The sequence below is a fragment of the Histomonas meleagridis genome (genome assembly GCF_020186115.1).
Source record: "Histomonas meleagridis strain 2922-C6/04-10x chromosome Unknown contig_1, whole genome shotgun sequence".
NCBI classification, from domain to species: Eukaryota; Parabasalia; order Tritrichomonadida; family Dientamoebidae; genus Histomonas; species Histomonas meleagridis.
The window spans coordinates 694,932-809,892 of NW_027150746.1; the positions used below are offsets into that span (position 1 = coordinate 694,932).

Consider the following 114,961-nt stretch of genomic DNA (forward strand, 5'->3'; position numbering starts at 1 on the left):
TAAATCTTCTCAGCTATTCACTTCATCCAGTAAATGAAGAAGTTCCAAAATTCGAGCCAACAATCAAAAAGAAAAAGGAAGCTTTTGACTACAAAAATTCTGCAGCTTATGTGCTTCTTACTGACAAATTTGGAACAAATGTTAGGCAACAAGAATTAGTTAAAATAGCTACAAAAATTGGAAAGAAATTAAACATTAAAGTTGACCGTGACTCAAAAAGACGAAAAGACCTATTGTATAAATGGTTTCAAGATCATTTAGAAGAAATTACGCCAATACTAAAATCAGTATTAGTATTTGACAAAAATGGAACCATTCGCAAAACACAGACATTTAACAGAATTGATGACACTGAAGTCAATGATTTCCCAGAAGAACAATAATAATGTATTAAATGTATTTATAAATTAATCACATTTCATTTTTTTAATAATAAATCTTTATTATTTCAAAGCAGTATATTTTAAAATTAAAATTCCTTTAGTGATTAAAATATAACCAAAGTAGCAACTAATATGAAATAACATATTATTTTTACATATTTTATATATATAATTTTAATAAATTGGCATCTCTATCTTATTTTGGGTAGATTCAAATAATAGTTGTAGAGCACTATCCTCAGAATTTGAGTTAAAAATACTAAATAGCAATTATTTTTACCAACAGACTTGTACATGTTGATCATGATTTTCTTTATTTATTCCTATTTTTACACATTAGGTAGGAATACTTTATCAAATAAATAAAAATCAAATAAAAATTCCTTTTATTGAGTAAAATCGGAGAGGGGGTCATTATTTATTAATTTATAAAAATTTTTCAAATACTGTAAAGCCACTTATTTATTGTTCTTTCTAATGAATGGAATTTATCAGATGTTTTCAAGTGGACTTTTGTTTGAAACGAGACGCAAATTACAAAACAAAATTTGTTTTATTATAATTACACATTTATTATGTTGTATTTTCCTTTGAGGTCTTAATTGCCTCGTCGATTGTTGCCTTTATTCTTTGGCTTACCTTTTCCAAATATTTATTTATTGTTGATCCAACGATTAGTTCCAATGTCACCACGCATTCTATAGCGGCTGATCTTACTTCTGTTTTCGGGGATTCCAAACACGGGATCAAGAACTGCATCACCACTTGCAGACTTAACCCAGGCACATTCAAGTCGCCTTTTTTCAAAATGAACTTATGTAACATTTTTATTTGCGCTAAAGCGATTTTATATTGGTTTTGGTTCTTTATAGGGTTTACAATTATTGGAATTGCAATTTCATATTGCTCTTTATTTAAGAGCCACATGATGAACTTACACGCAAGTTTAGAGAGCGGCGCTTGCGAACATCCTATCTTCGGAATTAGTGACGGTATCATTTGATTAATGCATCGCGAAAGTTCACTGTTACTAATTTCAAGTGAATCGCCAACATCAATAATGCCTTCGATCGCAGCTTGGAAAACAGCTTTATGCGTTTCCTTCAGACGATGTTTCATGATAAAACAATAGCGAGAGTATGCGTTGATTTGTTGGTCTTTAAGACCTTTGATAAGTTTGGCTAATTCGCGGATTCCATCAACTCGAAGATTCCAATCATGGGAATAAAAACATGCAACAACACGCTTACCAAACAGATTGACTAAAAGTGAAGCTTCCTGTGCATTAGCTGGTGAAAGCTCGCCTGGATCTGTTGGAAGGACATCTTTATTGCCCTCAGATCGAGGAGGTGGAGCTTTTCCTCCTTTAGCAGGATGAATCGGTCGATTATCCTCATACTCTGGTTCAGTTCGGGAAGGATGAATTGGACGTTCGTCCTCATATGTATTATTTTGGGGTTCTGGGTCAATCCTAGATGGACGAATTGGACGCTCGTCTTCGCGTTTATTTGTTTGAGGTTCAGGTTCAACTCTTGCTGGACGTATTGGACGATTATCTTCATACTCAGTATATTGAGGTTCAGGTTCAACTCGAGGGTGAATCGGCTCTTCTAAGCCAACCCTATGACGTGGTGGCGGAATTTCATCTTCGCTAAATGTCGGTTGTGGCTTCTTCTTTCTCTTGGGCGCAGCGACCGTTTCGAACTCGGCGGTTGGCGGTTGTGACAGCTGCGGTTTCGGTTGTCGGGGTGGTGCATCTTTTGGTTGAGCGCCGCCGCCATTTAGCAGTGTATCAATTTCTGTTTTGATTCTTTGAGCTGTTGCATAATCTTCATGTGCAATTGCATCTGCTTTTTGTTGTTGAAGTTGCGAGATTTTATCATGTGCACGACGGACACGATCAATTTGACGCTTGAGTGTTTCCGCTGTTTTATAATCTTCATTAAGGACAGCTTCTTTCTTTTTCCTTTCAAGCTCATTTAGAAGATCATTTGAATCCGTCATTCCGGTGTTGGATTTTGCTTGGTTAGACTTTGTTTTAGGTACTCCACCTTTTCCAATAAAATTAACTGATACAATTCCGACTTGATTAGTGATGTTATTTGGATTAGGATGACAATCTGCAATTGATATTTTTACATATTGAGCTTCAATTCCATTTAACATGGCTGTCTTAAGCTCACGTGCAGTGTAATTTGTGTGTGAATTATCTGAAAAAGGAAAGGATCCAAGTGCATGAAAAACCTTATCAGAAGAAGCAACATATAAATCAATGCGTGATGGAATTTTATATTGGTGTGCTAAAAACTGAATCATTTGTAGTTCTGCTTTTTCATATAAATCAACTATGAATTCAACTGGATAATGTGGTGAAGGAGCAGATTGCCAGCCTGCTGAGCGTACAGAAGCTGACTGAATCAATGAAATTGGATGAGCTGATTCTTCTGAAGAGCAACTTATGATTTGATATGCTAAAGATGTTTCTTCACTCATTAAAAATACGTTATTTTAAAATTGATACATAGACGATCATATATGTCTCAAAAAGTTGCATGCCAAGATTTTTAATGTTGAAAAAAAATAGATATATGTATGTTTTTTATTTGTTTTCTTAGTTTTGGAATATTTTAATATAATATTTGGGATTAATTTCAAACACCACTTATCAATTTAGAAATAGTAAAGTTTTAATCCATATCCGGCAGAAAACCCCCTATTTCTTGGTAAAGTAAAACACAAAAAATCACCAAAATTGTTTGACTATTTGAGTTTATTTACATTGCGTTTTTTTGGACTATATGAGTAATCTGACAATCAATTTATCATTTCATAAATTTGTTAAAAGATCACTAACCTTAATCTCACTGTGAAGTAGTAGTATGCATGTGTTGTTATGAGCTTTTTCTGCTTCTTTTCCTTGCATCACGAGGTTTGGCATTTGGGAAGCATTTAACAACTTCAAATTATAAACGTATTGTTATCAATTTGGGAAAAATTTATCACAAATTTTGAGTGAAAAAATATGGATCGGGATATTCAAGAATTCTTCTAGAACATCAGGGAATTAACATTAATAATGAAAGCAAGAAACCATGATTCTATATGTAAATTTATTAATGACATTAAAGGACACCTTTCTTTTTATATAATTGTGATATTTTTGTTACCACAAGCTTTTGATATACCGTTCATTTTTACATGGGAATTCCTTTGGAAAATTGCATTGTTGACATTGGTCGGAAATATACCGAAAATAATTATTTTACATGAGATTTATTATAAATGTTGTAACCCAACACATGAAATTAGTTTAAAACCAAATAATTCGGATTTAGGAAGTTCTTCAATATTAATTATTTAGAAATATCATAGATGTTTAGAATAAAGGATTTAAAAGATTTTGTTTTTTCTTTTTTGACTAAAAGTAACAAGTATCCTGGCACCGGTGCCATTTTAACCCCATAAAAGATAGAATGTAAAGAATCAGAGGCAGGATTCAAATTGCCAAAAATCTTTTTTTGAATTTGAAGTATGTTTTGGTTAGTTAACTATTAGGCATGATACACTTGGCGAGGAATTCAGATTCTGAGATATCAAAATTATCGGTAGCTTGGATTTCTATTAAAGTACCATACCATTCATATTGAAGAAGGTTCTTGAATCTATTTTTACCCCCATAAATGAGCATCTTCTTTTTGATTGAAACACTGTCAGGTGACCAAACAATAAAAATTAATCTATTGTGTAAAATACCATCTTCACCCTTATATTCGAAATCATAAACAACATAGCGAACATCATCTGGTGGAAGATCGTCAAGGAGATCATCACAGACCTTACTTCTTTCACCTGTTTTTTCAACGAAGATACGCCACAGGTCGAATGCAAAAATAACATAGCGGTATTTTTCACCGTTCCTGATGTACCTTAAAGCTGTGTCGCATTCTTCGAGAATTACAATTCCAGAATCAGCCATGATTACACACTAGAACTTAAGCTTTTTGATCGTGAATTTCACTTTTTGTAAAAGGTCCTTCACGAAGGTGATGTCACTGCCTGTGAAAAAATTGAGAGCAATTAACTTAAAAGTGACGAATAACCGTCTATTTTTGTCGGTCTGACACTTCGAGCAAAACACTAAAATACGAAGTAAAGTATAGAAATCATACCGAAAAATTAAAAATTGATTTGAAACAGCTGTAATTATTGAAATAAAAATCTGATTAGTATATAATAACTATTATTAAATCTTCAGAAGACAGATTTTTTAAATTTTTTTTATATATAAATTAAAGTTAAATTTAGACGATTTTCAAAAAATTGTCTATTGAATTTTTTTTTAAAGGTACTTTGTTATTGTGGGTACGTTAAATGTTATCGTAATTGTTGTTTCTTGGTTTGAAATCGATTTTACCTTAAGAAAAAATTATTTGAACTTTTCACTTCATCTTTGGATACAAATGACATATTACTTTGAAGGGATCATTATTAACAGCAAGTATGTTTTTTAATGATTAGCAACTTTTGAATTTACGATTGCTTTGATATCCATTGAGAAAACTTTCATTTTATGATATTAACGCACAATTTTTGACCGTTTATTTATCCGAGCATGTCCTTTTTGAAAGCTGAGCATATAAAAATTTTCTTAACTTTACATCGCTCGGTGGTCGAGGTTTTTTTCGACCGCAGGTTAAAAATGCCACCCATCGAATAATGTCACCTCACTTTAATGATAACAATATTCGAGGACAATAAATTCGTTTCATTAGCAGAAAATTTTGATTATGTCACAGCAAAAGCGAATGGAAAACCAATGGTTTTTATTCCAATCTTTGGTCCGTATAATGTTGGAAAATCTTCAACGATAAAAAAAATTACATTAGACACTAACATTTTAGAAAGTGATGGATTTTTAGAAACTCGTAGTGGAACAAATATATATGGACCATATCCGTACAATGAAATTAGGAAAAGATTTGATATGGAAGATGTTGAAGATGGTGAAACGCAAGTTTTCTTTTTCGACACAAATCCAACAGGTCCATATGGTAAAACATCGATTTTCGAAGAAAAATCCTATATTGATCAACTTGTCGCACCATGTATAGCTCTTTCTTCTGTTATCATCTTTATGATAAGACCAAATAATAGTGTACATGAAATTGAAGTAATACGAAGAATATTTCAAGCTATTAAATCTATCCGTCAAGATATGCGAATAATAATACTTGTTACAAATATTCCAAAATATCGTCCAAAACAAGGCAAATTCGAAAAATATCAAAAGAAGTTAATGAAAGTATTTGTTCCAAGATTTGGTGAAGATTTTAAAACTGCAGATTTTATTCCACTTCCTTACGAATTCAATCAGTCCGAATATGATGAAGGCTTTAAAATCTTTGTACAACATCTTATGAATCATATTGAAGAAACAAGACGTGATTTTGTTCTTGATCAACAAAGTGCAAGTGATATCTTTAAATCAATAACTTCAAAGGCTGATGATCAATTGCTTACTGAGCTTGCGCAGCATGTTATAGCTGAAGCAAAAAGAGCGGCTGAAGAAAGATTAAAACTAAGAAAGAATAAACATTTATATGTTTCAATTTACTTAATACTTTGTGGCTTAAGAAGATGTTTGTATTAAAAAGAAAGAGAAAAATCCATTCGTGAAACTATTTAATAGGTTTCAAATGTATATTATTTTCAGTAATCATGCTCAAAATCAAAGAAGTTAAATAAAAAGTCATTTTGTTTTTTGTATTAAAGGGTTTCTTGAATTGGATACCAATATCTTTTCGGAAAAAAAAATTAATTTCCTTATATCTTATAGCTTTTTCTAAAAGATTATAGCAATCTGGAATTGACTATCAATTAACAAAAACCCCTTATACAGAGGGGCGAAAAAGTACCCAAATCACCCCCTAAAAATGTTTAAAACCATAAATTATAAACTTGATTTAAAATGTATATAACTTTTTATTGAATATATATTTTTTTATAAAATTTTCATATGCTCATATTCATTAAAGGTTATATTAATGTATAAGTATCATTTTATGTCTCACTGTATTCATTATAAAGAATTAGTGAGTGTGTACTTTTACACCCCTTTTATATTTGTAACATAGTAACTATATTTATGACAATTTGCATCCTAAAATAAACTATAAAATCACTATAAGTAGAAAATTTAATGCAATGAACCAAAAGTGTTTACAAGGATTTTTATTATTTTTCGGTTTTTCATCACTGTAATATTATTTTTGTATATTATTACAGAAAGGGCATCCGTTTTGCTTAATGAACACCATGCACTCGTTACACACAGGCGATCTGCATTGTTTACATCTCATCACCGCCTTATTCTTACCGCACCACTTACACATCAATTGGTTACCTGAGCTGCTCTGTTGTTTCTGTTGTGTCTGTTGCGGCGGCGATGCCATATCTATAGCGTACATTACTCCTTTCAGTATAGTGCCTAAAGCGTTCAGTTGATTCATAATTTCGTTCTGATGCGATTGCAACAAGTTTAAAGCCGAATGATGTTTCTCATATTTTTCCTTCAGCAAGTTAAATTGTTGCGCTTGATAATCCTCTTTCTTTTGTAGCCTTAAAATCGTCTCTTTTAATCGATTATGTTCTTCAATGAAGTCTTTCTCGAGTAATGATTCATCATCAAGTGTTTGCTCCTTTAATTTCTCGTCCTGTTTCTTCTCGATCTTTTGAAACATTTGGATAAGTTCAGTGTATTCTTCTGATTGCGCATAACTCTTCGGAGTGACGCCATTTATGTCCTTAAGTTCAATGTTCGCATTAAACTTAACTAACAATGTGGCAACATCAAGTTTCTTATGCTTAACTGCATAATGAAGTGCTGTAAATCCAAATTTGTCTTGCAAATTAACATTCGCATTAGACTCTAATAACAATGAGCAGATTTGAATGTAACCAAACCATGAGGAAATGTGTAACGCTGTGCGGCCTAAAAAGTCTTGGGAATCAATGTTGGCATGAAACTGAAAGAGAATCGGTATGCATTGGATTTGATTAAACCAACATGATAAATGTAATGATGTACGTCCTGCTCCATCATGTTGATTAACATTTTCACCAACTTCAAGTAGCTTCTTAAGGCATTCAATGGACCCGCTTTTGGAGGCTATAATGAGTGGTGAATCAACTGAATTATTGGTTTGATTGGTTTTGGCACCATGCTCAATTAGAAAGGTTAACACTTTCGGTTGATCTAGCTTGCATGCCCAATGTATGATTTTCCAAAATAAATTAAATAAATTCCAAATATAAAAATGAAATATTAAACAAAAAAATTAAACACCAAATAATGTAAAAAAATATCTTCGCTTTCAATACTATGTCCGGATTTTATAAGTAAATTGGCAATTTCAAAGGTTTCATTAAGAACAGCAATAAATAAAACTGGAACTTGTTTACGATATATCCCCCTAAAATGATAACGTGGTACACATTCATTAGGAGTGAGAGTTTGGATCATGGATGCAAGCAAATTGTTTTTATGTTCTTGGCAATACTGAATGTAAAGGTCTATGTCTTTTTGCATTTCGATTGTGTCACTTTTATGTAAATGGGGTGCCTCATTCTTCAAATAACACGTGTTATTGCCTATTTAATAAATTTGTATCTAAAAGAAAAAAATTAACATCAATTTGAATAAATACTTAATTTTTTGATGTTATTGTTAATATTGTTTACTTACATAACTGGAAATATTTTGCCAATTGTTCACAAAGTTGTGTTTTATCATTAACACATTTTCAAAGTTTTTTAAGAATCATTAAAAACGGAAAACCATTTTATATATAAAATCAAACAAAATTCATATTTCCTAAGATCTAGTTTTTTATTACAAACATTTAAATTTCTATTAAATATGAATTTAACCCAAAGTTGAAATATCAAATAATGAAACAACTTTATCAGAAAAAACACAAACAGCCTCTACGTCGCTATTTCCCATTTCTACAAACGAGCTAATAACTCCATTGTTTATATAAAATTGTATTAAAGGTTTAACATCAGTTAAACTTTTTACTTTATTCAAAGCGTCATATATTGCTTCCAACACCGTCAAAATTGCTTCAGTTTTATCATTTTCCATAAAAGAACAAAGTTGAATAAACACATTATTTGAAAGTGCTAAACAACGTTGTTCCAATGAACCTTGATTTAATATATTTTGAAATATTATCGAAGTATATAATTGTGATTTATAACAACCAATTCGAAAAACTTTATCTGCTAAAAGCAAAAAATTGTTATCAAACAACGATTGAACATATTTTTCGCCGCCATTCATTAATAACATTATAATTTTAAGTGAGATTGCTTCGAGTTCTTTATTTTCTGATGCAACAAACATGTAAAGCATTTGCCAATCAATTATATCAAAAAGTTCATTTGGAAAATCGTTTAACTTTTGTAATGCTGTTGAGAAAACTCTTAACAATGGAATCGTTGCATTTGTATTTATTGCGCCCCAAATTAACTTGTATAATTCAATAACATTAAACTCAAAGTCATAAAACTTAATGACATACATAAGACACCAACAAACATTAGTTAAAAGTGGTTCATTCAATGGCTGTAACATCCATATAAAAAAATGAACCAATTCATGAATCTCTGATAGAGTTAAGGTGGTAGAGCTGATGATAATATTATAAAGAAATTTGAGACATTTCTTTTTAAGTGAAATATTGGAAGATGATGAAGCCCAAATTATTGATTGTTGGTAAAATGATGATTTTGCACAATTAATAATTTGAAGCGTCGAATTGTCTGGATCTGCTAAATTTGTATATATTATTGCAATTTGGATTTGCGTAATTATCGAAGGATATGTGAAAATAAGTTGAAGACCCTCAAAAATATTTTTATCAACAAGAAACGGGATTAAATCAGGGGTGTAAAAAGAAAATTCTGAAATAATATTTAATGCAGCAATAAGAATATTTTCTGGCATATTTATGTTGATAAATTGAAAAATAAAATCAATGATATTGCATTCTAATACTATTTTGGGTTCAATTTTTTTGTTCCAAGATTGAATTATTTGGTAAAACTTGTGAATTTCGATTGGAATTTCTGCAAAGTTTAAAGAAAATTGATAAAGTGTATAAAAAAACTCTGTAAATTTACTTCCTATCTCTCTTTGAGTAGTCTTAAGTTTATTTTTAGCCAAATGAAAAGGCTTTTTTTCTTTTGTAATCATTAGTAAACGTACATTTGTCACCTTTTTGATAAACTTATTGTCAAATTTTACAAAAGCATTTTTTAAAAAATATTTTTTAAGAATTAATTTGATATAAAAGCTTTTAAATTTTCTCCATAATGATAAATATTTTATGATTTAGATATTATTTGTAAACAGCACTTATGATAGCATGTTCTCTGAGAACAATTCTTATATTGTAGAATATCTACTTAAGTATTTAAATATTGATGGAGATCAGAATAATTTTTCATTATATAATTTGGAATTTGTTCAATTTTTTTCAACTTTCAAAATAATATTTGATATTAAAATATCATTATTAAAACTCCTTTAATTATTTTTTTTCATAAGCGTTTCATTGAAAAAGTTAAATATCTTATAAAACACAAAGAAAATTAATGTAAATTGTCAAAATGTTTATATGATAACAATAGATACTTTCAAATTTTTTTATGTTTAATTCAAATATTTGGAAAGAATTTACAATATTTTGGACAGCTTTAATGTTTGCTTCTCATAATAATCGCATAAATGTTGTTAAATTGTAGTTTGAAAGGAATTCATATAAATATAAAAAATATTTTTTTTCTTTATTTAAATGCTATAAAAAATGTACATTTTTATCTATATCTCATTAATCTGGATCTTTTTTTTACTAACATTTAACACAGCGCTTATGCTTGCTTTTCCAAAGGGAAAAATGATATTTACGAATTATTCCAAGAATATAAAAATAAAGAATTATCATTGACTTAAATAATCAGCGCACTGGTTAAATTAAATGCTAAATTAATGTTCTATAAATTTAAATTGTGAAGCCAACATGTTTTTGGTGGTATTTAAAATCGAAATTGTTAACTAAGCATAACATTATACAAAGGATATGGAAAAATATCTTTGCTGAATAGGAAAAGTTTTTATTTATTAAACATAATGCTACGTGAAAAATTATTTCCTTAACGTAGCAATCATTGTTGATGTATATGGTTTTTGGATACGTTACTTTTAATTGAAATTTGGGTTGCAAGACCTCATAGAAAATATTGAATGTGATCGGGGGCACCCCACATCAAGCTTTCGCTTTTGTATGGAATTGAATGCGTTCAATATTTTCTATTGTCACTTTTTCATTTGATTGCAAAAGACATTTTTCAATTTGTTACACTCTTCAACGTTATTTTTTAAAACACACTTGTGTCAACATTTCTTTTTCTTCTAAATAACATATTACAATAAGGACATGTTCTTCTGTTGTTACTTAGCCATCTTTCCAAGCATTTCTTATGGAATGCCATTCCACACGTTTCACATTCTATGTTTGGCACCATTTTATTGGAATTAAAATAGCTTAAACATATTGGACAAGGATTACCTTCTTCATTTTCGATGAAATTTTTCCATGCAATAAAAGCGGATTCTATCGATTGCGTAATTTTAAAAGTATCTTTAATTATCTTTAGACAAGATTCAGTCATAAAATTATCTCCGACTTTACAAATGAAATTGATTTCCTCAAAAGGATAAACATTTGGAAACTTTAAAACTAAGTTTAAATGTGTTGAAAATTCATCTTCTCCATATACAGCTAATATGTTTAAAGTTTGTATATGATATTTGATACTAATAAAATTATTATTTAATTTCATAACATTTTTTATTATATTATTAAATATTTTATTTGTTATATTATTATTTTTCATATCATTTAATATTGTTATAATATTATTATTATTATCATCTAATGAATTATACCAATTAAAAGATGTTATTGGGAAAACAGTTAATATTAATTCGAATTCTGTCGATGTATGACTTATGTTATTTAATATGTTTGGTACATAAGATTTAAACTTTTGTATATATTCAATTCGTTTTTGATATGGCATCTTAATTAAACAATTTAATATGAAATTCCATTTTGAAATATCATTTAAATCATTTTCTTCATTCAGTATATTCCATAAATTAAAATGTTTTATTAATGATATTATAAGATGTGTTAAAAATGAAGAATTCGAATTATTTAATAAATTTTTACAATTTTTAATATAATTCGAAATTTCATTCGAGTTCATTTTCTTTCCGATTTTAATTAATGATTTAAGTTCGTTTTCTATTATTAAAGGAAATGGCGAAAATTTTATTAAATATTTTGTTAATAAAGAAAGAATTTCATACGAAGGAAAATCAATTGCAGAATCAGAAATTATCGAAATGATTCGAATGCAATAAAAGAATATAATTCGATCAGCTTTTTCAAGTGATTTTTTAAGTGATGGATAAATAGGTTTAAATATATGTAATGTTGGTAAATAAAATTTTAGATAAGAAATTGTTTGTCTTAATATTAAATCGATATTATTGTTATCATTAAAGTTTGGAGCTTTTGGTTTTATTTGATTCCAATCCATTTGTATTATACTTATTAATGTTTTATTTTCATCATTAATATCTAATGGAGGTTTAATATATGAAAGAGATTCAACTAAAATTGTGTCAATTATATCAAAATCATTAAATTGTAAATGATTAAAATAACATATACAAGAAAGTGCATATTTAAGTTTTAAAGAATGCGCAATTTTTGCTAAATCTGAAGCTCCCGATAAAAAGTTTGTGAGTTTTTTCGGTAAGAAATTATAACTTATTTTATGTATGTATAAAAAGACTGGTAACCATTGATTTTTATTTATTAAATATGAATCAAGAAATCGACAAAATGTTTCTTCATTTATATTATTAAAACCAAAATAACTCCAATATTCACAATAAAATTTTACATTATCTTCAAAATTAATATTTATTAAACTCGGATCAATGTTATTATTATTAATAAATGATATAACATTTCGAGAGAATATTTTCGGATCTTTTTCTTTAGATAATTTTGGAATTAATTTAATTATTTCAGGAATTAATTTGGAATTAACAATTTGTGACTTCGATGTTTGTGAACATAATAAATCAATTAGAAATTCTTCATCTGGTTGAAAGTAATCAAAAATATTATTATTAATATCATCTTGATTAGCAATAACGGCATTTATCATATCTTTAATTTGTTCATCATTTGGAAATATTTTAATTATATATTTAACATTATTCGGATTCTCTTCTAATAATGGTAAACAACATTCATAAACTTCTTTACATTTAAGTATCGAAAAATCGCGATCAAATTGATTTAATATCATTTGAAGTTTATCTTTATTATCATTTTTTAGATAATTCGATATTTCATTAGTATTTGCAAACATTGATACAAATGTTATATATTCATTAGAATTAATATCATTAATTGGAATATTTTCAAGTGTATTCCATATTTCTTTAATTAGAGAACTATCAAATTTTTTAATAATATTTATAAGTAAATTTGATGAAACACTTTTACGCGTTTCGAGCCATTTCTTTAGTTTCTCTTGCGTCGAATTAGAAAGAAATTCAAAACATCGACTTTCATCTTTATCTATAAGTAAATCATCAATGTTATCATATTTTAAAAATATGTTGAGTGGATATTTATGTAAAAATTCCGATTTAGGATTTGTGGAAATCATTTCTTCAAATAAATGAAGATTAAATTCATCTGTTAATTCCATTCCATTTTCCCATTTTTGTAAGTACATCGTATTAAATAATGTTTCTGCGACTTTATAATCATTTATTAATATAATTTTATTAATACATTGCTTAAGAAATTCGGAATTTCCAATTTTATTTATAAATTCATGGAAATTTGAAATCGTTGGATTTGTATATAACGAAATTGAATTAATAAATATTGGAATTATTTGTTCTGTTGTTATAATTCCATCATTAAGTAAAATTAATATAAGTTTTAATAAAATGTTTTGAGCTTCGGAATGATCTTCGTATTGAATCAATTGAATAACTTTGTTCGTATCATCAATGATTGAGTGGCCGACTTTATACAAAATAATAAGATATGAATATGATGAAATGCGCATGTTTGGAGTTTGGACAGAATAAAAAATGTTGTCTTCAGTAGGCTTAAGAAATTCAAATATTGGAAAATTATCTATTACATTACTAAGTGATTTAGTAATTTTAATTGTTAAAAGAAGTTGGGAAATAAGTTTGATACATGAAGATGCAACCCTTCCCCATATTGGTGAAATCTCTGGATGAAATGTCGCTTTGTCTGGTGTTGGTAAATTGGGTAAAATTGTCTGTAACTTATCGCACATATCACTCTGAAGTCGTGCTAAAAAAGATTTTTTCTTTTCTGGCGTTTGAAATAAGGAATCTAAAATTGATTGTGCTTTATTTGAAACATTTGGTTCGTCATCATTAAGATAAAGATACAATGAAGGGAATATTAAAGTTATGTAATCAGTTATTGACTTATTTAATCTTTTGATTATGAGATCAATCATTTCAAGTGATAAATAACGGATTTGTTCGGATTTATCAAAAAATAAGTAACTAAATAATTCGCAACAGTGGCCAACTATTTCAATAAATGTTGTATTATAATCAAGCTTTGGAATAATCGATATTAATTCTTGAATTGCAGATTCAACAACAGCATCATTCTTTTTTGCAATTTTTCTAAAAATGAATTTAACATCACTATCCAGGATTGTATTGGCTAATGAGGCAATATTAGCTGATTGTATCATCTTCCAATATTATGTCAAATTAAAAATTCAGAAAAATGATGACATTTTTAATTTCTTAGAAAAAAACTGCATTCAAATCCAATTGGATCAGTTAATTGAAACTAACGGTTTACATTAGCATGAATATTTTCTATGAGATTTATCAAAATATTCAAAAAGTTCGGAAATTTCATGCTGCAGTATGTTTTATTGTAAATAAAAAGTGCCATATATTTTGTCCACTTTTTGATAACTGTTATCTTGTCATAAAGTTGAGTTCACAATTTTTTCGTACTATTGGCATTTTTTGATGAATCATTTTTTAATGTCATCAAGTTGTGAGGAAAATAATCTAATAGTTGTTAATGCAGAAATTGGTCAAATTAAAAGAGAAATGAGTACAACAGTTTATACAGAAATTAGTAAAATGAAAGATGAAATTAATAAAATTTAAGACGAAAATGGTAAAATTAAATGGAAATGAGTACAACATTTATTAAAGAATTTAACCAACAATTAGAATTTTATTAAATTGAAAGGCAAAATATCACAAACAAACAACTAATATCATTGAGAACTGAATTACATGTAGAAATAATTCAAGAAAACGAAAAAACACGGAAAGAAATAGAAAAAATATGAAATTATTTTAAAAATGCTCTTAATAATACAAAGTTCGTAAGTATTTAAGTGATCTTAGCAACCAAAGTTAAAAACAAAATTAACCAATCAATGTTACATGGAAATGCATTTCTTTTATTGGCCCAGATTTCAAGGTGAAAATGAATTAGGTACACTTGATACTATGACGTAATATAACATCCTTTCATAATGAAAAATATTTTTTAAATCTGGAAGAGATTTAATTGAAATGAATTAAAACGTTTTTTTTAATTTTTTTAGGCAAACAGATTTTTTTCCCATATACAGAGTATCGGCACAGATAAAACAGAGATTCTCAAGGTAAACATATTGAGTTTATTTAAAAGATGAAATATTACAATAAAGTTAAAGCTTCACTCAAATATGATTACGTTATAACATATATAGGAAAAACATTTCTGAATATATCTATTCCGAGTGTTGGTTCGTGATTACCATAAAATTGAATATATTTTGAATTTGAGAAATAATAAAATTCATAATTTCCTATACATTTAACTAAACATGAAGGTACAAAATTCATTTCTACATTGTGATTACGCCTTGCATCACACTAATTTCTATAACATACACCTTATCATTATTGATTCTAAATTATGACATTTATAAAATATAGTATTGATGTTTAATAATTAAAGTTAGAACTGATTCAAATTAATAATAATTTCTTATGACTCCTAAAAAAAATGAAATAAAGTATATCATAAACAATGTGTTAAAAATGTGTTTGGTATATCATGAATATATTGCATTATCAATTTAGCAGTGAGCTTTATGTTGAAATAATGATTTTACAACGACGGTTCGCACCTTTCAAAATCCTGTTTTACAGCCATACAAACCGTTGTTCACATAAAACAATGAAATATATTCAATACCCGTAAACTCTTTTTGACAGAAAAAACTATCGTTATTTTGACATTAACGACTTTTGGGAATTCGGGGTGCCCGTAATAACTGCGTGTAGTTTTTACTCAATTTCCAAACACACCCTGTGAAGCAATTTTGGGTTGTCAAATCAGAACAAAACGAAAAGAAAAACTTTGTTTTTAATCAACAGTTCTCATCTTTAGGAATAAAAGTGTACGAGAACTCCTGATTACAGCAAAAGTTCATATTTTGTAAGAATTATGAACATGACATTTTAATGGAAAAATTGAGTTAAAAAGAGAAAATATCCTCAGCAAAGCTTGGTTCAAAGCTATTTGTGGAATCAAGAAACGCATTGTTATCATCGTCAATCGAGAAAAATGGAGATTCATCAACGCATTGCGTGTTTTCAAAACTCGCAACAAACCTAAAGGAGCCTTTATCATCTTTCTCATTATCCTGTGTCTGGAATAACGAATCCATTGAATGAACTACAGGAGCTGATTGAGGAACGATAATTGGAACGGGGAGAGATGGTTGAGGTGTCTGAGACCTCTCAGGGACGAGGGGAACTATTTTTTGGAGCTGGGTAAAGTCGACAGGGAGTGATTTTTTGATTATTGTTCTACATAATTCGTTGGTTTTAGCATTCATTAGCCTTTGGTAGCAATCTGAAGAAAGGCGAGAATGAGGCGACCAACATACAGCTTCAATTGCTTGAGCATGGGCCAAAGCAAGTCTCTGATTTTCAGCAACGTTAACTTTTTCACCACGTGCTATATCTACAAATTCCAGCGTTGCCTTTACTTGGTTGATACAGTCATTTAAATATTTCTTCCTTCTGATATAGTTCCTTTTGTTGTTTTTTGTCCCGTCCATTTTGGATTTTGAAAAAGTGGCTTGTCAGATGAGTCAAAACCGCAGCAATTTGATCGCTGTAAATTCAATATATTCGGTTCAAACCATTTTACCTCCAGAAAATGATTTTTTCTGTGTATTACTGGCTGAATAACCGTTTCGTGAAAATGTATATATCTTAATATATATATGATATTCTTATCAGATGCTCATAAAATATTGAATAACTGATTATTTACCCGAGATTATTCATCTAATTTATGAATTAATGATGATTCACAGGAAATATTTATATTTCTTGTTTGAATAGTAAAGTGGCCTTATTGAATTACAAAGTTATAAAATTTCCTCTCAAAATCATTTACTTTTTGAATTCGCAAATCAAAAACGTTCTGATGTCAAAGTCGGTTTGTCAGATAAACCGTCTGAATTGAATGCGGAATCGACTCAAACAAGATTTAAAATGAGATAGAGGAGATTAAACTCAATAGAAAATTTTCTGTTTTTTGTTAGTGATTTAAACGTCATAAACTAAAAGTGGCAAAACAGGAAATGCCAACTGATTTGAATACTTTATAATCCACACAACATTTTCTATGAGGTCTCTCATTAAAAAATTTCAATCCTTTCAGTGCAAAGCATAGAAAAACCAGACAAGACAAATGCAAATGTCAATAAAAACAAGAACTCTCCCTTGCAACAATAAATAAAACTTGATAGCATGGAAAATTCCTTACTTTTTTGAATAATTTTATTAAACTATTCACAATTTGAAAAAACAATAAGCCATGGCTGGTGTGGCCCAAAAACCGCTCCGCTGCTTTTCAATTTATTTATTGAATACTTGGATTTCTGAGGTTATGTGCTCGACCACTTATTTCATCTGACCACTTAAATTTATGTCAGTTCTTGCAATTGACTTTGGCAATGAAAATTGCCTCGTAGGTATTCCCGGACGTGGGGGCGTTGATGTTTTAACAAATCAAGCATCAAAACGTTTGACACCATCAATGATTGCAATTTCTGATGAACGTTGCTATGCTGGTGAAATGGCTAAAACACAGCAAATGAGCAATGTCGCAGGAACAATAACCCAACTTAAAAGATTAGTCGGTCTTAAATATGATGATCCAGAACGTGAAACAATCGAAAAATTAATTGGCTACAAACTTGTTAAATTAGATGATGGCATGATTGGCGTCGAAGTATCCACAAACTACAAGAAAGAAGTACTCAGAGTTGAACATTGTGTTTCAATCTTACTCAAGCAATTATTTGTTATTGCTAAGAACCATAACACAAATGCCAAAGATTGTGTTATTGTTGTTTCTCCATGGTGGACAGAATCTCAACGTCGTGTCATTCTTGATGCTGCAGAAATCCAAGGATTAAATGTTCTTAAACTTTTGAACTCCACAACAGCAGCCGCTATTACATACTCAATGTATCACCGTTCCAAGCTTCCAGATGATGCAGACAAAAAGGTTCCTATTGCATTCATTGATTTTGGTGATTCATCATTAAATGTTGCAATAGCTCTTTTAAGCAAAGGTGCAGTTGAAATCAAGAGCTTCTCATGCAATAATCATCTTGGTGGCTCCAATTTCACCACTGCTTTATCTGATTATTTGTTAGGAATTGTAGAAAAGAAATACAAGATCAATCCAAGGAACAACCAACGTGCTATGATACGTTTCCGTGAAGCCGTTGAACGTCTTAAGAAGAGTCTTACTGTTAATTCCAAGATGATGTTTGAAGTTCAAAACCTTATGAATGACATTGATGTCCATTTCTTTGTCGAGCGTAAAGAATTTGAAGATCTTATCACAGACTTAGTAGCCCAAATCAATGAACCAATTGAAACTGCATTAAAACTTGCAAAGGTCAAGAAAGAAGATCTTTTTGCCATCGAAATGTATGGTGGTGGGTCCCGTGTTCCATTAGTCAAAGCGCGCATTGAGGAAATCTTTGGACGCAAGGCCACGCAATCACTCGACCTCGATGAGTGCTTCTTAACGGGCGCCGGTTTCCAAGCCGCCATTTTATCGCCTCAATTCCAAGTCAATCTCGATGTCAAGGACGCAGCACCATTCCAAGTTATGGTTGAATACGTATTACCAGATGGTGAGAAAAAGACACTCGAATTGTTCAGGCAATTTAACCCTGTTCCATCAACAAAGAAAGTACCAATCCGTATGAAGGGTACTGCACATGTTCGCTTCTATAGCACTAATGGCGATATTGGATCCGTTGATATCGTTTCTCCAGTTGAAGAAGAACAACGTATAAATCTCCTTGTCCGCTTGACGCCCGATGGTCTTCTCGATGTTAAAGATGCATATTACATTGTCAAGGAAACAGTCATCGAACAACCAAAGCCGAAACCAGCACCAAAGAAGGAAGAAAAGAAGGAGGAAAAGAAAGAAGAGGCCAAGCCCGAAGATAAGAAAGAAGAAGCTAAACCAGAAGAGAAGAAGGAAGAGAAGAAGGAGGAAGCTAAGCCTGAGGAGAAGAAAGAAGAAAAGAAGGAAGAATCCAAACCAGAAGAGAAGAAAGAAGAGGCTAAGCCAGAAGAAAAGAAGGAAGAGAAGAAGGAGGAAGAGGAGAAGCCAAAGACAAGGATTGTCGAGAAGCAAATTCAAGTTGCATTCAAGTTCACACCAACATTCGGCCTCTCAGCTGAACAAAAGAAGGCTATTAAGGAACTTGATGACGACATTGTCAAGCGTGACCAACAAGCAGAGCTCATCATCTCAACTAAGAACGAACTTGAGACATACATCTATTCCGTTCAGAACGCAATGACACGCGACTATCCCGAATATTTCGATCCCGCTAAGCTTCCCGAATACCAAAAGAAGTTGGAGGAAGTCCACAACTGGTTCTGCGAAAACGAATTTGAAGATTTACCACTTCAGGAATGGCTCAACCACTTGAACGAGTTAAAGGCATTTGGCGAAGACCCAGCGAACTTCAGAAAGTTACGTAACAGGATACCAAACGACATCCATGAATATAGGAATAGAGCTACAGAGATACAGAAGAAGCTCGACTCGAAGGACGAGAAGTTTGCGCACATCACTGATGACGAAAGAAAGCCACTTAGAGATGAGCTTAAGAAGTTCGATGATATGTTGAAGAAGAAGGAAGAAGACTTGAAGAACACGCCTTTGTACAAGAGGCCTGTGTTCTCTAAGTCAGAAATAGAAACAAACATTAATGGCATCGAGTCACGTGTTAACACGTTGATGGCTAAGCCTAAGCCAGCGCCACCTAAGAAGGAGGAGAAGAAGGAAGAAAAGAAGGACGAGAAGAAAGAGGAAAAGAAGGACGAAAAGAAGGAAGAAGCAAAGCCTGAGGAGCAAAAGAAAGAGGAAGAAAAGAAACCAGAAGAAGATAAAAAGACAGACGATAAACCTAAAGAAGAAAACAAGGAACAAAAAGCTTAAAATTCTAAATAAAGATATTTGAAGTCTTAATTCAATGTTTTTGGAAATTAACAGTGCATAAGTTGTTGAGCAATTTGGAAGTTTTGGGTTTAAGAAGATTTCTCTCTCATTTCGAAATTTTTGTTGCCGTTGTTCAGCTTTCTCTGTGGTTTGTTTTGTTGTGCTTTTATATGTATTTTAAATATAAAATTTTGCATGTTGCGATGAAATGTCTTTTTTCGAATAGAAAATTTTAATTGATTAAAATTAATTTTTGTATTGTTAGCGATAATTATTTTCTTTTTTGGGTTAAATAACTGTAATTTTCAAGTGATACAGTGAATCTTATTGTTCCGATAATTTCCTAAAACGCAAGCTTTTGATTTCATTTGAAAATAATCCATTCCTTTCAAAATTCGGGTGTTTTCCAAGATTAATTCACAATTTGTGTCAAATGACAAAGAATTGAATTATCGATAATTCCAATGAATCCAATCACATCACAAAATAAATGTTCGCTCTTTTGTTAATTAGCACATTAAGCTCAGATTACATAGAGCCAATCGAAATCCCACAAGGTCTTTCAAACGCAGATGCTTGTGCAATCTGCAAGACAGTCGTTTCAGGAATCACAAACATCTTAGATAACACCAAAGTCCAATCTGCTATCGCTCAATTAGCAGCACAACTTTGCACTAAGTTCTCCCTCCAAGCCGCACAAAACCTTTGCAACACAATCATCACAGGTTATCTTCCAAAGGTTCTTTCATTCATCTCTAGCGGAATTTCCAAAGCTGATATCTGCACAAAACTTAGCCTTTGCAAGTCCAATGATGATGAAGTTGATTACATCGAAATCCCAGAAGGTCTCGAAAACGGTATCGCATGCTCAATCTGCAAACATCTTGTTTCTGGTGTCTCTTCAATCTTAGCTAGCACAACAGTCCAAACAAAGGTTACAGAATATGCTGAAAAGATCTGCGCTCGTTTCCCATCAATCGGTCGCACATTCTGCAACAAGATCGTTTCATACATTCCAAACATCATGAACTGGCTCTCAACAGGTCTCACCAACTTAGAAGTTTGCACTAAGATCAAGATCTGCAGCTCCAACGATGACAACGATGATGCATACCTCGAATTATACCTTGAAATGGATGAAGGCGATTATGTCACAGACATTGAACTCCCACTTGGTCTCTCCAACGCAGACAACTGCGCAATTTGCAAGAAGGCTGTCAGCTATGTTTCATCAGCTATGAAGAGCAGCACAGTCCAATCAGTCGTTAAGGCCGCCGCTACAGCAGCATGCAGCTACATCACCAGTGGTGTTGGCGCAGCACTTTGCAAGACAATCATCAGCGTTTCCATCGGCCCAATCATGACATGGCTCGGCAACAAACTTTCAACATCCAGCGTTTGCACTAAACTTAAGATCTGCAGCTCAAATGCCGATGATGAAGTTGATTACATCGAAATCCCAGAAGGTCTCGAAAACGGTATCGCATGCTCAATCTGCAAACATCTTGTTTCTGGTGTCTCTTCAATCTTAGCTAGCACAACAGTCCAAACAAAGGTTACAGAATATGCTGAAAAGATCTGCGCTCGTTTCCCATCAATCGGTCGCACATTCTGCAACAAGATCGTTTCATACATTCCAAACATCATGAATTGGCTCTCAACAGGTCTCACCAACTTAGAAGTTTGCACTAAGATCAAGATCTGCAGCTCCAATGATGTCGATAATGATGATGCATACCTCGAATTATACCTTGAAATGGAAGAAGGTGACTACGTTACAGAAGTCGAACTCCCATTAGGCCTTTCCAACGCAGACAACTGTGCAATTTGTAAATCAGCTGTTGGCTTCGTCTCCGCTGCTATGGGCAACAGCATTGTTCAAGCAATCGTTAAGGCCGCCGCTACAGCTGCATGCGGTTTAATCAGCGGTGGTGTTGGTGCTGCTCTTTGCAAGACAATCGTCTCCGTTTCCGTTGGCCCAATCATGAGCTGGCTCAGCAGCAAACTCTCATCATCAAGCATCTGCACTAAACTCGGCTACTGCAAGTCTAACTCAATCGATTTCCTCGATTTTGATGTTGAAGAAGAAGATGATGACGAAATCTACTACATCCCAATTCCAGAAGGCTTAGACAACACTGTTGCATGCACAGTCTGCACAACAGTCGTTACTGGCATATCAACAATCATGAAGGACACCAGCGTTACATCACAAATCGCAAGCCTCGCTGCTAACCTTTGCACAAAGGTCCCAACATCTGCACAAAGCATCTGCAAGACAATCATCAACAACTACCTTCCAAAGGTTATCAGCTGGCTCGGAAGCGGTCTTTCCAAGTCAAACATCTGCAGCAAGTTAAGTCTTTGCTAAACTCGTTTGATAAGTAAAAACTTATCTTAATATTATCAATTTGTAATGAATATTCATCGCTATAACTTTCAATGACTGTTGTAAATATTGATAATTGAAAGAACATTGCTTAAAGTAACGATTTCTCACAAGTTTTCGTTTTCTTGAATCTGCTCTTACACGATTTTTTGTCAGTTTCTACTTGAACTATTGCCTAAAACAGAAGAAGAATTTCGTTATCATTCAATTCATCTTGACTATCTTACATCGTTCGTCACTCTCCTTCCTGAGCAAATTCTAACATATTATTGATGAAATAAAATCATTACAAGAGGCGAATTTGCTACGGAAATATATATTATCACCTTATAAGGTGATCATGAAAGTAATGAAGAAAATGCAAAGAAAATTAAAGATAATGAGAAATATATTGAAGAAAGCGCCTGGTGAAATACTCCTTAAAAGTTACGTATAAATCCAGGTGCCCAACGCTAAAGAGACATATTTCACGAAATTAAGGGGAAAAGAGGAAGATGATTATTGGTAAATGTTCGAAGGTCCGATACTCAAGTGCACATCCAAGGATAAGGGCATTGTAAACAAATTCTTTTCGAAGTAAATTGAATTATCTGAGCATTATGATTAAAACTATAAAATGATTTTGTTTCAAATTTAGTAAAACTAAGGAATATGAATACAAATTCTTATCAAGCAGATGTTAATAAGCGACTTAACATTCATGTAAATCGATATTGAAAAGAATTCGAGTGAATATTTCAAAAATATCACATATATATTGTTTGTTATTATTTTCTTTAGATTTAACAAATCGAAGAAATTCAATACATAGATCAGTTTCTTTAGGATTACTTAAAAAAAATGAATAAATTAATTGACAAACGATTAAATTATAAGAATATTGAACATTTGGATCATACATTTTCATTAATGATTCAACAACTTCTATGATGTTATCATTTTTTAAACAATAAATATTTTGTTCTATATCTTTTAAATAATTAAGACCTGTCATTTTATTTTTTAAATTTTTGTTTTAATCTGTCACTTTTCGACTTTTTGAGTATGTTACTGAAAAGTGGTTCTTTGTTTTCACCATATTCAAATCATAAAGTAAATTCAGAATACAAAAACAATTAAACAAAATTCCAAAACGAACATAAAATAAATCTAATTGACATATTCACAATATTTCATTAACATTAATAATATATTGATGTTTATTATATATAAATACTTAACATATTGATTATGATTTGGTCTATCTTTAAACTGATGCCCATTATTTGTTTCATATTTTCGTATATGGATCCTGATTAAAATTAAAGTTTAAAATAATTTTTTTTGTTATTCAATATAAAGTAATTAGAGATTAACTAATAGAGAAAACATAATGTACAAATATAATGATACTTAATAGGAATATATATAGTTTCGTCAATATGAAGTAAATAAGAAATGGCACAAAGTGAAATTATAAATTATTCAAAATATATAATAATAATATAGATCAAAATTCAAAAATTGAACCATTAAAATTATTATTTGAAAAAAAATTGTTTTTTATTAAGATTTCATAACATATTATTAATTATTTCAAAATTGTAATAATTATTATTATGTCTATATTTGTTTTTTTGGAAAACGCACTTTTAATTTTATATAAAATATTTATTCGACATTTTTATTTAAATTGAAACATCAACTTCAACATTTTTATATGATTTTTTCCTTATAATTATAATAACTACCACAACTACAACTATAACAAATAACACACATGCCACAATAATCCCAGCCAGAGCACCATCAGATAATTTACCATTGTTATTGTTATCTTCTGAATCTGTTTCAACAGATTCTTTTGTTATTGTTTCTGTTTCTTCATCTGTTTCTATGGATTCTATTGTTTCTGTTTCTGTTTCTTTTTCTGGTTCTACATGTTCTTTTGTTACTATTACTTCTTCTGGTCCAATTATATAAATAATTTCTTGAGATAAATTAATCTCATCGCCAGACTTCATAATAGGTAAATCATTTCCGAAATGACCAAAACATTCTGAAACTTCACCAACAATTTTTATATTTCTTTTGTAAACATCATCATTTGGTATCCAGAATGCAAATCCGTTTTTCCCGTCAGGTCTTTTCCAAATTAACTTTAAATGTTCTTCTTCCATATAATCAATGTTTTTATAATCAATTGAACCTGAAGGTTTTGCACGTGTTAATGCTTTTAATCCATAATATGCAGGTTTTGGATCCAAATTTCGATGCACAATTCCAAAGAAGCTTTCTGGATCATCTTCATCTGTTTCTGTTGCCCTAAACTCATAATTAAAGAATTTCTCAACACCAAATCTTGATGCAAGTAAATAATTTTGTGGAACATATATTCCTTGTTCCCTTTCAGTTCCAACTTTATTACCATTATTCGTAGTAAATGTAAGAGAACTAATAATAACACTTCCTTTTAGATCAGAATCATAATCATATATAAGTACTGCAGGTTCTTTAAAGTGCATTGTTTCATTAATACCATATAAAATTGGAATCATTCGGTCATTAGGTTTATCAAGTAATGTATCATTGAAAAATCGTGTTCCAACTTTAGTTGAAAGATTAAATGTTCGAAGTTCATTCGGTACTTCAGATGAATATTCAAGAATACCTTGTGGTGGAACAATCGTTGGATATCCCCAACTTGAAATGAAATTAATTTTTAACTTCCTTCGTGCTTCTGTTTCAACATTATAATATAATGGAACACCTTGAAGAAAAACAAGTTTCCCGCCATTCTTAACAAAGGAATATGTTGCATTAAATGCAATTTGTGTATAATATTCTGATGGAGGTACTATTACCATATCAAAGTCTTCTTCTAAAGTATGGTTTTGGATAAAATAATAATCAAAATCAATGTTCTTAATTTCAAAATCTGAAAATTCGGTACCATTAAGTGCTTCTGAAAGAATTGAGCGAAGTGGAGTTACACAAAGACTAGATCCACCTGTGAAGTTAATGCCATGAAGATATCCAATCCTTTTTTATCTTTTTGTAATTGGTTGTTTTCGGAAGCATGGAAAAAAATTGTCTTGAACAACCATCTTGGATAATCAAAACCTTTATAGTGAGTGGAATAACCCATTTCTGTGATCCAAATAGGAAAATCTCTTTTTTTTTTTTTTTTTTCTTTGGCAAGATTTACAAAAGATTCAATATCTTTCTTGAAATATTCAACCATGGTGAAATTGTGAAGGCCAGCACGATATGGATGAATATTTATTATGTCGAAAGGAAGATTACCATCTTTAAACTCATTTAATGAAAAAAAGAAAAAAATTATTGGAGCACCTGCAAGTCCTCCAAAGACAACTTGGAGTGAAGAATTAATTTCCTTAATAGCTTTATATGACTCTCTTTTAAAAGTAAAGCATAACCAGCTGGATCAGGTGTACCACCCCAGAACCCTGCTATATTTGGTTCATTTAAAATTTCCCAATACTTAAGTTCTGATTGGTAGCGACTTACAATCATGCGCGTTCGATCAATAGCTTCCTCTAGATAATTTATTGGTGGTCGATTTTCATAAGTTATAATTGGCAATACATTAAGTGAGTGATTACGAACTGGACCCATGACAAACTCAAATCCATCTATGTTATATATGTATCGATACCAATCAAAATCAGTTCTTATCCATTGAATTCCAGCATCTTTGATTCTGTCAAGAATCGTATTGTTTTCTAGGTATTCATCTCTGCTAATATGAGCAGCAACACCGTATGGTGATTCTAAATTTGTTACATGGATTGGAAGAAAAAACAAGAACATTAAATTCAATAAACATTCAAATGTTACAGTCGCAGATTTGAGAGAAGTTACTAATTTAAATACTTTACAAAAATAAATTAAAGAATTTCCTGAATCAAAAAATGTAAAATATTTATTGATCAAGTTCGAGAGATAAATCTTCATGTTCTTTGGAATATAACTCAAGCCTGTCAATAACAGGTATAGATTGAAGGAATGAGTCAAAATTTGTTGTGGTTGAAAATGATGTATCAACACTTGATGTACTTTTTCTTCTTGCAAAAAATTTTGAAGTTTTAAACCTAACTGTGTTATCAAATGACACTCGTGGAATATCATTTCTTTTGTTGCGAAGCATTCCTAAATCAACTGTATTTGATAATATCTTTTTATCTAAACTATCATTTAAAGAAACAATTTGATTTTGTTGTTTATTATGATCAATTGATAAAATTGGAAATGATTCTTTATCATTTGTATTTGATTCATTTATAACAACAAAAGGAATTAATGAATACGAAGAAGATGAAGAATTTGATTTAATTTCGGTGTTATTATTTGCTTGTATCTTATTTGATGTTGTTGACGAAGAAGGATTATTTTTGGTTAATGGATACAGATAACAACACTTCATCATTTGTCTTATTTTTACCTTTCGATATTGATGGTGAATCATTATCAGATTGTTTTGCATTAGAATATTCTGAATTTTTATATGATGACTCGATGGTTTCTATATCATCAAAACTGAATGTAAATGAATTTGACTGTTTTTGCAATGTGTTATCTTTGAGTAAAGAATTTGTTTTTAATGGACGTTCTTCTTTCATTTGTGAATTATTTGTTTTATCTTCGCTTTTATTGATAATATTTTGTTGTTTTGATTTACTTTCATGATTATGATATGAAAATGGTTCAATGCTTTCTATTTCATGGAAACTAATTATTTTTTGGTTTGAATAATTTTCATGTTTACTATCACTAAGTATACTACTTTCCTGTGTTGAATCAGATGCTTTATTATTATGTAAAATTGATTTTTTGGTTTTCTGACTTAAGGTTTTCGATTTCATTGATATCAATTGTTTCTTGTTTTATATAAGAATTGTGTTTATTTTCGATGCTTTTCTGTTTTGTTTTATATTCATTAGATTTTTTATTGATTGATTGAATACTTATTTTATTTAGACTGACTGCTTCATTATTCATTCGAAAATTATATTGTTTTGCATTATCTCCACTTTTATTAATGAAATTTTGTCGCTTTAATTTTGAACTATTTTTACTTATGTAGGATTTGCTAAATGATGGTTCGATAATTTCGATTTCATCAAGACTTTTTACTTCTGTTTTTAAATGTGATTTGGTTTGTTTTGTTTCGTCTTCGCTTTGCTGTATTGACTTACGTTCTTTACTAAGATGTGAATTAGATTTTTTAAATGATGAATAAATGTTTTCTATTTCATTGATATTAATTGTATCTTGATTTGAATCGATTTTGTTTTGTTGCTCTGAATTAGATACTTTTCTATTATGCAAATATGATTTTTCATATGAAGGTTCTATAATTTCTATTTCATTAAGATTTAATTGTGAGTCAATACGCTTTGTTTTATCTTTACTTTTTCGATCAATTTTATGTTTTTCTGCTTGATGTTTTTTGGAATGATCATTATTTATTTTGGAGGAACGATTTCTGCTTTTATTAATCAAAATGTAACTTGAATTTTCCAATGGTTTGTTCTTATTAATTTCTATTTTTTCTTCTTTATTTATATTATTTACTGAATTAAATTGAGTTTCTTCATGTTTGATTTTATCACTGTTATTAGTATTTAATTGCTTATCATTATCTTTTATTTTCATAGTATTCTGTTTGAATGATTTATTATTTAAATCATTTTGTTTTTCATTATCTTTTGGGTTATATCTGGAATCGTATATAATTACATTAGATGGAATATTATTTGTGTTAGCATTGTTATTGATAATATATTGTCTTCTTTTTGTTGAAATCTTTTTATTCTTTTTTTCTATTTTAGTTTGTGATGTTTTCTTTTTTATTTCATTTATTTTTCTATGTTCATTAATTTCTGGTCCAATTGATGTTATCTTTTGTACTAATTTCTTTTGCTTTTTTGAACTTTCAACAACATAAAATTTATCTTCTTTTTCCACATTTTCATTAATTGTTTTAATGTTATTTGTTTGTGACTCAGTATCAACATGTTCCTTCTTTAAAATTTCTTCATTTTTACTTGGAAAAATTGGTTTAAAGTGTTCTGGCGTTTGATCATTTTTCTTTTCTTCATTAGGTATAAAAGTTTCTTTATTTTTTCCTGAAACATATGAAATTTCTTCCATTAATAAATTAATTTTCCCAAGGTTATAATTACATTGTTGATTTATTTCATTATCAATAAGTTTCGTATTTGGAGAATTAAAAGAATATGAATTAAATAAATCAGCTGCAAAACATAACATGCATAAACGGTCGTTAATTTCATTTGTATTTGGAACACGAATTCCAAGTACAAATAAAGCAACTTCTAATTCTTTCCAATTCTTTAATATATCATATGCGCTAAGGTTTTTCCCAAATGATATTCTTTGTAAACGAACAAGTTCTGGCCGAATTTTATTAAGAATTATAGAAACTATAACTCCGCTCCCAAAATCAGAGAGAAAATCATTTGGATAATAGTTATTGGAATTAAAGCAGATGCGTTGTGACCATTGAAGAAATGCAGATTCATATGAAGAAAGATCTTTTCCATAAATATTAAATGAAATTAGTGATGGTGATGCATTATATCTTAAATAAAAAGTTAATATACATTTGGCTAGTCGATCATGTGCATTTGTAAGTTGTGTGGAATTTAACTCATTAGCAGAAAAATCAATTATTGGAACATATGTTGCCAAATATGATCGAATTTTATTAAAATCAGAATTAATAAAATTAAACCTTTCATCTATACAAGAAATTGTAAGTGAATATAAGTATGGTTTACAAAATGGTTCATTTCCAGGTTGAGCCAGTTGTAATTTATATTTTGAAAGTTCAGAAAATAAGTTAACACTAGTAGTTTTAACATCTTTTTTCTTTGACATAAAAATTCTATAATTATGAAGTAAGAAAGAGCGAATCCATTCGATATGCACATGTTGCATCCGAATTAAAAAACGTTCATAATAAAAAGTGACAGCTAAAAAAATAGAACTATTACAAAAATCATTAATCTAATTAAAATTTATTAAAAAACAGATTGCTGCATATTAGAATAGGATCGCTTTTGAAAAAGTTACTTTTAGAGGAAAGAAATTCTATTTTAAAAGTTTTCTGATTGAACCATTTTGAAATTTAAAATCCATTTTCCAAAAGCATAGAATTAGTGCATGCAATAAGTTTTAAAACACTAATTTTAAATCAGTTTAATTAAATTTAAGTGTACCCTTCATCTTCTTAACCACTTATACCTTGTATTAATTCATAAAAAGAAATTGTTATTAATACTGGAAGTATTATTCATGTAAATTGAAGGTTATTTGATTATTCACTTATATTAATATTTTTATAAATTAACATGAATGTAGTTTATATTTATTATAATAAGGCAATAAAACATTAAATTTTTATATAAAATTGTTTTCTTGAAAATCTTTAGCAAAAGGATCTTCTTCAATATAACATAAATTAAAAACATTTTCTGTTGTAATATCATTGTTATTGATTCCATTTTCATTTTCTTGACAACTTGATATACTATTACGTTTTTGTTGACGATGACGAATTAAAAAGATAATAAGAAGTGAAATAATTAAAATAATTATAACACAAACAATTACAATAACAATAATAAGAATTTCTTGTGATTCTTTGTCTTTTTCTTCATTATTAAGAATTGTTTAAAAAGCAGAATAATATGTAATATATGATGAATATTCAAGAACGATATAATCATAATAAACAAATTTCGTTTCAATATAAGAATAAAATGATTTAAACATCGAAAGAGTAATAGTATTTGTGAAAATAGTTTTGGAAACAACTGTTTGTGTAATTGTTTGTGCAAAAATTAACGTTTGAATATATGTTCCACCAAATTGTAATGATTCTGTAAATGTATTTGATTTAGTATATGTATCTGAATTAGTAAGGGTGTTTGATTTAGTAAATGTATTCGATTTGGTAAGAGTATTTAATTTAGTAAGAGTATTCGAATTAGTAAATGTATTTGGCCTCGTAAATGTACTTGATTGTGAAAATGTATTCGTTTGCCAGGGATACTGAGAACATTCTTCAACTGGTGCACCTTATGATACACTAAATGTTTCTATTTGAAGGATTTTGAAATAAATCTGATGTCATAACATATTTAGATATTTACAAATTTATTAAAACATAATTCTTAAAGAATGTTCTTTACGTAAAAAGTGATAAATCTCTCATATGAAACACATTTCTTTCACACAAAACGCATTGAATTGGCATCAAATCGCGAAAATTCAAATTTTTCCAAAAATTAATTGTTTTTTACTGTTCTTCAGGGATACCTATTCCGTCGATACTCTTTTGGAAGTGCATTAACGCCGACTTTATCATTGTGAAAGTGTATTCGATATTCTCAGGCATCAGCCTCAGCTGGTCGTCCTGCTCGCTGCTGCTTGGCTTTACGAAGTGGTCGATGTAAGCGATTGTCGACGGCAGCTGCTCAGGCTCTGCCTGCACGAGCAGCAGTATTGCCATTGGCAGCCACTGGTCAGCTCCGACCTCCTTATGTCCCTCGAAAGTGAGCACGAACACCAATGAATTCAATGCGTCGCTAAAGTATTGCAACTTCAACAATGGCAACGGCGCGTCGAAAGCTTGTTGCAGTTGTTTCTTTGCAGTGTCCAATAGCTTTGGGTTTTGTTGGAAAGTTTCTGTGAAGTCGAAAGTGTTTTGTTCTAACAACTGATCCTTTTGGTTATGAATCCCATCATGACAGAGAGTGTCTTTTGTTACGAACTCAGGATTAACAGTTAAGAACCTCGACAATGGTAATTGTGTCATTACGATGTTGTGAAGGATCTCGACTTTCGTCGCATGTTGATATTGTTGGCTTGCGCACCATTCTTTGAAATTGTCGACAATGCCGCGGAAGAATGTCCTAAATTTGGGATCACTTATCTTGCATAAGTCATCATCGCATTGTATTGGTGATTCGGATGTCCATTTCTCAACAAGATAAAGGCGTAATACATCACGATATTCATCAATTGATTTCTTGATTGTCTTTGTAAGTTGTTCCATTTGGGTATATTCGGAGTTATACAATGAGATCTTGGATAACTTTTCTAAGCGTTGTGGTTGACGTTCTTTAAATTTTTCCTTAAGGAGCTCTAAGAATTGTTGGAAATTCATTCGATTTTGTCGATTGTTATGTGATGCCTCGAAATCATCAATCTTCATCTCTAATAATAATCGGTTATCTGGGCGTGCTAATTGTACTTGTGACTTAAGAAGCTCAATCATATTAGGCTTGTCATTAGATTGGGCGGGTATCGGTATCACGTCGACGCCCGTTAACATCTCACGAAGTTGGTATTCAATCTCATCGTCTTCTGATCGGCGCTCTTCGGGTTGACCGTTATGCTGATTTTCCTGGACGATAGGAATTGAGAATGGGAAAACTTGATAAACAGGTGAACTATCGGGTTGATTAGATTGGGTTATCTCAGTAAAGTTGGGATCTATCTTTTTGGCACTTTTAGAGAGAAGTCCTAATAAATGAAGATCTTCATTCGAAAAGAGTGCTGTCTTGCCAAGATCTGGAAGAATATCGGAAAGACGCTTAGATGAGAAGAGTTGGGAAGAGTTTTGGGAGCTTGCGATGATATCCCATAATTCTGATGATTTCGCAAGAACAGCAGTTTTGATGAAGCCCATGGCTTCGGGATTAATAGTAAATGATAGAGGAACAATGCCAAAACTACGTGGAGAGTTAAAGGCAGGCTCAAGGAATGAATCAATAAGACATTTGTCAGGTTGGTCAGAAAGGGATATAATTCGTTTGACAATGCCAGGACAGAACTGTGAATGTTCGTTCCACTTCTTAAGGAATTCAACGGCAAATTCATCGGCTTTGGCTTGATCTGTCACATTCTGAATGGAATTAACAAGATCGGCCATAACAGCATCGAAAAATTGGCGGAATGGAGGTACGGCAAAGATTACGCGGATGAATTGTGGTGTTTTATCTGGAGATACTTTAAATAATTCTTCAATGAATTTGGCATATTTTTCCCCAGATTCTGAGCTCCAAAGATACCCAAATAATCCAGGAATTGTTGAGTATGTGAGTTGATCAATTTCTTGGGAGATTTCAGAACTTTGAAGAAGATCAGCTAAAGCCCGAGCTAAAAGTTCATTATTATCAAGGAAGCTTGATATGACACGATTGTAGGCATTAGATGATGCAGTACCTTGATTTGTAAGGCGTTTTTCATCATCTTTTAATAAAGAATCAAAAAATGTAGCTTGGAGATTAATTGCCTTGTCGCCCATGGAACACATGTGAAGATATAATAAGAGTTTTTGTAAGGAAAAAACACGTTGTGATTCTGTTCGAAGATTTGTATTTAATTCTTGGATTTCAGTTTGCTGGAACTCATTGAAAATTTCCTCTCTCTTCAAGAGAAGCTGAACATGCCTGAGTTCATCCATAAGGTTTCTTTCTCCTTGTTCTGTCATTAGTTGTTGCACTTTTTCGTTGGTTTCAAAACCGCTTTTTTGAAAGGTTAATTGGCTGACAGTGGGCAATTTTTGCCTGTTTTAGTATCAGTAAAAATCTCAAGCATAGGATAAATTTAGTGAGATAATTCCGAGTCATTATGAACCAATTTATATTATAATTTAAAGATTATTCCATAATTTTTGCAAAAAATTGGGATTTTGAGATTTTTATATCAATAATATTGCATAGTGAAATTATATGAAAATTATGCGTTATTGAACTTAAATTCATGATTTGTTGTGAAGGCAAAATGGATATAAAATATAGTTCTTATCATCATCCTTATATAATAGCTTGAAAATATTTCAATTTCAATACAAGTGCTGTGTTATTTATATTTGTTATTAATTAATTAAGTTTGGCATGAAATTAATTAAAAAATATGAAATTTAAGTTAAATTTTTATGAAGATTTCAATGTATGTATGCAACGCATATTAAGGTGTGATTTTTACATTTTTTTTATAACAATAATACTAATTTCAATAGAGGTTATTTTATTTTTTATGGTGGTTTATAAGTAATATGCAATTCCCAATGGAAAGTTCTCAATATGAATTAATTAACTTAATAGGAAGAGGTGCAACCTCAGAGGTTTATTTAGCAAAATGTAAAATGAATGATCAAATATTAGCAATAAAAATTATTGATCTTGATGTATGTCCAATTGAAATTGATCAATTAAGGAGTGAAATATCATTTTGGTCTACATGCAATCATCCAAATGTTGTTAAATATATTGGTTCTTTTATTGAGAAATCATTACTTTATATTTTAATGGAATATATGAATGGAGGATCTATTTTCGAAATTTTAAGGTTTAATTCTCATCAAGGATTCCAGAATGAATCTTATATTGCTACATTTTTACAAGAAATAATAAAACCATTAGCATATTTTCATGATAAAAAAAGAATTCATAGAGATATAAAAGCTGGTAATATTTTATTTAATGATTCAGGAGAAATTAAATTAGCTGATTTTGGAATTGCTACTGATCTTCATGAAGCTGGGAAAATGAAAGAAGCAAGATATACTGTAGTTGGAACACCATGTTACATGGCTCCAGAAGTTATAGATGGGATAAATGGATATACTGAGAAGGCAGATATATGGAGTCTTGGGATAACAGCGATTGAAATAGCAACAGGTGAAGCTCCATTTTCTAAGCTATATCCATTAGAAGTTGCAATAAAAATATCAAATGAACCTCCACCAACATTACCTGAAGACAAAAACTTTTCATCTACATTTAATGACTTTGTAAAACAGTGTTTACAAAAGGATCCATCTAAAAGACCAACAGCTAAAGAATTATTAAATCATAGATTTCTTAAACAAGCAATTCCAACAACCGAATTATCAACTTTTCTTTTTAAAGATTTACCACTATTAGAACAAAGATATAAAATATGTCATAATATTAATGCAAAACACAAAATCGATAATAATTCATTAAAAAAAGCAGAATGGAATTTTGAAAAACAAGAAATTACTTCATCTTCAACTGAAGATGAATCAGCCTTCAATGGAGAAATCATTAAAAGAGGAAAATTTACGATCAGGAAAAGTAACATAGAAGGAAATCCTTCGAGTTCATTTGAAGAAAAACTTAATTCTATCGATGCTCGAATTCAAGATTTACAAGCTCGTATCACAGAACTTAAGGACACCACCAAAAAACTTATAAATCAAATACAAGAACTTTCAACTTCCATTTCATCACATTTAATAAAATAAAATCAATATAAACTTTAAAAATCTTTTATTGTATTTTAAGTTTATATGTTGATATAGATTTATCGAAAGCACCAACAAATAACTTATCTCCAATTATGGAAATACATCTTGTAGCTTTCTTCCAATCTTCAAGTTTAAACACTACGCTATCAGTTTCTACATCTATCGCAATTACAGTCATATCATTCGATGTTGTGATCAAAGTTGCTGACGATTTCCAAAGCATTTGAAGTTGTGTTAACCCATCACTTATTACATGTGTTAAAGTCTTCAAAACTTCAATTTCTTTCGAATTAACAGGCAAACGATAAATATATAATTTACATATATCAGTTAACGCTATAAATATCGATGGATCTGTGGGACATTGAACAAGATCTCTGATGCCCATCGCACTAGATGCAAATGCATTAGGGTTCATTGGGATTAAATGGTCAATTGAATAGTCATCGCTTGATCGAAAATGAAACATTGTGTCATTTTGAACCGAATATATGATTCCATTGTTAAGTGAACATAAAGCACTAATTGGATTATCATGTGGAAATGTTGATGATATAGAAAAGGTTTCAATGTCAATAATGCACATAAAGTTGTTACGTGATGCAGCAAATAATTTATTATCATTAATTGTAATGGCTATAATTGAACCTTGTGGAAGATTAAGAGTCTTGACAATAGAAAAGGTGGAAAGAGAAAGAATTCCTATAGTACCACTCATTGTCCCGAAATAGATATTATCATTTTGTCGGATAAAACAGAGAATTGTAGATAGTTTGGGGTTAATAAGAGCTATTTCTTCATTGTTTGGGCTAAGTTTTCTAATTGAACCATCTGTAAATGATGCTATTAAATAAGAATCATCAATGGATATCATCGAAATTGGTGATCCATTGAATGCTTTGGTATCTATTTTTGATTCAAGAGAATATTTCGGCCCTTTAACAAGCTTACGAATAATATCATTTTGATTTGATAATTTCATTTCACCAAGTAATTGTCGAAGTGTATGTTCTTGAAATGATCCTTCTTTGTATTGAACCTCAGCTTCACGAACAAGTGTATCAAATGTTTCTTTATAACCTTCTTCTTTGAGAAATTGGAGAACGACCTGAATTGGCTCCATATTGATTTAAACGTTCTTCACCGCCCGTTAAAATTTAACTCCAATAAAATGTTTGAGGAATTAAGCAACCAAAGTCAGCAGCAACCACGAAACTTACCTCAGTGGGCCAGTGGTATCATCATTCAAATTCAAAAACTTCTTTCTCTTCAATATCAAATAACAATTCACCGTTCCAAATTATGCTCTCTATTCGATGATTTTTTATATTTCATGAGAACATTTGAACCAGATGCATCTGTTAATGAAAATACTCTTCGCGAAGCTAATCAATCATTTGCTGATGTTTTAAATGAAACAATGAAAATTGTTTATTCATGTTCAAAAGTTCAATGGCTTACTACTGCAATTACATGGGATCATACAAGTGTTCTTAAATCTGTTATACAAATTCGATCACAAGCTAATAAATGTTCAATATCATTTGGCTGTAAGAACAAAAACTATTTTATAATATCCCAAAGCGATCTCAATGATCAAGACAAAATCGATATTATTGCACTCAAGAGTGCTTTAATGGATTATCAATCAAGTATTTCAATGCAACCACAAACACCCAAATTAGCCAACTCAATTCAAGTCCTTGAACAAAAGATTCAAGCTATTGGTCATCTTGAAGGTCTTGATGATGGACCAGGATTATCAACAATTCCACCATTTCTTCCTGAAGATAGTAACTCCGAAATTTCACACTCTGCATACGTCTTAGGCGATCTTATAGGCAATGGCACCTTTGGTTCTGTCTATACAGGCACAATGGTTGGCACCATGAAAAAAGTAGCTGTCAAAGAACTCAAAATGCACACACTTCGCGGCCGGCAACTTAAAACATTCAAGCGTGAAGTATGGGTTCTTAGTACTGTTAAGCATCCATCTGTTTTAGGACTTTTTGGTGTTACACTTACTCCACCATTTTGTATTGTTACTGAACTTCTTAAATGTTCATTAACATCACGAATGAGTTATTTAACGCCAACGCGACGCTCAATCATTGCGCTTAAAGTCGCAGAAGGAATGAACTCATTACATATGCATGGGATAATTCATCGCGACCTAAAAAGCGCAAACATTCTCTTGGATGATGATGATCAACCACGAATTTGTGACTTTGGACTTGTTGGATTTTTAACGCCTGAAGTACATACAGGTTTTGTAGGCACTGCGCAATGGATGGCGCCTGAGCTATTAAGGTCATCACCACATTATGATGAGAAAGTTGATGTCTATTCTTTTGCTGTTTTATTGTGGGAAATGTTGTTGTTAAAAGAGCAGCCTTATCCAGGGATGTCACAAGACCAAGTTGTGATGGCTGTAATACAACAAAAAATTAGGCCACAAATCCCATCAAATTATGGCCCTCCACAATTGATTAATCTAATAACAAAATGTTGGGATGAAGATCCAAAAGAAAGACCTTCATTTACTACAATTTGTCAATGTTTAATGAAGCCCGAATTTCATTTTGTAGGTACAAATGAAGATGATTTTCTAAATGCTTGTCCAATACAAGATATTCCTCAAATACAACAAACAATTCAAAACGATTATACAAGTTTTGAGGAGAACGTTAAGAAATTAACGTCTGAAGACATTTTGAAAGACGATGAAGCCTTACAGAAAATTGAAGCGTACTTCCCAAAGCTAAACGTTCAACTGCAAATTGAGGTGCTCCAAAAACTGCCGACGGTTATTGACTTTGAAAAATATTTAGCAACAAATAATGGTTATAGTTTCATAATTTCTTTATTTAATTATCCAAAAGAAATTATAATTGAACTTGTGAAAATCTTACAATCTTTAAATGTAAGATCGAACACATTTAAACAAGCAAAACTTTTAGAAAATCTTTCGAAATTAAAATATTCCGAATCATTAAATTTATTATCGAAAATAACAGTTAATTTTGATATAGCAAATCATATTGCAAAACATTGTTTACCATTTAATTATAATAATTATTATGTTTTACTCATCTATAAGAATTTGCTTTCTTACGCTTCTTTAAGACAAATAATTGCAAAATATAAAGAGCCAATTCAAATTGCAATAAAATATATGAACGAACACTTTAACGAATGTTTATTTGTGCTTTCATATTATCAATATAATGATCCAAAATTTGTTGATGAAATGGATTTGATAAATAATTTCAATAACAAAATAAATGAAAACCTAAAAGTCCTCGCAGTGATGTACCGAATGTTCGAAACATTACCAAACAATTATTTATCAAACTTTTCCGAATTGATTAAAAAATTATTCGCACAATATCCACAGTTCAAAGTACCAGAATTAGTGCAAAAACTTCAACCAATATTTTAATAAACTAACTTTAGAACTTTATAATGTATTTTTTTATAATCAATTTTTTTTTTTTGATTTAAAATATCCAAATTTTATTTAGTGTAAGCAGAATAAAGAAATATTATAAATATAAAACTTTATGTTGAAATCTTATTAAACAATTAGTTTTGAAGATAAAAACAATCAATAGTTTTGAAGAAGTGGATTTTCCCTATCAAAAAACATTGCATTATCATCTTTGAATAAAAATTCATAGAAAGTAGGCTTTACTTATTTTTGGAATTTGGGGACAGAAGCTCCCGTTTTTAATAAAAAATTATAATTTCTTACATAAAATTACAATTCAGTGACACTTTTATGAATAAATTTCTGAAATCCATTTCCATGTAAATTATTCAATTTTTATTTACCAAAAAATTTTGTTTTACCAACCAGTGGGTAATGGGTGATGGAGGTTGAGATTGTGACTTTGGTTGTACAAAACCTTGAAGCTTGTTCAAGGAAGTTATCTTCTGGATAAGTTCTTTTATATGACATGATCAGAAGGCGATGTAAACTTCGTTTCCTAATTTATGACTTCGCTTCCATGTATATATACATCAAAATTTTTAGGTGATTCCTCCTCATCCCAAAGAAGTTTAGAAGGATTATCCCAAAAAGGAAGAACTGAATTCCGAAACATATCGACCATTTTACATGCACCCTGAGGGTTGCTATTAGAAAAATGATTAAAATTTTCAATAACCAAGTTGATATCACCTTTAAAGTATGGAAGATAAAATAAAAAATTTCTACTATGAATTTCTTTTGAACTACCAACAGGACACTTGAAAGCACAACCTAATTTTTGGATACAAGATTCAAAATCATTTACATCTTTAAAATCAATTGCAACCAAATCTCTAGAATCTTCTAGAATATACTCATCAATTGGGTCTTTCGAATCACAAAAGACAACCATATTCCGACTGAAACTTTTCATTTCAAATCAAACCTGATTGCGTTCCAGAGAGTTTTCCCTGGCACTTTTTTATCAGTGATGCCAGTTTTTTTCTCATGTGTGTAGGTCTAAATATGTACATGTGTAAATTCATCAGTCTTCAGCATTTTAATAATCAAGAATATTAGCTTGATGAGCACTACAAAGTTGCATAAATCTTTTCCATATGTTTCAGGGTTCATGCGCTGTTTTAATTAGATTAGCTAAGAATGAATCACGGTTATTCACAAAACATGTTATTCAACCTAATCCAAGTCCGTTGATTTAATTATGCATCTGGACGAAAATCAAATGCACACGCATTTAAAACATTAATTTGGATACTATTTTCTTTAAACATTGGTTGGAGAATTGTACACAATTATTAAAACCGTTTGTAACGCAGTTCCTGTGAGGTTCCTTTTCGTAAATGATCAACTATAATTTTTGTACTTCGGTTGCATTGAGATATCCAAAACATTCCTGAATTATTCCAACAATATATATGGATATCAACTATTTCAAGTGAGACTGAAAGCAGATCCGGTGACATAAAAGCATTATCAGAATCCATCTTTTTTGTATGCACATTTTGTATTATCCATTGATTGCTAAAAAGTTACAAAATCACAAATAAAAATATTTCAAATTTTTATATCAAATCAAAATCAATTTAATTAATTTTTATTATATATTTGCATTATAACCAATTACTTTCATCTTCTTTAACAATATCTGCAACTAAATAATTTACATTTTCATTTTGTTTTGTACTTGATGTTGTTGAATTTTTGAAGTGTAATTTTGAAGTAGTTTTATCTTTTTTATTGTTATATTTAACTAAAAATATAACAATTCCAATAATTTTCAAAACAAATGCAATTGATCCACAAATTATTCCAATTAAAGCGACAAAATTTCATTAATAAAAGTGGAGATAATGTAAAACAATATAATTCTCGAATGAATAATGAAGCAGTCAGTCTAAATAAAATAAGTATTCAATCAATCAATAAAAAATCTAATGAATATAAAACAAAACAGAAAAGCATCGAAAATAAACACAATTCTTATATAAAACAAGAAACAATTGATATCAATGAAATCGAAAACCTTAAGTCAGAAAACCAAAAATCAATTTTACATAATAATAAAGCATCTGATTCAACACAGGAAAGTAGTATACTTAGTGATAGTAAACATGAAAATTATTCAAACCAAAAAATAATTAGTTTCCATGAAATAGAAAGCATTGAACCATTTTCATATCATAATCATGAAAGTAAATCAAAACAACAAAATATTATCAATAAAAGCGAAGATAAAACAAATAATTCACAAATGAAAGAAGAACGTCCATTAAAAACAAATTCTTTACTCAAAGATAACACATTGCAAAAACAGTCAAATTCATTTTACATTCAGTTTTGATGATATAGAAACCATCGAGTCATCATATAAAAATTCAGAATATTCTAATGCAAAACAATCTGATAATGATTCACCATCAATATCGAAAGGTAAAAATAAGACAAATGATGAAGTGTTGTTATCTGTATCCATTAACCAAAATAATCCTTCTTCGTCAACAACATCAAATAAGATACAAGCAAATAATAACACCGAAATTAAATCAAATTCTTCATCTTCTTCGTATTCATTAATTCCTTTTGTTGTTATAAATGAATCAAATACAAATGATAAAGAATCATTTCCAATTTTATCAATTGATCATAATAAACAACAAAATCAAATTGTTTCTTTAAATGATAGTTTAGATAAAAAGATATTATCAAATACAGTTGATTTAGGAATGCTTCGCAACAAAAGAAATGATATTCCACGAGTGTCATTTGATAACACAGTTAGGTTTAAAACTTCAAAATTTTTTGCAAGAAGAAAAAGTACATCAAGTGTTGATACATCATTTTCAACCACAACAAATTTTGACTCATTCCTTCAATCTATACCTGTTATTGACAGGCTTGAGTTATATTCCAAAGAACATGAAGATTTATCTCTCGAACTTGATCAATAAATATTTTACATTTTTTGATTCAGGAAATTCTTTAATTTATTTTTGTAAAGTATTTAAATTAGTAACTTCTCTCAAATCTGCGACTGTAACATTTGAATGTTTATTGAATTTAATGTTCTTGTTTTTCTTCCAATCCATGTAACAAATTTAGAATCACCATACGGTGTTGCTGCTCATATTAGCAGAGATGAATACCTAGAAAACAATACGATTCTTGACAGAATCAAAGATGCTGGAATTCAATGGATAAGAACTGATTTTGATTGGTATCGATACATATATAACATAGATGGATTTGAGTTTGTCATGGGTCCAGTTCGTAATCACTCACTTAATGTATTGCCAATTATAACTTATGAAAATCGACCACCAATAAATTATCTAGAGGAAGCTATTGATCGAACGCGCATGATTGTAAGTCGCTACCAATCAGAACTTAAGTATTGGGAAATTTTAAATGAACCAAATATAGCAGGGTTCTGGGGTGGTACACCTGATCCAGCTGGTTATGCTTTACTTTTAAAAGAGTCATATAAAGCTATTAAGGAAATTAATTCTTCACTCCAAGTTGTCTTTGGAGGACTTGCAGGTGCTCCAATAATTTTTTTCAATGAAACATTAAATGAGTTTAAAGATGGTAATCTTCCTTTCGACATAATAAATATTCATCCATATCGTGCTGGCCTTCACAATTTCACCATGGTTGAATATTTCAAGAAAGATATTGAATCTTTTGTAAATCTTGCCAAAGAAAAAAGTAAAGAAAAAAGAGATTTTCCTATTTGGATCACAGAAATGGGTTATTCCACTCACTATAAAGGTTTTGATTATCCAAGATGGTTGTTCAAGACAATTTTTTCCATGCTTCCGAAAACAACCAATTACAAAAAGATAAAAAGGATTGGATATCTTCATGGCATTAACTTCACAGGTGGATCTAGTCTTTGTGTAACTCCACTTCGCTCAATTCTTTCAGAAGCACTTAATGGTACCGAATTTTCAGATTTTGAAATTAAGAACATTGATTTTGATTATTATTTTATCCAAAACCATACTTTAGAAGAAGACTTTGATATGGTAATAGTACCTCCATCAGAATATTATACACAAATTGCATTTAATGCAACATATTCCTTTGTTAAGAATGGCGGGAAACTTGTTTTTCTTCAAGGTGTTCCATTATATTATAATGTTGAAACAGAAGCACGAAGGAAGTTAAAAATTAATTTCATTTCAAGTTGGGGATATCCAACGATTGTTCCACCACAAGGTATTCTTGAATATTCATCTGAAGTACCGAATGAACTTCGAACATTTAATCTTTCAACTAAAGTTGGAACACGATTTTTCAATGATACATTACTTGATAAACCTAATGACCGAATGATTCCAATTTTATATGGTATTAATGAAACAATGCACTTTAAAGAACCTGCAGTACTTATATATGATTATGATTCTGATCTAAAAGGAAGTGTTATTATTAGTTCTCTTACATTTACTACGAATAATGGTAATAAAGTTGGAACTGAAAGGGAACAAGGAATATATGTTCCACAAAATTATTTACTTGCATCAAGATTTGGTGTTGAGAAATTCTTTAATTATGAGTTTAGGGGCAACAGAAACAGATGAAGATGATCCAGAAAGCTTCTTTGGAATTGTGCATCGAAATTTGGATCCAAAACCTGCATATTATGGATTAAAAGCATTAACACGTGCAAAACCTTCAGGTTCAATTGATTATAAAAACATTGATTATATGGAAGAAGAACATTTAAAGTTAATTTGGAAAAGACCTGACGGGAAAAACGGATTTGCATTCTGGATACCAAATGATGATGTTTACAAAAGAAATATAAAAATTGTTGGTGAAGTTTCAGAATGTTTTGGTCATTTCGGAAATGATTTACCTATTATGAAGTCTGGCGATGAGATTAATTTATCTCAAGAAATTATTTATATAATTGGACCAGAAGAAGTAATAGTAACAAAAGAACATGTAGAACCAGAAAAGAAACAGAAACCGAAACAATAGAATCCATAGAAACAGATGAAGAAACAGAAACAATAACAAAAGAATCTGTTGAAACAGATTCAGAAGATAACAATAACAATGGTAAATTATCTGATGGTGCTCTGGCTGGGATTATTGTGGCATGTGTGTTATTTGTTATAGTTGTAGTTGTGGTAGTTATTATAATTATAAGGAAAAAAATCATATAAAAATGTTGAAGTTGATGTTTCAATTTAAATAAAAATGTCGAATAAATATTTTATATAAAATTAAAAGTGCGTTTTCCAAAAAAACAAATATAGACATAATAATAATTATTACAATTTTGAAATAATTAATAATATGTTATGAAATCTTAATAAAAAACAATTTTTTTTCAAATAATAATTTTAATGGTTCAATTTTTGAATTTTGATCTATATTATTATTATATATTTTGAATAATTTATAATTTCACTTTATACCATTTCTTATTTACTTTATATTGACAAAACTATATATATTTGTATTAAGTATCATTATATTTGTACATTATGTTTTCTCTATTAGTTAATCTCTAATTACTTTATTTAGAATAACAAAAAAATTATTTTAAACTTTAATTTTAATCAGGATCCATATACGAAAATATGAAACAAATAATGGGCATCAGTTTAAAGAAAAACCAAATCATAATCAATATGTTAAGTATTTATATATAATAAACATCAATATATTATTAATGTTAATGAAATATTGTGAATATGTCAATTAGATTTATTTTATGTTCGTTTTGGAATTTTGTTTAATTGTTTTTGTCTCCTGAATTTACTTTATGATTTGAATATGGTGAAAACAAAGAACCACTTTTCAAGAAAACGAAAACTTGTGAGAAATCGTTACTTTAAGCAATGTTCTTTCAATTATCAATATCATGTTTTTATATCATTAATTTTCATTCCATTTAAACATGCTGCAATGACAATGTTCGTGTAAGTATCTTCAGAACCAGTTGGTAATTCCATAACAAACTTCGACATTATCGAACTATTCTTGTGTATCGAATATTGTTTTGTCATTAGTTATTGTTGAACATACTTTATCAACAATATCAGTTGGGATTCCATCTTTAAGGAACTCGACGAAATTCGAAAATGGAATTTCTTTTGAGAGAACTTTTTCCATTTTACTTTTGATTTCGTCGTTAAGTTGTTCTCTAGTTATAGCATTCGCTTTTATATATTTAAGTAACTCTTCTCTATTAGTTCCATTAAATACTACTTCGCATGATTGGATACATTGTACAATCTCAGTAAATGATGGACGAGCTTTCGGATCGCGATCCCAACAATACGTTATCCCGCATTCCAGGATTAACATCGTTAGGCATTACAGGCCGTATATCGTTTGTTACGACTTGTGAAATGATTTGTGCAGCATCCATCCCATGATATGGAACATGACCTGATGCAAGTTCCTATAGGAGAATACCAAACGCATAAACATCAACTTTAAATGAGTAGTTAGGTGTAGATGATAATATATAAATAAATATAATGAAAATTAATGATATGCAAACATATCTAAAAGAAATTTAATGTTTATTCTAAAAATAGAAAATGGTTTTAATATCGCATATATTTCTTTTTTATTGATATTTTAATATTTCAATTAAATTACATTTGCAAATGTATTTGTGGTTTCTTTTTTGTTTTCATTTTCATTTTCGTATGCACTTTCGTTTTTAATATTTTCTGTTTTTTGTTTCGAATTCGAATCAATAATACGACAAGTAGTGTTATAATAATTAAAAGAATAATAATTGTCGTAATATTATTATCATCAATACTGAGGAATTCATTTAAATTAATATATGCATAGAAATCTGAATAAAAATTATAATATGTATATTCATAACGATTGTGTAATCATAATAAATAAATTTAGTTTCAATATATGAAAACATTAAATTGCTTAAAAAAAATGAAAATGATTTTATTTGGGTTTCATAAATAGTTAATGGATGGGTAATATATACTGAAATGGTTATTATATTAGAAAATGATAAAGTTAAATAACCTTGAAGTAAATTTATAAATGTATTCGACCTAGTGAATGCATTTGATTTACTGAATGTATTTGATTGTTATATATAAATTATTATAAAGTATTCAAAAATAATTTAAATGTATATTTGGTCACTTCAATCATTTTAACGACTTTTTGACCAACAAGAAAACCGCCAATATTGATCGGTAAAATGGAGGAAAGTTCAACAGAGAAATATCAACGCTTAAAAGCTCGTGGTGAATATCTCCAAGCAAGACAGAGAATACTCAACGAAAAAGTAAAGCAAGCTCTGTCTTTATACCAAAAGCTCAACAAACCAGAAAATTTTGAATCAGAACTACAAGAACTCCAATTGCTCTACAATGAACTTTTTTCCTCCATGCAGCATTTTTCAGATGAACTCACATATCCTACTAAAACTCTCATAAATAAACTTCGAGAAGAAATTGATTCACATTCTCGAAAGTTACGTGAAGAATGGAAACCTATTATATCGCAATCCACAATTTAATAAAATATAATATTTAGAGAATTCCTAAGTAACATTCTTCTGGTGTTGATGGGTGTAAATCGGCCGGCAATTCATCACCATTTTCGTTCAAGTCTCCTTTTGTTTTATAATTTTTACCCAAGTATACCTTTTTATCATTTTTATGTTCGTGTTCGAATTCATCTTCAACTGTTGGATAGAAAACCTTATTTTCATTTTCGAAGGAATCAATCTTCTCTTCGATATCGTAAGATCTTCCGATCATTCTAAACACTCTTTTTGTGAAATTTAAAGAATCCGACAGAGTAAATCCTCCAGCAAGTAAAGCCGTATCGTAAAGTAAACGTGCGTCTTCAATAACCGATTTATCCTTTGGATTTTGTTTGATCCTTTCAAATAAATCCTTAACGGTCGGATGGTCAAAATTGACTTCCAAAACTTTGTGATTCATCAAAAGATTTTCATCAAGTTTTGAATCATGAACTGTTTGGGCACGAAGAAGTCTTTCATGACTTGCAGTGTAGCCGTAGTTTGTTGATGTACAAACTGCAGGCGTCGTTTTTAATCTTTTACTAAGAATTAAATTTTCCATACGTTCACCGATTACATGTTTAAACCAACGAACATACCGATTAAATAAACGTTGAGAGATATTAAATCCACTTACATCTTGAACTTTATCATCAACATTTCTATCATCATTCCGTTCAGGATTATACAAAGGAATACCTTCAAATTCTTCCAAACGTTCAAAACAATGTACGTCAATAGGTTCAACAGCAAATAATATTTCAAAGCCTTTATCTAAAAGATCTTCAATATATGGCGAATCTAAAGCTTCTTCAACAGAAGAAGAACCAATCCAATAAATATCTTCTTGACCTTTTTTCATTCTTTTAACGTAATCGCTAATTGTTGTTAAGTTATTCGGTGAGTAACTTGAATAAAACATTAATAATCGACTTAAAGATCTCTTATTTGATTCATCTTCGATAACTCCATATTTAATATTACCACTATACTTAGAATAAAAGTCAGAATATTTCGCAGGTTCATTAAGAAACATATTCCTAAGCATTGATAATATTTTGGATGTAATTCTTCGCTTGATTAGTTTCAACGCATTCATCTTGATTAAACGGTCTCTGTCGACGTTTAATGTCAAATCGTTGCTATCAATTACTCCTTTAACGAAATGCAAATATGTTGGTAATAATTCATCTTTCCATTCATCGGAGACTAGAACTCTTTTAACATAAAGTCGTACATTACGGGTAATTTCGGAAAAAAGTTGATCAGATGGAGGTGGAACTGATGGTATGAAGAACAAGCCATTAAATATAACACGTCCCTCTGCTTTAAAATGTGAGTATGTTAATGGTCCACGTGGTTCTTTGAAAAACATTTTGAAAAATTCTGTATAATCACTTTCACTAACTTCATCGGGTTCACGTAACCAAATTGGCTTTCGATCATTAATTTGTATCCATTGCCAAATACGCTTTTTGACAATATTAGTTTTGCCTTTTTGTTTCGAATCATGTTCAATTACTTCATTATCATCGAAAACATTTTCGTTTTCTTCGGATTCTTCAACAAATGTGTCTTTGTAATGCCAAATTTTAACTGGAAAATCAATAAACATCGAATAATGTCGGATGATAGAAATGAGTTTATCTCGATCGACATAATTATACGCATTACTTTTAAGATGAAGAATGATAGATGTGCCTCTTCCAAGTGTAACACCTCGTGGATCTTCAACGACTGTGAATTCGGATGATGCATCACTTTCCCAAATATATTGTTTACTGCTGTTATTGCTTTTGGATATGACAGTGACTTTGTCTGCAACTAAAAAAGATGAATAAAAACCAACACCAAATTGCCCAATGAGATTTGTATCACCTGATTGGAGCATTTTTTGAAATTCACTTGTACCAGATTTGGCAATTCGACCTAAGTTTTCTATAAGTTCTTCCTTGGTCATGCCTATCCCAGTATCAGTGATTGATAATGTTTTTTGTTCTTCATTGACGTCAATAAGAATTTCTAAATCTTTGGATCCTGTTTCAAAAATTGATGGATCTCTGATTCCTTGAAATCTAATTTTGTCAAGAGCATCATTTGCATTTGAAATTAATTCACGAAGAAACACATCTTTATTTTGATACAATGAATCTATAAGAATGTTAAGTAACTTATTGACATCTGCTTGATAAGAATGTGCTTCGTTGTTTGTTTTAATTTGTGATAATTGAGCTTCAGTAAAATTATATTCTAGGCGACTTCTAAGTCCATCATCAATGTACTCAACATTTTTGACATCTTCTTTTGGTTTCTTACATAAAGATAACCAAAAGAAACAAAAAAACATTAAAAATATAATTGGTCAAACGGTTAATTTTACAACAATATTTAATAATAATTTTATAATTTATAGTTCTTGGTCCTTATCTTCAGATACTACATATTTCCCAACTTTTTTAAACACCTTTAGGACGTTTAGATGAGCCTTCATTTGATTTATCTTAAATGATTTCTTTTGAGCTGATTCAATTAATCTTTGATATTTGTTTATATCATTATCCAATATTTCTTCTCCATTTCTTAATAAACGTTTCATTACTTTCAAATATTCATTAGTATTTTGGATAGATTTTACTTTCATAATAATTGGCATCTTGATAGGATTTGTCATAAACTCTTCGACAAGTGGGAAAACAGATGGAATTGTACCGTATTCATCATTTAGTTCTCCATTTGATTTGAAATATGTTCCAAATTGCTCGTTTGCGAACTGAAGCATTTTGGGAAAAATTCGTTCTTTTAGGTAATCAAAACTCTTTTTTCCATCATAAGCTCTGATTATAGGTATATCATCAACATTATTTGAAATACAAAGGTCAGTGTATGCTCTACAATCAACATAGCCTACTCCAAAATTTTGATAATTTCGAAATGTAAATGCAAGTTCCTCTATTTGTGGCAATACTAATTCTGATTGACGAGATTTTAAGTCAAGAAATGCAATTAATGATTTGCTTCGAGAAAATACATAGTCTGAAAAATTAGATGGATCAAGATACTCATAATTTGTATGTGTATAATTTCTTTTGTGATTTGTATTGCGCTCAATAAAGCCAATAATATCAAAAGCAATTGGCTCACCATAGAATATTGTGTGTGGAGAAGTGACGAATTTGATTACTTGACTTTCATATATAGAGTGGTTATGACAAAAAAGCTCACTGTCATTACAATTAACATAATAAAAGTCAACTGATGGGAAAAGTGTTGATGCTATTTCAAATTCTTCTTTTGCATTATAAATTGTTTCAGAATAAAAACTTTGAAACAGCGCAATTGACGGCTGATTAAATGGTTCCGAATATGTGTCTACGTTGTATTCATGAAATTTTAAAAATAAGTTAAAAAATAAAAAGAGAAAAAACATTTATGATTTTCACTAACATTTGATCGTTAAAAAAAAGAAAAAACTAAAAGATTAAAGATTAAGAAGTTTCAACCATAACAAAATTATACAATGATTTAATTAATGATTGTAACCAAATAAACTAGTTTTCATATTGAATTTAATCAATTAATTCATTCATGAAAATCAACTGAAATATGTTATGCCCTTCAAATACTGATGATTTTTTCTTATGTGCTATAATTTTTTTGTAATATAGTTTTCAGAAAACACCTTACATCTTTGTTTTTCTCACATTAAGGAAGAAATGTGATATGACATAAAAATAAACGTAAATCAACAAGGAGAATAAATGGAAAAGAAATGGAATGACAATGCAGCAGGTGTAATATATAGTTGTACAGATGTTTTGGAAAAATTTGCAGCTCTTTTAAAAAATGATATTACAATGATCGCAGAAAAGGAAAGATCACTTGGATATCTCAATGAAAGCATGAGTGATATTTTTTCTGATTTAACAATTAATCAATATCCCAAAGCAAAAGAAGTTTTAAATGCATTTATAAATTCATTATCACAGATTGAATTTGGTCGCAAAGTTATGTATCAACGTTCTCATCAATTGGCACAATCTTCGTTTACATCAACTCTCGACCTAGCAAAAAAAGCAAAATCATTACTCAAGGAACGAGAAGCATCTTTATCGAAATACATGCAAGTTAAAGCAGCCAAAGAAAAATCAACAAAACCATCAAGCCAGCTTGACGAAAAGCTTACGGCATCAAAAACATCATTTCAAGCGGCAAATGCGCAAGCGATCCAAGCTACCAGTACTTTTACTAATCAATTACATCGCGATCTAATACTTACGTTATCATCCTTTGCACATGCTCAAATGGAGTTTTATGCGAGGGAGATTGAAGTATGGTCGAAAACAATTGAAGCAATTGACAAAAATACAATCGACGATGATACAGAATCAATTGTTAATAGCTTCCAAGCATCTTTCCGTCAGAGGCGTCAATAAACTATAAATGTTTTTTTATATATTAAATTTTCAAAATTTTGAAGGCCAAAAAACGTTCGCAATTTTCAGCGTCGGTTTGGCGATTTTTGAAAGGGATGTATTTGAATGAATTTCAAAATCAAAACGTATGAATTTTGACACTTCATCCATGAATGAACTTATCCCAACCGAGGAAGAAGTCAAGCAGTTCCGAGACTCTATACGCATAGTGAAAGGCCAGAAAAAGATAAAAATGATAAATTCCGTATTTTTATGCTTAAATTTCACCAGAAAATATCCATGTACAATTCCCTTGGTTGGAGCTTTTTGGATCGGAACTAATAGCTTCTTAATCAATTCTAGAATCTTTGGTCAATTTACAGGAAGAAAACCTAATAGTATTAATCGAAATTTTAGAGAACATAACTTTTGCCAAAAAAAACTTTCTTACATTGAAAGAGAAGAAATAAAAAGGCAAATTCCTTCAGCTCAAATGTTCGATCTTTCAGGTTGGATTAAAAGATGGGCAAATAACTTTTCAGTTTTAACAACAGAGCAAGAAACAATAGCATGGACCCACTGCCCTTCAAAGAAGCAAAAAACAACAGCAACAATACCATGCAAAGTTTCTAATACTAATGAAAATCCTCCTCAAGAGACCAAACCAACTCCAAACGTTCAGGCACCTGAACCCTCCGGTTTTGTTTGTAATTTTGATATTCCAGGACTTAATTTTAATGATATATTTTTCGAAAAAATGGATGAAAGCATATGCTTTGATTTTTATAATTAAACTATTTTTAATACTAGCATTGCCTTCTTGAGAACAATTCTTTTTTTGGAATATCATTTGAAGAATTATTCTTGAAAAAAACAAAAACAATAAAAACGTTTTGAAAATGAATTTACATAATATGTTAAATTTTTCTATGAACGATACCAAATGTCATCCCTTCTCAATAAGATAATATTGCTAATTGGTGCAGCAGTACTTCTTATTGCCGGTTACATAGCATACACATACTCTGGACAGACTATAACAGAACAATTTGAGGGATCAATTCCATTTATTTGGAACCGAAATGTTAATCTTACAGTCGCTCAATATACTGAAGCACGCCCTTCGCCTTATATACTTCTCCTTGGTGGTGGATATCAAAGTGGAAAATCACGTCTTATTGAAGTTCTTGCACAAGAAAAGATTGAAAACGGTCGTTTTGTAATAAAATTTGATGCTGCTGAAGCCAAAAGTTATGATGACTTCCTGTCCATTCTAAAATTAGCAATTTCCAATGGACTTTCATATTTCAAGATGTATGGATCAGCAAATTCACTTCTTCGTGCATCTGAAAAACTTGACCCTTCAAGCAAAGGTTCATCGACAAATGTTGACAATGCAATTTCCCGAATATATTCTATATTTTCAAAATTAATAGATTCAATTACAGAAGAACACTTTTCTACCGAAAGCGTTCAAAAATTCTTTAAATATCTCGAGTTGATATCAGAAAACCTTCGACCAATTATCTTTATCCATAACTATGATTCCATCAAATCACTTAATTCAACCTTAATTCCAAAAATCCTCGACTCATTATCATCATATCTCTCTCGCCGTAATAACTATGAACAAACCATTCCAGTTATACTCGAAATTAAGAATTCATTATCACTCATCAATTTGACAAACTCGGATATCTTTGAGTACTTTGAAATGCCAGAACTTGAAAACACACAGCAACACTATACTGTAGAGCATCAAATTTTCACTGCGCAACAACTTCGTAAAATCATTGGAACATTTGGAGCTCATGCAGGTTCACTCGCGAAAGCATTTGAAGACAGAAGGTTTGGGATAACAATTGATGATTCTATATCGAATCAGATTGCCAAGATAAGTAAAATTGTGAAAGCAGCATCAGAAGGACTTAACGAGAACAGTACAAAGATGATTTGTACAAAAGAAATTTGGAATTTTGATGTGTTCCAAATTGATCAGTTTAGAGAACTGATCGAAGAAGAGATGTTGTACATTACGAAGTCATTGGATCTTAAATTTGCAAATAAAGCTGTCAGAAACTCATTATGTAAAGAATGAAAATAAATTTATTTTTGTTGATCTACCAAAGAAAAAACAAAAACAACAAAACTTCATCACGCCGTTTGAATTCTGAGGGATTTCCCGCAAAACAGTGATCAAAAAGTGGAATTTTTCTGGATGTAAATCATTTAAGATGGCATGGGTCCTGGCATCTCAGATTCAAATAACTCCATTGAAATTTTTCGAAATTTTCAATGGAAAAAATTGCCAGTTATAAATCTACAAAAACGAACAACCAAGAGCTCACATGGTCATATAATTGGCAATCCACATTATGCAAAAAACAAATACACAAAAGCGAGTTTGTTAATTTTGCGTCAAAAATTCGAAACTTCAACTTACAAGTTTTAAAGATGTGATTCAATCAGTATAATAATCCGTTCCTGAGGCTAATTTGGAAACCAACAACCACAAAGAAAAACACCAAAATGTATTTTAATGTTTTAAGTGGTCAAGCACACTTGTAAATTTACATTAACTATTAAGAATTTTTTTATCCAATAGATCTCAAGGATTGTCAATTTACTACATTGATTTAGAAGTTTGATAATCATCAAAGTTAAAAGATCAAAGATTCAGTTTCAATGAAATCTGATTAAAGGTATCCTTAATAAATTAATAATGATTCAATTCGTGCTTCTAAGCAAGAACCTTAAACCATAGCTCAAAACTGGAACATATTTTTAATTTGATTTTTTAATTAACTGATTAAAAAAAAAAAAAAAACATGCAAGCTCAAAATTAAAGCGTTGCACTTGTAATAAAAAAAAAGAAAATATTCCAGAATAACTTCATTTTATTATCAATTAAGAAAATCAAAGCTTTGGGCATGCTGCAGGAGGTGGGGGAGGTGGTGGTGGTGGTGGTGGAGGTGGTGGTCCTGAAGCCTTTTCACCGCCGCCACCGGCATTTCCATCATCAGTTTCCTTGCACATTCTAAAATGATTTTAAGGCGGCCACGGTTCATTCAACCGTTTATTCCTTTGAATTTTTGTTTGTTTTATATCATGTATGTGAAGTCAGTAATTCAAAAAGTTATGCTTTTTCAGATGGTTACATCCCCACTTCACTACATTTGGACAACCGTTTGCAACAAACCCTATCAAACTTTCGTTTTAACGTTCACCGATGAAGCTTCGGTTTGTCATATTTTTGGCGCCAAAACGTTCCGCGAAAAAATGTCAAATTTGATTTGTCTTTTACGGTATGATCACTTTTTCAATGCTTAATTTGACAGAATTAAAAATCATCATGCCCTTGATTGTTGATTGCATAAAATATCAAAAACAAAGAGGTTAACTCGAATTTACATAACATGTTGTATTTTCCACAATCTTCTCTCTGATGTGATATTTTATGTAGTAAACATTTTTTGTTAAAGAACAGAAATGGTAAATAAATAGTGATTTAGACACTTAAGAATATCTGAATAACTTTTTTTAAGGCTTTTAAACATTAATATGTTACTCAAATAAAAATTATTATTTTTTTTAATATTTGATGTGCAAAATTAGCCAAACCATTCTGTCTTCTCTAGACATGTAGTTTAAAATTTCCATGTATAATTGTGGATCAGTAATTATTCTTTCTTTGATGTTGACATTGAAAGCATATATTAACATGTTCTTATTTCCGTACCACAGGAAGTTATAAAATAATCAACTGACCTTTTATCAAAAAAGACCTGTGTTCTTCTTTTTTTTAAAAAAAAAGAGCACGTTTATTAATTTTAGTAACGTATTTGTGAAGACGTTTATTTCCATTCCAAGTAAGAAATAGGAATAAAAATTTATGTGTGCATACAGACCAAAAGATGATGGATTAAATGTCAATTTAACTGGAAAGAATCTTGTTCGTCATCCACCAAAAACACCAATGAGTTCGAGAAAATCAAAAAATCCAATTTTTGATGCTTCTTCTGTTGAAAAGCAAAGCGAAATATTTGATATCACATATCCTGGAGGGGATGAAGGAAGTCAACTTCTCACACAAAAAAATCCTACATTATTAGCACTTCGAAATCAAAATACAATTCGACCAAAAACGGCATTACAAATTGCACGTGATAAAAAACGGATCAAAGAAGGCGAAATTGTTTCACCACGTGTAACAACATCACTTCTTAACAAGCGAGCACAAACATTAACATTTATAACACGGCAATTTCCACAAGAAAACAAAACTGAAGAACTTTCATTAGATTTTCCAGAAGACCCAATCGCATATTTTAGCAAAAGGAAAGATGGAACAGGACATCGTTTTATTTATTTAAATTTTGTTGATAATCGTAATTCACCAAATTTTAATCCATATAATTTAGAAAGGGTAAAATTTTCTGATATTGAAGAAGAATATTTTACAATGTCTAGTGAAGGTATAACACATTTTAAACCAAACGGAAATACAGAACATATTTCATTAGATCAATGGTCATTTGAAAGTAATATATATTCAACGATTCGAAAGTTAAAATTTTTTTCGCAATTCTTTTATTGGAAGCCATTTAAAATCTGGAAAAAATTTGTAATGAAACAACGATTTAATCAAATATCATATTCCATTCTAACAAATCCATTATTTGAACAAAGCAAATTTTTTAATTCCGAAATTATTATTCGTTCTATGTATGGTGATCCTGAGTTTTCTAATACATTAGAAGAAATGGTATTAAAATATCTTTTAGCATTTTATCCACAAAAGAAATTTACGCTTGAGAATTATTATTTAATAGTTGAAGAAAACACAAACACATTAAAGAAAATATATTCGAATTATATAACGAATATTGAAAATGAAATATTAAAATTGGATTCATTAATTAGAGATCCACGTATATTACAAGTAAAAGATTCGGATTTCCCTGAAATCAAAAGAAGAAATCCAAACTTAAGTCAAATAATGATATTAGAGAAAAAGAAAGCTAAGAAAAGAGTTGAAATAACAAAAACAGTAAATGAACAAATATTAAAACTCGGATTATTTATTCGAAACATTGATTATTTCTTACTTGAAACTTTATCGAAATCATTACTTAAATCATGGGTTCAATCTTCTGATTATATATCACAAGATATGTCATCTGTTTTTCAAGTAAAAGTTTCATTTTCGAATGATGGTAAAGTTATACTTTCACCAACAATTGATGAACTTATTAAAGCGATTCATGAGACATTAAATGATTCGATAATTACATTAAATGAATTACCTCGAATTATATATTCGATTAAATTAAGACCGCATATACATGAATCACATCCGAATTTAATGGATTTGTTTGATAATGGACCAAATTTGAAACAAATAATTTCACATTATAAAGAATTCCAAATAATTGAAGAAAACATATTAAAAATTATAAATGAATCTTATGAAGAAGCTAATAAAGCATCACAACGATTTTTAAAATTATATCCGATATATGAACTTGGACAAAAATGGAATTTTAATAATTATGTTAAAACTCGAAATGGAAAATCAATTAAAGATTTCACTAAAATAATTCCTTGTGAAATTGGTTTTAATATTAATTTTGATGATGAACCAATTGTTAATATTAATGAAATTAAAAATGATATTAATCTTTTACATCAATATGAAATTGATAATCAAACATTTAAATTTAATACTATTCATGGAGCTATTTATGTAAATACTAAATCATTACGTGATGAACTTAACCCAATTCCTAAGAAAACATTAAAAGTTTTAACAGATTCATTAAATATTTTATGTAAAGATAAAATTTTAAGAATTCAAAACGCATTTGTATCATTTGGTAAAGAATTAAAGAATTATCCAAAAACTTTAGAACAATTTATAATATTTTGTGAATTAATTACAAAAGCAAAAAATGTTGTAACGAATTTTAAAGAAGAAATTTCATTTATTGATGATATTAATAATTTATTTGAAGAATATTTAACGAATTCTACTTCTGAACAACCAAAAACTTCATTAACATATCAAATGGAATTATTTTTAACTTCAATAAATAATGCAAATGAAATTAAAGAACAAAACATTCAAACGTTTATATTACAATTACAAGATTATATAACAAAATTAGAAATAAAATTACAAAAATATTTAAATGTTATATCAAATCATCCGAAATCTATAATTGAAACGGATATTGATAAACTTCAATTAAATATAAAACAAATTAAAGTAAAAATACAAAACATTACACCGAAAATTAAACAATGTATACATTTCCAAGAAGTATTAAATGTAAACTTTTCTGATTTTACATTATTAAATGATATTAATGAAATGATTAACTTCACTGAGAAACTTTATATATGTATTAAGTTATATAAACAAATAGAATCAAATTCATTACGAATACAATTCTCAAAGATTAACATTGAATCGTTTATAACAAATGTTAATAAATTAAATGATGAAATTAATGAAATAAATTCACCAAAAATTAATTCATTATTACTAAAAGATTTACAAGAAAAATTGAATATGTTATATATACATATTGAACAAATTCGTTTATTATCTACTTCTAAAATGCAAAAACATCATTGGGAAGAATTATTTCAACAATGTGGAATATCGAAAGATATTTATCATAATGATATTAGTCTTGAAGAAATTATTTCATTAGGCTTATTAGAAGAACAAGATAAAGTTCGATTACAAACTTCAACTTCATATAATGAATCACAAGTTGAAGATGAATTACATCAAATTCAATCGATTTGGTCAACAATTAAATTACCAATACTTGATGGCCAAACTAAAAATGAAGAATCATTATTAATTAATGATATTAATCCTTTATTAATCCAAATTAATGATTCATTAATATCATTAAAAAGAATTAGTTCACAACCATTTGTTAATTGTATACAAGATCAAGCGAAAAAATTACAAAATTCACTCGAAAATGCAATTTTGATATTAGAAGAATGGAAATCATTTCAACGAAATTGGATATTATTAACTTCTTTATTTATACATGAAGATGTAAAAAGTTTACAAAATGAATATAATCGTTATTTATGGGTAAAGAAAAGATGGGTATCAATTATACGTCATTCGATTAAAGATTTAACATTATTAAAAGTTTGTTCATATCCTTCATTATTAGAAATAATGAAAGAAAATGTTATTACATTAGAAAATATAATTTCTTCATTTGATTCATTCATCGAAAATAAACGAACTTTAATTCCTCGTTTATTCATAATAGGTAATAATGATATTTTAACATTATTATCATTTTCTAATATGGAAAAAGTTCGAGATATAATTTCAAAATTATTCATGAATATGATTGATATAGAAATTAATCAAAAAAATGAATATAAAAATCGTTTTCAAATCTCTGGATTAAAAGGTAAAAATTTGGAAACATTTAATTTTTCTAAAGTTGTATCTATTCAAGGATCAATAAAGAATTGGTTTCAAAATTTACAAGATTCAATGAAACATAATTTTATAGAACAAGTTACAACTAAATTAAATCAAATTAATATTAAGAATTTAAATGATATAAAATGGATATTTAATACACATTCACATGTTTTAATGATATGTTTAAACATAATTATTAATAATGAAATCGATGATTTATTAAATCAATCTGAATCAATTAATCATTCATTTTCACGATTTTTAAATTTAATTAATAATTTTTATAATGAAATACTTTTATTATTAAGAAATCCGAAAATGACTTCATTTGAACGAAATAAAATCGAATTTGTATTAAATATATTCCAAAATTATATTGAAGTATTAAGACAACTTAAAGAATATTCTTATGAAATGATAATATATAAACGTTTTCCAAGATTAATATTTAATTCACAAGAACAAAAATTATTAATTTCTATAAATGATGAATCTTATGAATTTGGTTGGGAAATTTGGGGTGATATTCGACAATTCATATTAACTCCATCAATATTTAATAGTTATATTAATATTATCAATGAAAAAAATCCTATAATTATTGGCTCTTTATTAAATGGTCGATCTTTAATAGTTGAAAATATTTCGACATTATTTGGTCGATTTTTATATCAATTTCCTTCTTTACCTAATCTTCATGAAAAATTAATTTCTCGAATCTTTCAAGGTATAAATTTAATGGGTTCATTTGTTTTGTTTACTGATATAGATAAATTAAGTATAAATAATTCATCGAAAATTTGTGATTATTTATATACAATGACAAATAATATTTCATCGAATTATAATAATAAATTATTAATTAATAATAAATATATTGATATTAATCAGAATTCAAGAATATTCTTTTTGAAAAATTCTTCAAATAAATCCGAAAATTTCGCTTCTACAAATTTATTTTCTTCATTAAAACAAATCGTTTTAGAGAAACCAAATCATAAAATATTAATTGAAATTAAGTTAAATTTAATTGGTTTTAATAATATTGATTTATCAACGAAATTTTATATATCTTTAAAGACAATTATTAATATGTTTTCGAATTATTTAAAAACAACTTCAATATTTATACATATACAAAAGATTTTTAATGTTTTGTTCGAAATATTTAATGAAATGAATGATAAATCATTCAAAAAGTTCTTTGATTCTAATTCATTAAATGAAGAATATTGTATTTGTAGAACTTTATTTATATATTTCTCCAAACTGATTCCGAAAACAGAAGAAAATTCTTTAATTACTTTATTATATGGAACCTTTCCATTATTTGATGAAATTGAAATATTTAAAATTAATATAATTAATCCGAATTTGTTTAAAGAAGAAACTTTAATTCATATATTTAACTCTTCATTTAATATAATTGAACAAAATAATAATATTTTATTTGATTATATTAAACAACAAACGTTAAAATTGTTTTTATTACTTAAAACTTATAAATGTGTAATAATTTATGGTCCTCCTAATTCAGGTAAATCAACAATTATTAAATATTTGCAAAAAACTATCAAACAAATTCCAAACATGAATAATATTAAAAAAGAAAAAATATTTCATCAAGTCGATCAATTAAAAGAAATTTTCGGTCATTTCTCAATGAATTCAACAAATAATTTAATATATAAAAACGGGAAAATAATTTCTTCGATTAATCATTTAATAGAAAAAGGTAAAAATCATCAAAAAATTTTAATTTTTGATGGTCCAATTTCATATAAATTTCAACAATATATTTCACAATTTGTATCACAAAAGAATTTGATTGTAACAAATTCTTTAGATACAATTGATAATGATTTTAATATTATTATCGAAACTAATGATATATCACAATTAAATCCATCGCTTTTACAATATTCAGCTTTACTTCCAATGGAAATTATACAAAAAGATGAATTTTCGATTGATGAAATAATAAATTCAAAATTAATTATAAGAAAATATATAAAAAATTTTTCGTCGGATTTGTTAGAAAATGTTTTTGAAGAAACTTTAAATCAAATAATTAAATACATTTGTCAAATTGATAATTTCGCTTATTGTTTAAATAAAACTAAAATTATGGAATATGGAAATGTTTTAATTTCTATTAAATTCCCAATTTTAACAGCAATTTTGTTGAATGATTTAATAGAAAATAATGATATTAATATAAATGATAAAGAAAAACTTAAAATTGGAATTTGTTTTTGTGCTTTTAAAGTGTATAGTTCAATTCTTGATGAGAATAATCTTAAAAAATTCGATATTTGGATACAAACAACTTTTAATATAAAGTTAAAAGATAACTCAACATTACAAACATATCAAATATATAAAAATGAGTTTGCAACATTAAATTTAGATGTTAATAATAATATTATAAACGAAAATAATAAATTATTAATAAATAATTCGAATTTTGTTATTCTTAAATCAATGTTTGACTTATATTTGAAATCAAATCAAAATGTTTTGTTCTTTGGTGAATATAGTAAAAAAACGTTTTTAAAGTTCTATTTTAAAGAGAAACAAAATTATTTTCCAATTTATATATATTCAAATGAATTAAAAACATTTAAATCAATTTGTAACTTCATTAAAATTCATTCGAATTTAATTGAAAAATTCAAAAATTTAAATAAACAAATTGTTTTAATATTTGAAGACATCAAACAAAATGATTTACATATAATCGAATTCATTCGAATGATAATAAAAACTAAAAAATTGAAATTTTATTCAAACTCTGATCCATATCAATATAAAACAATTGATTTAAGTGATTTTTCTATTATTGTAACTACTAAATCGATTGAAAATCTTCCAATTCGTTTTATTAGTTTATTTGCACCTATACAAATCTATAAATATAATATTGTAACTATAAAACATATAATAAATACAATTTTAGAATATTATAATGTTTCGAGTGAACTTTCGATTGATTTAAATCAATTTATTGAAAATTGTTTGTTAGAAATTAATGAGTTTCCAAATGATATAAATTTAATATATAATATAATTTATCCAATTTGTTTAATGAATGAAAAAAGTTATCAATCTGATAAAGATATTGAATTAGTATTACGTACATTAATATTTAGTTTAAATGTTAATATATTTTCTAATAATAAAAAGTTAATTAAACCAATTAAGAAAATATTTAATAAAATTTTCGATAATAAATTTGATGATTATAATAAAATTAATAATAATGAAATATTTTATAATGAATTTACTAATAATAAAGAGAATAATGAATTAAATACAAATTGTGTTACACATCAAATGAATTATCTGATTGAAGAACTTGAATTTTATGAAAATTCTTATAATAGTTCTACATTAGAACAAATTACATTAAAATTTTATCCAAATATTGTAAAGTTATTTTCATATTTACATTACATCATTACATTTCCAAGTTCCAATGCAATATTAATAGGCAAAAATGGATCTGGAAGAAGTTCATTAATAAAATTAATTACGCATATGTTAGATTATGAATTTATCGAAATATTTCATAATACTTTTTCATTAATCATTAAAGATGTTATCTCTAAATGTATTTTTTTAAAGAAAAAATGTGTTTTATATATAAAACAAACGAATAAATTTACAAAAGAATTTAATACTTTAATTCGATTTATTAAAACAAAAGATTTCTCAATATTTTATACTGATACACAACTTAATCAATTATATGATAAGTTTTCTAATGGACAAGCAATAAAACCAGAACAAAAATTAATAATATATGAACAAATTCGAAATTTATTAAATTCGAATTTAAATTTTGTATTATCATTAAATGAATATGTAAAAATTGATATTAATAATACATTTTATATTAAATTTAATGAATTTAATACTAAAAATATTCTTAATGCTATAAAACAATCTTTGAAACCACAAACATATTCAAATGTATTTGGAGATTATTATCAACAAATTCCTTTATTACTTGAACAAATTCATCAAATTACAAAAGAAAGTAATAAATTAATTAGTACGAATCATTTCTTTGACTTTTTAGATAATTTCATTATAACATTAAATGATAATTATCAAAAATATTCACAAAAAACAAATAATATGGAAAACGCATTACATTTTATCTTTAATTTAAAGGAACAATTACAAAATGTGCAAAACAAAATTAATGAAATTAAACCAAATCTTAAAGAAATTAATATAACAATTAATAACAATGATCAAAATGAAATATATCAAAAACTTATCAAAGAACAAAAACTAATTGAACAAGTTCAAATTAATGAATTTCAAAATATACGAAATGTTTATAATAATAATTCATCAAAATCATTAAAGTTATTATTAGAAATGATTTGTATTCTTATTAATTATGATGAAAAAGATTTAATTAATGATAATTTTATACAAATTATATTAAGTAAAATTAATTATCATACAATATCAAATACAATTATAGATAAAATTGTTCCATATTTCGATAATTCAAATTTAAATTCAAATGAATTATTTGATATTTCACCAATTTTAGTAAACATTTATAATTGGATTAAATTAATTTGTGAATATAAAATAAACGAAACTAAAACAAATGAAATTTCATTTTCAAATACTGAAGCAGAAAAAGAATATGAAAAATATAATACTAAATTAAAGATTATAAAAAATATCCTTCAAAACACTGAAATTCTAATTGATAAATGGAATACTGAATTAAACACTTCAAAGAAAGAAATAATAATTGGCGAATCACTTTTATTTTCATATTATATAACATATTGTGGAATATTTAATCAAACTGAAAAAGTTGAAATGTTAAATAAAGTGATAAATGAAATTAAATTAATTGGATTATCAATATCTAATGAAGAAAACATGTTTAATATTATAAATGATCGATTCTTAATACAAAATAATAAAAATAATTTTGTTAATATTGAACAAACTTATGTATTTGACGCTATGTTTGATTTATATCATATTAAATCAACAATTAGAATCCCATTAATTATCGATTCATCAGGTTTTATCGAACATTATTTTATAAAACAAGAAAAAAATGTTATAACAATATCACAAACATCTGAAAATCTTGAATCAATAATATCTACTTCAATAGCAGAAGGTAAAACATTACTTTTATTTGATGTTGATTATTTACATCCATTAATATCGTCGATTTTAACATTTTATCGAAACGGATCCAAATTAACAGAAATTAAAATCGGAAAAAATATTATTAAATATAATCCAACGTTTAAGTTATATTTATTTACTAATATACGAAATATTTTTAATATACCAAACGATTTATTTATTAATGTAACTGTTATTAATGTTAATTCATCATCAATTAAAGCAATGAAAACTTTACTTACGTATAATTTTGTTGAAAAATTTGAACCTAAATCACTATCGAAACTTACTTCTTCTAAAAGATTATTAATCGAAACAAGAACAAATCTTTATCAATATGAAAATGAATTAATTGAAACATTAACAGATATAAATCTTAATAATAATAATTTTGATTTTATTGAAAACGAAAAAGTTATTAATGAAATTGTTCAACAAAAAGAATTTTATTTTAAAGCATTAAATAATTATAATGAAATAATCGAAATCAAAAATCAAATTTTAAATATTGTAATGCCATATAAATCAATTATTAAATATTTGTTAAACTTTTGGAAAGCGATTTCTATTTATTTAAGTTATATATCAAATTCGAATACTTTTATATATACAACATTTTCAACTGTTATTACAACTTCATTACAAATTACTGATATAACAAAAGAATTTTTAGGTGATGAACAAAAATTACAAAATATTAAAGAATTAATTACTAAACAAATATTATCTTGGATAATGTCTTCATTATCATTTAATGATTCGATTATATTTTTGTTCATTGTTTCATTTTTAAATTTTGTTTCATTGAAAAAAGTGAATTTAAATGATTTGAAATTAATAATTAATCATATAAAAGATGAACTTAATTCGAAATGTGATATTTCAACTAAAAAAATAATTTTCGGTGAACCTTTAGAACATTTAAAATTTACAAATATTCGAAATGTATTTGATTTAATTCAACGATTTATAAGTATTAACTTTGGTAATGATTTTGTAAATTATTTGCCATTCTTTAAAGCAGAAGAAATTATATCACAAACTTATTCGATTCCGACAATAATTTTCTATAATAAAATAAATCCTTTACCATTAATATCATATTATTTATCAACAAAAACTAATAACATTGATAACATTGAGTTTATTACATTATATAATGATTATAATCAATTAAAACTAATAAAAAGTTTAATAATTTCATCTGAAAATCATGGAAATTTAATTATATTAAATATTCCAAAGAATTCTGAAATAATAAATGAATTCTTATCGAATATATATCAAACTATATTAAATACTTCATTACATATTAACTTTCGTTTAATTATTTGCTATAATAATCAAATTTCGAATATATATTTACCACATAATTTGATATTAAACTCTAAAAAATTATATTCATTCGAATTCCCTTCAATTCGTCATCAAGTTTTATCTATTTATCATCATAATTCTTATGTTATTCGATCGAATAATAATCCAAGTGCTATTAAATCGATTGCTTATATGTTAACTATACTTTTGTCACAATTAAATTATCGAAATTTTGTAAAACAAATTTCATTTTCTAATTTGTTCGTATATGTTAATGATTTTGATTTCCAAAACATGATAAAAATCATAAAAAATTTAATTGATAAACAACCTAAAAATATACCAATGAAAATAATTCGAGATTTTATTTATTCATATTTAAGTTCAAAAGTTTTTGATAAATTCGATAAAATGAAAATGAAAATTATTGTTTATAATTCTTTTGTTCCTGAGTTATTAAATGAAAACTTTAAATATTGTAAAGGTTTCATTGATTGTGATAAATATTCGATACCTTTAAATGTACCAATTTCTGTTTATATAAATTGTGCACAAAAATTACCTGTTTTCCCTTATTGTGATGGCCTTTTAATGCAAAGGAACTCTTCTTCATGTTTTAGAGATTATTCATTTTCTAAATGGATATCAATTGAGTTAATAAAACTTATAAATTCATCGAAAATAAAATTTGATTATAACATAAAAGAAAAATTAGAAAATTATTTGAAGTTAATTCCTGATAAAATTGGTATAATAAAACTTAATTCATTTAAATCTCCAACACTTTTAGTATTAAAAGATGAAATATTACAATTTAATGAATTAATTAATGAAATAAAAATTAGTTTAATAAGTTTCGATAATAATAAAAATGGTTTTAAATTTATTATATATGAAAAAATTCCAAAAATTTGGATTAAAAAATCGGGTTATTATATATCGAAATCAACAACAAAATTCTTGAAATATTTAAATGATAAAAGAAATTATTTGTTTGAACGATCTGAAAATAGATCAATGAATATAATAAATGTGAATTTGTTTAATAATATTCGAAATATTTTATATGCTTTGATAACTGAATATTTATTAAATAATAAACAATTAAATGGAAATGTTTTGGAAATAGAACTAATTCCTTTAAATGAGAATAAAATAATTGATGATGATAAAACATTTATATTAAGAAATTTGTTGTTATGTTTTGCTAATATAGAAAATAACGAAATAAAAATAAATTCGAATTCTGTTCCCGTAATAAATGTCGGAGATATAAAATGTAACGTAAGAAAACAAATGCAAAACGAAGAAAAATTATGCGTTTGTCCATTGGTGAAAACTTTAAATTGTGGAAATGTTAAAAGTTTTACTGATGGTGAAAACGATAATTTAATTTGGAATTTAAAGTTCAAAGGCGAAAATGAAGTGCAAAATAATTTGATTGCTAATAATACAATGTTCGTTTGTCAGATACCAGAAACTTTTAGTTTGTAAATATTTATGTATATAATTTTTTTCTTATGTTTTTGAAAAATGAATTTTGTATTGTTACTTAAACAAAAAAGCATCAATTGATGTTGATACCAAAAATGTTGATTTATTTGTTATAATTCCGAGATATTTTAAAATATTATTTGGAATTTATTTAAATTTTTTCAAACAGTACTCGATAATGCATTTAATTATCATCACCAAAAAATAGCTCATTTAATCTATATGTATAAATTCATGTACATGTAAAATGATATATCCTTCTTTTATATCATTATATGATTGGTTTTTGTTTTGTTTAGGTTAAATTTTTTTAATTATTCAAATTTTCGTGTCTTGAAATACTGCTTTTACTTTTTAGTTCCCGATTATTCTTTAAATCAAAATTTCATTAAATAAATAAATATTTTAAATTGTTCAAATCAAAAGTAAATATATTCGAAACAAATTATAAGGAAAGAAAATAACATAAAAGTAAATAATAATATAAATTTTATACAATATCAAAACAGTTCTGTAACAACTTAATACATCCCGAGTTCTCCACAGCTATCAGCATATTTTCTCCATTACAAAACTTCAGACCACACAACTTATCGAACGAAGCGAATGGCAATTCCGCGTTTAAGTAAAACGCCTCGAACAGATACACGTTATCATTATCATCGCTACAAATTATATAATCGAAATCGTCATTTGACTTCAACAACGTCCACTTATTAATTCTAAAAGGTATTTTCCTACTTCGAATCATTTCTCCATTTACGGAGAACAAATACAAAACGTTTTCCAACACATTATCGATTAGTTCAGTTGCATACACAATGATGAAGCCCCACGCCTTGGTAATTATTACTTTTATAGGCCTTCCATTAATATTTAAAGCTCGAACGAGTTCTCCCGATTCAAGTTTAAAGATTATTATTGAACCATTACGATTACAACTCACAATGATATGGAATTGTTGTGAGACATCGATACATGTTATAGATGCTTGGAAAGAAGACTTACCGTAAATTAATGGATAATTTTCTTCGTTTAAGAAACAATTAATAACAGTATCATTACCTCCTGTAACTATATAATGTGAACTTGAATCAATACAATTTATTCTACCAAAATGACAATATAATGTTTCAATCTCACCTGTAATAGGTGTAATAATATTTACATATCCGTGAATAGTTGACACCGCTATTTTATAATTAGATAAAACAGTGAAATCAGTGATAATATTCGAATCAATTTTCGCTTTTTCTTGTTGAACTTTTATTGTATTATTAATATGTGCAGTATAAAATAATCCGTTTTTCGTATATAAAAGAATCGATAAATCTTTATTTCGATATTTCATTAAACCAAAATATTTTATATCTTTAACATTAGTATTATATATTATAGTTTCTCTTTTTATGTTATTTTTAATGTTATTCCGTATAGGATGATCATTAATAAATAATGGAATTGGGACTTGACCACAATTTTGTTTTGTTGCTTCGATTAAACGATATTCGATTTGATCTTGAGATACATTATCCCAAGAATCACAATACATCATTGGGTCATAAACATTTTTAACTCCTAATGGAGCATAGCCACGTTGTTTATTACCCCAGATAATATCGATCCATTTATGTAAGTTTTTACTAACATATTCACTTTCAAGTGCTTTTCGATGCATATAAAGGAAGTTAAATGTTTTAAACACTTTAGGATCAGGTTTCCTCCATTCACAAACATCTTTAAATTCAACATCATAAGGTACATTAGCCCATTTTGGTAATAGGACATCATTAACTTGTTTTCCATCAACAGTACCTAAATCGAATTCATTTAAATTTACTAAAAACTCATATTGAAAAAAGAATTCCGGAATTAATTCTCTAAAATCATTACTATGATTCAAGATCAAATTAAAAGAATCAGGAATAGAAGCAAAAAGTCTTGCTGCATGATCGAATTTACCACTTTGTAAATCGATATGTAATGAAGTAAAAGGTTCTAATCTCATTAACCACAAATATACACATAAAGGTGATATTATATAAGAAGAAAACAAAAATGCAGTGTTAGGATTAGTTTTGCACATGTCTTTATATCTTCCTAAAATTACTTTTAAGTTTTTCTCCGATTTTTCATAGAGGCCAATAGGTATCGATAAGTCTCTAAATGATTCTTCTTTAGTTAAATCTAATGTTTCCGAAGTAAAATCCTTTAAAACCCATGGCATTATAGGATAAGCACTTGCGTCTGAGAAACTTCGACTACTAAATATGTTTAAACGCATTAAATAATCGAAGTTTGATATTTTATGATCTTGCCATAATTCAGTTGAATTTGTTGCCTTAAAGAATTTAATAAATGAAGAAGTTTGTATTATACAATGATCTTTAAAATCGGATAAAATCGAAATCTTTTGTAATACTTCATGATTTTCTAATTGATCGAATTTAATTAAATAACTTTTTCCTGATTCAGTAAATATTTCGATTGCATTTGGTAAATGATATACATTTCTTAAAAGTATCATTTTAATATCTTTAGCTAAAATTGTTATAATTTTATTATTATTTTCCATTTTTAATCGAATCATATTTTTATATACATTAAATTGACAATTTTTCGTTGATTTAATTGTAATTAATTTCGACGATTCATTAATAAATGATTTTCCTTTTTTAAATTTATTAAATAATGGCTTCTTAAAGTTATCTACACCAACTTCATTATCTATTTCTAATAATTCTGGTGGCGCTTGAGTATTAATTTGATTTTGTTTCTTAATTTCTTCGGTCATTTTCTTGGCTAATAATATAGAACCTGTATCTCTACAAAATGATGCAACTTTATGATCATCGAAATGTGTATTTGGAGTAACTTTCATCGGACAAAAATATGTACATAATGTTGAATCCCTTTTCCATTTTGGTGATTCTTGTTTAATTGCATTACTCCAAGGTTGATGATAATATGTTAATTGTCGCCATAATTGTTCCCATTGTTTCTTCTTGTTTTTAATGCTTCGTTCGATAATGAAATTAGGTTTTGTAGAACTTGCTTCACACCAACGTAATATTTGATATTTATTTGATCCAATGAAATTTTCAAATAATGGTAAAGATGATTTTTGAAATGCAACCATTCGATAAGCACATCTAGAGATAGTAAATCGAATTGTTTCATTTGAATTAGAAAATAATATTTCTAATGCTTTAAATATTGGTGGATAAACTAATTGATTAATATTATCTGTTAAATATAATTTGTTTTTATCTTTTTCTTTTAATGAGTTTTCATAAAAATTTATATAAATATCATTTATATTACCAAATTTTAATAATTCTTTTTTCTTTGGATTAATTATATCTAAAGAAAAATCTTTAAGTAATAAAGAACATAAAAAAATACCAAAACCAGAAAATTTTATTATTTTCTTCTTAATTATTATATTAATACATTGTAATGCTATTTCAGAATCAAGCCATTTATTATTTAAATCGATTTTAAATCCAAATTGGAATGAAATTCCATGTGAAATTTCTTCCATTTCTTGTAAGCAATCCATAAAAGGTAAAAATTTTTCAACTTTTTTATTAATTTTTTCATAAAAAGGTGAATTATAATAATAATTTTTATAAGGTAAATTATCAGTTGTATAAAACATATAAAAGAAACTATATTGTAAATAAGTATTAATAAAATCTTCTTTATCATTTTTAGAATTTAATATGAAATTACCAATTTCTAATAAGAATTTTTGAGGTGCTTCAATCGAATAATTATAATCAAAAATATTCGATATCATTATAATCATTGCTAAAATATCATTCCATACTGATCCGGAACATTTAACCATAAAATTAATCAAAAAATCAAGCATTTTACCACCTCTTTTAATCGCAGCATATGCAGGCCAAAATGACCAAGATTTATGAAAACAATAATTAAAACTTGGCTTTAAATTATTATAAATTATTTCATCTAATTCTTCATCATTTTGTAATATAAATGAACATATTATACTTAAAATAGATGGATTATTAATCGAAAAATCAATTAATTTCTTTAAAAAAGTAGTTGTATAATGTGAATTAGATAAATATCGAATAAAAACACTTAAAAAACATTCAAGTTTCTTTTCTAAATAATTTAAGGATTTATTTAATATGAAAATTGTTTTAAGTAATTGAAATGTTATATCTTCATTATCAAATTGTATAGCTAAATCTAAACATATAAAATGTTCCCAATATTTTTTAACAGATAAAAATGGCGAATTTTTCTCTTTTGCAATTTTTGATATTAACTTTAAAAAGTCAATCGAAAGTGTAAATTTTTCAAATGAAATTGCTGATAATAAAAGTGTTGAGAAGTCATCAACAGTTAATTTCTTAGTTTTTGATAATAAATATAATACATTTATTAAGTTCTTTCGTGTATTTTTGGAATAATCCTTATTTATCCAAAACAATAAACGCATTTGTTCAACATAATGATGAAATTGTAAATTTGTATATTGATGATATTTAGGTATTAACTTTTTTGACCAATTTTCCGAGATTTTTTCCATTGTTTCTTTATCTGAATCATACCAAAGTCGATAATTAAATAAAAGTTCTTGAAAAACTAATATTTGTATATCATTTGGTAAATCGATAAATATTTCATATAAATATTTATAAACATCATAAGTTAATAATTCAGGTGAATGCATTAACAAATATGAGACTAATTGAAATTCTTTCGAGTCAACAAAACAAATATTTAAATTAACTTTCATTGCATTAAAAAATAATGTAATTACTTGTTTAATAAAAGGTTCTGGTTTAGTATTATCAGGATTTAATAAATTTAATTGTGCAAATAAAGGTATTAACACTTGTAACTTAAAATATCGAATTAATATTTCTGCAAAAGGTAATGAAACAATTACATTTTCACCTTTTAATACAGCTTTTATTGAAGAATTAATAACATTAGATTTTAATGATAAAATAAAATTATCACTTTCAGTTTTAATATAAATAATTGGATTATGATCAAAATCAATTTGTGAATTAACAAAATCTTTTGGAAGCTTTTGACATATTTCATCTATAATATCAGATTGATATAATTCAAACGATGATAGAATAGAATGAGCTTCATTCGAAGGATTTATATATATACCATAACGTTTATCTATCATACATTTAATTGGTCGATTTTTCTTGAATTCAAAAGAAGACAAAGAAAAATATTTAATTTCATTTTGTTGATCATTAACAGAACTTTTTATTTGAAGTCTTTTATATTGATCTAATTGGAATGAAATTGTTAAGAATATCCAACGATATCCAGGAATTTGTTTATCAATTTTCTGGTATAAAACTTGTGAATTTAATTGCACACGAATAAATAAAGTTGAATCCAAAATCATTAAAGCAATTTCATTATTATCAAATCCTAATGATAATATATTGGATGAAATATCTTTTACTCCACTATCTATACATAACCAATAAGCAACAGTAAAACCTTCAAGAAATATATTTTCTGTTAACCCATAAATTGATATATTTGGTGAATTATCTGATAATGGTAAATAAGCAGTTGGAATGTTTTTCTTTTTTAATACTATTTTATTCATTGTTTCCATCGCTTGAATTAAAAATGGTGAAACATATCTTTGTTCGATCGGACAAAACAATGAAATAAATTGTTGTACTACTTGAATTGATGAAGCAATTGAAGCAATTAATTTTAATAATGAAAATGATATATTTAATAATTCTTTATTTTTTGGATTTTTTGTTATGATATCAATTAATGTTAAATCAAATTCACCTTCGTGACATGTATGTGAATTAGCAGTAGAAAACTTACATAATTGATAAATATAATGTAATTTTTCTATTAATTTATTGGTATCATTATTTAATACATCTGTTAATACTGTTAAAATTCGTGGTTGACGAATCAAAAAATTTGTTTTTTTAGATATAATTCGATTTCCAGATATTAAATTTAATAATAAATCAGATATTTCTTCTGTTGGTTGATTACCTTCAATTGAAATTATTGTTGAAGAAAGAAGTTTACTTTCTGTTTGTTGTATTTTATTATAATCAGATATAACTGCATAAAACAATAAAACTTCTTTCATATATTGTTTAGAAGTTTCAGATGAAGTTAAACTATTAAAAGGTATTATTAATAATTCATTCATTACCAAAAAATATTTTGGATATAAAGTATTTTTATTTGAATAATATGTTAATATATTTAATAAATTTGTTAACAAAGGTAATGTATATTTATCTTTAATTTTATTTAATAATGTTAAAAAAACTGTTTGATATATTTCAGCAACTTTACTTAAGTTCTCATATTGAACATTTATTATAGTATTTTTAAATAACTTTAATGCTGATTCTTGTAAACTAATTTGAAAAAAGAATTTCAAAAATATTAAAGGAAAATGAGTTGATGAAATAAATTCATTTATATCTTCTTTAGTCTTTAAAATAGAATCAAAGAAATCGAAAATGAAATATTTTATATGATCAAAATCATAATCTTGAAATAGAATTAATAATTGATAAATTAATTGTATTATATCGGAATTCATAGGATTCTTTTGATTAGATAAATAAAAGAAAATTTCCGAATTAAAATCCGAATAATTACTATGTTTTAAGAATAATCTTCGTAATTCCCCAGTAAAATATTGATTATAAATCAATTTTATAATGAAATTACGGATTTGATATATTTCTAAATATTTATCATTAAAAATTGTAATTTTTGGATTAAATATAAATGAATCAAAAAAATATTCAACAAAATCTAATAACTCAACTGAATATGGGAAATTAGAAGCCATATAAATAAATATATATAACATTTGTAAATAATATTCTTCTTTACAATTATTTAATACATCTATGAAGCCATCTTTTAATTTTTTATTATAATTGGAAGGAATTCTTAATAATAATTTAAGTCGTGTTAATAAATCACTTGGAATATCAGGAATTGAATTAACTTCATCGATATTATATAAAGTTTCTTTTTTAGGCTCATTATTATCATTAAAATTAAATATTAATGAATCCAAAGAATTCTTTTTCTCTTCAAAATCAATTTTAATTTTATCTATCGAAATTGATCCGAAAAAAATTTCATTTTTTAAACAAAATGAATAAATATTTGATGGTAAATTAGAAATGATTTTCTCCGAATATTTACTATGTTGTAATAACTTTAAAAAAATGGATAATGATAATACATCTAATTGTTCAATAAATGGTTCGATTTTCTTTAATATAATATCAATGTCATTTTTGGAAAAACAGATATCAGATGCATCAGGTTCTAATCCAGTACGTTCTTCAAGAATTTGTGATATAAAAATTAATAAATTTTGAGTGTCTTTAGACATTTGTTCTTCCTCGTTATATTGTGATGTGACCGATAACCAAAAAACCAAAGGAAATGAATTTTCTTCGCAGATTGGAAATTTTTGATAATAAAAAATATAAAGAGGATCCCATAAATAATTAAATTCGATGTGTTCATGCTTGGATATAACTTGAGGAAGAAGAAAACAAAACAATGATGATGATAAATGTAAAAAATTATGTTCTGAAATAAATGTTAATGATTTTAAAACTAAATCAAAATTAGTATAACTATCAGTTTTGTTATATTCAATTACCCAAGAAATAGTAGAGTATAAGAAAAAAATATCAAGTGATTTTTTCTCTGATTTTGGAATTGTTGGATAAATTGTTAAAGATTCTTGAAGTAACATGATGTTAAAAGGAAGTTTAAAACCAATAGACTCTATTCCTTCAAGAAAGATTTCAAATGATTTAGAATCTACATATACTTTCTGGATATCTTGTAATGTTGGTTCTTTATAATTTTCAAAATATTTCGCTATTTTGTTTGTTACCGGAATTTTAGATGGATTGGGGACTTTTATTTGAAGAATGGAAATGAATAGCTCTTTTGGGTTAATGTTTATTCTCTCCATTTCCAAAAAGTGACAGCGCATGTTTCTATTGTTCTACGAGATTTCAATTGTTTACTTAAACCATAAGTAGTCAATTTGAAAAAATCACCATCTTAAGATATTTCTCAATGCCTTCCTTTAAATTTGGTAAAATGAAACTTCTTTAAATAAAAAAGTGCTTTAATTTTATTCGTTTTATTGAATTAGTGATCCTAAAAATTAATTAATTAATTTCATTACATCAATATTTTGATAATAGTATTTATTGACACATTGCTTCAATATTTGATAAGCATTCATAACATCATAGTTAAAGGGTAAAAAAATTGATTAAAATAAATTTATTAAAAACAAAAAAAATCAACCAATTCAGCTAAATATCGATTTGATTGTACAACAGCTGATGAAGAACAATCTTTTGTCCAAATTAATGTTTTTGCAGGTGAAAATCCAAATATAGGGTGTTCAAAAAGTCCTGACCCCCCCTCCTATTATGGGCTGTGATTAGTTTATAAATAAAATATTCATATAATATTAAAATATAGTTAATGAAGATCTTATATATGTGAAATATGTGATTTTTGATTAATTGCATATCGAGAAAAATTTAATTTAAATTTTGGTGACGCAAAAAATTTGAGAAGAACCGTCACTTTTTTTCATGGATGCCGTCGAACAAAGATTCATTATTAAATTTCTCTTCCTCTCAGGAAAAAGATACAAAGCCATATACAGAGAAATGTTCACTGTCTTGGGAAATAATACAGTTCATATAAGTACAGTCAAAAGGTGGTGTAGAAAATTCAAAAATGGTGACTTTTCATGCCTTGATGAGGAACGTACGGGGAGACCCCCATCTGATCTTGTTCATCCAATTTCAAAAATTCTTCAAAAGCAACCATTTATTTCAGCCCGCTTAATTGCAAAGCAATTATCAGTGACTCCAAATACTGTATTAAAAGTTCTTTATGAGGACATGGGGTTGAGGCGCTTCACTAGGAAATGGGTCCCCCATGATTTGACGGAAGAACAAAAATTGGAAAGAGTCGATATGTCAAAATCAATTTTAAAAATATTAGAAAAAGCGGAAAAGAAAAATTTCATTAATATAATGACTGGGGATGAGTCATGGTTTTATTTTAATTATCAAAGTTCTTATATGTATGCAGCATCACGAGATGAAGTGCCAACCCGTACCCAAAAGAAAATTGACAGTGAAAAAATCATGCTGACAATGTTCTTCAATGGAAATTCCCTATTATGCATTGATTTTCTACCAAAAGGCAAAAAAATATAATCAACGCTATTTCATCGATAATATTATTGAAGAAATAATTAAAAATACAAATGAGGATGAGGATCAATTGGACTTAGATCAAATGATGATTCATATGGACAATTGTAAAGTTCACAAAGGCAATTTAGTTCAACAAAAAATTAAATCAAATAAAGCTTAAATCCATTCCGCACCCACCTTATTCTCCTGACATCAGCCCATGCGACTTTTGGTTATTTGGTTATTTAAAAAAATATTTGGAAGATAAAGAGATAAAATCGAAACATCAATTAAAAACTCAAATTTTAACGGCATGGGAACACGTCAATTTTGAAGAGCTTCAAAGCGTGTTCTTGGAATGGATCAAAAGATTGAAGTGGATAATAGAAAACAATGGAGAATACTATATCACATAAATAAACAAGAATATCTAAAATTGTTTATTCATTGAGATAGGAGGGGGGGTCATGACTTTTTGAACACCCTATATTACGAACAACTTATTATAATGTACGCTACGTTTGGAATGTTTAATAAGACCACATCTGAAACTTAAAATTGATAGTAATGGAATATTAACTGTAACAGCAAAAGACGTGAACTCATGTCTTTACGCAGCTACATCTATCAAATTAAAGGTGTAATAAAAAATTACATTTCAAATTTGTTTTTATTTTATTTGATTCAGTAATACATCATTCATTAATTAGTTCAAAAGAAATGCAATATGCATTGTAATTAAACATGGCTTCTATAATTGGAAAATATTCATTCCATAAGTCAAAAACATTTAATTCCTGATCTGAAATTCGTGAGTTTCTTCATCTCGAGAGTTTGGTCTGTTTCATAACATTTTTTTCAAGTTCTTCATCATAATGTACGATAAAATACAAATCTTCTAATATTTTGTAATATTTCATTCGCAACAATTACTCAATACAACAGAAATTAAATGCAAGGAATGTTTATTTCCTAAGCATAAAGATCACTAATTACTCTAGAAGGAGAATGTCCGCGGCGTACACCGTTAATAATGACACCTGCCTTCTTTTGCATGTTGAATGCAACTCCGTACACAAGTTTATCTTCCTTGAAGTAAAGTGTAGAGAATTGCTTAGAAACCGGGTCATTTTGTGTAAAAACATTATAACCCTCTGTTGAAGTTGGTTGCATTCCAACAGCCAAAACATCGACGTTGTTTGCCAACAGTGAAACAGGTTCGATGCAGAACTCGAATTTCTTGTTATCACCAGTAGCATTAGCACCTGCGACTTTACCCATCTCCAAAGCGGGTGCCCAAAGTCCTTGGTTCATTTCATTTAAGAATGCGCAATCACCGGCAGCGTAAATGTTTGGTAAGTTAGTTTCCATCTTTTCGTTAACAGTAATACCACGTCCGCATGTAACACCTGCTTCCTTAGCAAGTTCAATGTTTGCTCTTGTACCAGCATTAATGATAACAATGTCAGCTGGCTCTTCAACGCCATTAATATTAACAGCTTTCAATTTACCATTCTCGGAAACAATTGACGTCTTAGCTGAAAGTCTAAGATCAATTCCATATTCCTTAACACGTTCAGCAAGGAATAATGAAGCTGCTTCTGTAAGTAGACGTGGCATTAATCGATCCATGATTTCAGTGACTGTTACATCTAAGCCAATGCTCTTAAGTGAATATGCATTTTCAAGACCTAATACACCACCACCAATTAATACAGCCTTCTTAGCTGTCTTACATTTCTCCTTAAGTTGTTCAGCAGAAGCAGCAGAACGAATGACAATGACTCCTTCAACTCCACTGCCACCAAGTGCTGGAGGAACAAATGGTGTTGCGCCAGTAGCAAAGATAAGTTTATCATATTCAAATTCACCATTACTAGTAATAACTTTCTTGGCTTTAGGATCAACTTTGGTCACTTCTGTCTTAAGATGAATGTCAATCTTGTTATCAGGTGCCCATCGTTCATTTCGTAAGTAGAACTCTTCATCATTTGGTTTACGTTCAAGTATATCGACAACAATTGGTCTATAATATGGCATTCTATCTTCATTAGAAATAAGTGTAATTGTACCAACTTTGTTACGTGCACGGATTGCATCAGCTGAGGCAACAGCAGCTGCACCAGTACCGATGATGACAAACTTTAATGGTTCTGTTGAAGTTTCTCCAACTTCTTCAGGTGTGTAAAGTTCAAATAATTCTTGTGGAGCTCCACATGCTGGACATGTTAATGGTGGTGCAACACCTGCATAAATTTCGCCACAAATAATGCAACGCCATAACACAACCTTTCCTTCTGGATTAAGTTCTTCCCAATTTGCAGCACCTACAACTCTTGGCTTAGGCTTCTCTGGTACTTCGTTGTTGAGGACACATTTTCCATAAAGCTTACCAAAGTCTTTGGCTTCTTGTTTTTCTTTATCGGATAACCTTAACTTGATTCTGAAGCCATCAAGAACTTTACCACGAAGTTGATTCATTCTAGCAATGATGTTCTCAACACCTTCGCCTCCCCATCCATATGAACCAAAGGCTGAAAGGATTTTACCAACATGGACAACAGGACTCATTGAAAGTGCAATATCCCAAATTGGTGGAACTGCATCACCATTGATTGTGTTTGTACCAAGAAGAACACCATCTGCTGTAAGGATTTCTCCCATTATTTCGGCTTTAAGACCTGAATAGTTTTGAATGTTGACCATATATGACTTAAGATCTACATCTGGGATCGATTCTTTAATGCCGGCCATGATTTGTTCGCCAACTTCAGTGGTATAACCATAAGCAGAAGCATAAACAACAACAATCTTCTTCTTTTCACCTTTGACTGGAAGTTGTGACCAATCCTTATATGTGTTGATGATTTCCCAGATGCGTGTATCAAGAACTGGACCATGTCCTTGACAGACAACTTTAAGTTCAAGGTCCTTGATCTTTTCATAAGCTTTAAGAACATATTCCTTGAATGGGCTAAAGATGGCTGTGTAGTAGTAAAGAAGGGCATCTTGATAACCTTCTTCTTCAGATTGTGGAAGCTTTGAAATTAAAATAGAATCAACCTTAGGGGAATAGTGGGCGCCAAATGAGTCACATGTGAATAAGATCTTGTCTTCTTTGAGATATGAATAGATTGAATCTGGCCAGTGAAGGAATGGAACGCTAATGAATTCGAACGTCTTTCCGCCAAGCTTAAGAGCAACAAGATCTTCTGCTGTTCTGTATTGGAATGGTTCATTGATGATATCTTTGAGATATGTAATGGCGGTCTTGGATCCAACAACAGTGACACCAGGGATCAATTCGGTTATCTTCTTGATAGAACCTGAGTGGTCTGGTTCTGTGTGGTTTGTGATCAGATATTTGATGTTATTGAGATCACCAACAATTGCCTTTAGTTTTTCAAGGTATGAGTCTAAGTACACTTCTTTAACAGTTTCAACAAGAACTGCTCCTTCTGTGGTGTTTACAACATAAGCATTATATGTTGTGCCATATTTAGTTTCCATGACAATATCAAACACCTTGAGGTCATCATCAAAGACTCCAACCCAGTAGATACCTTCAGCAATCTTTTCAGTTGTTGTTTGCTTTTGTTTCATAAATAGTGAAGAGAATATTTGACAAAAATCGGATCGATTGAAAAATTGTGTAAACGTAATAAAAACACATTGTAATCATCAGAAAACAAATGAACTTTTTCTATTTGTTGTTTTGTGTCAAATAAATTTATTGTCGGTTATTAACGGCCATTTTATAAAATTTTTTCTCAGCGTTAAAATTTAAAGGGATGGACAGAACGTTCAGGAAATTTGTTTGAATTTTCAGAGGTTCAATTTTCTGAACGTTTAAAAATATAAACTATACAAATACACTTCCGATAATGGATTTCTGAGGACGATCGTTCGCTCAGCCCGAAACAACAAGGCGATCCGAAAATGAACCCATTGGTCACTACCCCCAATACATAAATTGTCCCCAATTCCACACAATGTTTCATGTTTCCTTACCTAAAATGTACATACGCTGAATTTGAAATTTTAATCTAGAACAAAAGATCTCTAAAAAATTGTTGTATTGATTCAACCACACGTAACCTCCTCAAAGAGAGCTTCCACTGAGTTTAAAAACTCAGTTACTGTTGAATAATCAAAAATTAGGATACCATGGATAATAAATTTCCTTGATATTTAATTAATAATTAATGCGATTGAAGTCCAAGAATTCCCAAATAAGTAAATTTTCACAGACGAATATGAATTTCCTATCCATAACTTTGAGTCCATCTTTGCCTCAGTTTATAATTGTTTACAAAAACGCGTCGATGCCAAATCAGTTGATTAGTATACGTCGAACCTTCTCGAGAATTTAATTTGAGCTTCCAATTATTTTACGAATGATTTTATTTGGCAGTTTTTTATTTTTGTGTGATATTACAAACGGTCGCTAAATTGTCCTTCAAGTTATTCAAATAAAAATTAGAAGTTTACTCGAAATTTTGAGAATGAATATATTCAATTTCTATCAAAAATAGGGGGTTAGCTTCAAATAAAGCACAAAAAAGAAAAAAATTATTTTAACTTATATTGTTCTTTCACGTAAAAAATTTTCACGCACGCCTCTATTTAATGATTACCTCTTATGTTATTGATGTCCTAAGGATCCATTATCATTGATGATCTATTTTGCTATCTAAAATTAATACAAATTCTGAATTCATTCGTCATATATTCATCAAAAATGCCAACAACATTTTAAAAATGCCACGAAGCGTGCGACCAACAGAATATTTTTTCAAATCACTTTATTTATTTAGATAGAAATGCTTGTTTCACCAAAGACTGGTTCGTCACAAAACCCTCCTCAAGCTAAGCATTCATCTAAGGCAGGTGATGTTGTTCTTGGTATATTAAGGAGCTTTTTCCCAAATAGCAACAAGAATACTTTCAAACCCATTGAACCGAATCTTACTGAAGGCTGTCTTAATGAAGACGAAATTAAAGTGATGAAAAAGCAATTTGATGACTGTCACGTCAAGCAAATTTATCTTAAGCATATAGGCTTACCATCTATCATAAGACTACCAGTACAAGTAGCGGTAATGGAGAAAGGAAATCAGAAGCCAATATTTCTTATGGAGCAATTAAAGCGAGTGTTAGAAAGAGCAGGAACAAAGCCAATCATTTTCGTATCAGCGCTTGGTCGATATCAACAAGGGAAAAGCTCAACAATTGCAGGATTAACAGGTAACTTAACAACTAAAGTTGGTGATGGAGTTAAGGAACAAACAGATGGAGTATTCATTGATGGTCCTTATACACTTGATCATTTCTATGAAAGATTTAGGTCAAGGAAAGATGGACGATATTTAATTAAGCCGAGAAACAACTTATCATTTAAACGTAATGATACTACAATTATGGAACCAGTTATCTTCTTCTTTGATATCGAAGGATATGCAGGGTCGAAGAATGATTTAAAGTATGCGGAACAAATTAAAGCATTTCGAGATTTAGTTGTTCCATTTATGGCTCTTTCATCTGTTTATTTCATGATGGCTGATTCGAATCCAGCGATTGATGAAATCAAATGGATGATTGATGGTTTAAACATTTCATCACTTACGAATTCCGATCCAAAAGGTAAAGGACATTTAGGTTTAATAGTTCCAGTTCGGAAAGTTGATGAACCAATTAAGAAGATTGGGTTTGATCCTGCTAATACAAAAACATATGATAAATATAATGAATATCAAAATCAGAACTTTGCAGGGTCACAAGAAATTAAGGATATTGGTTTAAATATTACGTTTATTCCATTATATCCACTCAATAATGAAAAACTTTATATTCGATCATTTAGATATTTTGCGGCGAAAATGATTCGAGCAATGGAAAATGCAGCTGAAAGTGAATTCATTCGAGATGCGAATTCAGCACTTGGATTATTTGATTATGTTGTGAAGAATTGTAATTCTCCTGATTTTGTTAATGGAATTCGGAAAGAAATTAATGATCAATATAATAGTACTATATCTGAAATCACATGTAACTCAATATCTCCATATCTTCAAGAAGTGATTGAAAAGATAGATAATGAATTTAATGAAATAGAGAATTCTAATGTAAGTATTGAGACTATTAATAAGATGAAAATACAAGATAAATATTTATCACAATTACGTAAAATAATAAAGAAAATCCTTGGAAGTGCAGAGTTCTCTGAAGGAGCTTTAAGTGTTAAATCGAAATTCGATGATCAAATCCAAAAACATATTGATGAGAAATATCAAATACTTCTTGATAAAGATAATGAACGGAAAGCTAAAATCGAAAAAGATTTAATGAACATATTCTCTATTGAGAAAAATAATTATATAACAAATGCAAAAAAACTTTTCACAACTAATGAATCGAATTGGAATTTACAGAAATCGAATCAAGAAGAATTTGTGAATAAGTTCATCCAAAACATGATAAACAATTTCGGAAAGAATTATAAAGATGAAACACAAAAGAAAATGTTTAATAACGTTTTAACAATGTACAAAAATGAAATTAAAGCTGACACAAAGATATTATTTATCGAAACACAACAATTTTATGAGAAAATTAAAAACCAAAGAATTCTCGCTGAAGAAGAAGAAAGATTACGCGAAATGAAGAAACAAGAAGAAATAAAGAAGATCAAATTATCCAAATTCCAAGAATCAATTCCAAAGATAACTAAAGATTATCGCGATATATGGAAGAGCATTTTTGGTGATTTACAAGACAAGTTAAAGGATAAAGATTTTTATCTCTCTACTTATGAAAATGTAGATGTAACATATAATGATACAATGAATAATGTGAAAGATGCTCTTAATCAAAAAGGTTTTACTGAAGATCAACAAAAATATGTAAATGGACTTTTGGAAGTTGACTCGGAAACATTTAAGAATCAAATCGATGAACTTTACCAAAAGGCTAAGAAAATGCACGGAAAAGTCATACACGAATCTGCTTCTTATCTCCAAGAAGGACATAAAAGTCACATCGTAATATACAGAAGAGAAGTGTTCGTGTGCGCAGACGGGAAAAAGGAATACGGTCAATGGGAGGCAATACGCGTGGAAAAGGTCGGATGGTTCCAAAGAAAGAAGTACACACATCCGCCATACGGATTCTTCAAACTCGAGTCTGAATCAAATAAAGTCGGAGATGTCGATGATGAAGACGTTGGTGTGTTTAATTCAGATGATGAAAATGACGATTCTTCAGATGATGAATACTCTTATTAAAATGAATTATTTAGTAAATATTCATCGTATTTAAAGCGGATTTGATTGTAAGTGTTAATAAATATTTTGTGTCATGACTTGGAAATATTGGTGGAAATTCAATGTAAATCAAAATAGACTAATGCGAACTGAATGTTGTTAATTTCAAGAATGATTATGAAAGGTGATATGGACTTGCCATCGATATTCTAATGAGTTGTAGAAAATTAAGCTTGTGCAAGGAAGATTTGATTTTAATACAAATACACAATATATCTCATATTTTGATATGAGATCTCATATTTTTCTTCTTTATTAATTTTTTTCTAATCCTTTCGATAAAAGAATTTCATCAATTTCAGTTTATAACATCTCAAGAGTTTGAATCTAATTTAAAGAATATAATTTAAAATATAATTTGTATACCTCCTTTAGTTTAAATAATATTAGAATTAATGAAGTGGCAAGTATTCTCTTTTTCAGTAAATGACATTTTTAATCATTATAATGATTGGTTCATTTTGCTTAGATAATTAGAATTCTGCTTTAAGTTTCGTATCAAAAATTTCATTCTTTCAATTGATTGTTTTATCACATTGTACAAGTGTTACTTTTTCAAAATCATACAAATGTTTATTAATTACTTCATTTGGAACATTTTTTTACTCAGTTCATTTTCATGATTTGCTCATCGAGCCAATCTAATCCTTCGTAAATGCCATCTCCTGTTTGTGCAGACATTCCCTGAATTTTCCATGGACGATCTTTAATCTCATCAAGTTGGAATACTCTTGCTATTTCATTTGGTAGCATTGCATTTGGAAAATCTTGTTTGTTCGCAAATATAAGCAAAACACTATCATGTAATTCATCAATTTTTAAAAGTTTTAAAAGTTCGCTTTTTGCTTCCATAATTCTCGCAACATCAGCAGAATCTACAACAAAAATAATTCCTTGCGAATATTGATAATAAGGCTTCCATAATTCTCGAATTCTATCTCCTCCTTCGTGATCGAAACAACATATATTGAATCCTTTGTATTTAATATTTTCAACATTAAATCCAATATGTGGTAATATTGGTATAATTTTTCCAAAATTAAGTTTGTATAATATTGTTGTTTTGCCCGCATTTTGAAGTCCAAGCAAAAGAATATTTGCTTCCTTGTTCGTGTTAAAAGTATTGCTAAAGGATGATCCCATTCAAATGATGAAAAATGAAAACCTGAACTTCCATCTGACCAGATTCAATAAATAAACTATTCAATTTTCGCATAAATCCAAGTATAATATAAAAATCACGATTTGGCCAATATCACAAGAACAAATCACTTCATATTGTTCATTACTTTCCCGTATTTTTTTGTTAATAGCATTGCTTCAGTTATGCCAATAGGCCCATCAATTAAATTGTAATTTATAAATGTAAAAAAGGCAAACGACCTTAAAGAATAAAATATTATTCAACAAAATGTTTTTATATTTGGGTCTTATTTTCTGTTCCAAAGTCAACAAAACAAAAAGCCATGGTCAAATTCAAGAGGATCAAAACCGCCGCGGGGCATCCCATTTTGAGGTGCAAAATCTCAAAGTGGATAGAAGTAGATCTTGATATATTTATGACACTCACATATCATGCGGATTTACATTTGATTCAATTCGTCAAAAAGTGTTATGAGGCAAATCAATCTTCTTTCGTTTGATTTCAACTTGTAGTTGAAATTGAATAAACCATACAAAAAAAATCGACCGTTAATTTTATGATTATTATCGTTTTGCTCTCAATTTGTCACTCCTGTGACTAAATCCATTTATCAGCTTCATCATTCATCATATCAGTTAATTTTAAATCTAGACTTTGGTTTTCAAAGGCATGTTCATTTTCATGATTTGAATGACTTTTTTCTGTTGTATTTGCATAGATGTTTAAAGAACTTACATCACTTCTTTTTTGCTTTTCTTTTTTAACCAAGAAAAGAATCATTCCAATTATGATCAATACTAAAGCAAGTGATCCACTAATTATACCAATCAAAACTTTAGTAGATAATTTATCTGTTTTTTGCTCATTGATATAAACTAATGTGTAGAAACTGACATAATAATGTCTCATGAAAGAATATGAAATAATTTCATATTCGTAATAAATAATTTGTGTATATGAAAGTATTTCCAAATTTGTATTTTTCGAATGATAATATGTGAATGAATCTTTAAGTGAATGTGTGAGATACATCGTTTTAATTGTAATTGACTTTGTATACGTTATGCTATAGAGAAGTGTATATGAATGTAATAAAGATACGCCAAATGGAAGTGATAAAGTAAATGTATTGGACTGAGTATATGTATTACTTTGTGAAAATGTATTTGATAAAGTAAATGTATTGGACTGAGTATATGTATTACTTTGTGAAAATGTATTTGATAAAGTAAATGTATTCGACTTAGAAAATGTTAATGTCGATGGCTCTTTAGATAAGAATAAATGTGATGTATTACTTAATGTTCCAAAGTTATCCATTGATGCAACATGGACATAAAGATCGCCATCTTTGATATTTAATATAGTGTCACTTGCTGTTTTATTATAGTTGGCGTTATCTTCAGTAATATTTGTGTTTTCATTTTCATCAATAATGTAATAATATTCTTTGACATATGTGGTGAGATTAAACTGAACTGGCAATGATTCACATGAAGTTCCATCTGTTGCATTGCTTTTGACTTTATAATTAATACTTTCGGTTGCATTATTGTTATCTGTACTGATTTTTATAGATCTTTCACCCTCAATTCGTGCAATCTTTGGAGGATTTAGTTTCTTTGGCTCTACTGAATTATCATATGAATATTGAAGCGGCGTTCGCTGATATAAATAGTAAATAGTGTTTGTAAGAAGCTTTCTCTCATATAATGTTGCACTAGCTAATGTATGTCCTGTCTGAATCATTGCGGTGTTTTTATATGTAGTTAAGTAAAAATGTGGATTTCCATATCTTACCTCTGAATATCCATCAAGTTTCCATGAATATGCTTCAGCTTCTGTAAAATTTCCACCAGTTCCTGTAGTGTATTCTCCTAATTCAACCCAAACATCACCAAATGCTGCATTTGAATTTGTATGTGTTAGATTGATTGGCAAGACATCAGATGGAATGTGGTATGGATAATTGGTAACTAAACCACGCTTTTTGACTTTAAATTCAGTAGAATAATGATTCCAATTTGAAGGAAGTGTACCTGGTGAACAATAACCAGAAACAATGCATGATTCTGTTCCAAGCTTGATTCCAAATTTATCTGCAATTGCTCCATAACCATTAAAGTTTCCATAAAAATATCCAACAGCATCATGACCTAACAAAACGCCATAGCCAAGATCAATGTACTGTGAAACATGTTGAACTGTTTGGGTATACGGTTGTAAATCATATCCGCCATTCAAATCCATGAAGCCAATGACAATGATATCATAATTTTTCATACATTCTAAACTCATTGATTCAAATTCAGTATTTGAGATTGATGTAACATTTATAATTTCTTCTTCTGTATCGAAATTTGCTCCTAATCTTTCATAACTATAATTTACACCATTATGTATATAGTAACCACCTTCAATCCAAACCTTAAGAATAGCTGAAAGTGGAAGCGTACTATTCTCTGTTGATTGTGTGCTATATATAAAATCAACTTTAGGACCAGTGTTTGGATATACATTTAGTACATTGATACTTTTTGTTGTACTAAAATCAAATGTACTAAGTGGTCTCCAATTTGATCCATTTCTTTGATAACAAACTGAATATATTGAATCTTGAGGTGTTGATTGTTTTGTCCAATTCAGTAAAACATGATTATTTTCATATTTAACTTGGAGATTAATTTCATTTGCTCTAATAAAATATGAAAATATTATAAATAATGCATTAAATTTGAGTTGATTTTTTTCAAATTCTTTAAAAAACATCTGACAAAATAACATATATTGCAACCATAGCTTATATGGAGTGTATAAAATTGAATAAATATAATTGGATGATATTTTCCTGCTAAACATTATAGCCCAATCGATTTAAATGATTTTTAGCCTTTGTGAACCGTAATTCCTGCCCAAAATAAGATTGAATAGTTGTGAAAAAATTCTGAGATAAATTTGAGCAGTGAATTCAATATGACAATAATCACATCTCAATAAGTAACAATTTATTTTTACAATTTTATAACAAATATTCTTAACATTCAGAAAATCTGACAATTACCGATGAATCATTATGGGAAATCAGTACAAAATGAAATTGAATATGCATCAGCTTATTTCGTGAGAAAGTAATCCACAACTTACGTAAGTGTGACCACATATGTCAGCGTAAAAAAAAAAAAATTAAGCGGAAATTAATCAAAGTACCTAAATAAAATGATTATCTATTCACTTAATTGACAATAAATGTTATCATAAGTATCTGAAGTTAATTTAAATTTTTCATAATGAATCAATAAACGTTGTTTTTTGAATTCAAAATTTATTTTTTTATAATTTTGATTGATGGTGTTAAATAGTTGAAATCAAAGTTGATCCCATAACAAAATCTATTAAATTTTATCTCCATTTGATATACTAATGAGCTTTTCTGTCTGAACTTTACATGGCTTTACCATTCCTATATATATATATATATATATATATATATATATATATATATATATATATATATATAAAATTCGAATAATATAAAATACATACATAACACTTTTTATTGTGCTCTATTTATGTTATAGATTATCATTATAAATGAGAATGAAATTAATTTCTAAATATTTTTTTGGTAACAAGTTCTTATTTTTATTTATTATATGTTGCTTTTTTCTTCCACATGATTTGTATCCAAAAAACAAAAAAAAAAAAATAGTTAATTATTATATTCAAATGACATAATATCCGTCGATTTTTGTATTAATAATAACTTTATTTTTAAATCAAATAGTATATGAGGATGGTATGCACTATGATATAAATAAATTTTTTACTATATAATTTTTTAATCAGAATTTCTTGTTGAAATACTACACTTAAATATATGTTTTTGAAAAAGTACATTAAAAAGAAATAAGACAAACAGAAATGAAAATACATTAAATAAAACGTATATTGGGAATATATTAATATAAATGAAAAATTCAAATTTATGTCTAAAACATTATTATATTTAACTCTTAGATTTAGTTTTTATTATTATTTTTAGTTTCAATTATAATTATATCTTGACAATTTGATGGCGGTGGTTTTACACCAAGCTTATTAATAATAATTTGAACAACTTCAATATTATTCTTTCGAGAAGCAATAGTAAGTGCGGTATTAAAACATTTGAATAAATTTTAAATAACATTTTGAAATTTTATATAATTAAAACATACTCTCTAATAAATGAATAAACATCTTCTTGTTTAATATTAATTCCATTTTGATTAACTAGTAATTCAACTGTATTATAATGTCCATTTTTAGCTGCTTTCATTAAAGCAGTTTTAAATTATCACAATAAATTCCATATAAAATTTAATAAATATCAAATTATGTAAATATATATCATATAAAATAAATAAATATCTTGAGCATTAATATCAAGTGAATCCTTTTTAACAATTTCCCTAACAATATCAACATAACCATATTTAGAAGCTAACATAAGTGCTGTTTCAGAACAATCAAAAAAATTCCAAACATTAATAAAAAACATTAAATATATGAAATAAATATTTAAAAAATTATTGATACATCTTTAGCATTTACATATATTGAATGTGTACTACAAAGAGCTTTAACAATATCAGTAAATCCATAAGTTGAAGCTATCATTAACGCAGTCGAAAATCATTTGAATAAATTCCAAATATGTTATTGAAATATCAAACTTTAAAGTGAAATACTGATATGATTTTATAAACATTTACATCATTAATATTAATATCACCTTGGTCAATTAGTAATACAACAATGTCTTTATGGCCAAAGAATGAAGCTAACATCAATGCATTCCAAAATCAAAGAATTTGATTCCATATATAATTTTGAAACTTTAAATTTGTTAAGTAAACGTTAAATTGATTAAAATAACATTTTTTATCGTAACATCTGTGTCTTGAAGTTGAATAAGTAGTTCAGCAAATTCTGTTTTTCCTTTTTCAGCAGCATTCATAAGAGCTGTATCAAAAGATTTGTGTGAATTCCAAATTGGAAAGTAAAATTCTGAAAATTTTAAAAAAACATTAAAAAAAATATTAAAACATCTTGAATATTAACATCAATACCTTTTTGTTCAAGAAGTGCTTTTCCAATGTCAGTATAACCTTCATGTGCTGCCCAAATAAGAGCTGTTTCGAAAAATTTTGAACATCTCCATTTTTAATTGTAAAATAACGTATTTTTTGTTTACATCAAATATTTCCTGCTGGGTTTGCCATTTAAGAAAATTGGTAAATTGTTGAACTGGATCAGTTGAAGACATTTTTAACAATGAAAAAAATGACAAATAACGGTATAGGTTTGGCATTTTTTGTTCTATGTAAATTTCCGAATTCTATGTCAGTTTTGTTATTGCAAAAAAATTATAAACTATTCAAAAAAGTGGAGTATCAAAAAGTGAGTAAACGTTTATATAGATCGACAATGTTCAATGCAATTAATAAAAACTATTCAAATGAATTGAATTAATTAACGATCGTTTTATTTGCTCATCTTGTGGGAGAATATTAAGCAAAAAAATTAAATGGATAGATTTCATTTAATACAACAGATCATATTCAATTAAAGGAATGAAAATATAGATGAACCAATAGAAATAATCAAAGAATTATTTGATTTTCCATGGAAATATATATTCTTCATGTTGCGTTGTTTGCCAATTAATATATACATTTTTAATCTCACAGAACAGTGATATTGATATTAATGTATGCCTTAACTTTATAATCAAAGAGTCAACAGGGAAATATTACATTATTGAAATGATTACACTAATGTCTTTACATATATTTATGAAAATAAATTTGAAGAAATAAAAGATTTGGAATATTCCAACCGAAATTGTTATGGTACCATAACAACAATTTCACATTTGTTGGATTAATTGTATCTAAAGGAATAATATTAAATGAATGCACTTTGTTGACAAATACATTCACTAAATCAAATACTTATACGAAATCGAATACAAAATCATATGAAATTTCACTTGTTGTTTAGAATTCATTTACATTCGAATGGAATAACAATAACAAATACAATAACACAGTTTTTACCTACATTCCGCAAACAGTAAGTATAATTTGATTAATCAACAAATTTAATGTGCAATCATTTGCTTAGTAATTAAATAAAGAATCGGTAAAATTTAATTTTTTTTATAAGTTTTTTATCCTTAAAAATACATAATGAATGGCATTTTTGTTATGTGGGAATTATATACAATATGTATGATTAGATTTTAATGTTAGGCTTAAATTCAGTTTGATAATCACAATAAGATAAAATGATTTTTGGAAAAAATGGAAATATTATTTTATCAATACACAAATTATTATGACATATTTAAATTTATAGAAAGAGTTATAGCCTAGGCCATTAAATTGTGTTATTTCGCCTGTAGGGTAATGTCTTTAATTAATGAAGACTTAACATTTTTAAGTGATTTTTTGTGAAGAAATATTATGGGGTGCCCTAAATCGTTATTCCCAATAAACGTATTTCTAAAAGTTTTGGATGAATGAAAAAGATCTTCTGGATAGAATTTATATAAAGAATAGACCTCAAACAGTTTCACATGGGTTAAGGCCAAAAAATCCCAGCCAAATATCACCAACTTTAACAACAAGAAAAAATAAATCAAATCAAAACAATTTTAATGGGGTTTCAATTCCCATGTTATCAATCCCCAAAGATCCCAAACAATCTAATTTAACTTCAGCAGATCGACCAGGAATTTCAGTTCGAAGAGTTAAAACAAATAATCGATCAAATAATGAAAATAACACAACTATTTCAAGGCCACACACAGCAATTCCTTCAAATCAACAAAGCCATCTTTTATCTCCTATCAGAAATTCACGTTTTCCAACTTTAGATGGTACAACAAATATAGACAGATCACAAAATTCTACATCCAACAGTAATAGATTTAAGCCAGATCGTCCACAAACATCATTTAATAAGACAATACCAAAAGGTTCAGAATACATAGTTACACCAACGCAATCAGTTTTTCATTTAAAGAAGTCAAATCTATCAGCTCGAGCACCAGATTCATTAGAACAATTCAAAAACGACCCACTTTATTCCTCGATTATATCAGATGAATTATGGAATGATCAAAAATATATTTTTTATTATATTCGATTAATACGACAAAAACGCCTTGAGCAAGAATTTCTTTATTTTGAAACTGAGCCATCAACTGATAAAGAACCGGAGAATGTATATCTTTTACATATAATTTCACCATCTGAAGTTAATTGGAACAAATATTACACATTAAGTTATGAAGGTATTACATCAAACATTGAACGTAAATCAGAGTTTTGTCCATTACAACAATGGGTACGCGAATGTACATTATATATTCAAACGAAAGAAAACAAATTTTTCAAGCGATATCAACAATGGCGTGCATTTTCATTAATATATCGAATAACGAAAAATCGAATGTTATTCAATTCTAAGTCTAAAATATCATTATCGTTATTTCATGTTGATGAAACATTACGTAAAGCGATTTTAGTATTACAACGCTGTTGTGAAAGTTTACAAAAGCTTTCATTAGTTGATGTATTATCAAGTCAAACATTAACATTAAAACAATTCATCCAAAAACAATATGATCATGAAACGAAAGTCTCCAAGTTAATAAATGATTTAATAGAAGAAGCACGAATTGCAATTGTACAAGCGTGTGATTATTCATATGAATTAACAGGTACAATGGATTCGATAAAACCTAAAAAAGAAAACAAAAAGAAAAATGAGAAGAAAGAAAAACGGAATATAAAATCACGATTTAATAATGATAAGAAAAAGAAAATAATTATATCGAATGACATGATGGTTTATACTCAATTAGCAACGCAAAACTTTTGTATTAAAAGACTTGCTCGATTTATTAAATTATGTGATTATAAATTAATACATTCATTACATACATTTACTGTAGAAAGTTGTAAACAATTAGTTGAGTTCTTAACACCACGAATAGATTCATCTGGTGGTGATATTACACGATTAAAAACAGAAGTTATTATTAATTCTAATAAATTAGGATTTTCACCATCAGTTAAAGAAATGGAAAATGAAATTATATTAATATGGCAACATTTATTATCAAGTATTTATAGAATTCAAACGTTTTCGGAACATCAATCTTTAACACAATATTGTCCACAAAAGAAATCTAGAAAAGGTGATAATTCATTAGTATCACTTGTAGAAATTATACAAAAAGATAATTTATATCAAAAGTTATCAAAAGATTTAATTAATAATATTGAAACAGCTTATAAATTAGCGGATGAAAAACTTTTATTATATCAACCACATTTTGAAAATTATTTAATAAATATTAAATTTAATGTACATGAAATTCAAGAACAAAATCCTAATGCCGAATTTTATAATAATGCAATTCATCAATATCAACAAGAAATACAAAACATTGATTCATTACAAACATCTATACAAGTTCATATGTTATTAATTCAATTATCGAAGTTTTGTGATCGAATTAAACCAACACCACGTAAATGTCTTGAACAATTATATTCTATTATACCATTAATAGCCGAAAATAAAGTTAATGCATTAACACAACAATTAAATGATGCATTAACTATACTTCATACTGAACCTAATGATGTACATTCATTTGTATCAACATTAGAATTTAGACGAAAACTTACAAAAGATTTCGATCAAATTCGTAAAGATTATGCTGAAACTTCTGCTTTTTATACATTAATAAGTGATAATAAAATTACTACTTCAGAAGATTCAATAGTTTCATTTCGTGCTTTAGCTCCATTAATTGGTAATTTAGAAGCTTTAATAATATCGACTAAAGAAGATGAAGAAAATAAAATACAAAAATGGAAACCAAGTTTACAAAACTTATTAGTAAATGTACGAAAAGAATTACTTGATATCCATTATAAAACTAATGATGCTAAAGTACTTGATAAAGATAGTAATCCTGATGAAGTTATTAAATATTTAATTAATTGTCAAAATGAAGTTAATGAATTAAGTAAAAGATGTGAACAAATTCAAAGTTATCAAAAATCATTACAATTAAAAGTTTCTCCAATTGATGAGCTAACTGAAACATCAGTTGACTTAGATAATAAACTTTTATTATGGAAATCACATAAAGAATGGAAAGAATTAATTACAAAATGGAATCCTACACCATTTAAATCGATTAAAATTGAAGAATTTAATGACGGAATTCAAAAGTTTACTCGTATCGCTTCACAATTATCAACTTCTTTACCAGAACATCCTTTAGTACCAATATTTAAATCATCAGTATTTAAATATACTGAAATATTACCAGTGATTATCGCATTATCTAATCCATGTTTAACATCTATACATTGGAATAAAATCGAACGTATTACAGGTGTAACAAAACTTCAAGAAACTAATTATCCATTAATTTATTTAATCGATAAACAATTTTCTTCATATTCCGAAGCAATTGAATCCATATCAAATGATGCATCTAATGAAACATCATTACTTAAAATGCTTCGTGAAATTGAAAACACTTGGGATAAGATTGATTTACAAATTATTCCACATAAAGAAAAGAAAGATTTTTATTTAATTGGTGGTATTGATGAAATCACCGAAACATTAGAAGAGACACAAGTACAACTTTCTACAATTAGAAGTTCACGTTATGTTGGAGCAATTAAAACACAAGTTGATGACTTAAGTAAGTCGATGAATTTATTAGGAAAATGTTTAGAAAATATTTCAGTGTTTCAAATTGCTTTTAATTCATTAAGTAAAATATTTTCATCATCTGATATCCAACGAGAATTAGCTACACAATCAAAAGAATTGTTTGTTATCGAGCGACAATTTAAAACTTGGGGTCAACATGCAAGAGATTCACCACGTGCATTTAAGTTATGTTCTAATCCTAAAGTATTACAATTATTTGATGGCTGGTTAGAATCAATTGAGAAAATACAAAAAGATTTGGAAGAATTTTTACAAAAGAAAAGAACTGCTTTTCCAAGATTTTATTTCTTATCAAACGAAAACTTACTCAAAATCTTCGCAGAAGCAAGAAATCCAAAAGCTGTACAACCATTTTTACCAAAACTTTTCGATGGTATTCATACATTAGAATTTTCTCCAAATGGACAAGATATCTTAGCAATGTATAGTGTTGAAGGAGAAAAAATTTCATTATCGAAATGCCAATCAATTGGTGCAATAGAAAATTGGTTAAATAATTTAGAGAAATCAATGAAATTAACTTTACATCATTTATTTAAAGATGGTTTAAATGCTTATATTACAATGTCTCGAATAGATTGGATACAAAAACATTATGCACAAGTAATATCAGTTATATCACAAATAAAATTTGCACAAAATGTAGAAGAAGCATTAATATCATCAAATCCTTTAGAATCATTAAAGAATTTAAATGAACAAATGAATCAAAATTTATCTGATTTATCAGATTTAGTCCGTTGTCAATTACCACGTTCTAAAAGATCAGCTATAGTATCATTAATTACATTAGATATACATTCACGTGATATAATTATTGAATTAATTAATGAAAATGTACAAAGTTTAAATGATTTTTGTTGGGTTAAAAGATTACGTTATTATTGGGATACTGATTTAAATCGCATCTGTTTAAATCAAGCTAATGCTCGAATAGAATATGGTTATGAATATTTAGGTGCTACTTCTCGTTTAGTCGTAACACCATTAACAGAACGTTGTTATTTAACATTAACGAGTGCATTACAATGTTATTTAGGTGGTTCACCAGCAGGGCCTGCAGGTACAGGTAAAACAGAAACAGTTAAAGACTTATCGAAAGCTGTTGGTAATTTTTGTGTTGTCTTTAATTGTTCAGATGCAGTTACTGTCATCCAAATGGAATCATTCTTTAGTGGGTTATCACAAACTGGTGCATGGGCATGTTTTGATGAATTTAATCGAATTAACATTGAAGTCCTTTCTGTTATAGCAGAACAAGTATATACTATACAAAATGCTATAGCTTCACATTTGAAAACTTTCCAATTTTCTGGACAATTAATACCATTAAATCCTAGAGTTGGTATCTTTATTACAATGAATCCTGGTTATGCAGGTCGAACAGAATTACCAGATAATCTTAAATCATTATTTAGACCGATATCAATGATGGTACCTGATTATTCGATGATTGCCGAAAATATTTTATATTCAGAAGGTTTTAATAATGCTAAACCTTTAGCACGTAAAATTACACAATTATATAAATTAAGTTCTGAAATGTTAAGTCATCAAAGTCATTATGATTTTGGTATGCGTGCATTAAAATCTGTTTTAATAATGGCAGGTAAATCGAAGCGTAAAACACCTACGTTAAATGAAGATATAATATTAATTAGAGCTATGAAAGATTCAAATGTTTCTAAATTATTAATTGATGATTATAAATTATTTAATGATATTATTAGTGATTTATTCCCTGGAGTAGAATTTGAAGAAGAAACATTTGAAGAATTAACTAATGCTATTAATCAAGCTATAAATGAAAGAGGATTACAACAATCGAATTATATTATAAACAAAACAATACAATTATATCAAATAATGAATATTAGACATGGTGTAATGTTAGTAGGTCAAACAGGTGGAGGTAAAACTACTTCACGAAATTTATTATCAGATGCTTTAGATATATTAAATAAACCTGTAGAACAAGTTGAAGTTAATCCCAAAGCTGTAACTTTATCTGATCTTTATGGTTCTTATAATTTAGTTACTAATGAATGGAAAAATGGTTTAGTTGGAAAATTCTTTAGTGAAATGTCTGAAGCAGATCCTAATATTCAACAATGGATTATATTCGATGGTCCTGTTGATGCTTTATGGATCGAAAACTTAAATACTGTATTAGATGATAATAAGCTTTTATCATTAGCTAATTCTGATCGAATTAAAATGACTGATCAAATGCATTTATTATTTGAAGTTGGTGATTTATCACAAGCTTCTCCTGCAACTGTATCACGTTGTGGAATGGTATATTATCAACCTGAAGATTTAGGTTGGAAACCTTTAATTTATTCTTGGATTAATAATCAGCCTCAAAATGTACATGAAATTTATAAAACAATTTTCGAATCTACATATGATAATTCTATAAAAGTTATTACGGATACATGTAAAACTGTTATTACTCCAATTATTTGGAATATTTCTAATTCATTATGTTCTATTATTGATTCATTAATTAAAGAACAAAATATTGATATAGAAAATATAGCTAAAGATCAAATCGAAAAAATTATTTATCATATTTATGTCTTTGCATTAACTTGGTCTTTTGGTTCTATAATTACATTAGAAACTCGTAATGATTTTGACTCATTTTTACGTGAAAACTTTGAAACTAAAATTAATTATCCAAAACGTAAAACACTTTTTGATTATTATTTAGATATTAAAGAATTACGATTTATATCATGGGAAAACATGATAAAGAATGAAGAAAATCAAACTTCATTTATACAAACAAGTGATACAATTAAATATTCTTATTTGTTATCAATATTAATACATCAAAAACGACCTGTTTTATTTTTAGGTGAAAGTGGTTGTGGTAAAACTTCAATTATTCAAAACACCTTAAATAAAGAAATGAATTCGATTTTCTCAATATTATTTACTTTATCTGCTAGAACTTCAATACAACAAATTAAAGAATTAATTGAAAATAAAATGTTACATAAAAGAAAAACTTTATATGGTCCACCTGAAGGTAAATCAGCTGTTTTATTAATTGATGATTTTAATTTACCTCGACCTGATACTTATATGTCACAACCACCAATAGAAATATTACGAACTATAATTAATAATAAAGGTATTTATAATACGGATGAATTATATTGGTGTGATATTGAAGATTTAACTGTAATTGCTGCTGGTATGGAAATTGGTCATGTAACAAAACGTTTTATTTCAAAGTTTTCTATTTTATCTTTACCTTCACCAAGTGATTCAGTTTTAAATTGTATATTTTCTGAGATATTAAATAAATTTTTAAATAATGGATTTGCAGAAAATATCGTAAATATGTCATCAATGATTGTTAAAGCTTCAATACAATTTTATCGTAAAATTAAATTAGAATTATTACCAACACCTTCACGTTCACATTATAAATTTAATATGCGTGATTTATCTAGAATGTTTAAAGGTATTTTATTAACTACAAAAGATTCATTAAATGATCCTATTTCATTTATTAAACTTTGGTTCCATGAAAATATTCGAGTTTTTGGTGATAGATTAATTGATGATAATGATCATATTAAATTAAATAATACATTATATGATATAGCTAAAACAGAATTACGAGTTAAAGAAGAAATGTCATTTTATTTCGATGATAAACAATTATTAATATGGACAGATATATTAAAAGGTTATGGATCAACAGTTCATATTTATCAAGAAGCAAATTCTATGTTACAATTAACAGCTTCATTAAATACATTTTCAAATATATATAAAACTTCAATTATTTTATTTAAACAATCAATTGAACATATCTTAAGAATAGTTAGAGTAATGAGACAACCTTCAGGACATATGTTATTAGTAGGAATGGGAGGTACAGGTAAAAGAACTTCTGCTAGATTTGCTGCATTTGTATCTGATATTGAAGTCTTTGAACTTCAACCTACAAAAGATTATAAAATTAATGAATTTCGTAATGACTTAAAAACAATTTTCAAAATTGCTGGTATTCAAAATAAGCCAATAATGTTTTTATTAAATGATGAACAAATTATCGATGAATCATTTTTAGAAGATATTAATAATGTTTTAAATAATGGTGAAGTACCAGGTTTATTTGAAACAGAAGAATTTAATCAATTAATTAATGAATTAGTACCAATGATGAAGAAATCTAATGAATCAATTGATTATGAATCATTATGTAAAAAGTTTACTTCAAATATAATGAAGAACTTACATATAGTTTTAGCGTTATCTCCTATTGGTGGAAGATTTAGAGATCGATGTAGAATATTCCCTGCTTTAGTTAATTGTTGTACTATCGATTGGTTTGAACCTTGGAATAATGAAGCACTTGAAACAGTAGCTAATGGTTTATTAAAGAAGATGGATTCATTAAATAAGTTTAATGATCAAATCGAAACAATTTCTAAGTTATCAACTTATGGACATTCATTAGTAGTAGAAATATCCGAAAAGTTTAAACATGAACTTAATCGAATATATTATGTAACACCTGCAATATACATTGAATATTTCTCTTTATTTAATGATATGTTAAAGAAAAGAATATCTGAAATGAAACAAAAGAAAGAACAATTAAAGAAAGGTATTGATAAATTAGCAGGTACTAATAATAAAGTACAAGAAATGGAAGCGGAATTACAAAAGTTAACTCCATTACTTGAGAAAAAAGCTAACGAAACAAATGAATTAATGGAAAAACTTAAAGTTGATAAAGTTAAAGTTAATGAAGCACATAAATCAATATCAGCAGAAGAAGAAATAGTACAACAAGTTCGAACTAAAGCATTAAAACTTGCTTCTGAAGCTCAAGCAGATTTAGATAAAGCGATGCCTTTATTAAACGCAGCACTTTCAGCTGTTGAAGATTTAAAGAATCGAAAATCCGAATTAGCAGTTGTTAAAACATTTGTAAAGCCTCCACAATTAGTAATCGAAATTATGGAAGCAGTTTGTTTATTAAATGGTCGAAATGGTGATTGGGCATCAGCTAAATCATTTTTAGCACAAACAGATTTCTTTAATCAATTATTAGAAGTACATAATAAACCTATACCAGAATCAACATTAAATTATATACGTAAAATGGCTTCAGATCCTAAATATAGTATTAAAAACGTTGCATCTGTTAGTGAAAGTGCTGCATGTTTATTTAAATGGGTAACTGCAATCGAAAAATATGTAACAGAACGTCAACGAATTTTACCGAAACAAAAACGTAGAGATGAAGCTCAAGAAGCACTTAATGAAGCCGAGAAAAATCTTAAAGAAAAACAAGATGAACTTAAAATTATTTCGGATCAATTAACTAATTTACAAAATCAATTTGATGAAAGTCAAAAACAACAAATCGAATTAACAGAAAAAATTAAACAATGTCAATATCGACTTAAGAATGCTTCATTATTAACAGTAGCTTTAGATGATGAACGAATTCGTTGGAAAGAAAATTTAATTGAACTTTCTAATTCTAAAAAATCAATTTTAGGTGATACATTATTAATTGTATTTCATATAGCTTATATTGGACCATTTTCATATAATTATCGATCAGAAATTATCACTAAAATGATATCTAAAACTAAAGAATTAAATTTACAAATATCAAATAATTTCTCATTAGAAAATATAACAATTTCTCCAGCAACATTAAGAGAATGGCAAGTAAATGGTTTACCACAAGATTTATTATCGAAACAAAATGGTGTTTTAGTTACAATGTCTAAAAGATATCCATTATTAATTGATCCTCAAGGTCAAGGACGAAAATGGTTAATCGAAAATAATCAAGTTAAAACATTACGATCAGATGATCCTAATTATATTCGATCTATTGAGAATGCTATACGTGTAGGTTCATCAGTATTATTAGAAGATGTTGGAGAAGTATTAGATCCGGGTTTAGATTTTATATTATCTCCTAAAATCCAAAAGAAAAATGGCCGAATTTCGATTAGAATTGGTAATAAATGGGTCGATAAAGATCCAAACTTTAAATTATATATTACTACGAAACTTAATAATCCAAATTTCTTACCTGATATATTTAATCAACTTTCAGTAATTAACTTTTCTGTCACGAAAGAAGGACTTGAAGAACAATTATTAAGTGATGTAGTATTACATGAAATGCCTGAATTAGAAAATCAAAGATCTGAATTAATCATTGAAATATCTAAAGATCAAAAAGCATTAAATGAATTAATGGATAAAATTCTTCATTTATTATTTACTTCTACTGGTAATATATTAGATAATGAAACTTTAATTGCGACTTTACATAATGCAAAAGAAACTTCTAAACAAGTAATGTCTAGACTTAAACAATCAGAAAAAACTGAAAAAGAAATTACCGAAAAAAGAAGTATTTATAATAATGTAGCAGAACGTGGTGCGCTTTTATACTTTGTAATATTAGAATTACCTGGAATTGATTCTATGTATCAATATTCATTAGAATTCTTCAAGCGAATTTTTAATGAAGTTTTAGTTAATACTGAAGAATGTGAAGATATTCCATTAAAATGTATTAAATATATTAATAACTTAACTTATTCTACTTATGCTAATGTTTCTAGAGGACTTTTCGATAATCATAGACTTGTATTCTCATTTTTAATTGCTACAAGATTATTAAGAACTACAAATAAAATTACTGATGAAATGTGGGAATTATTTATACGTGGACCTAAAGAAATTGATGTTGAACAATTCGAAAAACCTAATTCAAATATCGAAACAAGAATTTGGTCAAAAATTTGTTCACTTTCTAAAACGTTTAAAGGACTTGAAACTCATATTAATCAAAATTATAATTTATGGAAACCTTTAATCGAAGAAGATTCAATAAAATTCCCTTCTCCATATAATAACTTAACAATATTTGAACAATTAATAATAATTTCATCAATATCAAAACGTAAAGTTTCGACTTTAGCACGGAATTTAATTCAAGATGAATTAGATGAAAGTTATTTAACTATATCAAATGTAAGTTTAGAAGATCCATTTAATGATACATCGAATGATATTCCATTATTATTTATATTATCACAAGGTGCAGATCCACGAGAATTACTTGAAAGGTTTGCACAACAAAAAGGTTATTCTAATAAATTAAAAGTAATATCATTAGGTCAAGGAAGAGGCCCTACAGCAGTTAACATGTTAAAACGAGCCAAAACTAAAGGCGAATGGGTCTTTTTACAAAACTGTCATTTATGTCCATCATTTTTACCCAAACTTGAACATATGATTCAAAAGATGTCACGTAAATCATCGACATATCATAAAGAATTCCGATTATTCTTAAGTTCAATGCCAACGAATGAATTCCCAATATTCATATTACGGAATTCCATAAAAGTTACAAGTGAACCACCATCAGGAATCCAATCGAACATTAACTTATTAATGAATACTATTAATTCTAAACAATGGGAAAGTGGATCAAAGATTCGTCCATGGAAGAAATTGTTGTTTAGTATCGCTGTCTTTCATTCGACGATTCAAGAACGTAAACGTTATGGATCATTAGGGTTTAATAAGATATATGAATGGAATCCAAGTGATTTCTTAATATCAATTAAAATGTTACGAATATTTCTAACTCAAAATGATGACTTACAATGGGACGCTTTAAGACAAATGATCGGAGACGTGATTTATGGCGGAAGAGTGACCGATGATTGGGATCGAAGATGTATGAACTCTTTACTCGATAAGTTTTTATGTAACAAAGCACTCGAAGATGGATATTATTTCGATGAAAATAAGTTATACCCAACAATTCCTTTGTTCTCATACGCTCAAATCCAAAAATTTGTCACAAAGAATTTCCCGATTGAAGATTCGCCTTCAATATTCGGATTTCATCCAACAGCATTAAACACATTAAATTTACAAAAATCAGAAAATTTAATCGATTTGGTGCTCGCGGTACAACCAAACGAAGGTAATTCTTCCGTTATGCAAAAAGATGACGAAACTGTTTTGGAGTTAATAAATGAATTGGAATCTCAATTACCAATTGTGATCACAACAAAAAATGCTCACAAGTCGTTGTTTAAAGAATCGTATGGAAACAAAATGAACTCTTTAACAATAACGTTGTTACAAGAAGTCGATCGTTATAACTCATTACTTAATCTGATACATAATTCTCTTGGCTTACTTAAAAAGGCGATTAAGGGAGAAGTACTGATGTCAATCGAATTGTCGGAGTTATACCATAATTTGATTAACAAACAAATTCCAAAACAATGGGCAAATATATCATATCCATCTCAAAAACCTTTAATCCCATGGTATAAAGACTTGATTAAAAGAATCGATTTCATACAAAATTGGATTAAGAAAGGTGAGCCAAATGTCTTTTGGTTTTCCGGATTTTATTTCCCGCAATCATTTTTAACAGCAATATTACAAAATCATTCGAGAAAATATTCGGTGCCTATTGACACTTTAGAATTCGAGGCTGAAATTATGAACCAAAATAAAGATGATTTCATTAATCAACCAGAAGATGGTGTTTATATCTATGGGTTATATTTCGATGGCGCACAATGGGATTTCGAAAATAATTGTTTATGTGATTGTAACTTGAATAATAATAACTATGTCGAAGCACCCGTAATACATTTAATTCCAAAAGTTGATTTTACTTGTCCAAAAGATCAATACTTGTGTCCAGTGTATAGGACTGCTGTTAGAGCAGGTGTACTCTCAACAACAGGGCATTCAACGAATTTTGTGGTTGCACTAAATATTCCATCCAAAGAAAAACCGAAAAAGTGGACGTTACGCGGCACAGCACTTTTGCTAGAAACACCATTTTAATCATAATAAAATGTTTTTTATATTAATATATTTTGAATCACAAATATAAAAGCAAAAAAGATGTCATTATGTAGTTTGTTTATTTTTAATTTTCTGGATTCATTTTATTTAAATCTGTTGAATCAATTTAACAATTTCTGTATACAATAGCTTTTTTTTAGTTGCATTTTTTTTATTCTTGATAGAAATTCCTATTCATTATTAATTTCATGTGCAATCATAAGAATTTTAATTAAACAATATTACAGTTCAGGACAAGTAAAATTCCCCGTTGACATACATTGGCCAATCAGGCATAATACATTCTGGACTAATCTCGGGCCCCAAAAGGTACATACCCGATGAGCTGTAGCATTATGCATATTGAACATATTTCAAAGTGTAGGCGTGGGTTATATTGAGTGTTGGTCTACAGGTTTTTCACAGCAGTCTAATTATAAAAATTTCGAAATTTTTTAGAATAAAAATATAATTCTTTATTTTTTTCCACTTTTTTTATATGTCTCATTATTACATAATAATAAAAAAATAAGTCTACCTAATCAGCTTTTATCCAAAATTAAAACAAACAATGCTCCTTTGTTCGTATATCTTTAGCATTTATATGAACCAAAGCCCTTAAAAACCCTTGGATTGTGCGAGAAAACGATGAAAGATGTCAACTATTATCGTATTATCTTTTTTAGATGCAATCAAAAGTGCTGTTCTAAATCATATAAATAATTTCCAAATATTATTTTGAAATTTTAAATTATTAATATAAATTTTCAATAAAATAAATAAATATCTTTGGCATTGACATCAATTCATTTTTGTTGAAGAAGTAATTTAACTATTTCTGTACGACCTTTTTCAGATGATAAAATAAGTGCTGTATCAAATAATTTAAATAATTTCCAAATATTATTTTGAAATAAGAAATTATTAAAATAAATTTTAAATAAAACAAATAAATATCTTTAACATTAATATCAGTTCCTTCTTGTTCAAGAAGTAATTTAACTATTTCTGTATGACCATTTTCAGATGCATAAATAAGTGCTGTAAAAAATAATTTAAATAATTTCCAAATATTATTTTAAAATATTAAATTATTAAAATAAATTTTCAATAAAACAAATAAATATCTTTAGCATTAATATCAATTCCTTCTTGTTCAAGAAGTAATTTAACGATTTCTGTATGACCATTTTCAGATGCATAAATAAGTGCTGTATTAAATAATTTAAATAATTTCCAAATATTATTTTGAAAATTTAAATAATTAAAATAAATTTCAAATAAAACAAATAAATATCTTTAGCATTAATATCAATTCCTTCTTGTTCAAGAAGTAATTTAACTATTTCTGTATGACAATTTTCAGATGCATACATAAGTGCTGTATCAAATAATTTAAATAATTTTTAAATATTATTTTGAAATATAAAATTATTAAAATAAATTTTAAATAAAACAAATGAATATTTTTAGCATTAATATCAATTCCTCTTTGCTTTAAAATGTAACAAGTTCAATATTTCCTGAAAATGAAGCAAAAACTAAAATATCTTCTGGAATTTGATTATTTTTAAGGAAATATTTTACAAGAAAAATATTTCCAATTTTTGCTGCTTTATTAATGATATTTTTATTAATTTTCATTCCTTCTTTTTCTAAATATGTAAAAATTTCATAATTAAAATATGAAACACATATTTCTCCTAATTCTTTTAAATTATTAATATCTTCAATTTTATTTTCATAAAGATGATAAAAGATATTATTTCGATGAAATTCAATTGCTGTTTTATATGCATCTTCAAATGATGAATGATTTTGTTCACATAAATGAATAATTTCTTCATTTCCACCTGCAACTGCATATTTACCTGTGTTATCTATTTTAGAACCATTCATAAGTAAATATTTAAAACATTTAACTGATCCAAAAAATGCTGCATAATCAATCAATGTAACATTTTCTTTATTAATAAATGACCATCTTTCATAAATTGATTTTGGAATTATTTGATTATAATCGAATTCATTTTGTGATGATATTTCTTGTAGTTTCTCTATTTCATCATTTCGAATTATTTTTGCAATTTCATTTGGATTAACTCCTTCTTTAATTAATTGCTTATGAAGTGCAAAATCATTCTTCGAAAGTTTTTCATAAGAAATATTTTCTTGATCAAATAAATATTTATTTTATATATATATATATATTCATCTGATTTATCTTGATTAATATGAACAAAAAATGGTTCACATATATTTTGGATGATTTTTGATTCAATTAAATTATACTTAATCATATAATTAAGTAAATAAAATGATTCTTGCGTGTGTTTTTTAAGTAGAAATTGAGAAAATAAATTTATTATTTTTGAGTTGATCTTATTATTTTCTTCAAATTTTTCAATTTCTTGTAATAATCTCAAATATATATCAAAATTATTACTATTAATCAAAAGATATGTATATATCATTCGGCATATAATGATATCATAAGATATTGAATATTTTTTACAAAATTTGCTGAGGGTAAAATTTGATGATTGAGCAAAATTATCTATATTCAAACCAAAGATTATGTTTTTAAGCGTTGTAAATGTTTCCCATTCGTTTTTAGATTTCTGATTTATTGTTGCTGTTTGATTTTGAATCATTTAGAAAAATAGAAGGTTCGTTAGCAGGGTTGGCCCACAATTGATCGTTTAATTTTCGATACGAGTCACTTTTTTATCGATAAAAACCGACCAACAACGGTTTGAATCTAGATAAGTTATAAGACTAAGTCAATAGGAACGATACTAATGTTCTTTGTATCACGAAATTTTTGAATGGTTTTTAATCGACCAAAACCGTTTATTTATTGATACAATCGATCGATATTGATAAATAAACGGTTTTTATTGATGTTAAATCGAAAAAATTGCCTAATTATTAAAACATATTCCAAATTATTAAAACATATATAAAATTATTCAAATGAATATTTTTTGCATTAACATCAATTCCTTTATCTAAAAGTAATTTTACTATTTCTATATTATTATTTTTAATTGCTATATGAAGTGCTGTTTCAAATTATTAAAACATATTCAAAATTATTAAAACATATTCTCAATTATTAAAATGAATAATTCCTGCATTAACATCAATTCCTTTTTGATCTAAAATTTATTTCACAAGTTCAGCATTTCCTGATACTGAAGCAAATGGCAAAATGTTTTTTGGGGTTTGATTATTTTGAAGGAAATATTTAACAAGATGTGAGTTTTCGTTTCTTGCTGGTTCGTTTTTACAAGTATTAACATCAATTCCTTTTTCTTCCAAAAATGTCAAAATATCATAATTATCTTTTTGAATACAAAAACTTACCAAATCATTAGTTTTATCTTCAGACATTTTTGGTATTGATTGTATTTTTTCTGATTTATTCTCAAAAATATATTAAAAATATCATTTTGGTGTAACATAATTGCTGTTTCATATGCATCTTCAAATGATGAATGGTTTTGCTCACACAAATGAATAATTTCTTCATTTCCACCTGCGTTTGCATATGTCTGTGTTTTCTGTCTTTATACCATTCATATGCAAAAATTTAAAACATTTAACAGATCCAAAAAATGCTGTATAATCAATTAATGTAACATTTTCTTTATTAATAAATGAACATCTTTCATAAAGTGATGGTTGAATTGTTTGATTAAAATCAAAATTTGTTTGTGATGATATTTCTTGAAGTTTTTCTATTTCATCATGTCGAATGATTTTTACAATTTCATTTGGATTATGTCCTTCTTTAATTAATTTCTTATGAAGCTGCCAATCATTCTTTGAACATTCTTCATAATTTTTTTTGAATATATTCAGTATAAATTAATTTACTTATTTAATAATTTTCTTTTTTTTAATGGAGTATTAACTTTGTAGTATGAAAAGGTTGAATGTTTGTAAGTATCTTCGATGTTCAGTATGAATTTACATTTCAAAAAAGATTCACTAATTTTCAAAAATATAATCAAACCATTCCATGAAGTTTAATTATGGGCATATTGCAATAATACTTGTAATTAATGCATTCAATTTGTATTTCAATTAAATATTCAATGTTTTACATTTTTTGGGAAATCGATTTCCGACAAATTAATTTAATTCAAAAAGTTTTAGATCAAAAAAACTTGAATACGAGAACAGGTCAAAAAAAATGAACAAAGAAAACTTCAAAATCATTGTCGTTGGCAAATGTCAAGTTGGCAAATCATGCCTAATTAGGGCAATATCATCATCTGAATTCGATCCTAACTATTCTCCAACTGTTGGTGTTTCATTTATAGCAAAAAATATAATATTTGAAAATCAGACTGTAAGAATTCAACTTTGGGATACAGCTGGACAAGAAGTGTATCGTGCACTAACATATAGTTATTTTCGTGATGCTGATTGTGCTTTAATTGTTTATGATGTTACAGACGAAGATTCATTTCAAGAGCTTCAACAATGGGTCGATGATGTTCGGAATCATACTTCAAAAGATTGTGTGATATTCATTGTTGGAAATAAAATTGATTTGGATTCACGAAAAATTTCATATCAACAAGGCTTAGATTTTGCACAAAATAACAAACTCCAATTCTTTGAAGTGTCTGCAAAAACTAATGATAATATGACATTGCTCTTGGATAGTTGCATATCTGCAATTTTTCATAGCAAGGCAAAATCGGACCCGCGTAATCTTGAAGCAAAAGAAGAAAGTAGATGCCACTGCTAAGCCTATCACATTCAACCCTATACGAATTAAATTTGTTGAAACAATTAAATTTTTCTATTAATTAACAAAAATAAGCGTTTATTAAATCAACTATCTATGTTCTTTTTATGTTTCTCAAACTATTTTTGCTTATTATATAATGAAAAGACATCCATTGTTTGATTAAAATTTTATTGTGCAAAAATCTTTGTTTTTTGGGTTAAAGTTTCTTCATTAATAAATATTAGAAATTGCGTTAATTTCAAGCATTCTTACTGTTTCCGTTAGATACTTTGCTTAAATTAAATATTTAATATTTTAACTTTAAACAATTTTAAAATGCTTTTAAAACTAATTAAACATAAGTATCGATACTTACCACATCGATGTGGTCTCTGCTAAATGGCTTGAAATCTTCACTTTGATTTTCTTTTACTGGAAATTAGTTTTAATCTTCCTTCGCAGTGTTCCTGAATCGAGTCAAGATAAGACACTGTCAACCAACTTTCCCTCTTATAGATTTCTTTTTAATTTTAAAATTATTTGTAATGTATTTAATACATATCAGATTTTAACATATAAGAACAGTAGGCAAATTTTTTATGAAGATATAATAATTTTTTTAAAATTTCCTTTGAATTTAGTCACTTTCCATTTAAATTCGTGTACGATACAAAACACAAACGGTCATCTAAGTAAAGACTGAATGTACCAATTACCACATCTAAACCAGTATATATAAGTATTGTAGAAAAAATGTTTAAAATATTTTAATCTTCTGTTTAATTTTGTGATTCTTTGTTGTGAGTATCGCTCACTCGTAAAGGAACGAATCTTGATGGATTTGGTAACCACAAAATTAATTCAAAAAGTTATTTTTTCTTCTTTGTCGAGAGCCTCCAATAATGAATAAATTGTTTCAAGAATCATACTATTTATAGAACTAATAAATTATATAAAATTGCAAAGACAGATTTTTGAATTTTTGCTCTGATCTATAGATATTGAAAATATTGTATAACTTAAAAACAGAATGAAAACTATAGAAAAATCACATAAATTAATATTGACTATTAGTTCTATATGTTTATTGAATTTGAACTTCTGTATTTAATCCTAAAGCCAAAAAAGCATTTCGAAGTTTTGGAGATTGCTCATTAAAAAATAAGATAACAAAATTTGGTTAAGATAATTTTATTGAATAGAATGTGTATACTTATTTATTTAAATTTAGTTCAGTGGAAAATGAAAAAAATTGATTTTCTGATTTGAAACGACCGTTTATTTGGTTGACAGCGTCTTTTTTTACTCTTAAATCAATATGGTGGATCTTGACAACCACCCAGCTAAGTTGATTCAATTCACACTCGTAGGAGAATCAAATAGTGGTAAGACAAGTCTTTTATTAACTTACGCAGCCCATGGTGCATTTCCGATAGATTATACTCCCAGTGTTGCTGATGGTATTTGTACTCATTGCTGCTTTCAAGGCCATGATTTTAATTTACAATTAATTGATACATGCGGTGCTGGTGATTACTTAGATATGAATAGAATTGCATTCGTGTTCGGGTACCCGGATATTATTTTAATTTGTTTTTCACTTGTGTCACCAAAGTCATTCCAAAGAATTCGTACCACATATATTCCTTACCTCGAAAATTATTACCCTGGCATACCATATGTTTTAGTTGGACTGAAAAGTGATCTTAGAGAAAAAGAATCAAATGAAACAATTAAAATTTCGACATCTCAAGGAGAAGAAATGAAAAGCATAATTGGAGCACTTGCCTACATTGAATGCTCTTCATTAAGCAAAGATAACGTAAAAGAAGTGTTCGAAGCAGGTTTTCAAATTGTTTTTTCAGGAGGCTACAAACTCCCGCGCAAACAGCAAAACGACTGCTGAAGTGTTTGCTAAACAAGACAGAACTCTTATCAAAAAGTTATCCCATATCGTGTATGTAAACTAATGAATTTTTTCGACCTACAGTCGTGGAGGTTAATTGTTTAGGTATTTCAGGGAGTGACGAACAGATTTGGCTCAAATTTTTTGGAAACCGCTAAGGCCACTTTTTCGACGATACGGGAACGATGGAAAATAAATAGAAAAACTCAAAAATCTGATCAAAAATAAAAATAATTATATTTAAATATAATTAATCAATATTGCAATATCCATAGAATTAATCTACTTTAATGATAAAACATCTATATAGTTGACAAATAAGATGGAATATACAAAAATTTAGGATGTTTATCTTTTTGATGTAGTTATAACATAAAACTTTGAAGAAAAATATCAGTAATTTAAATAATTGTCATTTATTCTAAATTATAACAATGTTATCTATCGTAGATATAAAAATCCTTCTTGTTTAGGAGTAATTTAACTATTTTTGTGACTCTAACAAAGTGCATATATGAATGTTATTGTAAATAATTTCAAAAAATTCCAAATAACATTAAGTTATATAACTTTAACAATTTCTGTATTACCCTTTTCAGATGATAAAATAAGTGCTGTATTAAATGATTTAAATAATTTCCAAATATTATTTTGAAATATTATAATGATTAAAATAAATTTTAAATAAAACAAATAAATATTTTTAGTATTAATATCAATTCCTTCTTGAACAAGAAGTAATTTAAATATTTATGTCTGATCATTTAAAGATGCCAAAATAAGTGCTGTTTTAAATAATTTAAATAATTTACAAATATTATTTTGAGATGTCAAATTAATAAAATAAATTTTGAACAAAACAAATAAATATTTTTAGCATTAGTATCAATTCCTTCTTGTTCAAGAACTAATTTAACTATTTCTGTATGACCATTTCTAGATGCATAAATAAGTGCTGTATCAAATAATTTAAATAATTTCCAAATATTATTTTGAAATATTAAATTATTAAAATAAATTTCAAATAAAACAAATAAATATCTTTAGCATTAATATCAATTCTGTTTTGTTCAAGAAGTAATTTAACTATTTCTGTATTACCATTTCTAGATGCATAAATAAGTGCTGTATCAAATAATTTAAATAATTTCCAAATATTATTTTGAAATATAAAATTATTAAAATAAATTTTAAATAAAACAAATAAATATCTTTAGCATTAATATCGATTTCTTCTTGTTCAAGAAGTAATTTAACTATTTCTGTATAACCTTTTTCAGATGCAAACATTAGTGCTGTAAAAAATAATTTAAATAATTTCCAAATATTATTTTGAAATAAGAAATTATTAAAATAAATATTAAATAAAACAAATAAATATCTTTAGCATTAGTATCAATTCCGTTTTGTTCAAGAATTAATTTAACTATTTCTGTATGACCATTTTCAGATGCATACATAAGTGCTGTTTTAAATAATTTAAATAATTTCCAAATATTATTTTGAAATATCAAATTATTAAAATAAATTTTAAATAAAACAAAAATATATCTTTAGCATTAATATCAATTCCTTCTTGTTCAAGAAGTAATTTAACTATTTCTGTATGACCATTTTCAGATGCTCTCATAAGTGCTGTATTAAATAATTTAAATAATTTCCAAATATTATTTTGAAATATCAAATTATTAAAATAAATTCTAAATAAAACAAATAAATTTCAAATAAAACAAATAAATTTTTTTAGCATTAATATCAATTCCATTTTGTTCAAGAAGTAATTTAACTATTTCTGTATTACCATTTGAAGATGCAATCATAAGTGCTGTATATAATAATTTAAATAATTTCCAAATATTATTTTGAAATATTAAATTATTAAAATAAATTTCAAATAAAACAAATAAATATCTTTAGCATTAATATCAATTCCTTCTTGTTCAAGAAGTAATTTAACTATTTCTGTATTACCATTTGAAGATGCAATCATAAGTGCTGTATATAATAATTTAAATAATTTCCAAATATTATTTTGAAATATTAAATTATTAAAATAAATTTCAAATAAAACAAATAAATATCTTTAGCATTAATATCAATTCCTTTCTGGTTTAAAACATATTTAACAAGTTCAATATTTCCTGAATTTGAAGAATATATCAAAATATTTTTAGGAATTTGGTTATTTAAAAGGAAATATTCGACCAAAAAAATATTTCCAACCTTTGCTGCTTCATTAATGATAATATCATTAATTTCCATTCCTTCTTTAAGTAAAAATGAAAAAATTTCATAATTATGATATAAAATACATTTCTTTCCTAAAATTGATAAGTCTTTAATTTTCTCAAGTTTGGTCTCATAAATATATTTAAAGACATTATTTAAATGAAATTTTATTGCTGTCTTAAATGCATTTTTAAATGATGAATGATTTTGTTCACATAAATGAATGATTTCAATATTTTCACCTGCAACTGCATATTTACCTGAATATTTTACATTTGCATCATTCATTAAAAAAAAATTTAAAACATTTTATTGATCCAAAAAATGATGCATAATCAATAAGTGAAACGCCTTCATATAATTTATTGATAAATGAGCATCTTTCATAAGGTGATGGTTCAATTTTATTAAAATTAAAATCATTTTGTGAAGATATTTCTTGAAGTTTTTCGATTTCATCGTTTCGAATTATTTTAGCAATTTTGTTTTGATTTACTCCTTCTCTAGTATATCTCTTATGAAGTTCCCAATTATTCTTTGAAAGTTCTTTATAATTTTGATAGATTTCATCCATAAAATAAACATAGTTATAAAACAAATTTTGAATTTTTTCATATGAAGATATGTAATGTGCAAAATATGCACCCTTTTGGTTTTTTACGATTTCTGGTTTAAGAAAATTATGTTCAATCATATAATTTAGAAGACAATGTGATTCTTGTGTGTTCTTATTAAGAAGGAATTTTGCAAATTCATTAAAAATTTCTGATTTGATATTCTTTTTTTCTTGAATGATTTTAATTTCATTTATAAAATCTAAATACAAATCAAAATCAAATATTTTCGTTTTTGATATAACAAGAATAGTGTATATCATTTGATAGAGAATTGGATTCAAAGATAATGGATGGTTCTGATTAAATTTTTTAACTATTGATTTTGCTGATTGAACAAGATTTTCTTTATTTAGATCAAAAATAATTTGCTTAATTGTTTGAAATTCCTCCCATTGATTTTGGTTTGTTTTTTTCCCTTCTTGCATTTCAGAAATTATGAAAAATCCTCTATTGTCACTTTTTTTTGGCAATCATCATAATCTAAATGATATACTTACTGGCGGATGTGAGAATAAGTAATTTTGGAGTCGATTTTAACTTCATGAAAGAAACTCAGGTATTCGAAGAGAATAATAAAAGTAAAAAGATAATTTTCTATGTGTTCCTCAATAATTTCACTCAAGAATTAAATTTCCTTCTTAAAAATTTGATGAAACACAAATTTTTCAAACCCAATATTATAAAAGAGAAAAAGAATCTATATTTTATTCATTACAACTCAAATGAAAGTAAAACTGAATTCATTTAGAATTATTTTGAGGCTGATAACATTGAAGAACTTAAAAAGAATGATTGGGAACATCTTTCATGAAAGAAGAAAGTGATTTTGTTGCTTAAGGCGCAAGTAAATATACTATTACCAGTGGAAATCTTGAAATCATTCATTCATGTGTACAAAATTATTTGCTATTTGAAGGTCCATTAAGTAGCAATTGCTAAAAAATTTAAATTTTATAAAAATGATATTTTTCTTTATCTTTATGAAAGCAAAATATATAAAAGTAATAATTTTGAAGAATTAAGAAAGAAAAGTATTTTACATCAAAACTACGAAATATTTTCTACAAAAAGAAGGTATCAAAGTTAACTCTTCAATAATAATTTAGCAGCGAGAATCGGTAAAATAATATTTGATTAAATATTTTCTGAAGTCATATTAAATTCCTAAATATATTTCAGCTTAATAAAACATATTAATAATTTCTGACCAATCCTTTTATTGTAAATCTTTTCAAGCGAATTTGCAAATTTAATGTGATTCACATCCTAAAATTAAAATTTAATTCACTCCACTTTTATTATTTTAATTTATTCGTGGGTACGACTTACAACTTCTTTACCCTTTTCAAGAATGACAAAGCAGTGCTCATGTTGTGATACATAAGATCCCTCTATATCGCACAGTGGTGGGTATGGGTCAACAGCCTTTAGTTTCACCAATTGGTCAAGTGTCAATTTGTAATCAGTTTGCTCCGCCTTGTCAAGGAACCGCTGGCAGAATGCTAAGGTCTTAAAGTTACGTTGTATGCAATCGACAAGATCTTTTTGGCTGCCGTTTTTGACATGGATCTGATTTGAATGTGATGTCAGCATGAAATGTGATGGAGGTCCTTGATCAAATACAACCCCATCACCAGTGGTAGCGAATGTTTCTAGTGCATATAGTTCGCCAATTTCCATCCTTTCATTATATTCTTGACCTGGTGGAGCTTTGGATATTGGTATGAATTTACCACTATGAACTTTGTAATATGCCATTTGATGGCCTGTAAGGTTACGTACAGGCTTAAGTGGGATGATTTTGTTATTAAGTTCAATTTGATATGATGATATTATTTCATCAATTGTGTTGGAAATTTCGCATATGCGGACATCAGGGCCAGCCATACGAATGGCCTTGTTGGTAGCTTCACGAGACGCTTCAATGAGTGGTTTGAATCTATCATCAAAACAAACGGTAAAAGCAGAATCGATAATATGACCATTAATAGAAACGCCAAAGTCAATTTTCATTACGTCTGAGGTTCCGAGTACTGTTTCATCAGCAGCTGATATTGGGGTATAATGGGCAGCTGTATTGTTAAGAGAACATCCACATGGAAAAGCAAGACCTCTGTCTGGTGGGTGGAATTGAACTTGCCTGCGAACTGCCTCTTCAATTTGTGCGCACATATCAAATAATTTCACACCTGGTCTGATGATATCATGTTGAAGAGCCCAATCACGAACTTGCTCATGAATGAGTCCACCTTCACGAAGGTCTGGAAGAGCAGCTTCAATTTCTTCAAGTCGTTTCGCTTGCTCTTTATCTTTGGGACGAAATCCAGCATGCTCATTATACTCTAGAAAATCTCTATGTGGGAACTCTCTATTTTCATAGGTTTTACATGGAGCTTGTGGCAAGTCAACAAAAACTGAATCTGGGATAATATGAGATTTCTTTTCCATTTCTTTCTGTTCTCTATTGTGAGCTGCTGCTGCCATCAGAAATTCTAGGTCATCATCCTCATTGGCTTTCTTATTATTGCCTTTCTTTTGGTTGCGCCTTGACATGCAAAAAATGGATCATCTCACAAAATCACTGGTCGGCTAACTTTTTCTGAAACGAATCCGATCAAAAGTGGCTCGAATTCAAAAGGATAAAACGGTTGATAATATTTGGGATGTTTTCAATTTTTTGAATACATATGCTTTTAACGTCCTCCTGAAATTTGCACAACAAATTTGTTCTTTCCAATGGAAAACCATCATCTGGTTTTGTTATTCATAATTTAGCATTTTTTTCTTCAAATTTTATTTATTCTAAACATTCGCACAAAGAGTTATGAAATTATTTTCCATAAAAATTATATAATTTTTCCTAAAAAATGACAAATAGGAAAAGTACGATTCATTCATTATATCATAAGTTAAGTACTCCGAATTTAAAAATTTCAAAAGCTCGATTCAAATTATTTTTAACTCATTATTATATATTTATATTTATTAAACAATTAAAAATTATATAAGAAAAGGGTTTGTGGTTAATGAAAAACTCTGTGTATTGTTTTGCGTTTTCTGTCTTTCGCTTTTAATTTTTGTATTTTCGGAACTTTTCGAATTTAATTTTCTGTCGAATTTTGGCTTATTTTCTTCCTTTACATTGTTTCGATTTAATTTTCTGTCGAATTTTGGCTTTCGTTCTTCTGATGCTGAATCCTGTTTTGGCTTATAAACCTTATTTGTTGTGTTTTCCCTTTGAATCCGCGAGTTTCGAGTTTTTGTATCTGTTTCTTCTGTTTGCTTGCGATGAGGATTTCTTTCATCTGTTT

General features: G+C 27.9%; 22 protein-coding genes across 22 annotated transcripts; 10 read left to right on the top strand and 12 right to left on the bottom strand.

The window, feature by feature from the left end:
* Window positions 1-956: 956 nt before the first annotated feature.
* On the bottom strand, window positions 957-2,876 carry GO595_000201 (centrosomal protein; the record flags this gene model as incomplete). Its single annotated transcript, XM_067914869.1, has 1 exon — window positions 957-2,876. The coding sequence occupies one exon, from the start codon at window positions 2,874-2,876 to the stop codon at window positions 957-959; it is 1,920 nt and encodes a 639-aa protein (XP_067779656.1).
* Window positions 2,877-3,927: 1,051 nt separating this feature from the next.
* On the bottom strand, window positions 3,928-4,359 carry GO595_000202 (putative actin depolymerizing factor; the record flags this gene model as incomplete). Its single annotated transcript, XM_067914880.1, has 1 exon — window positions 3,928-4,359. The coding sequence occupies one exon, from the start codon at window positions 4,357-4,359 to the stop codon at window positions 3,928-3,930; it is 432 nt and encodes a 143-aa protein (XP_067779657.1).
* A 756-nt stretch (window positions 4,360-5,115) lies between these two features.
* On the top strand, window positions 5,116-6,033 carry GO595_000203 (uncharacterized protein; the record flags this gene model as incomplete). Its single annotated transcript, XM_067914891.1, has 1 exon — window positions 5,116-6,033. One exon carries the CDS (start codon window positions 5,116-5,118, stop codon window positions 6,031-6,033), a length of 918 nt encoding a protein of 305 aa, XP_067779658.1.
* A 613-nt stretch (window positions 6,034-6,646) lies between these two features.
* Window positions 6,647-7,971, bottom strand: GO595_000204 (ankyrin repeat protein; the record flags this gene model as incomplete). Its single annotated transcript, XM_067914902.1, has 2 exons — window positions 6,647-7,638; window positions 7,764-7,971. The coding sequence occupies 2 exons, from the start codon at window positions 7,969-7,971 to the stop codon at window positions 6,647-6,649; spliced, it is 1,200 nt and encodes a 399-aa protein (XP_067779659.1).
* Window positions 7,972-16,094: 8,123 nt separating this feature from the next.
* GO595_000205 (uncharacterized protein) lies at window positions 16,095-16,682 on the bottom strand (the record flags this gene model as incomplete). Its single annotated transcript, XM_067914913.1, has 1 exon — window positions 16,095-16,682. One exon carries the CDS (start codon window positions 16,680-16,682, stop codon window positions 16,095-16,097), a length of 588 nt encoding a protein of 195 aa, XP_067779660.1.
* An 878-nt stretch (window positions 16,683-17,560) lies between these two features.
* GO595_000206 (dnaK protein) lies at window positions 17,561-20,110 on the top strand (the record flags this gene model as incomplete). The annotated part of the gene is made up of 1 exon (XM_067914924.1): window positions 17,561-20,110. One exon carries the CDS (start codon window positions 17,561-17,563, stop codon window positions 20,108-20,110), a length of 2,550 nt encoding a protein of 849 aa, XP_067779661.1.
* A 490-nt stretch (window positions 20,111-20,600) lies between these two features.
* On the top strand, window positions 20,601-22,481 carry GO595_000207 (proactivator polypeptide-like; the record flags this gene model as incomplete). Its single annotated transcript, XM_067914935.1, has 1 exon — window positions 20,601-22,481. The coding sequence occupies one exon, from the start codon at window positions 20,601-20,603 to the stop codon at window positions 22,479-22,481; it is 1,881 nt and encodes a 626-aa protein (XP_067779662.1).
* A 1,685-nt stretch (window positions 22,482-24,166) lies between these two features.
* GO595_000208 (beta-galactosidase-like protein) lies at window positions 24,167-25,345 on the bottom strand (the record flags this gene model as incomplete). The annotated part of the gene is made up of 1 exon (XM_067914946.1): window positions 24,167-25,345. One exon carries the CDS (start codon window positions 25,343-25,345, stop codon window positions 24,167-24,169), a length of 1,179 nt encoding a protein of 392 aa, XP_067779663.1.
* A 475-nt stretch (window positions 25,346-25,820) lies between these two features.
* GO595_000209 (beta-galactosidase-like protein) lies at window positions 25,821-26,312 on the bottom strand (the record flags this gene model as incomplete). The annotated part of the gene is made up of 1 exon (XM_067914957.1): window positions 25,821-26,312. One exon carries the CDS (start codon window positions 26,310-26,312, stop codon window positions 25,821-25,823), a length of 492 nt encoding a protein of 163 aa, XP_067779664.1.
* A 4,516-nt stretch (window positions 26,313-30,828) lies between these two features.
* Window positions 30,829-33,027, bottom strand: GO595_000210 (uncharacterized protein; the record flags this gene model as incomplete). The annotated part of the gene is made up of 1 exon (XM_067914969.1): window positions 30,829-33,027. The coding sequence occupies one exon, from the start codon at window positions 33,025-33,027 to the stop codon at window positions 30,829-30,831; it is 2,199 nt and encodes a 732-aa protein (XP_067779665.1).
* Window positions 33,028-34,834: 1,807 nt separating this feature from the next.
* On the bottom strand, window positions 34,835-35,935 carry GO595_000211 (uncharacterized protein; the record flags this gene model as incomplete). The annotated part of the gene is made up of 1 exon (XM_067914980.1): window positions 34,835-35,935. One exon carries the CDS (start codon window positions 35,933-35,935, stop codon window positions 34,835-34,837), a length of 1,101 nt encoding a protein of 366 aa, XP_067779666.1.
* A 210-nt stretch (window positions 35,936-36,145) lies between these two features.
* Window positions 36,146-37,683, top strand: GO595_000212 (TKL family protein kinase; the record flags this gene model as incomplete). Its single annotated transcript, XM_067914991.1, has 2 exons — window positions 36,146-37,579; window positions 37,663-37,683. The coding sequence occupies 2 exons, from the start codon at window positions 36,146-36,148 to the stop codon at window positions 37,681-37,683; spliced, it is 1,455 nt and encodes a 484-aa protein (XP_067779667.1).
* Window positions 37,684-41,349: 3,666 nt separating this feature from the next.
* Window positions 41,350-42,888, top strand: GO595_000213 (beta-galactosidase-like protein; the record flags this gene model as incomplete). Its single annotated transcript, XM_067915002.1, has 1 exon — window positions 41,350-42,888. One exon carries the CDS (start codon window positions 41,350-41,352, stop codon window positions 42,886-42,888), a length of 1,539 nt encoding a protein of 512 aa, XP_067779668.1.
* Window positions 42,889-45,843: 2,955 nt separating this feature from the next.
* Window positions 45,844-48,186, bottom strand: GO595_000214 (Hsp90 protein; the record flags this gene model as incomplete). Its single annotated transcript, XM_067915013.1, has 1 exon — window positions 45,844-48,186. The coding sequence occupies one exon, from the start codon at window positions 48,184-48,186 to the stop codon at window positions 45,844-45,846; it is 2,343 nt and encodes a 780-aa protein (XP_067779669.1).
* Window positions 48,187-49,597: 1,411 nt separating this feature from the next.
* Window positions 49,598-50,272, top strand: GO595_000215 (uncharacterized protein; the record flags this gene model as incomplete). Its single annotated transcript, XM_067915024.1, has 1 exon — window positions 49,598-50,272. The coding sequence occupies one exon, from the start codon at window positions 49,598-49,600 to the stop codon at window positions 50,270-50,272; it is 675 nt and encodes a 224-aa protein (XP_067779670.1).
* Window positions 50,273-51,194: 922 nt separating this feature from the next.
* Window positions 51,195-52,349, top strand: GO595_000216 (uncharacterized protein; the record flags this gene model as incomplete). Its single annotated transcript, XM_067915035.1, has 1 exon — window positions 51,195-52,349. The coding sequence occupies one exon, from the start codon at window positions 51,195-51,197 to the stop codon at window positions 52,347-52,349; it is 1,155 nt and encodes a 384-aa protein (XP_067779671.1).
* A 23,606-nt stretch (window positions 52,350-75,955) lies between these two features.
* Window positions 75,956-78,586, bottom strand: GO595_000217 (MBL fold metallo-hydrolase; the record flags this gene model as incomplete). Its single annotated transcript, XM_067915046.1, has 1 exon — window positions 75,956-78,586. The coding sequence occupies one exon, from the start codon at window positions 78,584-78,586 to the stop codon at window positions 75,956-75,958; it is 2,631 nt and encodes an 876-aa protein (XP_067779672.1).
* A 1,220-nt stretch (window positions 78,587-79,806) lies between these two features.
* GO595_000218 (uncharacterized protein) lies at window positions 79,807-82,266 on the top strand (the record flags this gene model as incomplete). Its single annotated transcript, XM_067915057.1, has 1 exon — window positions 79,807-82,266. The coding sequence occupies one exon, from the start codon at window positions 79,807-79,809 to the stop codon at window positions 82,264-82,266; it is 2,460 nt and encodes an 819-aa protein (XP_067779673.1).
* Window positions 82,267-84,046: 1,780 nt separating this feature from the next.
* GO595_000219 (bacterial Ig-like domain protein) lies at window positions 84,047-85,747 on the bottom strand (the record flags this gene model as incomplete). The annotated part of the gene is made up of 1 exon (XM_067915068.1): window positions 84,047-85,747. One exon carries the CDS (start codon window positions 85,745-85,747, stop codon window positions 84,047-84,049), a length of 1,701 nt encoding a protein of 566 aa, XP_067779674.1.
* A 6,237-nt stretch (window positions 85,748-91,984) lies between these two features.
* Window positions 91,985-102,151, top strand: GO595_000220 (Dynein heavy chain family protein; the record flags this gene model as incomplete). Its single annotated transcript, XM_067915080.1, has 2 exons — window positions 91,985-95,588; window positions 97,149-102,151. The coding sequence occupies 2 exons, from the start codon at window positions 91,985-91,987 to the stop codon at window positions 102,149-102,151; spliced, it is 8,607 nt and encodes a 2,868-aa protein (XP_067779675.1).
* A 6,065-nt stretch (window positions 102,152-108,216) lies between these two features.
* On the top strand, window positions 108,217-108,804 carry GO595_000221 (rac-like GTP-binding protein 5; the record flags this gene model as incomplete). Its single annotated transcript, XM_067915091.1, has 1 exon — window positions 108,217-108,804. The coding sequence occupies one exon, from the start codon at window positions 108,217-108,219 to the stop codon at window positions 108,802-108,804; it is 588 nt and encodes a 195-aa protein (XP_067779676.1).
* A 4,154-nt stretch (window positions 108,805-112,958) lies between these two features.
* On the bottom strand, window positions 112,959-114,203 carry GO595_000222 (Clan MG, family M24, aminopeptidase P-like metallopeptidase; the record flags this gene model as incomplete). The annotated part of the gene is made up of 1 exon (XM_067915102.1): window positions 112,959-114,203. One exon carries the CDS (start codon window positions 114,201-114,203, stop codon window positions 112,959-112,961), a length of 1,245 nt encoding a protein of 414 aa, XP_067779677.1.
* Between the last annotated feature and the right edge of the window lie 758 nt (window positions 114,204-114,961).